The sequence below is a fragment of the Drosophila yakuba genome, chromosome 3R (genome assembly GCF_016746365.2).
Source record: "Drosophila yakuba strain Tai18E2 chromosome 3R, Prin_Dyak_Tai18E2_2.1, whole genome shotgun sequence".
NCBI lineage: Eukaryota > Metazoa > Arthropoda > Insecta > Diptera > Drosophilidae > Drosophila > Drosophila yakuba.
In genome coordinates, this window is record NC_052530.2 from 29,990,986 (window position 1) to 30,130,825 (window position 139,840).

At 46.0% G+C, this 139,840-nt stretch overlaps 10 protein-coding genes across 19 annotated transcripts; 5 read left to right on the forward strand and 5 right to left on the reverse strand.

Moving 5' to 3' along the window:
- Window positions 1-525: 525 nt before the first annotated feature.
- On the forward strand, window positions 526-10,614 carry LOC6539003 (Y+L amino acid transporter 2). 3 transcript variants are annotated; one of them, XM_039376017.2, is made up of 10 exons: window positions 528-1,008; window positions 5,716-6,038; window positions 6,547-6,793; window positions 7,725-7,798; window positions 7,857-8,002; window positions 8,073-8,287; window positions 8,353-8,582; window positions 8,637-8,889; window positions 9,005-9,066; window positions 9,301-10,614. In XM_039376017.2, the coding sequence occupies exons 2-10, from the start codon at window positions 5,751-5,753 to the stop codon at window positions 9,301-9,303; spliced, it is 1,518 nt and encodes a 505-aa protein (XP_039231951.1). In that variant the 5' UTR covers window positions 528-1,008; window positions 5,716-5,750; the 3' UTR covers window positions 9,304-10,614. The 3 variants fall into 3 exon arrangements, with proteins under 3 accessions (XP_015049160.1, XP_039231951.1, XP_015049159.1); XM_015193674.3 differs by lacking the exon at window positions 9,005-9,066 and having other exon boundaries at window positions 526-1,008; XM_015193673.3 differs by lacking the exons at window positions 528-1,008; window positions 9,005-9,066 and adding an exon at window positions 3,061-3,166.
- A 114-nt stretch (window positions 10,615-10,728) lies between these two features.
- On the reverse strand, window positions 10,729-12,398 carry LOC6539004. Its single transcript, XM_002099470.4, has one exon. It carries the CDS (start codon window positions 12,298-12,300, stop codon window positions 10,819-10,821), a length of 1,482 nt encoding a protein of 493 aa, XP_002099506.1. The 5' UTR covers window positions 12,301-12,398; the 3' UTR covers window positions 10,729-10,818.
- Window positions 12,399-12,524: 126 nt separating this feature from the next.
- Window positions 12,525-14,615, reverse strand: LOC6539005 (UDP-glucosyltransferase 2). Its single transcript, XM_002099471.3, has 3 exons — window positions 14,474-14,615; window positions 13,916-14,406; window positions 12,525-13,856 (listed from the first exon to the last, which is right to left on the reverse strand). The coding sequence occupies exons 2-3, from the start codon at window positions 14,145-14,147 to the stop codon at window positions 12,526-12,528; spliced, it is 1,563 nt and encodes a 520-aa protein (XP_002099507.1). The 5' UTR covers window positions 14,148-14,406; window positions 14,474-14,615; the 3' UTR covers window position 12,525.
- On the forward strand, window positions 14,591-20,789 carry LOC6539006 (eIF-2-alpha kinase GCN2). Of its 2 annotated transcripts, XM_002099472.3 has the most exons (10): window positions 14,591-14,972; window positions 15,041-15,210; window positions 15,320-15,825; window positions 15,903-16,530; window positions 16,584-17,156; window positions 17,222-17,398; window positions 17,461-17,959; window positions 18,024-19,076; window positions 19,134-20,107; window positions 20,166-20,789. In XM_002099472.3, the coding sequence occupies exons 1-10, from the start codon at window positions 14,907-14,909 to the stop codon at window positions 20,290-20,292; spliced, it is 4,773 nt and encodes a 1,590-aa protein (XP_002099508.1). In that variant the 5' UTR covers window positions 14,591-14,906; the 3' UTR covers window positions 20,293-20,789. The 2 variants fall into 2 exon arrangements, with proteins under 2 accessions (XP_002099508.1, XP_039231949.1); XM_039376015.1 differs by lacking the exons at window positions 14,591-14,972; window positions 15,041-15,210 and having other exon boundaries at window positions 15,708-15,849.
- Window positions 20,754-23,816, reverse strand: LOC6539007 (polyribonucleotide nucleotidyltransferase 1, mitochondrial). 3 transcript variants are annotated; one of them, XM_039376016.2, is made up of 5 exons: window positions 23,634-23,816; window positions 23,376-23,568; window positions 22,900-23,319; window positions 21,619-22,839; window positions 20,754-21,550 (listed from the first exon to the last, which is right to left on the reverse strand). In XM_039376016.2, the coding sequence occupies exons 2-5, from the start codon at window positions 23,519-23,521 to the stop codon at window positions 21,022-21,024; spliced, it is 2,316 nt and encodes a 771-aa protein (XP_039231950.1). In that variant the 5' UTR covers window positions 23,522-23,568; window positions 23,634-23,816; the 3' UTR covers window positions 20,754-21,021. The 3 variants fall into 3 exon arrangements, with proteins under 3 accessions (XP_039231950.1, XP_002099509.1, XP_015049161.1); XM_002099473.4 differs by having other exon boundaries at window positions 23,376-23,547; window positions 23,618-23,816; XM_015193675.3 differs by having other exon boundaries at window positions 23,618-23,815.
- A 399-nt stretch (window positions 23,817-24,215) lies between these two features.
- LOC6539008 (G protein-coupled receptor kinase 2) lies at window positions 24,216-76,765 on the forward strand. 2 transcript variants are annotated; one of them, XM_015193676.2, is made up of 13 exons: window positions 24,216-24,930; window positions 29,516-29,581; window positions 50,065-50,526; window positions 72,037-72,132; window positions 72,211-72,331; window positions 72,403-73,026; window positions 73,165-73,270; window positions 73,341-73,530; window positions 74,032-74,280; window positions 74,365-74,522; window positions 74,583-74,792; window positions 74,887-75,150; window positions 75,213-76,765. In XM_015193676.2, the coding sequence occupies exons 3-13, from the start codon at window positions 50,475-50,477 to the stop codon at window positions 75,303-75,305; spliced, it is 2,163 nt and encodes a 720-aa protein (XP_015049162.1). In that variant the 5' UTR covers window positions 24,216-24,930; window positions 29,516-29,581; window positions 50,065-50,474; the 3' UTR covers window positions 75,306-76,765. The 2 variants fall into 2 exon arrangements, with proteins under 2 accessions (XP_015049162.1, XP_002099510.1); XM_002099474.3 differs by lacking the exon at window positions 29,516-29,581.
- Window positions 76,766-77,310: 545 nt separating this feature from the next.
- Window positions 77,311-78,596, reverse strand: LOC6539009 (lysyl oxidase homolog 2A). The gene is made up of 2 exons (XM_002099475.4): window positions 77,739-78,596; window positions 77,311-77,683 (listed from the first exon to the last, which is right to left on the reverse strand). The coding sequence occupies exons 1-2, from the start codon at window positions 78,589-78,591 to the stop codon at window positions 77,445-77,447; spliced, it is 1,092 nt and encodes a 363-aa protein (XP_002099511.1). The 5' UTR covers window positions 78,592-78,596; the 3' UTR covers window positions 77,311-77,444.
- Window positions 78,597-78,685: 89 nt separating this feature from the next.
- LOC6539010 (methylthioribose-1-phosphate isomerase) lies at window positions 78,686-82,795 on the reverse strand. 2 transcript variants are annotated; one of them, XM_015193677.3, is made up of 6 exons: window positions 82,600-82,795; window positions 81,590-81,744; window positions 79,774-80,009; window positions 79,485-79,717; window positions 79,263-79,426; window positions 78,686-79,204 (listed from the first exon to the last, which is right to left on the reverse strand). In XM_015193677.3, exons 2-6 carry the CDS (start codon window positions 81,719-81,721, stop codon window positions 78,875-78,877), a joined length of 1,095 nt encoding a protein of 364 aa, XP_015049163.1. In that variant the 5' UTR covers window positions 81,722-81,744; window positions 82,600-82,795; the 3' UTR covers window positions 78,686-78,874. The 2 variants fall into 2 exon arrangements, with proteins under 2 accessions (XP_015049163.1, XP_002099512.1); XM_002099476.4 differs by lacking the exon at window positions 82,600-82,795 and adding an exon at window positions 81,811-81,964.
- A 96-nt stretch (window positions 82,796-82,891) lies between these two features.
- On the forward strand, window positions 82,892-83,780 carry LOC6539011 (isochorismatase domain-containing protein 1). Of its 2 annotated transcripts, none has more exons than XM_015193678.3 (3): window positions 82,892-83,119; window positions 83,171-83,395; window positions 83,458-83,780. In XM_015193678.3, exons 1-3 carry the CDS (start codon window positions 82,985-82,987, stop codon window positions 83,725-83,727), a joined length of 630 nt encoding a protein of 209 aa, XP_015049164.1. In that variant the 5' UTR covers window positions 82,892-82,984; the 3' UTR covers window positions 83,728-83,780. The 2 variants fall into 2 exon arrangements, with proteins under 2 accessions (XP_015049164.1, XP_002099513.1); XM_002099477.4 differs by having other exon boundaries at window positions 82,896-83,119; window positions 83,186-83,395.
- Window positions 83,781-120,077: 36,297 nt separating this feature from the next.
- Window positions 120,078-128,136, forward strand: LOC6539013. 2 transcript variants are annotated; one of them, XM_002099479.3, is made up of 7 exons: window positions 120,079-120,439; window positions 123,149-123,649; window positions 123,926-124,086; window positions 124,449-124,650; window positions 124,971-126,160; window positions 126,869-127,093; window positions 127,349-128,136. In XM_002099479.3, exons 2-7 carry the CDS (start codon window positions 123,171-123,173, stop codon window positions 127,441-127,443), a joined length of 2,352 nt encoding a protein of 783 aa, XP_002099515.1. In that variant the 5' UTR covers window positions 120,079-120,439; window positions 123,149-123,170; the 3' UTR covers window positions 127,444-128,136. The 2 variants fall into 2 exon arrangements, with proteins under 2 accessions (XP_039231888.1, XP_002099515.1); XM_039375954.1 differs by having other exon boundaries at window positions 120,078-120,439; window positions 126,869-127,441.
- The last annotated feature ends 11,704 nt before the right edge of the window (window positions 128,137-139,840 follow it).

Consider the following 139,840-nt stretch of genomic DNA (forward strand, 5'->3'; position numbering starts at 1 on the left):
TTGTCTACAACTTGTGTATGAAAGTATTGGTTGTGGTCTTGGATTACATTTTTTGGAGTCTCTGCTATGTATACCCTTTACTTGTACACTAAAGGGGTATATAGGACCGCTGAGGACTAGTAACACGTAGAACAAAGCATGTGCAACCGTATAAGCTAAATCATTGGCCGTGTATGAAAGTTTAAACCTCGGAGATCAAAAAAGAAAGAGGACTGGACTCTGTCCGTTAACTATTCCAGTATAAAGGAATAGCTTAGGACTAAATAGACTTTCTTGAATTAGTTTTGAAAATCTCACAACCCTCTGGTGTAAGCACTCGAAAGCTCTTTCAGGACATGCGCAGCAGGACCCCGCTGACCTTGAATACAAAGAACGACAATAAAGTGAGGCGAATCACAGAGAGCAGCAAGCCAAAGAACGTTGAGCCAAGCCGAATTGAATTTATGCGCGGGCAACAAAAGGCGTTCGAATCGCCGTGAACGTGAGCAGACATCTCGCAAAAAGCTGAAAAATCCAAGAAGCATGAAGGGCCTGGCATAATTTGAAAGACCAAGCCCCTGACGACCAACCTCTTAGAACTCTCGACGATTGCCGGGGGTTGTGAGTGGCCCACGGCTGCGAAATGTGTAATTTGCAGTTCGCCAAAGGTTCTCAAAAAACGTGGTCCGCCGAGGGCCAAGGCTCCTGCTCTTGAGAACCTCATATCGAAGTGTTTTATCGGAGGGAATGAAATTGTGTACTCTGATTGCGGAGGGCTCTCTCGCTTTCTGGCGATGCTGTAACCACGAACTGCCCGTCAGTAGAACGCGAACTGTGGCCACGGCAGCAAAGCGGCTCTTGTACGCAATTTTGAGATAAAAAACTTATACGTTAAAGTTCTTGAATAAAAGGTGTGCTAAGCAATTCATCTCAGAGTGTACAAAAATGCTTGGAACTTTCTTGATTTAACTCCAGAGCACTTCTAAAGCTTAACCCAAATCTAAGCCGAAAATCAATTAAAATTTGTGTGTAAGTATGCCAGCATCCATGACATTTCGCCTTTCGCTTTGCCCTCTGCGCGCTTTTTTGGGCCAACACGTCACTAATGCCAAAATGCCTGACGTCACAAACTTCCCACGCCAACAGCAAACAGCTTCCCAAAGCTTTGGCAGACACCTTGGCGCCGCTTTGCCATTAACCATTCAATCAGATATTACCATCAGATAGCCAAGATTCTGATGCAATGCCAACCTGGCATTTGGTCAGAATCGTCACAGGCCGTCAGCTTGTACTTGAAATGCCAGCCACGTCGATAAGTACTTGGCTTACAGTCGATCTCCAAATTAATGAGCCTGTCCGGTGGCGCAGGACACATAATACCCACGACCCACCTATTCTGGAAAGGTGTGTTTATTGGCACTGGGCACGCCAGTGTAGTGTAGGTATCAAATGGCCCACACTCTATGCCTTTTTATGCCAGTTCAACGCCTTGAAGATTGGGATAAACCCTTGGCCTTGAGGGGCAGCCTGAAATTTATTGGCATTTGCCAAATGCATCACAAAATTCAACTTAATGAAAGCGCTTAAATTGTTGTCGGAGTCTGAAAACCGCTATTTGTCAGCCGATGTCAGATGCCAGAGATTAAAAATTAAACACACAATTTAGTTAGGCAGAACAAAATATCAATTAATGAGCGAAATACAGAGGATACTCTATAGACTGAAAAGCTTCAATTGAATATTTAAGCAGCCAAGACAATCAGCTGATCGAGCTCAGAATTGAAATTCATTTGTATGCCAAACAAGATCCTAAGACCCAGTAAAGCGGTTGAGTAACGAGTTGAAGAACTCTTAAAGTGCCACAAATGCGGCAGAGAAGTCGGAATTTAATTTAATAAGATTATCGCACTTAGGAATACCTTCTAACCGGCGGCTATGACGTCGCTGGACGCACGGCCAATTGTCGTTAATTCGGGATTATGCACACAAATTGCTAATAAAGCTGAGATTAAGCAACTCGCTGATGGGCACTTGAATATTTCAGTTTGGGAACCAAAAACCGGCCGCGGAACAGATCCAAATAAATATCGACAGTCGGTCGAATCATCAAATCTTCAAAGCCTGGTCCTCAGCCTTTGTTTCGTTGGTCAATAAACTCGAGTGGCCCGGGGCGAAATTTAGGTTGAAGTAACGCTCAAAGGCAGAGCAGAGAGTGTTCGCAGTGATACAAGTTACTTAAATAAATTCTACTGGGAAATTGCAGATGCCTTGCCATTGTGCTTCGCTTTGAATGACTTAATTCAGTCTTGTGTGTGGATGCAGCAAAGCCCGCGGCATCTCGCGGATATATTCAATTATAGATCGGCAAGTGGGCAGGAATAGATTTGAATATGCGCGCGAAAATCAGAGCGTCTTTATATCTATCTAATTTGCATTTACGAGTGACAAAGGCAACCTACGTGTGAACGCAAGAAAAAGATACACGGCAAAAGATACTTTTGTATGGTGCTGTAGTGCTCTTAGTTCCAAGTGCCGCCCGAAGACTGGTTACCACATGGGTAAACAAACAGAAAACCTTCAACCAAATTACTCTTGCTCTTGAGCTTGTCGCTGTGTATCTGTTAGATAAAAAGCAGCATGTAGCTTTTGCCGCCCGCCAAAAACAAGGCAAGCACCAGAAACAGAACCATTTCTCAATCGAAAGACGGCCACGATCACGAGAACAAATGAAAACTCGTTTTTCGGGGCAATTTCAGATTCAAAATTTCAGAGATTGCCGGTTAGAAACAAGCGAGCCTCTCGAGCGAACATCGAACACGTTCGAAGTAGCGCAGAGCCGAGCTTTACGGGTTTTTAGATATAGATTGTATATATATAGTATAAACATACTAGATATAAGTACTATATGCACCATCCCACTATATCGAGTGCACTTTAGGGACGTGGGATGTAGGCTACATTTTCTCTCCGTGCATGTGGTGACGTGTAGGTGAGTCACACAGCCGACCAGCCCCGAACCCGATTAACCTCTGGCTGAGATTTCCGGAGCGAAGATGCCCCGGAGCGCGATGGAATCGCCGGTGGTTGGCAGTCTGCGTTAGCCGCTGTTTGCGTGCGGTTCTGCTTCTCCGGCGGAACTTGTTAGTGAAACCCACTTGGTGCGCGGGAAACGCTCAGTCCTCTTAAGGTAGCAGAGCTAATCGCCTCTTAAGTACTTAGTACTTAGTGCTCGGCGTTGGGCAAACACGAGTATCATGCAATTTGAGCAGATAGAAAATGCTTGCTTTTTGAGTGAGCAGCATGCAACACTTGTGTTTGTGATCAACAAATTCGCCAAAACATACTCTTATTCTCGACAAATTAAAAAGGTGTTAATTCAAAAGAAAAGGCAACGGCGGTGAAACACAAATTCAAATTAAAACGCATGAGGCGATTTCGGCAACTCATAAAAAAGCCATTAAAAACTGCCCACAACAATTTATGTGTGCAGATCTGTGGTATATATATAAATGTTCAATTCCTGTTTAATTCCTGTATTTTTAGAATTTGTTTTTATATGCACTAATCGTGCTATTCAAGCCGGTTTTCACTTGTTTTCTTTTTTAAGTCAAACGAAATTCCTATTAAACTCCTGATAAGAATTAGTTGGTTGAGATGTGATGGTGATAGCATAGCTGAACCCAGAGTCGAGAGCTAAAAACTTAATTAGGAAATCAGACTGGTAGAATCTGGGTTTTATTTCAATAATGTTTTCTGATTAGCTTTCTAAATATATAATTTTGTTCCGCCTGAAAATGATTACTCTCCATATTATTCTCACTAATCAATTGTAATTGGGATGCAGATGGCCCTGCGTACGATATCGCTGTTATTTTGCCAGCAAAGTGTATAATCTTTTTGCCATTAGCTTCAATTAGTTGATAGACCAAGCTAACTATGGCTGTACTAAGCACTGCCTCGAAACTGATACTGTGATTAATACGGACTACACAATGGCCATTTTGTTTACCACACCAAAATTAATGGATTTTGTTAGTTCTTTGCGGCTCTGTGTTTATGTTTAGACTCAGGTGCGCACACGAACACCACACCAATTTCATTTTGGATGAATCAATAGAGTGCTTTGTATCGCGATTCATGCATAAATTGGGCCAAGTAAATGGGTAGCTACGTATAAAAAGAACTATTTGCCTCGAAGTGAACTAATGACACAGCCTTTCACACGAAAAATCAAGCGGGAGACCCCCTGAAGACAGTGACTGAGTCATGATGCAAGCCCAGTTGCATTGTGAATTCCACAGACGTAATTTCGCTTTTTTCCGGATCGTGTTTCAGCTGAATTCCGCACTAAATAGTTGGCATTACAATCCATAATCTATTCGAGCATTGCATCAGGCGAGATCTGGAGTAATTGGAACTTTTGGGCCTTTTTCACCGCGTTCGGCTTGGCTGGCCAACTGTTAAGCCAAGAACATCGGATGGCCAATTAGCAGTCGAGGGTTATACTATACTCGTAGATCGTAGCTATAGATGTGGTGTTCATTAGTTTGTTCACCTGTTTGTTTTGCTTGTGCCATTCTACCAGTTATTCCATAACTGAATCACACATCGCATTGTTTTGTTTGCTTCTCTCGCCTTTTGATGTTATGCTAATTTATGCGGAGCGTGGGTCCAGTACCGGCCTTTGCTTTCGCTTGAGGAAGTCACCTCATCCCCTTCCCCAACTGCCAACTGCCATATGGCATATGGCTAACTTAGGTAAACAATTGGCATGACCCAATCATGTAAGGGGCGTGGCCATCGGGGGATCCACTTCCTCGGCTTTGTGTCGAGTTCATAGGCTCACACGTGCCATCCACTGGGTGGCTATCAATCAATCTTCGGGACCTGTCAAGCTTTTGCAGTGAAAGGAAAGCAATAATATAACATTTTTTGGGTTTAACGAACTGCAGACGAAATACTTTTAAGGCGAAGTCCATTGCTTCCTCGAAATGATAATGAAGAAAATATCTCAGCGTTCATTGCACATTTTGTAGAGATTAAATAATAAACTCGAATCTGGCAGCGTTTTTCTCCGTGCAAATAACACATGTAAAGGCTGTGCCCAAAACACTCGCTCATAAGCCAGGGTAAAAGTAGAGCAAGCTGCCAATGACCTCTAATTACCTTTCACTGAGAAAAAGAAGGAAGGGAATTGCCATTGAAAACAGAGGCATTGCCTTCACTCTAAGCTTTCAAGTCTCATTTGAAATGGCAGACAAACATTTGTGAAACACCAAGTTGAGACATCTGATGAAGGCCAGACAAACCAATTCACTAATTCACATCTTAGCACATAATATAGAATTTAATTTTTAAAATTTCCTCTCAGCTCAATTAGCACGCCATTTCTCAAAGTCAACGCCAGAAGAGCGTTGTGTCCCTCCAGACACAAGTAAATGATTATCACCATAAAAACGCAGGTTCATTAACTAAGAGGTACTTAGATGGCGGAAAATTAATTTCACTAACAGCAGCAACAGTGTGTTTAAATAACGTGCTATGCAAAAACTATTTCTATTTATAGTCTTAAACTGGCTAACACGTTCAATTTATGGATCTATAAACAGTGGTGTAAACAAATCGAAGTAATTAATTCGGAAAAGGCCAAGGCAAAGCATTTTGTGAAAGCTCAAACTAATGGAAAATGTTGCTAGCATATTAGGCTAATAATGTTTTAAACTAATTCCTTTTCAGAATACATTTAAAGAGAAAACACCAGTGCTGACAACATGGAAACGGAGTCTCTGAACCGCAAGAACTCCTCGCGAAAGAGTTCGATCGTCAATGGAAATGGAGATGCAACCGCCAAGTTGACCAATGGAGATGGAGACGGAGGCGGAGAAGGAGAGGGAGAGGTGACCCTGAAGGCCAAGATGAGCCTGCTCAATGGCTGCACCGTCATAGTGGGCTCCATCATCGGCTCGGGCATCTTTGTGTCGCCCACGGGAGTGCTGATGTACACGGGCAGCGTTAACCTGGCCCTCATCGTGTGGGTCATTTCCGGCCTCTTCTCGATGGTGAGTGCGAGCTCGTAAACACAGCTAACCTGATATGCAAATGGGTAAATGGCAGTAGGGCATGCGACCACCCAGACCAGACACCTGTTGCCCGGTTGCCCTTGCTGCAGGTGTAAATGAGCACCTGGTGAATGAGCAGCTGGTGGGGAGTTAGTGGAAAGCACGTGTGGGTGGGACTGGGAAAGGACTTTCTCCATCAATTACGAATGCTGGCAGAGTGCCGCTGCGACGCTTAATGAAATTATTGAAATTCCTGCACCCAATTCAACGCCCACACACACCCACACAGCCAAAGGCACGCACACAAACATGACAAGTCCGTGTCAAACGCACGAAGTGCCAGCTCCTGCTCAATAAAATTACGTATACGCCGCAGTGGCGGTGACAGATGACAACGATTGCGCACTCCTGCGGCACTTTAAGCAGAAAATAAATTCAATTCAATTCTGCCGTTCAATTAAAGTTTAAAGAATTGAACATGGCCTTGAACATTTATCCAATATTTTAGGTGGGTGCCTACTGCTATGCGGAGCTGGGAACGATGATCACCAAGTCGGGCGCTGACTACGCGTACATCATGGAGACCTTCGGACCCTTCATGGCCTTCATCCGACTCTGGATCGAGTGCATGATCGTGCGCCCCTGTTCCCAGGCCATCGTTGCCCTCACGTTCAGCACCTACGTCCTGAAGCCCTTCTTCCCGGAGTGCGCTCCTCCGGATGACTCGGCCCGCCTGCTCGCCGTCTGCTGCATTCGTGAGTTACCATACTTTATTTGTTTAGTTGCTAATTTGTTTATGGGGCGGAAGAACCTCCCATGAACCGCAATCTCTGCCATCGCGTACTTGACCCATAGATTAGAAACAATTTCAATGCACTCCCCGCCGAGTGGTAAGCAAATGAGCTGCATCGCAGCTTATCAGCGAATAGAGTGTTTTGTTTTGATTTAGCTGGGAAACATTTCCCAACTGGAAGTGAGCAGTAAACATGTTTTGTATGAAACACCAATGCTTCATGTTACATTTACGATAAAATTACATTCTATTGGCACTTTGATAATGTTACATATTTCATAAAATTCCGTTCTATTTACATGATGATTAATAATAGTGCGCAAAAATAACAAAATTCCGATTGCACTGAATAAGAATAACTCAATATTTTATCAGCTCTCATTACATATCAAACTAGTTTATAAATAAGAGTAATGCTTATGCTGTGATAAACCTTGATTACTAAGCAATTGCAGGGAGTATTGCCCTTTTAGTTTTCCATGAACCAACTTGCATATTCCATTGCAATTAAAAATCAATCATTTCCGACTAAACTTCATTCCCCAATGCCCCATTGCACTTGTTGATAGTCGGCGCTTCCTCGCATTACTTACTTAATAGTAGCAGTACTGATTTAATTATGCGGAATCAAGTGCGTTTACTCAAGACAATAGAGGGGGCCATAAATAACGAGTTGTCACATTGGCTCATGAAACTCCTCGCTTTATTACATCACCCAATCCCCAATCACCCACATGGGTCGCTCGCATCTTTGGACTGATATCTTCGGCGTGACTCCAAAGTCGTGATGGTGGCTCGAATGTGGGTTAGGCGGCCTTTACACACACAGCAAATACATAATATATTTAAATATATAGTTATTTCACTTCTCATTTTGCTCGCTTGCATTGCAGTGGTGCTAACCCTAATCAACTGCTGGGACGTAAAATGGGCGACTGCTGTGCAGGATATCTTTACGTATGCGAAAGTAAGTCCGCTGGAAGGGATTTCCTTGTATGGCCATGTAACTATTGCTCCCTTCGCAGCTGCTGGCCCTGTTCATCATCATTGCCACTGGCGTCTACCAGCTTTACCTCGGCAACACGCAATACTTTACGTTCGAGAACACGGACGCCAAAGTGACCTCCATCGCGCTGTCCTTCTACTCCGGACTGTTTGCCTACAACGGATGGTAAGAGGATTAGGCACCACATCACAGCGAAGGCAGTTACTAATTGGATTTGTTTCGCTGCCGTTGACAGGAATTACTTAAACTTCATCATTGAGGAGCTGAAGGATCCCGTCAAGAATCTGCCCCGCGCCATCGCCATCAGCTGCACCCTGGTGACCATTGTCTACGTCATGGCGAATGTCTCCTTCTACACCATCCTGTCCCCGGATGAGGTCCTGGGCTCCACGGCCGTGGCGGTGACTTATGCGGAGCGGGCCTTTGGCGTGCTGGCCTGGACCATTCCAGGTGGGCTCCTCTATTAAGGATCTATAATAGGGATACCAACCTATAACCTTCTTACATTCTTCCAGTGTTTGTGGCCATGTCTACGTTCGGAGCTGTGAACGGTATCCTGCTGACCTCCTCCCGACTCTTCTACGCCGGAGCCAACAACGGCCAGATGCCCGAGATCCTCACCATGATCCAGATCCAGAGATTCACTCCCACTCCCGCGGTTCTGGCCATGGCCCTTCTATCGATGTTGTACCTCACGGTTTCGGACATCATTGCTCTGATTAACTACGTGGGCTTTGCCACTTGGGTGAGTTATCTAATGTATATCTCTAGCCTCTTAACCCATGAATCCGTCCTTTAGTTGAGTATCGGTGTGGCTGTGCTGTGCCTGCCCTGGCTGAGATGGGCCCAGCCCAATCTGCCACGTCCCATCCGAGTGCCCATGGTGTTCCCCATTGTCTACCTTATCGCCACCATGTTCGTGACCGTGGTGCCCATGTATGCCAGTCCAGTGGAGACTGGTTACGGCATCCTGATGATCCTGTCCAGCATACCCGTCTACCTGGTGTTCATCGCCTGGAAGAACAAGCCCATTTGGTTCCAGAAGACGATGGGTAAGTTTCTGAGGTTTCGCACTGACTCAGCTGAGATCTGCTTTCTTCCTGTTGATTTTCACTTTCACTTGAAAATTATTCACGCTGTGATCCCCACCCATTTTTGATATTCTAGGCGGACTGACACAAGTTCTACAGAAACTGATGATGGTTGTGCGTCCCAAAGCGGCGTCAAAGGTTTTTAAGTTTGCTATTTATCCTAGTTTTACTTTGGTTCTGCCATTTGACTCACTTGCCTGCCTTTACTTGCGCACTAATCTCTAGAAGATCTACTAACTTTACTAACTCCACTAACGAACCACAAGTTTTGCAACTCCAAACTTACTTTGCACCCCTAACTCTAGCCAACTAATAGATGAACCTGTCTCAAGCCATCCATCTAATCCGACCTATACTTTCTATACCTTCCAGTAAGCCTCACACGATTCCTACAGAAGATGCTCATGGTACTCGGAAAGCAGACGAAACCAGCTCAGGTGTAAAGGTGAAGAACGTTCTTCGGGGAAAAGAGCAGAGATAATATTTCAAGTTAGCCAAGAGCAGAGAAAAGCATTTAAAAGCACCCACTTGATTGCAAGATGCATTATATAGACAACGTAAACGCTTTTGTGTAGCCAACCAATGATATACAACATACGAAAAAACACAACAACTTCTGCCAGCTTCTGGGCGACTATACGATATATACCATATATATATTTTTATATACACACGTAACTCTTAAGTTGAAGCCAGGTCCAGTGCGCAGTAGGATAACGAGGAAGCTCCCAGTAAAGATCAGCTCTGGATTCAAAATTATACGAAAGACTGTGGAAAACTACAAGGAATCAAGGTTTTCAGAGCTGATCGTAAACTGGGTTCGAATTTGGCATTTTTAAACGGAGCTGAACGAGTCTTTAGGATCTTCAAGTATTCCCGGAAAGTGGTTGAGCACACAGCGAAGCCCCGATAAAAGCTATTGTTTATTAGTTACTGCATTTGAAAACCAGTTTTTTGAAACATTTAGAACCACGCTCCAGGCTTAGCTTGAACTAGAACTAGGCATTGAAATAGAAGAACGCTTGAAGATACTCATCAGAATCTACAGGATCTACAGAGCTAGTTTAGCACCTACAAATCATGAACATTTTAGAGCACGATTGATTACCTTATTATTGATTTAAACGAATCTAGCTTAAGTGACGCCGCAATTAAATTCCATTTGTCTAAGTTAAAAAGTACTTTTAGGTTGCTCAGTTTAGGTTTCATCGTGCAGGTGTGCATCGTAGAGGGTCCTACCTGTACAAACCCCAAACCAATATACAAAACCATCGCCCAATGCACATATCCAACAAGAGAAACGATTAAAGTTGTTGAACGAGAACAGGAACATTGCCAACATACATATTAAATATGCTGAGAATAACACTATATGCAAATTGTTGTCTAATTACGAATTGATCTAGCATTGATTTAAACTTTCATTAGTTGTTGTTGCTTTGAGTGTTCGTCACTTAGTGTTATTCATATAAAAAGATTATTGCCTATTTAGCATTCACATATTTACCTATTTAACTGTTACACATAAAATATGGAGCCGCAACTGGGGAATCAGTTTAACTACTATGAAACATATTGTTGACAATAATATTGTATTTATATATAAATGTATATTATATTATACTATATGATGTATACCCTACAACCTCTGTATTTCTGGAAATAAGAACGATAAAGAAAACTAAATGGAAAAGGAGTTTTACTGGGAAAAGGAGTTATACTGGAAATAAGAACGATAACAAAAACTAAATGTGTTATACTTATTTTTTTGTTCCCTTGGGAAAGGAGTTTCACTGGAAATAGAAACGATAACGAATTTATTTATTTGTGCACTTGGGAAAAGGAGTTTCACTAGACATCACAAGTGTGGGATGACATTTAGTTAAACTTCTAGTCCCCCGAAACGCTGGAGTCCGATGCACCGATATACTGGATCAAGCCGAGTCTCAGGTTCTCCACCTCCCTCTGCCTGAGCACCTTTTCCGCCTCCGAGAGCTCGTAGTTCTTGGTGCTGATGTAGACCTTGAGGGTTGGGGCGTAAGTAGTGGCCTCCGCTTCAGTTTCGAGCTTCTGGAAATCCTTCTTCAGCTGGGAGTATACTTTGCTGGAGGTATGAAGATCTCTGGGCGTCCTCTGAGGTCTCACTCCATCGCCACCACTTTCGTCGGTCTCCTCGCTCGGATCCTGATGTATTGATCTTATTTCGCTTCGCAGATCCAAACTCTTCCTCCTGTACAGATCCACAACGTGCTGCTCCATGGCCAGTTTCAGCTCTGCGAACTTGGAGTCTATGCGCCCGTACCAAAGGGCCAGTCCATTGTAGTCCTCATCTGAGAACTTGGCCGTACGACGCCAGTGGGCCAGGGAAATATTCGGCACTGATCTTAGAGAGCTGTGCGCTCCGGATGACTTACTCGTTTTGCTCAGGTTAGTGGAACTTTGAGAGACGGGCTTGCACTTGGACTTGGACATCATTTTGCGAGCTTTCTCGAGACTTTCATAGGCCACATCGGCCACCTTCAAGATCTTGCGCCTGGCGTCCTTCAAGTCAGAAGCTATGGGCAGCTCGAAGAGTACCACTGCAGGAGCAGGGCTCTTGAAGTCAAAGGACTCCTTCAGGCAATCGTTCAGCAGAGTGCTTCCACTTTGCCTGCCTCGTGGCAAACTCGTGAAGAACTCCACCAAATCTGGTCGGTTCTCGCTGCCGAAAATGTGAAACACCGAAAGATGAATCCTGTGCTCCAAGACCAGGCTATCCCGGTACACAAACTCGAAGTGCAAGTAGTCATCCCCAATTGCACGGCTCCTTAACGGGGTGAGATCGTTAGTCAGCCACTGAGACAGCTCCTTGGTGCTGGACACACTCTTTCCGCTCGGTGAAACCCTTCGGCGTTTGGGCACCGCAGTGGGTTGCACCAACATGTTGACCATTTCGAACTTGCGGACATCGAAGTAGTCCACATTTACTGCTTTCAGGCGACAGCGCATTTCGACCATCAGAGAGTCCACTTCAGTGACCAAGAGACGGGTTAAGAGGCTGGGATTGTGGTTCCTTTGGGATGAGATGCGCAGCAGACTTCCATGGCGACGGTGTCGGAACATTTGACCTAGTAAATCGCCCACTTCACTCCTAATATGGCCATCGTATTCGTAGCCAATGCCGTCGAACTCCAAGTGGCGGTAGTAACGAGGAGGTTCCCCCAAGCTGGCGGGCTTAGCTGTGCTCTTCGGCATCCTCAACAGCATGGACTTGCTGTCCAGGAGCCGTATATCGTTCTCCAGACTTTGGTCATCCAAGTAAGCACGTCGCTTGGCATCTGTGAGGGTGACCAACACTACGTGATCCTTTTTGGTTGCCGAAGGTCTGTTCATGGTCAAGAACTTGTTTTCTTTTTTTTTAAATCAAATTTTGTAAACTAGAATTTCGACTGTCTAAAAGTGGAGTTTGATCAGAGACAACTAACTCATTGCATGATTTGAATGTTCATCTTAAATTATAGGGAATGGTGGCATTCTTCCAAATGCATCAGGTAACCATACCAAATTTAAAATATTTATTTAATGGACATTTTTGAAAAATTGCAACCAAAAAGAACTTTACTGCATCTTCTTTATTGCCTCATTTGTATCCTTTTTTTGTAAGATGCATTTCCTTAAAATAACATAGATACAAAAAATAATGACTACTGGCAAACCTAGAGCGCCAATTAAAAAGGTGCCGAATACATCCAGGCTGTGGTACCTTACGAAGTCCAAGTCCTTGCCGGCCACCTGCATGTGAGCAGCTCCCTTGTGCCGCAGGACATACTCGGTCCACCAGATCGCCGTGTCCAGGGGCTTCATAGGTTGATCCCGATGTCTGGCCGCCGTGATCCTCGCCGTCTCCTCGAAAGTCTTATTCGTTAGCAGCCGTCTAATGGTCGAATTGAAATCCTCACTGGTCATTTCCTTTATGTTGAGAACCAAACCAAGACCCATTTGCTGGACATGTGCCATATTTCGGAACTGATCAAAGAGACAGGGCAAACCCAACATGGGCTTTCCGTGATGAATGCTCTCAATGGTGCTCAGTAGGCCACCGTGGGTTATGAAGAGTTTTACATTGCGATGGGCCAGGATGGACTGCTGCGAGAACCATTTGCTTATAAACACATTCGATGGTTTCCCCGGCAGCTGCTCGTCCTCGAATTTCCAAAGAACTCGCTGTGGCAAACTGGCGAATGTCTCGAGCAACACTTTTCGGCGATCCTCGGATAGGGATTTGCTCTTGACATTGGTTCCAAGTGAGAAGTAGATAACGCCCGATTCACCTGCACCCTGGATGAAGTTGTCCAGCTCGGCGGGAAGAGCCTCTGGCTTCGGATTCACATGCAGACCACCCACCTCAATCATATTCGGAACATAAGGACGCGGGGGACCGAGCGTGAAGTGCTGATTGAGGAGGACCAAAGAAAAGTTCCTGGATATCTTCGACAAGGGTTTCCTCTCAGCGATGCTGGGGAAGTATTGCCTATAGAGAGCTTCCTGTTTCCGCACATGTCGCCACTTATAGTTGATATGCATAAGAGTTCGCTCCACAAGGTATGACAACCGCTGTCCATAAGCCTCCAGATCGTAAAATCTTGAGGAGGGAGATTGCAGGTACGACATCGGTGAGATGTTGCCCATCAATTCGTCGATCTTCCAGTCGGTGCCATAGGAACCCAATCCAATGATGGGGGCATCGAAATAGGCAGCCAGGCCAATCAGAACGTCGAATCGCCAAACATCCATTACCACAAGATCGAAGTGAGGCTTCTGTGGGCCCAGGATACTGCGACGCACTCCCTCGTTATTTAGCACTGTCCTTGTAAGATTCAGGACGTATTCGTTAATGAAATCACTACTTCGCCAGGTGCTCCTGGGAGTGGATGCAATCCTGAGGACTTCTGAAAAATATTCTTTAGTATTTCAGCTCAACAAAACATCAATGGTTATCCTAACTCACCATTAAAGTTTTCGAAAACCTCCGGAACTGGAATGTCGTGTATATTCTCAAACGGCTCCTTTTGTGGATACGGACTTACGCTGGTGATTTCATGGCCCAGGGAGGCTAAACTCTTAAGATAGGGTAAGGCGAAGAAGTAATGCGAAGGACTTGGTAAGGGGAACACTGCCAGGATGCGAGCACCTTCCAAATAACCAGGAAGAAGACACAGCAGCAGCAAGATTGGCCACATAATTGCACTTGGCAAGTTCTGCCTTTGAGATGAAATAGAAGACTAACTGCTGCAGATCATCAAATGAAAACTCTATTTCCATTTAAGATAAGGTTAAGCCGCTGCGCTGTGGGTAACAATTGTCAAATTTTCAATTAGATAAGCAAAACCAACAACGAAAGTCAACAGTGAAAAAGTAGATTGAATAGTGCTTATCGCGGAATCCCTTCATGAGGCGTTTCTCTCATTTCAATTGGCAATCTCTCTTTGTGTGTAAGACCTACGATTGAAAATTAACATTTATCTCCATTTTATTTTCAGAATTTATCAGCATATTTAAAACAAACCATTGCGATTCTTAAGTTTAAAAGACAACAAAATCGAACGTTGGCGCCAAAATATCGATACCGCCGATAGTGTCATCGATGGACTTGCAGGCGTGCTATCGACACTCGTGCACCGCTAGCCATCAGTACAAAATACGCAAAAGATTTTCATTTTCCGGAAAAATCACTGGAAAAGCGCAACAGGTTGGTCTCTTTACGCAACAAAAACGCCAGGAGTTCGCGCAGTACTTCATTTCCCATCGAATTCAAGTCGAGTACTGCAGCAAAGTAATGCAGCACGCAGCTGATTTGAAAACAGCTGCCAGCGCAGTATATGAAATTACACACCGGCTGAAATAACCCGGCGAGAAATCCGGAGGAACGACCGCTCCAGTATTCCAAAGCACCCAGATGTAGTCAGGACTTACCCACTAAGCTGAGATTTGATGAAGAAATGGCGGACGAAAAGGCTAAGGAATCCTTCCGCGAGCGGCAAGCGCAGGAGTTGGAGGTTATAAAGGTGAGCGGAGCAGCTGTTTCATCAAACTATATACTATAATACCAAAGTGCTCCCTCTTATTGGAACAGTCCATCTTTGGCGGCGATGTGGAGGACCTGCGACCCCAGGCGAATCCTGCCCTGTGGAAGCCAACGGACATACGGATACAGCTCACCCCACTGAGAGACTCCTCCAATGGACTGGAAACCTACGTCTGCACCAAGCTGCACGTCACCTGTCCTTCGAAGTATCCAAAACTGTAAGAGCCCAGTTCCACGTTTTATTACAAACATGAATTTCGAACTGGAGTACTAATCACTAGAATGTAGCAAGCATTACACAACATAAGTAAACCAAGCTCTTCGCAGGCCCCCTAAGATATGTCTCGAGGAGTCCAAAGGCATGTCGGATCAGGTGCTGGAGGCCCTGCGCAGCCAGCTGCAGGCTCAGTCCCAGGAGCTACGTGGCGAGGTGATGATTTATGAACTGGCCCAGACCGTTCAGGCCTTTCTCCTCGAGCACAACAAGCCGCCAAAGGGCTCTTTCTACGATCAGATGCTGCAGGACAAACAGAAGCGCGACCAGGAGCTACAGGACGAGCAGCGGCAGCGGGAGTCCCTGCAACGCCAGACGCTCATCGACGAGGTGGAGCGGCGCAAGGAGATGTTTAAGACGGAGACTAAAAGGCGCGGCGAACCACGGCGCAGCATGAGCGAGTCTAACCCACGGCATCCCAGCTCGTCGGAGAGCTCCGAGAACTCCTCGCCCTACTATCGTGGTCACATCTACCCCTCCAAATGTCTGGATCACCGCAACACGGAGACGCTCTACTTCCACAAGATGGGCAGGCAAATTCAGCGAGGATGCTGCGTTGGTGAGCGGTCCCTCTTCGTATGAGGTTTTTGTCTTGAATGCGTAGTTACCAAATAATTTGTTGTACGAAATTCCTAGGTCACTCCCAACGAGGATGCATCGCCTACACTGGCATAGACATGCACAGCGGCCAGCTGCTCTATATCACAGAATGGAACATCAAGTACAGCCAGCTGGAGCAGCCGTGCATCGGCGGAGGCAAGTGTCACTGGAGCAGCGAGTCAAAGTGCATGGGCAATCATCGTGTGGACGAAGTGATGGCCTCCATTGAAAAGCAGGTGTCCACGCTGGCCCAACTACAGCATAAAAATCTTGTCTCCTACGAGTGCGTGCTCTGCATCAAGCGGAAGGAAGGCTTGCTTGTATATTTGGTCCAGGACTTCCTGCTCGGCACCAGCGTGTTCAGCATTTCCTCCTCGCTGGGCTGGTGCATGGACGGCGCACGGATGGTTGCGCGCGGCGTGCTGGATGCCCTAATATTCCTACACAACAAGGGTGTATCCCACAGTCACCTGCTCGACAGCACGGTTTTTATGGACAACACCGGCAATGTGCGGGTATCAGACTTTTCGCTCGTTCCCAATCTTCTAGAACTTCTGAGCGGAGCTGGACAAAGCAGCAGTTGCGGAGATTTACCCGCGCTAGGTGCCCTGGTGGAGAGCTTAATGCCCACTAACAGTTATGAGATGCGCGACTTTGTAGACAAGTAATTATCTGATATGAAATCGTAATCCTTATCTAACCCAATATTTTCTTCAGATGCAACTCGGACCGCACGCTTTCCGCATCAGAGTTGTTGGAGCATCCGTTCTTACGCTTCTACGTCGACAATGGCCAGCAGCAAGTGATGCCATTACCACTGCAGCAGCATCCTAGTACCGTCCAGCGCACTGGACCCGCCATGCCCTACCAGATACCGACACTGGCCTTAAGCCAATCCCGCCTGCGAACAGAGTTCGAGGTGCTCATGTACTTGGGAAAGGGTGCCTTTGGCGACGTCCTAAAGGTGCGCAACATTTTAGACAACCGAGAGTACGCCATCAAGCGCATTCCATTGCCCGCGAGGAGTCGCCAGTTGTACAAAAAGATGACGCGCGAGGTGGAGCTACTTTCGCGGCTGAATCATGAGAACGTAGTTCGATACTTTAATAGTTGGATAGAGAGTGTGGATGACGCAGATGCCGCTGAGATGGATAAACTGCTGGGTGGTGAGTGGTCCCAGAGCCAGCAGGACCTCAGCGTGAAGCCTGCCAAGTCACCACAGCTTGGGCCCACCTTGGAGGAGGATGAGGATGAAGAGGACAGCTCATCCAGCATGTGGAACGGTTACATGTAAGAATTAGCTTTAACCCTTGCTCTAAGTTAAACGAATGTAAACACCTGTTTGTATCCATCAGACCCAACATGGAGGACTCCGATTCGGATGGCATTGAATTTGTGGACTCCAACGGCAAGGTGGCCGTCTACGACGACGAAGAGCAAGAGGATTCCACCAGAGGCAAGACCAATTCGCCAAAACCTCTGATGCAGGTCATGTACATTCAGATGGAGTTCTGCGAGAAATGCACACTGCGGTATGTTTCTCGAAAGCTTCACCAATTCCAAACAATTAACAATCTATTCAATTAAATTATAGCACCGCAATCGATGACAATCTTTTCAATGACACGGATCGACTGTGGCGTTTATTTCGGGAGATCGCCGAGGGCCTCGCGCACATTCACCAGCAAGGCATTATTCATCGGGACCTAAAGCCCGTTAACATCTTCTTGGACTCGCACGATCAGATCAAGATCGGTGACTTCGGTCTGGCCACCACCAGTTTTCTGGCCCTGCAGGCCCACGACACAGCACCTGCGCCTGTGCACCAGATAACCAGTGCGGAGGACGGCACTGGCACTGGTAAGGTGGGCACCACTCTCTACGTGGCCCCCGAGTTGACGGGAAATGCTTCCAAGTCTGTGTACAACCAGAAGGTTGATATGTACACCCTGGGAGTCATTCTCTTCGAGATGTGCCAACCACCGTTCGACACAAGCATGGAGCGGGCTCAGACCATTATGGCCCTTCGCAATGTTTCCATCAATATACCGGATGCTATGCTCAAGGATCCCAAGTATGAGAAGACGGTGAAGGTAAACACGTTGCCATCCTGATAAACGCTCAAATTCTCACTGTAACTCTTTATCTATCTTTAAGATGCTTCAGTGGCTTCTTAACCACGATCCCGCCCAGAGACCTACGGCGGAGGAGCTGCTCATCTCAGACCTGGTTCCACCAGCCCAGTTGGAGGCCAATGAGCTGCAGGAAATGCTGCGTCACGCGCTCGCCAATCCGCAGAGCAAGGCCTACAAGAACCTGGTCGCCAGGTGTCTTCAACAGGAGAGCGACGAGGTGCTGGAACACACCTACCACTTGGGTAGCAGCCGAGCTATGAAATCCTGGAACTCGGCCATCATAATCGACGATATAGTGTCCCTGAACCCCGTGATTGAGTTTGTTAAGGCTAAGGTCGTGAATCTGTTCCGCAAACACGGAGCCATAGAGGTGGACTCACCACTCCTGTCCCCACTTTCCGCAAGGAACAGCAGCGCGAATGCGAACGCCAATGCCGTGCACCTGATGACCCACTCGGGATGTGTGGTGGTGCTACCCTGCGACCTGCGGACACAGTTTGCCCGCCACGTGACCATGAACAGCGTGAATCTCATTCGGCGCTATTGCGTGGACCGTGTGTATCGGGAGGAGCGAGTGTTCAATTTCCATCCCAAACAAAGCTACGACTGCTCCTTCGATATAATTGCACCCACAACTGGAAGCCACCTGGTGGATGCGGAGCTGCTATCGTTGGCTTTTGAAATCACCAGTGAACTGCCCCGTTTGCGGGAAAAGAATCTGGCGATCCGCATGAATCACACTAATCTGTTGAGGGCCATCCTCATCTTCTGCAATGTACCAAAGGCTCAGTATGGAGCACTGTTCGAGAACACCATGGACTTCATCGAGTCGCGCATCTCACGCTTCCAATTTCACTCGAGCATAACAGGGATTATGGAAAAGTCGCGAACATCTGCGCAAACTCTGATGGACATGTTGTTAGCCAACTTTCTGCTGACTGGTTCCAGAAGCACGGTCGACGATTCCGCGCTGAAATCTTTGATGCGCGGAAAGGGCGAAGCGGCTTCACTGGCGAGAGGAGCACTACGGGAACTTGAAACCGTGGTGGGACTGGCTTACAGCCTAGGCGTAAAGGCAAGTACTTTACTTTTCAAGGCAATCTGTTTGCTAACCGTTTCCATTCCCTTTCAGTGTCCTATACACATATGGGCTGGCTTGCCCATCAGCTTCGATCGTGCCAGCAACGGTGGAATTGTGTGGCAGATGACCGCTGATCTGAAACCGAATCGCTCTGGTCATCCTTCGGTTCTGGCGATTGGGGAGAGATACGATTCCATGCTGCATGAGTTCCAGAAGCAGGCGCAGAAGTTTAATCCTGCCATGCCGGCACGAGGAGTGCTTAGTGGAGCGGGCTTGACGTTTTCCCTGGACAAACTGGTGGCTGCTGTGGGTGTGGAGTACGCTAAGGACTGTCGGGCGATAGATGTGGGCATTTGCGTGTGTGGAACCCGTCCGCCGCTAAAGGATGTGACCTACATCATGCGTCTGCTGTGGTCGGTTGGCATCCGTTGCGGCATTGTGGAGGCCGCCAGCGAGTTGGGCGATGAAGCGCAGGATCTTGCTCGCCTTGGGGCGTTACATGTCATCCTAGTGGCGGAAAATGGATCCTTGCGAGTGAGATCTTTCGAGCGGGAACGCTTTCAGGAGCGTCACCTGACCAGAACCGAACTGGTGGAGTTCATCCAGAAGATGCTGCGAACTGATGGACTCAATGGAACCACTGTCGACACCTTCAGCCAGTCGTCAACCACGGGTAGTGGCGACAGCAGAAGCAGTGGTGGTGGCAAGGAAAGGGAGCGCGGCGAGAATGGCCTGAGCACCTCCGCATCGAATGCCACCATTAAGAACAGCTACAGCCAGCTGCCGAATCTCCAGGTGACGTTTCTCACCCACGACAAGCCTACGGCGAACTACAAAAGGCGCCTGGAGAACCAGGTGGCCCAGCAGATGAGCTCAACGCTATCCCAGTTCCTCAAGAAAGAGACCTTCGTGGTCCTGGTGGTGGAGTTGCCACCAGCTGTTGTAAATGCCATTGTAGGGGCCATCAATCCTCGCGAGATACGCAAGAGAGAGACTGAACCGGAAATCAACTTTGTGATCGAGCGGTAAGTTGTTCAATCATTTCTATTTGCTCCGTTTTCATCCGGTTTCAACCATTCACAGATTTTCGAAGTACAAGCGCTATATATCCGAGATAAACGAAGAGGTGATGGACTATCTGGGCGATGCCAAGACTCCCATTGTGGCCTTGTACAGCATTTCCGATTCCTACTACCGCGTCATTATCTAGCCAACACCAGAAGCTTCGAATCGGCGCCACTACTTAGTAGAGCAGCCATTAGTATAAGCTGGAAAGTGTCACAAATAGTTTGGCCGAAATTCTACTTAACTGGCTGTCTTCCGTGCCATTTGCATTTTTGGAATCAAAATTATGTTCATAGACTTAGTTTGTGCGAATCAAAATTGATGAGATTGTTTGTTTCTGCATCCATCGCAAATGGTTAAGAACTTATTTCCTTGGATAGGAACACTATTCTGCCAATTTATTGATTGCTTTTTCAATGAAAGCTCTAGTTCATAGGCACTTATTTAATTATTACTTCGTTAAAAGTAAATCCTTGCTAATGTTGTTCGCGCCTAAGTCAAAGGAATAGTTGGAAACTTAAAAAAAATCCTATTTGAATTTGTATAACTATATTTAAACAAGACTTTACGTATCCGAACTGAAAGGAATATTCTTGCACTTCGAAATTAAAGTTAAGTAGAGGCTAATATTTTCAGAGAAAATTCTTCTTAAGTGTTTTACAAATGGCAACTTGGTTTTGTATCCAGCAATAACAATTAATTTATACAGCCGACGACGGACAAAGGTGTGAATCTTCATCCAATATTTTATATACGTACAACTTTTAAGGACAACATTTTTTAGCCTACAATAAAGTTTCAAGTGTTGAAGGCGTCTTTCCGCAGCGGAAACATAAGGAAGGCTATATGTACAAGTTAATTTCCATGTTGGAACTCACGTTCCGCTCTCCCCGGCGGATTTGTTGAGCGAGCGGGGGATTCCCAGAGCGGGTCCCTGAAGAACCTTTCGCGAAAGGCGCATGAAGCCGGAGACGGGATCGCGGCCAAAGTACTTGACCTGGATCTCCTGGCCCACCTCGAGGTTGAGGGCAGAGGGATGGGCTATCTTGCGCTGGTCCAGCTGCGAGTTGTGCAGCAAGGCGGGCGGCATGCTGGGATACAGGATGACCATTACTCCGGTGTCCCGCAGTTCGGTGATTTTGGCTGTGTAGATTCCGCCGAACTCCAGGTCCGGCACTCGCTCCTTCACCATGTAGCCCTCGATCAGCTCCTTGGCCTCATCCATGGCCGCTTGAGAAGGAGCAAACACATTGAAGTGGGTCTCATCGACGGCTGTTAGGGAGGTGCCCGTCTCCAAGTAAATCCGCTTCATGTGAAGGCCGCTGGGACCGATTAGCTGCGCCCGCTGCTGCGGCTCCACGGTCAGGGTTTCACTCACTGGCCAGCTGTCCTTGGGGTATTTGCTAAACGATCGCGGGGGTATTATGAAATTAGCAAATGAAACCATGTAGTTTGGGTGAAGTCCACTCACCGAGGTTCCCTTATGGCCTCGCTCATGATGTCCAGAATCTTGGATTTGGCGTCGGTGGCCTTTTGCAGCGATTCCATCACAACCTTGAGAGGAATGCCCGGTATCTTGAGGTCCGCCTGGATGGCGGTGAAGCCTTTCCTCGTGCCAGCCACCTTCATGTCCATGTCGCCCATGTAGTCTTCGATTCCCAGGATGTCGGTGAGAATGCGGTAGTCCTGCAGGTGCTTCGTGTCGTCGTTCTCGTACTTGGTGACCAGGCCAATGGCCACACCTGCTGCAGGCGCACTCACTGGAACTCCGGCGTCCATGAGCGCCAAGGAGCCACCACAAACGCTGGCCATGCTACTGCTCCCATTGGATTCGAGAACTTCAGAGGTGAGTCTCACCGTAAAGGGGTAATCATTGGGCAGGGTGGGAAGCAGCGATCTCTCCGCCAAGGCTCCATGGCCCAACTCCCGGCGACCCACTGGACCAATACGACCCACTTCACCCGTGGCATACGGCGGGAACTCATAGTGCAGCATAAAGTTCTTGGCCTTCAGGCCGCCGCTTTCCAAGGCGGCCAACGAGTCCAGCTTCATGGCGCTTTCCTGCGAGTCCAAGCTAACCGTGCAGAAGACCTGCGTCTGACCGCGCTGGAATAGAGCGGATCCGTGGAGAGGCTTGTACATGTCCACCTGGCAGGAAATGTTTCTCAACTGGTCGTAGTCCCGTCCATCGCAGCGAAGACCCCGCTCAAAGATCAGCTCGCGGAAGATGGCTCTACTGGTCTGGTTGAACTGCTCGGCGATGAGCGACGGTTCGGTGTCCGGAAACGAACTCCACACCTTGTCGATGACGTTGGAGCGCACCTCGTTCACCGCATTGTCCCGCGAGATCTTGTCATGCGTGGAGTCCTGGAAGATCTCTCTCAGTCGCATCTCGCACATGCTGCGCACAGCTTTCCCCAGTTCGGGATCCACATCGGCAGTCACTTCCACCTCGCGCTTCTGTCGACCGTAGGCCTTCTGCAGTCGCTCGATCTCGTGGATGATGAACTGGGCTTCGCGAGTGCCCTGCTTGATGGCCTTCAGCAGATCCTGCTGAAGAACCACGTTGCCCTTGCCCTCCAACATAACCACGAGGTTTTGCTTGGTGGCGGAGACTACCAAATCCAGCTGCGAACTCTGCAGCTCCCGGCGCGTGGGGTTGATCAGCACCTCGCCGTCGCAGAGGCCAACGCTGTGGAGGATCAGGAGGATTATAAACGGTTACCAGTTCGATTCGCTCGTGACTACTTACCGCACTGCACCAATGGGTCCATTCCAGGGAATATCACTAAGAGAAAGCGCCATGGAAGCGGCATTGATTGCCAGGACATCCGGACTGTGCACCGCATCCATGGCCAACATGTTGCACACCAGCTGCGTCTCCGTGCGATAGTCTTTGTGGAAGAGCGGACGCAGCGAGCGGTCAATGAGGCGGGCGGACAGGATCTCCTTCTCCGAGGGACCCAGTTCCCGGCGCATGAAGTTCATGGGTATCCTGCCGGAGGCGGCGTTTTTCAGTCGGTAGTCAACCACCAGAGGCATGAAACCCTGGCCGGGATTTGGCTTCGTTTTGGCCACCGCGGTGACCATGACGGCGGTGTCGCCCATTTGGCACACAGCTGTTCCATTCGCAAAACGCGCCAAGCGGCCGGAACTGAAGGTCATGTTACGTCTGTGGAGGATTCGGAATTTTACTATGGGAACTGGGAGTGGAGGCCACCGACTCACCCATTGCTGAAGTTGACTTCCACGGAGGGCGCTTCTGCGTTGGAACTGCTCTGGATTCCCCTCCTTCCACTTGGACAGGACAAGCTTAGGCATTTGAGGCGGTAGTTGAGCAGCTTCAGCGATTTCCTTGTGAAAATCATGGCCATTACCTAAAAGTGCCGGCTAATTCCGGCTGTGGCGACAGGTGTGTACCCTGTATTACAATGGTTATATTAGATAATCATTAATGGTCGAAGTCTTACAATTGACGCCTTGTACTTTATTTGAGACTTAGGATCTGGTGCGCTTCAACTATTTATATTGTTTAGTTCAGTTATCTCAGTATTGTGATGCCCATTTAAAAAGAGGTAGAGTGTGCAACATGTGTGCGTTTGGCGTTGCCACCTGGCGAAGAAACTCCAAAAATTTTGAATAAACAACTACGAACTTTATTTAAGATTGCGTCTTAAAAATAATTTAATCCCAATTCAGCGCGAGTAAACAATAAAATTTCGTTTCCAATAAGATATATTATAAAAGGTTTTAGACACTTGGTTCATGTGCTCGCTAATGTCAAATCAGCAGTGCTGCCAACTCCTTTCTCAATAATATACAATGTACATGTCGCATGCAACAAACAGCAATTAAATTCTTTTTGAGCTGTGAATAAAAGTAGACGGTCCGTTTTGGAATAGTTCAAAATAGTCAATATTGCCGCCACCCCCAATTCAACACAATTCTGCCTGATTAGCTGTCGAGAAAGTGCAAACTAGCTATAAACTAGCTGGGCCATTAGCACTGCACAGAACGGCAAAATTAGTGCATCTTGTTACGCGTTTGGAGTTTTTTAGCCGCGAGTCGATGGCATCTTTCACTAACTCAACGACGGTCTTACAAAAGACTCCAATATTTTTCGAGCAGGCAATTCGCGGATCCATCGTTAGTCTTGGGGACTTGCAAAAAGCCCAGTTGCGAACGTCGTCGTGTAGCGTCTTAGAAGAGCCACTCCTCCAATCGGAAACCGCAACAGAGTTGAGCCCTTGTGTTTCGAGCCTTGTCGAGAAAAGCTGGAAATTTCACGCCGTATTTTTCGTATTTTTTCCGTCAACGAAACGCCGCGTGTGTCGTAGTGTGCGTGTGTGTGTTTCTGTGTGCCCGCCCATCTGTGCATGTGTGAGAGCGCAACTGTGTGTGTGAATTTTGGTGAGAGCCGCAACAACAACCGAAAAGAAAACCAAAATCGACAAATGCGGTCAAATTGAAAAGAAAAACAAAAAATCAAAGAGTAATTCTTGCGCAAAGCCAAAAGGCAAATCAAAAAAGAGCGCAAAGCCAAACAAACGCAGATTTTCCAACGAAAAAGCCGGAAAATTGCCCACTAGGCGTGTCGCTGCTTCTTCTTCTTTCAAATTGTTTATGCTGCAATTGCCGTGGTGTGCGAAAGGAGTGGTAGAGAGAGAGAAGGGAAAGCGTCTTATCAACGCCCGCTTTCTTATCAGAACCCGCACAATTGTTGCGAAAATTCCAACCAGCCGAAACGCACAGTGGCGCTTTAAATAGAACATCAAACAAACAGGTAAGCCTCATTAATCAGTTTGAAATCACCTTATTTTCTACTTTCCGCGTTGGCCACAACTCGGTGGCTGTTCCCCTCTTTTGCACTTAAGCACTTAACGGTAACTGTAAATTACACACACGTTGGCCTTGTCTCTCCTGGCGATTAATTGCATTAATGCCGCAGGACTCGCGCCATCCCTTTCGCCCCACGTCAATCGATTAAAAAGTGAAAGCAATCGGGAAACGCTTATCAGTAGGTCCTCCTTCTTTGCCCTTTAAATACATAAATGCCCGTGCACACATGCAAGCAATCAGGCAAACAATGCACAATATGAATATTTATAGCTCATTATTTATTGTCTCGTTGTTCTCGTCCATTATTTGACCCGCTGAAGAGGGCTGATTCGTAAATAAGTGGAAAGTTATCGAGGTAATCGATGAAATTGTTGGATCATTAATAACTTATACTTTATTTACTACTTTTTTTTATTTTTGCTATTAAACTCTGCCAAATTATGAATGGTGAAACGTCAGATCAAAAATCACTGAGTAGTCAGACGTGACTAATTTTCTTATTTTTTATTTACTAGGATATCTTGAAGTAATATCTATTGCTCACACAAAAATATATTTGGCCATGTTGTGACTAATTGTCAAATATCATACCATGATATGAGAAGTAATTCACATTTTTTAATTAATCACATATACGAGTATATGACTTTTAAAAACTTTACGCTTTATGCAAAATGACGCAATTTCATCAGATAAAAGATCTGGGGTGCAGAGGAACTTCCCCTCGATTTATTAAAGCAATTTCCAAAACTAACAGAAAACTATTTGCGGTACTCGAAGTTAAAAATATGTATTTTTATAGCATGAACATCAGAGAAAGAACTCAAACCAATTAGTGAAACCATTTCGAAATCACCATAAATCAGCGTGGTTGTCCGGGTAATAAATTCCCGCTTCCATTTGCAGCTGACAAATGCGTGTCGTTAAAAATAGTTTTTCCCCAAAAGCGTAACTTTCCCCCGCTTTTCAAGGGCGACCCTCGCAATGTTTCGATGTACATTCCTTATCGCCTCTGCATTTCGAGTTGTTTTTTCTGTGGGACGTCATCGGCAGCCGGGTGTCTCTGATTGTTTCAGAATCGCCTCGCCGGCTGCATAATTAAGACGAGCTGGACGTTTAGCTGATAAACGTTTCCGTTTTTCATCGGAGAATGGGAGTCAATGTGCCATTCACAGAAGAACTCCGCTCCATAGATAGACGGTGATGGTTAAAGTCCGAGATCTCTGATGTGTGACCCCATGGGGTGCCCTTTTCAACTGTCAGGTCGCAACTATTGTTTCGATGTTTCGAGTGCTTGCGTCACAGTTTATCGACTCGAGTTCAGAGCTCCGAGTTCCGCGCTCCGAGTTCCACATTCCGAATTCAGAACTTAGAGTCCCGAGAACCCGCAACCCATTCCCACAGGATGACGTAGGCAATTGGCAGAAACATGTGTATCCTGTGTACCCTCGCTATCCTGGGTATCCTGGGTGTCCTGGGCCCCGTGCAGACAACCATAAACCATCAGCAGTTCCAACCCCATGGGCAAATAAAACCCAATCGAATATTATTATCAATGAGGGCAGGACCCGAACAACGAAAGGCAGTTCGAGTGGGGAGGAGGGTTGGCCACATGCTGCTCTTCCCTTGGCAGGATATCATCGCCAGCAGTTGGACCCAGCCCACCAAACTTCCCAATTCCTATTCCAATCCCAATCCCAAACACGCCCACATGCCATCATCATCGCCTTCTGCGCTAATTTGGCGCGACTTTGACACTTGTTAGCCAATATGTTTTTGGCTCGTGTTAATGGCCCAACGGGAATTGATATTAATTGCGCCGCACGCCCCTTATGCCGCCCGAACTGGGCGTGGTCGTCGGTCAATATTGTTGGTCTCTGAAAGAACAAAAAAAAAAACAGGAAAAAACCAAACACAAATGCCCCGAAAATCAGCTTAAATCAATTTTTTGTGGTCGCCGCCTTTTGTTCACTTGCTGGCATTTTGTCGAAAATCGGCTTACCAACTTCGTTGCCTGTTTTGCTTGCGACTTTGGGTTTTACAAAGAGGCTCTGAGGTTCCTCCTTGTTCAATCTAATTAATCCTGCCACCCTTGATTGAGAATATAGGATTTACCTTGCCCTTTAAGAAAACCAGATTTCCCCACCCCTTTTGCAGCCAATGAAAACTGAAAGCGCTGCCGAGGTTTCCATTTTTCCAGGCCCTGTGTTTTCCTTTCATGTGCCCTAATAAAACTAAATTCAATTAGAACTTGCATTTGGAGTTCCTTGTGCGTGTGGGAAAAGTTGGAGTGAAATGTGAGAAAAGTTTTGCGGAATATGTCGGAAAAGTGAAAGAGGAATGGGTGTTGGGATCAGTGTAAATGGCGCAGGGTGGCGGAGCACATACACTCATTAGTTGCCAAAGGAAGTCTCCGAAGGGCATGCAAATTTAATCGAATCACTCCGAGTGAAAAGCCATTTAATGATGGTTCTTTTACTTCCATTTCGAATAGATGAAAAGGATTCTGCCCAATTGAGAAAATGCCTAATGGCTTCTGAAAACAAGCAGCGTGTTAAGCGTGTAGGGTTCCGCCTTGAGCATAGACTTTCCTTATACAATATTCACATACCAAGTTTGGCAATACAGTTCCTCCCTTTCCCAGCGGACTGGAATTGATTCCTAATGGCCTCTCCTCCGTGCTTCTCATCATTCCAAGTGCCTGCCATCCGGACGAACGTCTGACACACCTGCCCAGTTTGCCATCGCTGCCTTTGATAAGAAGGAACAGAAGTGCCTGGTGCTAATCTACAAGACAGAAATGACAGGTGGGCTGATGGCCATGGAGCCATGGAGCAAGGAGAAGCCAACACGGCGTAATGACCTTGATAAACTTTCGTTTCAAAGAGCTTCTGTTCTCGCACAGTTCTTCCCAGGATATTTGACTGGGGGCTATGTTATTTGCTCTTGTCTGCCGAAAAACGTTTTACATTCACCAGCGCCCCCGCAATAACCACTGCCTCCCCCCTCCCCTCTTGGAAAACAACTCGTAAAGTACACATAGACAAAAAAGAAGTTCTCTCTGGACATTTTTTGTGGTCCCCTTCCTGCGCCCAAAATGTTCGGCTTATGCCGCTTCGACGCTTTTGTTGTCTCTTTATTTTCAGTTTTGATTAAAGACAAACCCTTGTCGGCCCCGCCCATCGCCCACCGCTCACCGCCCCTTTTCACGTAGCTTCGACTGAGTATTATTACCACTTTGTCGCATCAACCTTTAAACTTTGCCATTTAATGGGAAGCTGTGCGTTGCCTTTTCGCCTCTATCCGGTTTTGATTGCCGGCTTTTTGAGCGAGGTCCAGAAATTGGATTTTTTCAGGGACTCTGCCTCTGTCAACACACAAATAGGATATCATGATTCATCCACCCAAAGCAAAGAATTCAAAAAAATTATGCAAAGTGTCATTGAAAGAACAAACAGCTGGAATAAAAAGGTAAATCGTTGTCGGCGTCGGCGTCCCAGGCACTTTAAAACCAATCACAAAACCATAACGAAACAGCCAAGTGCTGAGCAATAGTGGCAACGCAACGTGGGCAACACCTTGACTTCGTCTCGGCCAAGTTTTGCGCCTTGGCAACAGCGACTTGGCCAAATGAGACGAAAAGGACGGCAAATGAAATTCGCCAACGGTAGTCGAAGGAAGAAACACCCTTGTCGATCAAATAGTAATTCACGTATTACATTTAAGCGGATTTCAAAGCAATAAAAAATGCTATTGCATTATGGACCATCGAAGTTTATTGACAAATTGTTCGCTTGTCAAGAACACCTTGCCATTGATTGAAAAAACAAACGCACAAAATGTTTCCTCCAAAGTTTATAAAAGAATATTGGTTGCGTTGCTAAATTATTTTATTCATACCATACAAAATTATACAGGATTTTATCCAAATAGGAAGCGGCGTTCAGCGGGTTTTGAACCGGTTGTGGGGCCAAATTAAAATAAGATAATTTATATACAATTAAAGTAACATATGGGTTAAGGCCTTGAACTTAACCAAACCGGTTTTAGGCCATCTTCGTAAATGTTGTGGTTAATTTTAAAATGTGGTATTTAAATATTATGGCAGCGACTTCTCCCACCACAAAATGGCACTGCAACAAATTGATTATGACTAACCAAACCAAAGGGTACGGCCACATTCTTATGCAAAAACTGGACTGCAGAACAGGATTTTTTCGACCAGACTGCAGATGGGATTCGCCAATGGAGCCCAAATTGAGGTCCCGCCATACGTGCAGAATTCATTAACAATAATGCGACGGGGTAAGGGGGAGGAGGTGCAATCAGAGGGCCCCGAAGTTTCCAGGAATTTCTGTTTAAGCCAGATCCTGGGTGGTCTGCCGTTGGCTGTTGGTATGGGAAGGGTCTGAAAGAGTAAAGCGTATAGCTCGGGCATTTAACTTTTGAAAATTCCATTTCAAGTAAACAATAGGAGGCTTTTATTGTTGCAGTTGTTAATTCGTATTTTGCATTATTATCTCTTGCAGTTGCCCAGTCAGCTATCTACTATCAGATATCAGCAAATCGGTCAATTCCATTTTAAGAAGCCAAAGGTGAGTTTGCGATTTCCTAGAGCTCAAAGAATTTTATCTGGCCAATTGATAAGACACACTATTCACGTTTCGCCATAAATTATGTCATAGATAGACCCTATAAAAGCTGCTTACATATATAGAATCATTTGATTGACGAGCACGACGCTCATTCAAATGAATTGGCATTCATTCAGCGACAGTCTGGTTGCAATTTTCCCCAAAGATACTTCTAACTGGCGACGATTCAGCGAACTGCTATCGTTAAGTGTTTCCTGACGTCGGATGAGTTTGTTTTTTCAGTGGCCAATCGCATTTTTTATTCAATTCATCTGCCACGAGAACACAAATCATTTTTCATTCACTTTACAAGACACTCATTGTGCAAAAATGTTTTGGTATTAAAATTGTTTCTTGTGTTAGTCACTCGTTCATTTGAAGTGCTTACTTTTCAGTTTTGCATGTGTTTCTTTGATAAGCATAATTACCTGAGAAATCGAACTACGCAGATATTTTTAATAATAGGTGTGCATAAGTGCTACACTGTTTTTGATAAAGAACTCAGATTACTTTTAATCGGCAGTATTGATAACTCTTCGAATATGGTTTGTATACCACACTTTTAAGTGCATTTGCTAAAAGAAGTTGTTAAGGAATGTTTTTGTGCTTAACACAGCAATCTTAAACAATATATAAATTGAGAGAAGAGCGGTATAAAAACATAAACATGCTTGCAGCTTCAACACTAAATTTAATGGTAATAAAAAATAGATAACCCCATAAAAGTCGTCGTTGTGTCGTCTTCTCTGTACGTGTTTTATGGTAGCGAACGGTTGTTTGGATCCTTTCGAGTGTGCTGCATTTAAACTTGTTATTTATTGTTATAAATTTTTAAACATTTGTCCTCCTTGCTGACACATTTGCCGAGCTGGGTGCCTTTTGTTACTTGTTACGACGTTGACATTTGCTGCAAACACAGGGGCACAACATTTGTTCTGTGCAACGACAAACGACAAACGGCCTTTGTTGATTCTTGGGCTCACAACTTTTGCCTAGGTAATTTGCCAGCGACGCCTACGGAAAGGGGGCGTGGCAGCTGGGAAAGGCGATTAGCAACAAAAAGCAAACTTGTTAGCAACATATTTTTCCCGAGTCGAGGGCGATGGCGATGGCGATGGGAGAGGGCAGAGCAAAAGTTTCTGTTGCACTTCAAATTTAGTTTGTTATTTTTCTGCGCCACCCGTTTCTCTGCGCTTCTGTTATTCTGCTATTTTTCCATTGCACTTGTCAGGAGGCAACTTTGTGGGGCACTCGAAGTGACAAAGAAAGTTTCCTGGCCGAACTCGCAGCTGGCGCTTGCCATTGACCATTTACAATATATATCATACCAATCCCCTATTGGGCCATGTCCTGGCTAAGTCCTGACCAGAAGGAACTGGCGACGTCATGACGAATTTTGCCTGAAATGTTTATGAGCTCATAAATTCCGACACAACACTGTCGGTCGTTAAATCCACCCCCTACATTTTTCTGTGTGGTTACCTGGGAGTTTGATTTTCCCGTCTTCCTTTTGTTTTTTACGCGTCTGACAACTTTTGGCGCATTTGTCGTACATCAAATTAGGAGCAGAATGCCCGACGGCGCGAAATGATTGAGCATTTGCATTAAGCCGAATCAACACACAGGTTCATACGGCCATGCCTCACAATCGTGAATCGTGAACTGTGAAGAATGTGAAGAATGTGGTGGGTCAAGGCTGCCAAAAGCGCCGACGAGCCGCATGCCCTGCAAAAGCTCAAAGAAATGACTGCAATCAATTACTTAAGGGTGTGAGTTGGTTATTGATTTCAAATAAACCAAAGTAAATCCTCCCCGGATGTGTCATATAAATCTCCAGTGACTAGATATACATTGAAAATCTTTCACAATCTGCACCCAGACAATCCACAGATTGTCCCTCGGTTGCGGGAACACGTCATCATTGTCCCTTGGTCAATTTGCAGGTATTTCGGTTAGAATGGAACGCCAAAGAATACAAAGACACGAGGGCAACCAAACTTTGGGAAAATATTGACTCAGTTATACGAGTTCCATTTTTATTCGTCCGCCGACTCGAGTAAATAAAGCATTTTCAAATTTATGCATATGCATGTCAACTCAGCTCAGCTCAGCGCGGCTCAGCTCGACCGAGTGCCTCTGCGTTTCCCGTCATTCGTCATCGTGGCCATCTGCACAAGTGCCAGCCAGCTTGGCTTTATTTTAGCCACTATAGTTGGCCAATCGAGCAGTGAGAGTCAGGGTTAATGCTGCATAAATATCTGGAGTACAGTATCTTTACTGTTTTACTTGGTGGTTGGTAAAACGAACTATTGAAGTTGAAGCTATTGAAGCGTTTCATTCATAGATCCTTAAGGTGGAATGCGTTGACAAGCAGAAGCATATGATCCAACCGAACTCTAGAGAATATTAACTTGGAAAGTTTTGTATGGTTTTCTTCTGGATACCACTGGCTATTTTCAATCCCAACTCGGCACCGCAGTTGGCCAGTCCGTGTCCCTGTGCACTGGCGTCATCTGCCTTGTTGGCTTAGCTGTCGGCCTCGGCTGGGCCATTTTGCTATTTGGCCAGGTCCGGTGACCGGTGACCTGACATTTACTTAACAGCCAAGCCGGCTCAACTCTTCTTTGGATGACTGACGACGGATGGTTGGTCTGCTTGCCAACAGGTCACAATTCGTGGGTCTCTTTGGGGCGAAGTGATGCGGCAAAATGTTTAAATCATAATTAAAAGCATTTATTGGCTTGAGTAACCCTTAATGCGATGGAAAAGAGATCAAAGAGTGGCGCATTATAGAGAGTTACTTTAGCAATTTGGGTTTCAATAACTTGCGAATGCAGAGACAGAGAAGTGTATCGATTTTGCAGTGGAAAACGTCCTCGACGGCGAGGACCTTGTGCCATTGGGGCACATGAAAATTGAAATGGAAATTTCGATCCCGTGCTGATAGAATTCGCTTCAAAACAAATCAGAAAAAAATCAAGTGCTTGTTTGCTCGCTGATTGATAAATTCGTTAGCGCAGGCATGTAAAATTTAGAAAAACAAAAAACAAATGGGAAAGGGGCGATCGATTTCCGAGTTGTTTGGCTTTCGATTAGGAGGCGGAGATGTAGATTTACACAAATCGGACGTGGCTGTTGTATTGTTGTACTGTTGTATTGGCTGTATTGTAGTATTTTTGTATCAGCTGCAATTACGACACGAGCTCTGTTTGCTTATGTACATATTACGCAGCGAAAGAGCCGCAGATCCCAACGACTTGAACGGTGACCGGCGAACGGTCATTCATAAAACCGCAGCAATGGCCAACGACAAGCTTTTTACGCAATCGCCAGCCTTGTGCCAAAAAATAATACTAGTAATAATGCGCAAAAATAATAATAATAAATACATATAAACCAGCGCAGCGGGCGGGAAAAGATACAACGTGCACCCAACGAGTGAATTCAAAATAAAATGCCTCAAGTTTTCATTAAAATCGCATGCACTTTGCGTTGAAAAATCAATTAAAAGCGCCGGCCGTCGCTAGCAATTAATGCAAATGGCCAGAAATAAAACTAAATTAAGAGCTCTGCGAACTCGAATGAAATGTAAACAAGCAGCGGCTTCCAATTCCAAATCCAATACCGATTCTGATTTCGATTCGGAATACAAAACTAAGCCAGTAATAAAATATTATTTAAGAATATATCAAACGTGCGCTCTTGTTATTTACCCATGAAGCGTGTATTTCTGGAAAATGGAACAAATGCACAAGCTATTTGTGCAGCCAGCGAATGCAAATAGTCGGTTGCAGATGAAAATTTCAATCACTTCAGCCAATAAATTAAAATTCGCATTGGAAAAGCAGCCGAATGGTCGAATGTTTGAATGTTCGAATGGTCGGAAAATCGTGAGTTTGAGTATGAGTGATTGGAGCTGTCAGTTGTCTAATTTCAATATACAACGAGTTTCACTGCTGCACGGAAACTAGGCCATAATGTGTGGAAATAAATTGAATCAGCACATATATCATTTGAAAGAATCCAAAGATTTATGTGCAGAATGAAGATATAATTTCAACCAAACTCCCGTTCTATTTTTTTCAAGTGACAGTTGAATATTTTAGGCACAAGTAGCGAAACCAAAAGCCCAATGAAAGTCCAAAGATATTAGAACACTCACGTGGGAGCTGGAAAAAAGAACCTGTTTCTGACAAGGCGGCGCTTGGACTTGCTTAGACACATAGACACTTCGGAATATAATGATTAAATGAATGTTTATGCATCGATGTGAATGCTGTCGGTGCGAAATGACGTCACTGTGACGTCAAGCACAAACCGCTTTTATTTTTATTTATTTTTTTCGCCGTCCCGTTCCTCCTTGAATTAATAGCAGGTGGTGGTGGGAAAGGGGGCAAAACGGGGCCGGCGGCAAATGCCAAATTAAAACATGTACACAATGTCAATAATACATCGTCATAGTATTCAAATGAAGTTTGACAGACACACACAGCAGACTGGCAGAATGGCAGAAAGGCAGAAAGAGTAGACACAGGTGGCCTTATTTTATTCACTCGTATTCAGCCCAGTGGTAAGAGCCGAGTGGCGGACTTGGTCAAAAGCGCGGGCCTTGGCCATTACTGCTACCAATGTGGGTTGGCATTTCAGCCGCCCGCTATCGCCGTATTTATATCCCCTGTCTGTCTGTCTGTCTGTTTGGCCAAAGCAAATAATCAGATAATTTGTCAGGTTCAAGACCAGATGATCAGCTTGATTTGTGAGCTATAAGCTATAAGAAGGAAAGTGGATTGTATTTAAAAAGCAATTTATTCGGATTCTTGTGCTTGCTGCTGGGAATAATAATATGCTCAAAAACCTGGCTTGGGGTGCTAATAAATTATTAATCCTTTTTCACACCCACTTGCGCACTGCTGTTGATTTTATGGGCAGCGACTAAAAATAACATTTGCTTTAAGTCCATTTCCGATAATAGCCTAAAGTCGTAAAAATATTTATTTAAATATCCCATTATTCATAGCAGCGCACCGCGCGTCCAGCAAAAACAACGTTTTCAATTACATTTGCCAATGGTTATAATTAAAACAGCAGCGAATTATTTATTGCGCCCATTATTTTTTGTTTTGCTGCGGTTTACACACGGCCGTGTTTACGTTTTAATGTAATTACGCTCATTATTATGTAATAGAAAACAAGTCCGCTGAGAAAATCACAACGAAAAGGCGATTTCGCAAGCGGACCAGCGCGGTTGGAACGGAGCCCCCATATCATCATCACTATCACCATCATCATCATCATCATCATCATCATCATCATCATCATCATCATCATCATCATCATCATCATCAGGGATTCTGTCGCCGCCGTTGTCGTTTCGTTTTTAGTTGTTTCCCAACTCACCCAAGGTCTCCCTTTAGAATACAGAATACAAAATACAGAATATAGAATCGCTGAGCCTCTGCCTCCGCGATCTGCCGCCCCGCCCCCAATCCGCATGAATGGAAGGCTTGACGCGAAGTCGTCTGGAATGTATGGCAGCTATCACGAATGAATGGAACTGTTCAAAGCGGTAACAATAACAATAAGCATATACAAATTCCAGTGCCATATTGCGGCGATCAAATGGGGCGAGCGCACAGTCCGCGTCATGCGTGTATGGCTGTCAAGACCATAAATATTTACGCAGATCGAGATCAGAAGGGAGATATGGAGCAAGAGCGATTGGTTTGGGTTCGGGTCAGTCTGCAAAACTTCAGACCAAATGACATACAAACTTGTGATTTTTGCTAAGCAGTTTTATGACATCTTTCTGGTTTTAGGTGAAAAGAATGTTCTTAATTCTCAACAGCCGAAGACATTAATAAATCAATTTGTCTGCGATTCGTTATCAGTGGGCTTGCTGGCCTAGTTTTTCGGGTGCTCAGTCCTTGATCCACATAACACCTTCAGATAAATGCGCTTTCGCAAGTGATTCATCAGAAGTCACACCTTCATCCGCCATTCGCCATTCGCCATCCGCCATCAGCAATTCGCGAATAGCTATTTGCACACCCACTCCGTCGGAAATCTGTGTATATCTACATGGATACATGGATATTTGACTTTGACTGCCTATGGCCCAATTGCATGTGTCGTGCTTCGATAATTTTCGCACCATGCAAATTGGGGAGCTAGTTTATTGCGATTTCAGGCGATTGCTTTTGTTTTCCCTCTGCTGCTGCTATTTGTCTTACTTCTCTTTTTTTTGCTGACACTTTGTTGCCGCGCACTTCTAATTGCATTTTCCAATAGGACAAACGCGTATGACTCAACGCCCGGTGCAATCACAAAAGAAATTATCACATGATTATCATATGATGTGGCTATACACGTCTGCGATTTTCCTGGCGGTTATACAAGTCAATCGCCGATTGCTCGCACCTAATGAGCTGCCATCCAGCTTCTTCTGGCTTGCTGCTATGGGTTTTCCATGAAAAGCTGCAAAAGGCCAATGACTTTTCCAGCAAGGCGTCACTGGCATATTTAAGTTGCAACTCCCACCGAAAAAGCGGAAAAAATTCAGCTCAGGAACAGTTTGATGTCCTGTTTCTGGTCTCTGGTTCGGGTTCGGGTCCGGGTCCTTAGTCCTTTCTGGCAACTTATCCTGACTTGTGTTTGCCAGGCTGTCGCTCCCTCGATTCCGTCTGCCTTTGGTTTTCGCTGCTTTTGCTGCTTTCGCTTCTTTTGTGCTGCATACAAAAGATTTTGCTCACCCGTTGTTGTTTCCTTATTTTTATGCACTGGGTATTTGCAGGGTATGTTGCAGCGGGATTTGAACCCAGATGATTTGAAAGATCTTGAGCTCGAAAGGTTCTGCAGAGCACTCAAAATCCACTTGCGGGGCATTCACTATTCGCATACCCAGGCTTTTAATTTATTCGAATTTTTTCCCTCATTTTGTGTTCATTTGCAAGAATTCTCCCTTATTTTCCAGCTAGGGTGCAGACGATATGTATGTGCGAGTATGCATGAGTATGAGTATGAGTATGATTTTGGAAGGGTGTTTACACACTCGCCATTGAAATGCAGCCAAGCATCTCCGGAGCTGCGAAGCTTCCGCTGCATAAATATTACGCTACTCGTGTGCATTCAGCATTCTGTGCAATTTATTTCATTTTACTGCCAACTGCCAGCTCGAAATTCAACTTCAACTTCAGCTGCAGCTTCAACTTTAGCTTCAACTTCAGCTCCACCTTCAACTTCAGCTTCTGCTCAAATTAAATCCTTAGCGAGATTTTTCGAGCAACATTTCATACGTTGCTTTGCTCGGCTCACTTGGTAAGCCGGACATGAAGTGGTCTTCTCTGTTTGCTGATTAGCAAGTGGCAGCCACATAGCCACCATTGCCATTCCTCCGGCCCGAATGCATTTTGACCCTCTTATGCCGTTGGCCAAGTTACAAAGTTGCCCAAGCCTGATTTTGTCGTTGGTCGAAAGTTTGTTACCGAACTTTAATTGCAGCTAATTGTTGTGTTGACAAAACAAGACTTCTAATGAATGAGAGATTCTCAAAAGAAGGAATATTGTAACTGCCTCATAAAGTGAAATCCTTTTAAGAAAGTTTCAACGTTGTTTGTACTCGCTTTATTTGTGTTTACAGATTTCCTTTAATACAAAATAGAAGAGTTTGTCTTAGTTGCTTAACTTATTGCAGAACTCATTTTAATAAAGGGCACAAATGAGTTCTATTGGCTTAAGAAAAATTGTTTCGCCAACTGGGCCATTTTCATTTTATTTAATGGATTCTCTTTATTAATAGCAAAGTGGTTTTACAAAGTTTTCATGTTGTTTGCACACAACACTGCTTTAGTTGCAGTCCAAAGAGCTTTTGCATAAATAATAATAAAATATGGCTGGTGTCGGAAAGCCAGGAGAATAGAAAATCGTTTGAATAAAATATTTAAACAGAAACCATTTTCGTGCTATTGTTTTGCATCAGCAGTGGTTGCCATTGCGGCTGTTAGAACATTCAGTATCATCCTATTTGAGTACAAAAATCGTTCGGAATCATCCTCTCCCTTTCGACGTTCTTAGCCCTAATTGTATGGATTTCGGAGGGGTTTGTGGTCATTCTCGTTAACCAGATTTATGCATTTACGTTAGCCGCGGGCCAATAAAGGCTCCTGCCCTCCGATGACCTCCACTTTTGGGCGTGGCAGTGCCTGGTGCGATGCTAATAATGAGTGCAACAAAGTTGGCCAAAATGGCGTCAATTGGTGCAGGGAACATAACCGTTGGCATGGTCCCAAACCAATTTACCCTGGCCATTAGTTAGTGTTGCAATTTCTGCTTGGAATTTGCTAATGCAAATGCTAATTAGCTTGGTGTCATCGGAAATAATTCATGCGAAAATTCATTATTGAACTAAATAGTTTAGAATTATGTGCACAACAATTTCTGTGGGTTCTTTGAATTTTGAATGAGCTGGCTATTATTATTGTAATTGTTATCTTTTGGTTATTACTCTGTTTCCGCTAAATTCTTCCTATTTAATTTGTGATTTTTTTGTGTTCCACGAAAATAATTCGGTGTACTCAACGGAAATTTAGTTGCTTGACGTATGTTAAGCTTATCTGATTATTATCGTCGCATTTAAAATCCCAAATTCTAAAGAACTAGGTATGTGTATAGCTTATCCTCCGGTAACTTTGTTTTGGTTGAAAATTAAGTTTCCATGTGGCATGTGGCATTTGGCTCGGGGGAACTGAAAAAACTGAAAGCGAAAAGTCATTTAATTGAGTTTGACCAGTTAGCTGCTCGCACTAACTGGGTAAAAAACAAGTAACTATGTGGGAGGAAGAGCCAACGAAGTTACTGTCATTCGAAAATGTCAAATAAGGGGAAATAATATGGCAGAGATAAATGAAAATATATACTGAAGAAAAGAGAGCGGGTCGGGAAAAGTCAAGGCGAGTCGATTTGAGTCAAGTGGTGTGGCCATTTCGGTGGCCGCACAGTTTCGCAGAATTAAATCCAGTTGGCTCGTAAACCTTGAGCGCTGTAACCCAACAAATCCTCACGCTGCTTTGGCTTAAATTGTCTGAGAAAGGGTTTATGGTCATGACATTTTATGAACTCAATGTACATAGGAGCCAACGCAACGCAGAGAAACGAAACCGAAATGAAACGAGCAAACGCAACCTTCTCGGCCGTAATCTACATAATATTGCAAACAAGTATTTGCCCCGTACACATTTGTGCAGGAATTGTTATTGTGATTGTGTTTGCCTGGCCAAAAGCGTTTCGTAATAAGCTATCTGGTATCTGGTATATCTGGACTTTCTCTCCTACTTCTGCTGCTGCTCCTGATTGCTGTTAACATGTCGTAGTTTTCCCAGAAATTTGTTTTCTACTTGGGCCTGCAGGCGAACGAGTGAGCGAGGGTCATGGGATTTGCCCAATCTCCGCTCAGCTTTTGTTCCGTTGATTAGGGCCACGTACATTTCAATTAAAATGTCGCCCCCAGCGCCAGAAATTAGAGAAAATCCAGCTACCAGGAGGCGCAGATTTTCCATTTCCCATTGGCCCAGCTCAGTTATCTTTCGGTGCCTACTTCCTCTACGAATATATACGTATATATACACGGCTTTTGTCCCGCTGTTCGCAACTGAACGCGCAGGAGCCGTTGAAACATGCTTCCGCTTTTCACGGACTGTCTGTCCGTTCCCCCATCTTGGATCCCTCCCCAACCATCTGCATTTGGCATTCGGCATCGGCATCGGCAGCGGAGAACATGTTTTTCCAATTTCGGCTCAGGTCCTGAATGCTCCCAGGTCCTTGACAGTCGGATATTATGGGCGTGTCCGATCAGAGTGCTGAATCACATTTGATGTGGGACCAAAGCGCTACAGGTTTGCGTCCATTAGCTATGATGGCTCCAGTGTAGAATCAGCAATTAGGTATGGGAAATGTAAATGAAATTAATCTAGGGAATACACAACTTATATGTGTATGCCCGATTCGATTTAAATTGAAAGCTGATAATCTAATAAATTCCCTGCCATTTGATCTAGCTTGCCACACTTCTTGAGTACCCGTCTCAACTTTTAGGGTATGCTTTATTATTCCTTTTAGTATCTGTGATATGGCCCCACTCCCGAGTTTCCACTTATTTTTCATGGTGTTTACCCTGATGCCCTCCGCCCATCATTCCCACTTTTCGCTTGTCCCGTTTGTGTGCGCGACTGCGACTTTCACTCATGAATAGTTAAATCCGCCTGCCACCTCGCCCCAAAGCGGGAAACCATTTCCCTGCAGCTTTCCAAGGCGTTCTTGTTCCCGGGGCTGCTTTCCATTTTTGCCATTTTTTATTAATGAAATCTCATGGCTCAATGAAGCGTAAACTCCCCTAAGCCAAGTTCAAGTGTCCTAGAAAGAGGCCAAGAAAGCGGCCAGCTCAAGCGGTAATGGCCAGCTCAAGAGCCGGCCAAACGTGTTTCCTTCTCGGCCATCAGCTTCAGCTTCAGCTGAATTCAGTTCGGTTTTATTGATGTGATGTGGGCTGGTCTAGTTCGTGTTTTGCTGTTTTGTTGTTTGTTCTTGACTTGACCAGGATCTGTCAGCCGCTTGATTGCCTCTCGCAATTCGCTCGCATTCATAATCCCCGCCCATTAATAAGTCCCGCAAAGTGGCCCTGTTAGCAATCAGTGAGCGCCAAAAGCAATTTATCTAAGAGCTAATCAAAGCCGCTCGCTCCGTCTGCCAATCCTTTCGACCGCCAATTAAAGCGAGCGGGGTGCAAATTAACTAGGACCAAAGCCGGCCTGCCCGGCATCAAATAGATTGAATAACCCTAACCCTGTGTCCATCGCAGCCCGAGGGTTGCTGCCTGCTCCTGTTCGACTGTCTGTCTGTCTGTCTGTCTGTCCGTTTGTATTGCCCATTTATTTGATGCAAACAGCCACGGACTGATGGTCGCTGGTGTTGGCCGCAGACGCATTTTTCCCACTTCCATCGAAAATACATCGAAAATGAAAATCCTGCTCCTGCGCAGGCTTTTGCCCGTGCTCCGCTGCTCCTTCTCCTGCTCCTGGTTTTCCTCATCTGCCTGTCCGCCAGGCAAATGCTTCCGATGCTTGCTGGCTTTGCGGTCCCATCGAGATTCAGCTGCTCCGACAGCCAGTCGACTTCATTATGGGAGTGCTCTATTCAATTACGTAGGTGAGCGAACCGAAATGCGGCAGGATCTGGATGTGGATGTGGATGTCTGGTAGCTGGAACTGTATACTGGAAACTGGATACTGGATATCGGCGCCCATCATATTTTATGGGCGCCATAAAGCGGCTGCCCCACCAAAAGGTGGGGCTTGGGACTTGGGGCTGCTTAAAGCCCAATTTATAACTTGGCCGATAACAAAGTCGCACGCACATGGCATTTACTCTACTCTCGTGGCATCTCCGCCAGCGGTGGCTGGCTTGTAAATATTTAACTTGCAATTGCTGGAGCTCATATATCTTGGCAGGCTGTGAATCATTTACTCCGCGCTCGCTTTGAATATTTAAGCCCGTCTCTCACTGCCACTCTGCCACTTTGCGTACCTTCGCATTTTATCTATGACATTATTTATGCCTCGCATTTGGAGGCGCTTTAGGTGACAGGGCACAGCGGCATTTTAGAATAAGTCCCAGAAGCCAGAACCCAGAAGCATTCATTAACCTAGAAAATCTATGTGGTAGCAAGAAGTCGTTTCGATTCTGAGGTATTAGCATTTAATAAATAATAAATATGAATTCAAAAGGTAAACTTTATTGTGGAGAATATCCTATTTAGAGCAACTTTTTTTGGTAACACAATGCACCATTTGCAAGGTATCTAGATGTCTATCCCTTTGGAATACACAACTTAATGTTTACCATTACTTTTATAGTCCTTTTAATTTTTCCCCCTTTTTCGGGATGCAATAAATTTCACGATGCTATTGCTTCACTGCTCCACACAGCCCCGCAGCATTGGCATTGATATTGGAGGCACAGCAGTAATTTAATGGACTTTTAATCTATTTCTTTACTGCCACTGATCAAAGGACGAGCGCAGAGCGGAGAGCAAGAGCCAAAAAAATTAAAACTCTGGAATAAAAGGAAGAAAAATGTTGATGATGCGTGCTATGTGCTTTGTGCTTTGTGCTTTCACACAGTGATGGGTTTCTTCAGGACGAAGCATTTCATTAGCTTTCTTTCGGAGACTTTAATTGCCTGTCAATGCTTTTTTGTGGCAGCGCATAAATCGATTTTTAAGTAGCTAAGAAAAAAATATGCTAATCGAGCTCAGGGCAACAGCTAAAACCGTGGCGGAAAAGTCCTTCGAAAAAGTCTATCAAAATGTTGTGGATGTGAAGAGGGAAAATGATGAGTTTCGCCAGCTTTGATGTTTCAAAAAAGAATTGAGAAGGGGTAAAACCTTTCTTATTGGAGTAAATTGTAGCAAGCAAGAAGTTTAAAATGAAGGCCTAAGACATACTGAATATATGCTCCATCCCAAACTCTAAACTCAATTCTATAACAGAAATTACTGAATATATATAGTTTTGTTTGTTTTCATTTTAATTGTTCTTTGCGACTATAAATTTCAGTATTTTCATCACAGCATTCGAAATATTGGTCCGAATATGAATTGTCATACCTCGTTGAGTTCGTAATAAAATTTCCTATCAAACTGTGTTTTCAAAAAAAAATTATATTTTTTTCACATTTTTTTCAATTTTTGATGATGTTACCCCTTACCAAAAATGCGAAAATTTGGCCAAAAATTATTTTAACACAGTAGGACCAAAAAGGATTAGGTTGGTTAGTATTGGTAATTAGGAGTACAAAAGTGTAATTCTTTTAACTTTCTGACCATTTTTAGCCAAGTTATAACAGCTTTAAAGACCCAATCGATGTTTGAGATGTTGTTGTTAGTCCTCTCGCGATAAGTGAGAGGTTTGGTTATATTATTTATATGTTTAATTATGGTACTAGTACTGCATGTACGGATTCCTCGCTTTAATAAACTTAAAAAAAAAAAAAAAACTGAACAAATTGCTCGCACTTCCAGCTCACTTAGCACACACAAGAATTCAACATGAAATAATAGGAGGATAGGATGCCATAGACAAAATAAATGGATGTCAACGTCTGAAAGCAAATAAACCACTGATAAACCATTGATTTGTTTCTGCCTTTATGGCCGTTGACAGCTGACGAAACGCTCAAAAGTATGCTTTGGTATTGCGTCTATGGAAATTGCGTATACGCCCGTTGGCATTTAAAGCATTTTGATGATTCGTTCGAATTGAAAGGCAGCTAAAGTTGGCAGAGCATATTTTTCCATCACTTTCAATTAATATTTAGAACTATAGAAGGAGGAGAGGAGGGCAACCGCATTTCCTAGGTTGCCAGGTCTTATGTTATATTCATAAATCATTCTTACATAAATATTCGATGGGCCTTCTTTGAAATGTTGCATAAGTTTAAATACTTTTCGGCTTGGGCGGAGGCCTTCTCGCACAAGTGCACATGTTTGTGTTTGTATTTTGGGGCCTATTGAGGCATAAAATCCGAAGGTTCTCCTCCTCCTCCTCCTCCTCCTGCTCTTCCTGCCCAGCATCCGGTCTCTTTGTGCCTTGTTATTGTTCCAGGGCGGTGGCAATATGTTTGCCTTATTTCACTTTGTGTTGACAGCAATGACCCACATGCATAAATCATAACTTGTGCGCTTCCACACACTCGCAAACCCTTCAGAAAATGAATGAAGAACGTTTTCAAACAAACTTTAGCGATCTGCAATGGAAATACATTGTTTCTGGTAAAAACCACTTTACGCAAAGGCTTTTTTGTGGCAAATATTTAAAAAGTCAACTAAAACATTTGTCCTAAATCAAAAAATGAGATTGGAAAAAAATGTATCAAATGGAATGCGTTAAGGGAATACTTTTTTACAAAGGCTTACTATTAAAAATGTTGTTCGTGGGTGGAAAAATTGCTACCTTTTTTCTAAAAGCAATATATGTATAAATACGATATATTTGTTAAAAGTGTAAATGCAAAAACAACGAAATCAACTAAAGCATTTGCTAGCAAAATTGAACGATTTTATTAGAAGTTACCGCAGAAATAAAATGCAAAGACTTGACAAACAAATAAAATACAATGAAAGCCGATGTGGAAAAATGTTTGTTTTGGGAAACGTTTTCGTTCCGTATATATTCTATTAAAATGCTTTTGATGGCGCCCTTTGCCACGCCCAAAAATGGTGGAGAACGAGAGCTCATTGTGCACAGAATTCAGATGAAATTTATTAAAGCGCAAATTAGCAAAGAGAGAGTCCTGGGAGTCATGCGGTGACAGCGTTTGGGGAAATCAAAAAAAGGAAACATGAATAAAGGACGAAAAAGCATTCCTCTCCTCACATTCGCACACAAACACACTCACACACACATGGAATATGCACCATATGTGCGGGGAGTCCTCTTTGCATATGCATATCTGAGTGAAGGGGCAAATTATGCATGCAAACAGGTCGAAGCAGTCGGGGCACAGGACATTCAGACATCCAGACAAGCAGACATCCGTGATCTGAGCCAGGACCTCTGGCAATCCAACGCTTCAGTGCGCCTCAAAGTATGCTGCAGTTTTTAAGTGTATCTCGCTTTCAGCAGCAACTCGAAGCGTTTCCAATGGCAGCAGAATCTCCCGAGAGGTCGGACCTGCAGACACGTGTTTTGCGACTAGAACTCAATCGTTCGCAATGCGGGTCGAATCATAATTTCCTACTGTTGCCTCTCTAACTCAACCCTTTTCAAACGAAGAAAAATGAGCAGTGGCGATAAGGTGGAAACGGGGAAACAGCAACAGCAGAGGGAACCAATCAAGAGCAATCTCGACCAGTCTCACTTGTTTTCCAACCCACACCGCATTGCTGTCATGCCAGGAAAATTTAAAACGGGAGAACGACGGCCGAGGGAAAAATGGTTGGTTGCTTTCGCTTGGCAGCTGCATTGATGTCCTTGCCGAGGGTCTGTGGCTCCGCACTCTACCAAACTGGGTCATTTTTGGCATAGTTGTTGGCGCGCTGCCTTATTGATTGCCAGCAGGACAAATGACACCAGTCCGGCATACTGGACAGGGATTACTTGCTCCAGATTCGTGCTACAATCTGGTTCTACACATATATTTCATAGCATAAAGGCTGGCTTAACGTCCAAAGGGAGGCATCTTTAAGAGTTAACCAATTCCAAATTCCTCTTATTCATAGAAATTCGTTTTGCGGTTTAAACTAGATTCTTTGTAGCTGCTTCAGAAGTGTCGCTGTCTCGGTTTCCGATGTCAACCGACCTGAAAGTGTAGTTCCGATGCTGTGGCGCTGATTCTCGTCCATTTTCCATTATCCATTATCATAAGTCAATCGAGTATTGGCCCGACTAACCAACCACATACTTGTGGCCGTCTTTACTGGCGACCCTCAGCCGTCAGCTCCCCTCGATGTGTTAATGCGACTGCAATGTTATACAACACCTACTGACACGTCTTTGCGGTCGACTGGGCAGTTAAGTATACTTATACAGTACACAAATACGAATTGTGTTTGCTTGTCAAGCGGTGGGAATTTTATTTCCAAGGGGGGAGAATGGAAACTGCGAAAATTATCACTGTGCTAACTTTAAGCTATTGTAACTAGATGATTCTACTTGCTCTTGCTTGGGAAAGTATTTTGAAACTCGAAATTATTACTCCTTTGATGGGATGTTATTATACCCGTTACTCGTAGAGTAAAAGGGTATACTAGATTCGTTGAAAAGTATGTAACAGGCAGAAGGAAGCGTTTCCGACCATATAAAGTATATATATTCTTGATCAGGATCAATAGCCGAGTCGATTTGGCCATGTCCGTCTGTCCGTCCGTCTGTCCGTCTGTCCGTATGAACGTCGAGATCTCAGGAACTACAAAAGCTAGAAAGTTGAGACTAAGCACACAGACTCCAGAGACATAGACGCAGCGCAAGTTTGTCGATTCATGTTGCCACGCCCACTCTAACGCCCACAAACCGCCCAAAACTGCGACGCCCACACTTTTGAAAAATGTTTTAATATTTTTTCATTTTTGTATTGGTATGGTAAATTTCTATCGATTTGCAAAAAAACTTTTTGCCACGCCCACTCTAACGCCCACAAACCGCCCAAAACTGCCACGCCCACACTTTTGAAAAATGTTTAAATATTTTTTTATTTTTGTATTGGTCTTGAAAATTTCTATCGACTTGCAAAAAATCTTTTTGCCACGCCCACTCTTACGCCCACAAACCGCCCAAAGCTGCCACGCCCACACTTTTGAAAAATGTTTTGATATTTTTTCATTTTTGTATTAGTCTTGTAAATTTCTATCTATTCGCCAAAAAACTTTTTGCCACGCCCACTCTAACGCCCACAAACCGCCAAAAACTGTCCTTCGCACTTACACTAGCTGAGTAACGGGTATCAGATAGTCGGGGAACTCGACTATAGCGTTCTCTCTTGTTGTGTTTAGATTTGTAGTAGGCTTCTGGTACCTTTAGTTCGGTTTAAATGGAGTTTAAATAGCTTCCAGAATGTTCAAAGCGAAACGCTTTTTGTTCCACTTTCCTTTCAAGCATTGTCCACGCCAAATAGCAAACTTTTTGTGCCGCTCACCAAATCGCCGCGCATTTCTAATTACGAACTCATAATGCTAAGAAAAGCGGAAAATGGGAAATGGGAAAACAGAGAGGCGCGCGCTCAAAGCATAGAGTCAGCGAGGGGGAGAGCTGATTAAAATTTTGCAGCGACTGCAAATTAAAGTGAAAACATTTCGAGGGAGTTCTCTGCTGCACGTGTGTGCAAAGGACATGCCATTCCGCAGGCGCCTGGCGAAAAGTTGATCCTTTACCCGGCCACCCGGCCATCCAGCCAGTGGAGGAAGCCGCACCCAGTCGTAGCCAAAGTCAAAATCCGGGGAGTGGGATGTACGTAGTAGAGGCAACCACATATTGGATAGACCGACCGCCCACATGCACGTCCAAGTTTAACGCAAATAAATTGCGCATTCAGAGCGAAATTAACACGGCTTAAAGGGGAAAAGCGGAAAAGTGGAAAAGCAGGAAAGTGGGAAAGCCAGCCAGAAAGAAGCGCCGAGCTGGGTGGAGCAACCATAACGAAGCTTAAGCGCAAAAATATGTGGGGACCCGAAAAATAGATGGAAAAAGTATACGGAAGGCAGCAAATAAAAACGAAAGCCAAGTGGGCAATATGACTCGCTTTTGCCCGGCGAGTCTCTTCCTTATTTGCTCCGCTTTTTGCTTTTCTGCTGGCATCAGCAGCAAAATGCAGACAGAAACAGGATGCAGGCGACTCCATAACTCACGGAGTCGGGCAAAACGCGCTGAGGATATCCGTTTTGGGCATTCCCATGATTGAGGTTGTCCTCCGTCAGCTGCTCCGAGCTGCAAACTGCTCCTTCGTGTCGCTATTTCTGCCCTGCCTACTTGACTATGCATGGGCCGTGGTGGATTGCGAGTGGAGCTCCTGCACTGCGAGAAAATCGCGTTGTCATGCTGCCTTTATCAGAATTGCCCATTCAAACAGGGCCTTGAATACTTCTCTCAGTGTAAGGCGTAAGACGAGGAACCTTGCGTTTGGCATTTAAATTGACGTATTCCAAAGCTCTGGTTATGTCCATGACTGTCATAAATGTGATAAGGGATGATATGCCCCATCTCAGCTCCCCCCTCCCTTCTGTGGACTGACATTTGGGGCTGGCTGCTTTGTCTTAATTAATAAGTCAATAGCTTGAGAGCTTGAGGCTGGCTGCTTACACCGCCACAACGACGGCATCTGCTCCTCTCCATAATTTAGTTAATGCGCTGCTGAACTGAGGCCGCTGTCAGTAGGTCGTCGATACTCCCCCTGCTTCTTGGACCAGCATTGAGTCACTCCTTTGGCCCGAATCCCAGATACTGAGCTGCTTGGATGCCCAACAAAGTGGGACAGATAGGAGCAATTTGCCTGCGACGAGGTGACAAAGGTGCGCGGTTTCAGGACAAGTGAATGGTAATGGTAGCCATAATAAAGGCAGCTCCTTGTGGCAACATGGATAGGATACCCTGAGGAAACCCTAATTGGATGTGCGCGGAAGGGGTTATTTGGGAGAGCAATCTTCACTTTGTGGATAACTAGATTTACGGGTGTGGAGCACATGACTGGTAGTTTGCCTAGAATGATCCATATTTAAGTCTTATGTGACGCATCAATTGCTTTACAATGTGATGTGATTACCCAACTATCTTAGAAATGATTTATAAGTGATAGCTCAACTATTTTAGAAATGAATCTTTACCTATACAGAATGTAAACTTTGCAGCATATTTCAGTGACAGAAAGATTGATTCGTCTTTCATATATTTTTTATCAGAGAAAACGACATTAGCTAGCTTGGTTGCCTCTTTTGCAGGAAGTGTTGAAAAAGTGGCTGTAATGCTGCCGCTTAATTTCGTTATGAGCCCATGCACATTTGCGCCATTTCGCAACATTTTCATAATGGCGTCGCTTGCTGCAGGCACACACGTGGCCTTTTACTGTGTAAAAGTTGATGTGAATGTGGATGGTGATGAGAATGGGGGGGTGAGAGTGTATGGCTGGATGACTGACAACATCGTTTGGCGGTTGAGTTTTTTATGCCAACGTCGTCGTCGTCGTGACAGCAGCATCACCATCACTAGGAGCAGGAGCAGCAGCATTGGCAAACGGGCCTAATGGCGCAAATGTTCAATAAAGAGGCTTTTAACGTGCGCAGCCCGGCTTCCTCCTCCGATTCTCGCCATCCCGAACTAGACAGGATACGTCGTCGATGCTCTGCAATCTGAGGCCACTCCTCTGGGCCATTTTAGATGCTGCTAGAACGCACTTTATGCCGCCGCACCTCCGCGGAGTGTGAATGAAATGTGAAATGACCCTAGCCACGCTGAATAATACATGGCGTACGTAAAAGCCCGTAAAGTTTATTAGAGAGGGCTCGAAATATTTTTAGCTTGATTGGAACATGCCAGATACAATTAATTTGGACGCGGGCTGCAAAAAAAGGGGCCGCTGTTTTCGCCTGAAATTTGTTTGGAAAATAAACACTCGCATGGCCACACTTTCCCGCCTTGATGGATGTGCCTCCAGTCTCCAGCCTCCAGCACATGGTGCTTTTTGGCTGGCTGTTCCGTAACAAATAGATCTACATATATCTAGCTTCATGAGTTCATTTTTAATTAAAAGCCGCCTATGCGAGGATCGAATAAATGGAATTCGCACGAAAGAGCTGGCACATTTGTGACGCACACAGCAGTTGATAAGTGCCATAAAAACTGAATTTCCAATAAAGAAATTTCAAAATCACACTGCGTACAGCCGAGGGACCCTTCAAACATGCAAATGCCCTGCGCAGCCGAAGAAAGCTTGTGTCATTCAATTATTTCGCTATTAGTTGGTCTTTGTGAGTTCGCCCAGCATTCCCACACGTAGCTGTAGCAGTGGAAATGCTCCCACTCCAGAAACGGGGTCTCAGCATCGGCTATCCACCTTGTGCCTTGTGTATCCGTACTGTGGAGCTGCCCCGTCGGTGGGTCCATGATTAATAAATGCGACACACTGACGACCACAACATTACTGACACCTCCAGAAGGCCAACAGCCGTCAAGGTGGGCTAAGTATGCTGTGGCTTTCCAGCTCGACTCCCCTCTGTTTTTGCTTTGCCCCAAACCACCAGCACACACACACACGCCTAGAAATACACGGACAAAAAAATATATACCCTAATCCACTGAAAAATATATTGCTTGGTGTGTTTGGGATGCAAAATGTGTTGAATAAGACTGTTACTTAAAATATTTTCAGGTATTTTAAGATCTCTTTCGGCAGTTTTTCATAGCAGGAATTTATATTTTGGTGGTTATACTTTGCCGTGTACATAAATATGCAAACTTTATCATGGCACGCAGCTCTTTTGTCACAAACAGGTAGAACAACAAGTACACGTACACATAATGTGCACCAACTGCTCTCAAAAGGCGAACTTGAGTCACAAAGCTGAGGCTAAAATGATATATATGCACACGTGAATACTTCATATTTACGATCAGCCAAAAGGGTATTGTGGTTTTCGCTCATCATTTCGGAAAATTTAATTAATTATATAAAGCTTAAAGTGAGATGAGATTTTTTAAAGAGTTATTAGGCAACTAACTGTTAGGCAATTGCAAACTCAGTCAAAGACTTTTCGCCAACTCATAGTAGGAACTTTTAGAGCTCACTAATAGTTGTGCCAACTTATAAGGCCCATTGAAACCGCACCTAAATCGAAAGGACCTCCTTTATCCCCTGTCAAATCAAATGAAGTAAGATATTTATACGCCTTTATCGCTTACATTCCCTTGCAGATTACAGCATTCAATCAAGCGCAAATTGGCTCAACTAGCAAAAAGGGCACATTTTCGGCCTTGCAAATTCCAATCTTGAAACTAAATGACGCCTGTGTCTGAAACCGAAACCGAGACCCTGCTGCCAAATACCGCAACGCTGGACGCCAGACGACGGCCACAAATTAGCCAGCCAGCCGTAGATTTGCAAGTCTAAGGAGTCGCCCAGTCCACCAGAAAGCAGAACGCAGAAAGCTGAAAGGATCCCTGTTCAAAGGAGTCCTGTTCAAACGAAGGCCGGCCAACACACAGGAGAAACATCAAAAGGAGGAAAGGGAGCACCAGCCAGTTTGACTGCGACTGTGACTGCGACTACGACTATTTTTCGGGAGCGCCAAAGGATTCATTAAAAAACCGCCAACCTGGAACTAATGGAATTAGAGAATATTGTGGCCAATACGGTCTACTTGAAAGCGAGAGAAGGTGAGTGGCTGGCAAGTGCCTTTATTTTCTGGGGAAGTGAATATTTAAACACTTGAGTGCCGACTTTCTTTGCATATATTGCCAATTACTGTCGGTAGACTTCAAGGCAAGCATATACACTATGGCGGTATTTTAGCTTTAAGTTTAGTTCAGGATATTTCAATTTGCCAGTTGAAGAAGCTTAGAAAAGTGGCTTTAATTCAATTCGGGGATATTCCTTCAACTGCTACAGTAGAGCATCTTTGCCTTCGCCAAATTGTGCCTCTTCTTTGAAGAGGGCCGTAACTCAAGTGCTGGAGTGGCCACTGTTGTCACCTGCCATCGATTTTGGCTGCCCCATCCAACGTACTGAGGGGTGGTCTGTTTAATTGGAGGCGCTGAAGTTGGGCTGGAATTTTCGCATCGACAAGGGAGGAAGTGGGGCTGTCTCTGTCCTCGATTGCTGCTCGGGCTGCTCCTGGGTTTTATCTAAAGTTAATGAAGCGTTAAATGTTTGCGCTCCAGCAACTTATTCATTTTCATGCTCCATGGTGCCGGGCTTTAAGTGCTCTATTGGATGGACGCTCCCGCAGATACACTTCACTTCGTTATCGAGGTCACACTTCAATTGCAGGGCCCACGCCTCCGCCTCCGCCTCCGCCTCTTGCTCCTCCTCCTCCTCCGCCAAGTTCAGTGTCATCCCGAGAAACTCCGCCCACATTCCGCGCGCTTTCCTTGTTGCTTGGCGCCATTGTTCTGTTTATTTACAGCAGAGTCAACTTTGGCGATTAGGTTGTGGGAAATTTATGCAAAGTTATGCATTAGACGGAGAAAGAAGTTGGTGCAAGCGCCGCCAGCAAAGGTCACCTTCACTGGGTATTGGTATCTTTGGTATCGTTGGTATCTTGCACATCCCAACATGTTGCATGCCCCAACTGAGTGTATCGTATCCTTTTGCATGTGCCCAATCAAATATTTCATTTTAAATGTTATTTATTTTACTGCCGCCTGGCAGATAGTAAAAGCAGTCCCCCATCTGCCAGATACTTTGGTTCGTTTGGTTCGTTTTCGGGCCGCCTCAACAGATTTAAATGACAGAAACGTGCGCAAAATTTCAATTTGTAGTAATGTAATATTTTAGAGCAGAGCGCCGGAATGGCAATGGGCTATAGAAGCTGCTAGGCAAATGTCTCCGCAGCGGGATGAGCATACACATTTGCAATACATTTTACGAGTCAGAAAGTGAATTTGTCTTCGGGCAGCAGGAAGAGATGAGGAGATGGCCTGAAATGAAGTCGCGCCGCCAACTGCCGGCGGCGGCAACGAGAGGAAAATCCATTGCCATAAAGTTTTTCAGTCCCATTCTGCTATTCTGCAAGTCTGTTTTATTCTGCTTGATTCCTGGTCCGGAAAAGTTCTGGCCCTGCCCGTCATATTTTCCGGCTAGCAAAGTTATTGCTGAATGTTATACTTCAGCTAAAGTATGCGAAAGCAAATGCAAATGTAAGAAGCGGGCTGATTGTTCGTTTCTTAGTCACTCACTTACAAGGACTTATTGCTGTCGGATTGCTGGTATGAAAACTCTGGCATCTCCACGAGATTGCAGGACTTTCGGCGCACTTTGCCAGTCTAGGAAGTACAGCTTCCAATAAGCGCAACTTGACTCATGTGACTTGAGTCTTCCTTAGAAAAAGGGGTAGCTGATCCTTAAACTCATGAATTAAGGGGCGGTGCCAAAATGATTGCTGCCTATCACGGGGCTATTTTTGTTCCATCGAATTGCCCCGTTTAATTTGATACTCAAATGGCATTTCAGCTTGCAAGTCAAGTAGAAGTCATTGCCTGTCACAGAAGGTCTGCAAGCCAATTGTGCCGTATCAGTTTTCAGATTGCCGCTCGTCGCCGGCCTGCGTTGCCGATGCTATCTGCAGTACTTTACTTACATGTGTGGGACCGAATCGGATCGGATCGGAATCGGCATGGGGATTGGGATTGGGATCGGGATCAGGGGTCGGATGTCTGGAGCGACCTACGTCACTCCGCGGAAGCAGTGCGTCACAGAGGCGGCTTATCAGGGCCTCTGGTGGTTCGCTGGTGGTGCAAGTGGTACGATTGTGGTGTGGCAATCCGTGATTGCTGGAAGCCATCCAATGGCTGGAAGGCCACGCCCCTCGGACGACGAACCAGCAGCTGCTGCTGAACAACGTTGTTTTGGCTAATTGAATGCATTCCTTAATGACTGCAAATGCCAAACTGCTTTCCTTTTGTGCGCTGGCATTAGGGAAAATTATGTTTGAATTCTGAGCTGGTCTGTTATTGCTCTGCTCCTCTCTTCCACTAGTTTTCCTTTCTCCTTCGCCAGTCAAGGCTTCTGCGTGGCATTAAAATGACGTCGCATTAAAATGGTTTGTGGTCGACGGAGAGTTGAGGGGAAATTGAGGGGGAAAAACGTCGCCATGGCCGCATAAATTTCACCCTAATACCCGGCCATAATGCTGATTATACCAAGAGGCAGACAGAGCAGAGAGTTGAAATTCAGAAGACTCCACTTCTGAACTCAAGTCGGAATGAAGTGAGATATTTAATTTGGTCCCAGCTCAAAAGTTTGCCGCTGCACTTCAGTTATCAGCCGGACCAAGTGGACCGAGTGCCATAAAGAGTGGAATTTATAGTGCGATAGCGAATTAGAATCCCCTCCAACTAAAAGTGAACAATTAAAGCAGAGTCGCAGAGTCAGAAGCTTATCGCCGAACTGCGAAACAGCAGCCGCAACTTGTTTGGCGGTTTCTTTAGATCTCTGTAGATGTTTTCAGATGTCTTTAGATGTCTCGCGTCCATTTGTGGCTCTAGTTTAGTGGCGGGTAAATCGGCAACCAACGTCAAATATCAAGTACACAGTTTTTGAACTATTGTTTTTCTGTTTTCTTGAAACTCCTTCTACCTGCAGTTGCATTTTCATTATCCGCTTGCACTTTGATCCTATTCCGTGTTCATATTGGAGCGTGTTTGTTTTTGGGAGCGACTGGTGCATTGGCCAACTGGCCATTTGGAAAAGCGGTTCATTGACCGCTGACCAAGTAAACAAGTGAGTGGCCGCCGGCCCCAGCGGAGAAGCACGCGAATTCGTTTCAATTTCAAGTGGTCCCCAGCGGCTGTTCTCTTTATCGGGTGGGTCTAACAAGCCCCAGTTATGTTGTATGTATGTTGAGCAGTTTCGAAATCTAGATGTTAATTATCACACGCAAACCTGGCGAACCAAAGTGGCAGGCAGCTCGCCAGTTCGCCAACTCGCCAGTTGGCCAGTTGGACAGCTCATCAAACCCACAATCTCTGGCAGGATGTGCGCCATGTCCTGGTGGCAAAGGGGGAGCCACTGCGGTCTGCGGTGCCTGTCTTTGCTGCTCTGTGCCCTTTGGCCTTTGGCCTCTGCTTTCTCCATCTGCAGTTGCAGCACGTATCACCCACATCCCCGGGTATCCAGCAACTAATCACGACCAAACTGCGTCTGTGCCCTCGCTCCTCGCCCCTCGCCCTCCGAGGGTAATTGCAATCAAAACGATTGTTGTTTGGCAAATTGAAGACACATTGATTGTTGCCACGCACCACATTCGCCCTAATTGTGTATGCAAAGTGCCACCAATAAAGAGCAGCTGCAAAGAACATGGGGCGTTTAGCTCCCTGAAACTAATTCCTGATATCCGAACAGTTAACATTTCCGCTGACGGGCATAAACAATATTCATTAGCACTTTGACGCGTATAAGTAATGTGCGACTGTCGAGCAGTTGGGGGGTATTTTGTGATCGACAAGGAGGTACCTTACAATTGTGCAATTACAATTACCATCTAAAGAAGTTAATGAGCTAAGTCTTGTTGATATATTGATTCTGTTATCAGTATAATATTTAAATGATGGGCTATTTAAAACAGTTAAGTGCGTTCGGATAGCAGTTATGCCGAAAATTATAGTCAGTTATCACAGCAATGAGTTGAAATGTGCAGCTGTCCTTCGATATGTGTTGATTTGACTCCTTTACAAATGTGTTATATGTGTTGATTTGACTCCTTTACAAATGATACTGTTAAGCTTTGTTGATATACGTATAAGTTTCAATTATCAGGGATTATAAAGCGAGTTTTGCTGTCTCCGTCATGGGAAAATGAATATACCCGTCTGTGGGCGAATGTGGCACTCATATGATGCAAACACATCTAGCCCAGAGAATACCATGTCTGTTTCAGCGTCGGTTTTTATTTGTTGCGCTGCCGCTGTGGGAATCCAAGAGATTGCTTTTGCAAAACCGGTAGCTGCTGCCGGGGGAGTTTCAAGCACAGATACTCAGATAGTCGGACACAGATACTCGGATACAGATACTCGGATACAGATACAGATACAGATACAAACTGTTTTTGACGTAGGCAAACGGCAATAATCAGAACGGCAAAGCAACAATAAGAAATAACATCGAAACGTCGACCCCCGAGGTTCGAGAATCGAATCGCTGTATTAAGTGACGCGCTGCTTCGTCAGCAAATGAATATTTAATCGGAATATTTAATCGTTTTGTCGATGGAGCGCACACGTAGTAAGCGAAATATGAGTATTCAAATCATTTTATTTTCTTTTTTTTTCTTTTTTGGCATAGAGGTGGTCCATTTGTCTTCGTCTCGCCCAAATGTTTGAGCTCCCTCCTAATTGATTGAAATGGATATTTATGATTGCATATTGTCATCAAATTGATGGCGTTTCATGCTCCGCTTTTGCTCATCTGATTAAATCTAGTTTTGAACTCAGGAATCCCATTATGGAAAATCACCGCTGGGAATCCCCGACCTCATCAGGCTCGCTTGGCAGACCCGTTGTGAAAGCTCCCTGATTTCGATTAGAACTTGCCCCTTTCACTGCCATCTTACCACATGAAATATCGCTATCGCGTAAGGTAATACGTTCATACATGTACATACATGCGGGGAACCGCAGAGGAAACTGCGCCAGGTGGCAGGTGGCAGGTGGCACGTGGTGACCCAGTAGCAGGAGCAGCTGTGACCCCAACATGCTTAAAAATGCATGCACTAATGACCGCAGAGACGACCGGTTCATGTACACACAATTCCGATCCTGCGACAGTGTTTGTTCCATGCTGGCCATTGGCCACCGGAGCGTATGATTAATGTTTTAAAATTTCATGCGAGAATAACCGGAATTGGAAATAATTGAATCACTATGCGGGGACCAGAAATCGAACCTAATGAAGTAAACAATACTTTTTTGACGGGTTACCTTTGCTTCGCATTTCCAACATTTGGTAATAATTCTCTTTCTTTTATGAATGCTATCTGTATAAACACTGGGCTTCCTGATTGCTGGCCAATAACAATTTCCTACGCACTTCATTACTTTTCAAAGGCATACATCATGTCGAACCCAAAATGCTTGCAAGCTATCACATTTTAAATATAATTTATTATGCTGGTCTACTATAAAAGTACATACTATATGGATGGATACCAGCATGTGCACACCGTTTTACCTGTATCTTTTGAGCTTGACACACGCTACCTGTTCTGTAGAGGGGGAGGGGGGAGGGGGAAGGGGGAGGCGTGCGGATTATATACAAAATAAATTGGAATCTATTCACTTTGGCTGTCGGCTATGCCCAAAATAAAATGAAAAGCAAAGACGCCGCCGGCGGCAGCTGTTGCTGCCCACTGACGGGCGACACAGATCGGCAAACAGTCGGATTTATACATTATATAGACGAATATAGTCGGGGAGACTCGGACGGACGGACAGATGGACGGACAGACGGATGGATGGACCGATAAGCAAGGCGACTTAAGCGCCATTAGCCTGCCACGAGCCCACGTCCACATCCACATCCACGTCTACGGACACTGGAGTCGGTGGGGAGCATAAAGCAAATTTATTGATTGTTTTGACAATTAATTTTTTATACTGGGCATTATTTATATGGGGTCGTGAAGGGAGGGAGGCACAAAGGCAAAGCCCGGCGAAATTCCATGCAAAATGCTTTTTATACTTATACTTCTGATATTTGTTTACGCTCCCCTCCACTCCTCTCCTCTCCTCTGCTGCCAGCTCTAATTTATTTTTATTATGTTGGATTCTTGTTTTAATTTGCCAGCGGGAGTGCGAGGGAAGTGCGAGGGGGGTGATGCTGCAACAAGCGTGCCAGACTCATAAATTAAAAGCATCAAAAGTCGAAAAGTGACGGCAGTTGCGAGGGATTTTCATGTAGCACTGTGGCGCTGGGCGGAGTAGCTATCCAGATTGTGATTAATTTGTCGGCAAGGCAACGCGACGTATGCGCAATGCACGCAAATGCCAGCCGACAGACAGAAAGTCTGGGATTGGAATAGGGATTGGGATTGGGATTGGGATTGGGATTGGGATTGGGATTGCTGCTCTTCTGGTCAAAACAAGCAGATCCCGAGGATAAATCGCCTATTTGTCTTTGTTAGGCAGAGGGGCCCAGTCCTTCCCAGGACCTTCCTTATGATTGATGTCCTTCGGGCGCAGTGCGTGTTGCCTGCTTTTGGGCGCTGTCGCCTGTCATTTTACGAGCACAGGAACAATGCCAGAAGTGAGCCACTGAGCTTGGACTGCGTTAAATAAAAATAAACGCCCATAGTTTGCAGAAGGGAGAGCCTGCGTCCCGCCTCGAAAAGCGGGGTTTTATGTCCCGGCATAAAAAGAGGCAAAGAGGCGCCTGAGGAGCCTGAGGAGCAACGGATCTTGGCATATTTTATGCTTTTATGCTGTCGTCTGTCATGAAAACGTAAGTGTCGCACTGAAAATTTTTGCTGATGAAAGCCAAGTGAGTTATATGGCACACTGGGCTGCTGGGCTGCTGAGCTGCTGAGCGGCGGAAAATCGATAAATATTTATTTGGCTTACTTTACGATTATGCCCGTAGGCTCACCTTTGCGTAAAGGTGTGTCATTCAAGGAGCTTTGCAGGGATTCGTCCTTGATCATTTGCTGATTTAACGAAAGTGGCTTTATACACTGGGGATTCAGTGCGCCAGTTGCCGACCACTGTGCCAATAGGGTACTGAACAAATTTCTCTACTGAAATGAAATGAATCTCGTGTTGCTGTTGCTATTGCTGTTGCCTCGGCTGACAACGTGTCGTATGCGCAATTTTGCCATATAAATGACAGCATTTCAGGTTTATGGCAGTTTGCGATTCTCACGCGCGCTTCGCATATCAATTTCAATTCAATTTTTGACAGCATACAACGCATCCATTATCCATTGAGCTGCAGAGTGCCGAGTGCCTTGTGCCGAGTTGCAGTAGTGGCAACTTTAATTTCTAAAATGCAGCCAGTCTGGGTCTTTACACTTCATTGGTTGCCAAATGTGCCGGCAACTTGAAATGTTGTCAGCGGCAGCAGCAACAATTCCCCAAAGCAAATAAATAAATGTCAACGGCAAATGGGGAAACCAAACCAAAGGTAAGCCGCTCGCTTTTTGCTGCTGAGGCTTAAAAGCAATTATAAAATGCAGCGACAGCTAAATAATACCAAAGTAATGAGTGTGTGTCTGTGTGGGGGCCAGCCAGAGATTTTCAATTCAATTTCCATTTAGCATTTAACATTTAAATCGCAGCATAAACACAATGCACAATACGAGTAATGCACTGCGCCGAGTGCTGATTCTCTTTGCTGTTTGCTGCCCACATCCCATATCTCACATAAAATGTTGTTCGAATTGATTTTATTTATTGACGGGCGACGCGAGAATTGCAAATGCAATTTCAATTAAACCGTTGATGCCACAAAAGCTGACGAGTTTGCAGTGCCAATTGAAATCGGACACAGCACAGCACAGCGCAGCTTATTGTTTATTTGGTGCCTGGGTGGCCGATTGTTTGACTTGGCTTCACAAGCACTTGGTCCCCAGTGACATGCAGCCGCCATAAAAATGGCCAGCTGACATCAGATCATCAGCCGAGGAGTCTCTACAAAAGGATTTCGCATCCTAAACACGAAGTCCGAAGGCTAGTAAAGTTAATTAATGCCCAATCAATCTGTTTCTCCCTGTGCACTGCACTGCAGCACAATCTCAAGACATAAATAACTTTAATAACCACAAGCATCGAGCTAATCGCCACTCGCATGGCTTATGTGTATTTGGTATTTGCTGGTCCTTTGTTTATCTATGCATTACACATGAGTGATACACAGCATTACATAACACATTACAGCCAACAGCAGTAAAGATTCCGGCTTTTATTGCGTTATTAATTCCCAGAGATGACGCGCAAGAAGGACACTTAAGCCAATGTGCAATGTGAAGCCAAGTCGATTGCTGATAGATTGGGATTTACTTCAAACACCATTATTTGCCCTGCAGCTTAGCTTTTTACTTCTGCCCATATGCCAAATATGGCTGGTAATGTGGCCATAATTTCCTGGAGTGTAATTATTTCCGCCTTGCGGCACTGGAAGGCATCTAATTACATTTCCAGGATCTTGGATGTGCTAATGGTGATTGCACTCTCTGCACTTTCTGCTGGCATAGTATTGCGCATTTTGTGGTGTCGCTGTTCCCCCAACCAACGCTGCGTATGAGCAATGCCTGAGTGCCAGGCATTTGGTATGCGCATTTAATTATAATTACTACTTACAAGCTGCCTAATGCGCTCAACGCGATTGGCGTGTGTACGGATGGGATGGAATGGAAAGAGATGGGATGGTATCCGGATCGGGATGGGCACCCTTATATCATATTATAACGAAGAGCATAAGCCGCTTGAGTTGCATTAGAATGGCAGTACGGCAGAATGCCGCCTTCGACGACTGTCAACTGGCTTTTGTTGCTGTCACTGCATTCTGGCATTCTGGCATTGCACATTCGCCATTGTTACTCGACAGCCACCGCCTGCTGATTGTTTGACTGAGTGGTTGAGTGGTTGGGTGGTTGGGTGGGTGGCTTTGCGACTTGGGCGCTGGGCTTGTCAACTAAAAATAACACACCCACATGAGCGAAAACCGCCGAGTGCTTGGCGATAAACAATGACATTCGCTCAGCTTGATAAGTCGCATTTTTTGCCTTTTCAAAACGTTTAACGTTTCTGCCAAGACATTTATTTTCGTGCGCTTGCTTCTATTTATACTGCTCTATGCTGGCAATTTTCATTAATCGCCATTTTCAGAAATCTAAATACAGGCTACTGCAACTCCTGCTCATCCGCGAACTGCCGAGAAGTCAGACATGCAAATTGTCAGCCGGTGAAAGTGAGAGAAAGAGAGAAATGGCAGCTTTGGCAGGTTTTATTGGCCAACCCGTTAGATGACGACCAGCCGGCAATTCGACCATCCATCAAAGAAACGGCAGCAAATCGCTGGTTTATGATAACTAAATGCAAATGGAAATCAGCAGGCTGCAGTCGAATGGGAAAACGAGCCCGAGCCAAAGTAAATAACAAGCATCGATCATGTTGTTCGCCTGTCAAATGAGCTGCCAAACAAGGCCGCTTAATGTGGGAATGCGGCATGTGTGTTTGTTTTTAGCTGTTAAGCTACAACAGCCCGGCCAGAGCAAACATTTATCTATCTATCTATCTATCGAGGCCCAAACGAACTCAACCTGGCTGCAATGGAATCAGATGTTTGGCAAAATGTAGAGCGTTTAATTGACTGTTTGCTCGGCTGTAAATTGCAAGTCGCAAGTCGCAAGTCGCAAGTCGCTGCGAATCGACTTCAGTCCACTCGACTGCAATTAATGTCAAGTCAGCGGACACTGATGAGCCGCCAATGAGGGCAACTAATAAAATTCATTCATAAATAATTCAATGGAACACACAGAGGAGCTCAAATTCGCCGTGTCAATTTATAACAATTTCGCAGGCGTTGCTCGCTGCTCGCTGGTCGCCTTAATTGATTTGTTTTGCACCCAATAGCGAGGCATTCGTTTGTTTGGCATTTGAATGTTTGAGCGACGAGCCTTGCCAAATTGCCATAGATTGAGAATAATTGTATGTCGTCGTCCGTCTGTCCGTCCGTCCACCAAAATCCCGACCCGACCCCGTTCACCCGTGTTATCAGTAGGCGGAATCCACGTCTGCTCCGCAAGTCCATCCATCACGCAATCTTCTATCTCGGCCATGTGCCCGGCTAATGAGCAGCCCGAAATAGAAAAATACTCGAAAATTGTACATGCAAATCCAGACTGATAAAATGGCCCAGATAATTGCGATTAATCTGCCCGCTCCGCAATAAGCCCATTATGCCACAAAAAGAAAGCACATGATCCGCCGCCGGACGGCATTGCCCTTAAAGTCGTTTCTAAAGAGCTTCCATGGCAACAGCTGCACACTTGTTCGATGGTACATTACTCGAATGTTGTACAACTGCAAATGCAACCATATGTGCAACAAACAGCGGCACCAACCCTATTATTTTCAAAGAAAGTGTTCCTTTTTTTTAATCAGAAACACTTCTTAGAAAAGTGGGTATAATGTTTGAGTTGTCAAGTAAACTTGTGGGAAATATTTACTCTTATGCAAAGTATGTGCGTGAAAACAATACTTAAGTACAATAATACTTGCTACAAAATAGACTATCATTTTTAATGGGTATTTTTGAGTCTGAAGCCTGTCTTCCATGTTCAAGAGTGTTGGGTACACCACACATAGCGTTGTTGAACATTTTTCTATGCAACCTAATACTTTTCCAGCAGTTGCACACACACGCGGAATTATAAAACAAAAAGCAATATAAAGGAAGACCGAAATAAAAGCCAATGGCAATTAGACGGCAAACAAGTTTGCAGGCCAAGAGCCAGTCTATATGTACTGTGTGATGGCCTGAAGTAACGAGTTGGCTGAAAGCGAGTGGGAATTGAAAAGGGTCGACGCCTTTATAGCCAAATGATACTTGGATTGCAGTTGATTAAGAGCAGTTGTAGTTCTCACATTTTAAAATTCATTTAGAATGTCTAGTTTTCATTTGAAAACAGCCATGTATACCTTGTTTATATAGTGCATGGGAATTCTGTGCAGAACGTCACTCAAACATAGCATCTGATTTGATCTTGATGCTTTTCACTCACATTTCCGGCGATGCACAAACTGATTGCTGCCCTGTTGCCAGTTGCAGTTGCCTGTTGCCAGTTGCCAGTTGTCCAGAGCAGAAGGCGAAAACATTTCGAAAATTCATTGCCGGCGCTGGAATATGCAACATTTTGACAAATACTTTGACAGCTGAAATGCAAACGCCGGCTGGCTGGCAGCAGCAGTTGCTTTTGTTTGCCACACAACCAGGCTAAAACCCGATGCTCCGGGTGCGTTGGCCAAATCGCATTTCAAGTTCGAGTATGGATATGAGTATGGGTATGGGTATTATGGGTATGGGTGTCTGGGCATTTCAGCATTTCGGTGTTTTAGTATCAAATCACGACACGAACAGCACGTACTGTGTTCGTACTGTCAGCGCTGGGCAGAATTATTTAAATTATGTACAAACTACACTTTGGCAAAAGTTGTAATGCGAGACACGCGCCATGTGTCGCTATTGTTTTTGCTGCTTTTGCTTTTTGCCAGGCCGTGCAATTTGCTATTGTGTGAAAAGTTTTTGGCCAAGAACTTTTTCGGCATTCTTGGCCTGCCTGCCTGCCTGCCTGATTATCTGTATTTTTGTATTTCTGTATTTTTGTATTTTTGTGCGCCTGGTGAATGGCAAGGAAATTGCACTTTAATGCCTAGAGAATGGCGAGAGGAACGTGCAATGTCTTTGATCCAATTTGCAATTCCAAGTGCCGACCTCTTCTGCGGCGTTCCGTAAATGTTTTTGGAGAAAGGCCTCAGAGACTTCTTGGGTGTGATGGGTGGACGGCGAGCATTTGCATTACAAATTCCTTTTAAGCAGGCTTTTACTCTGCCTGGTTTTATTTCATTTAATTATCAAGAAGACGAGCAACTCAAATTTCAGAAGGGAATCCAGGAAGGAGGCGAGCAACGGATGAAGGTCCTTCCAATAGGCGGCAACAGCAGCCTTTGATGTGTTGCTCGTCCTTGACGTAGCCACGTGGAGCTACGTGGAGCCGTGTCCTCCGCCCTGCGACGCCCATCGAAAGGTCAAAGTCCTTGGCAACACTTGTCGGAGTTTAAGGCCAAAAGGCAGGCAGTCCGCCATTTGCACCAAATTGTCAACCATCGAAACGTCGCAATGGTAATGAGTTCAACCGCGGCACACGCGGCGTATGATTAATCAAATGGGAGGTGGGCAAGAGTCGCAGCGAAACTGAATACGTTTTATTGATTTTCATTGTTTTTTGCATTTTTCCATTTTTCACTTTCGCGGTTTTTTACAGAAATTTAATAATAACAAGGCGGATTTTGGCATTTGTTTGCCTTTGTGTTTATTGTTTATTACAACATCGCAAAGCGAATTTATCTATGGGAGGGATTTGCTCGGCTGCTCAACTAATTTCGCGTCGCTTGTACTCGCTTAATTATGGCCAACGAGCAGATGCCAAACATTGTCACATGGCCACCATGATGCATGCTTTTATTATTATTATCATTACTATGACCGCTGTATATTCGCATGGCACATTCTTTTTGTGTGCGTGCCCGACAAGGTTAATACAATTTGCTGGCCAATTGCCCTTGGCCAACGGGGAGCATAAAGGTCGGCTTGAAGTAATTACGAGTGATGGCAGAGGGCCAATTTTCCTAGATAAACTAATTTAACCGAAAATCAATATTAGCCCGGGCAAAATCAACAAGCCCAGTGAGAGTCGAAACTGCATTCTTCATCTGATTGCCGACGCAAAAAGTGTTTGGAAAACATTTAGCAACGCAAAAGCGAAAGTGCCGAAACCGAACGACGGGGCGACGGCAGTGTTGGCCATAATTTCCGTTTCCGCAATCAAAAAGGATACTAAGGACATTTCCATGGCAGAGAAAAAGGAGCGGAAAGGAAGCGTCGCTAGACACACAAAGTCAGAGCAAAGTGTTGAAGGGCCAAAGGAGAGCTGTTGCTGTTTATGATTAAAGCCGGAAGTTGGAAGTCGCACTTGGCTGAACTATTTATAAATACGGTTTATGGAAATGCACGGATTTTAAATTTCTATTCAAGACTGTTAGTTAAGCAAGCATTTTAGTTGCTATTCCCTCTCTCTTGCATTTAGTTGCCGAGTTTCGAGAGTTTTGCTTCAAGGATTAGTTTTTTACGTTTTCTATCCAATTAAAGTCAGCTGACATTTCCCCAAAGTTTTCCTAAACCAATTACATCTGAAAGTTGCTGCTAAAGTTTTCATTTTATTAAATAGTTCGTCTTGTAAATTTCAATGCAGAGTAAAGTTCTGTCTGTTTCCATGCTCTTTGCACTGCGCTGCAAAAATATTTACCAATATTCTTTTTACAACTGAAAATGTCGTTAACTTTGCACACAATCTGTAGAGAGAAAAACGCACACCTGAGTGGCCGAAATCAGTTTAGGTAGAAACTAGATACCAGATACTCAGATAGATAGTCAGAAGTCAGAGGGAAATTGAAACGGCTGTTGGGCAATCAACTCTTGAGCTTAATTGGCAACTTCTGCTAGCCACAAACGCAGCCAGCTAAACAATTGTGTTATTCTGAAAACAACAATTATAATTGCCGGGCAATTTACGCAAGAAATGAGAATTCAGCCAGACCCTTTGCAAATGGAAATTTGCTGGGAAACTTAAACTTCCCAAGCTTGGAAACTGGCTGCGAAGTGGGGAGAGGCGGAAAGAGAGCATGAAATATATTTTCAAATACAATGTCACAGGAGTCTAAAAGCAACCACAGCCAGCAGGTTCAGCCTTCAGCCCTTGAGTTTGCTGCTCGACTGATGCTGCTGTATGTACAAGTATATGTATGTATATATAGGGAATGTGTAGTGTAGCCACCCAACCACCTAACCAACCACCCACCAGGGGCACACACTCGTACACGAGAGGCTAAACTTATGTGCGGGTATATATAAATTCGAGGAGGCAAACCCACCGACCCACCAACCCACCAACCCACTCAAACATGCAGCGACAATTTCCTTGAGTAGGATGCGAGTTTTCCTTTTTTAGTTTTTACTTTCCTCTCTGCTCGTGCAGTTTTTATGGCAGCAAAAGCAATGGCAACAGCAACAGCGTCAACGACAGCGAATTATTATAACGAGAAATGCACTTGAACGTTGCAGCCAGGATATATTATGTATTATGTGCCATGTATTGTGTGTATTCTGGAAACTATGGCACTCGGGGGGCTAAGTGAAAAGCAGGGGGAATGCAGAGTGCGGGATTCAAAGGGTTTGGCGTGAAATGAACCACGCTCGTAATACTAATTTAATAAATTAAAAAACTTTCAAGTAGTTGTACAAGTTTTTCCCACTTTTCTGCTGGCCGCGACTGGAAAACTATAATGAGTGGCATAAATGTCGCCATAGAATTCATTTCACAACTAATAAGTCTAGTATGAAATGGAAATGGAAAAAAGGGGTTCTTATTTAATCAACTAAATGTTTTTCACTCGCGTTCGCTAAAGGCCACTATACGTACTATACCCTCTATTCCAAATCCGCATTGTTTCCTCTGCAATATTAATGCCGGAATTCAAAAACATTTCAATTTCATTTGATTTTCAAATCCCACCCACATCCGCCGCCATAAAAGCGACCACATCATTTATTTACAGCCGACGTCACGTAGTTGCCTCTCTATTTGCAAAAATCCATTTCGCAAGTTCAATCCAGAAGCAAAAGGAAAAATATATCAATTTCGATGTAAAGTCTGGCGCAGTGCGCCTCACTGCCAGCAGTGCGGATGATGTTTTCCTCCAACAGCTCGAACAACAAAGCCAAACCGCACTGTTTTCCACCGTTTTCTTTTTTTTTTGTTTCAGGTAGTGAAGGTAGCGAGGGCGTGGTCACTCCCCCCTGTTCATGTTTGCACAATGCTTTCGGGCCTTTGAGTCCCGCGGCGGTTGCACAAACTATTTACCAGCCCAGCCGGCCATGTCAAGTCGGTTGTTGGTTGTTGGTTGTTGGTTGTCGGTTGTCGGTTGTGTCAATGTTTGCAGTTCTGCACTCACCGTTCGGACTTTAATTAAAAGCAGAATCGCAGAAGATGTGCCCGGCCTTATCAGTTCTTATATTGCCCATTAGGACAGCAGCCAGACTTAACCGACTGTGACCGAACCAGACTTATCCTGGCAGATCCAGGAGGGCCATTGTCTCTGGACATTCGCAGGTAGCTAGCAACTCACTCGGGTGCCATTACGCATACGCAGTGTGGTGCTTGAGCACGCTTCCTCGGCCATGTTTACGTTTCGTTTATTGTGCGTTTTACGACATCATGTGCGCCATATAAACGGAATGGTAGAGAACGCAACGGTGTGAGCCAGTTTATGCCCATTTATTGGCCAAGAAGCGCGACTAAGACGCAATCAAAAGCGGAACTCAAACTCAAAGGTGGGACAACGCTGCTCGGCCACTTTGTTTTTGAATGAATAAATTAGGGCTCGTATGTGCATCTTAACTTGATACGTTTGCTTATGGCGGGCAGGACGTGCAGAGGACATCAAAGGACACGCTCACATGGAATGCGATGTTGGGGCTCTCACCCAAACTTTTCCCCTTTCACCCTTTCTCCCCTGAAATACCAAATCAGTAGCCGGGCTTAGGCCATTTCTCGGGCCATTTGATGTGGGGTCCTGGCGGATTTAAGAAGGTCTAATGACGGCGCCAATGAATCAACTTTCCGTAATAGTTTGCCCTGCCAGTTAACTGTTTTCTGCACTCCGACGAAGCCATTAAAAAACGCCCACAAACGGCGCCATTTCTGTGTCTTTCGAGGGCAAATGAAGCAAATGAAGGCTGAAAGACAAACGAGGCGGCAAATTGTGTGTCCCAGGTTTCCAGTTGCAGGCGAAGTGGCAGCGAAATAAAACAAATTAATATTGCTAGGCAATAAAATATTTTACAACGCTTCCCGTTGCTTTATGACCCGTCCAGACTAGTTTAACTATTGCCTTGCCCAGCTGATGTCCAACCAAAAAAAAAAGCGGCACAAATAAAGTGTAATTCTTTTCGTTTTGGTTTTTATCTCCAGGCGCGGATGTGTGTTGGCCACTCGAGAAAGAATTCCGACGCTTTCGATGATGCCATTTGTGTAGCCACACTTTTCGCTTTTATGCGTGTGTGCTTGGAATTTTAATGAAAGTATTTCAGTTTCTCGAGCGGAATTTTCATTTTGTAGCTACACACAAAACAATTGCTGTGCAGTGAATGTTTGCTTAAAACAATCCAGTTGCAGGTAAATAAATATATTTCGTGTGTTTCGCTCATTCTGGTGCTGTATTGTACCAAGAGGATCCGCTTCTAATATTGGATTGAAGTTAATTAATTGGGCCTGCTCTCTTTCCTTCGGCGAGCATTTCTGGTTTCAGGCTCCTACATTGCACTATGGGGAATTCGACCTGTTTTTTTGGCATAAATTAATATCTCGTAAAATATTTAAGATACGATGATAATTTTTTTGTCTATTCTTATACACACCTTTACAATCAATTTGGCAAAGTGGGCGTATCGCCGCCTTCGAACAACCGCCCACATCAGCCCCCCGCCCCCCTATCCTTACGATTTTTTTTTTTCTACCCAATATATTCTTCAGCATCTATTTTAACGTTGAAAAATAAGAAAATTTTATTTTTTATTTTTGTTCGTCATAAGGCCAGAGCCGTTTCAGTAGTAGTTTTCATATGATGTTCAACGGTCCTTGCCTTCCGTCCAGGCCGGGTATTATAAATCTTTTTATTTCATTTATTTTTATTTTTCATTTATGCAAAAATGTTTTATGAAACATGCCATAAGTTACCTTGATTAATTTCAAGAAGACTGTCGTCGATATGCCCAACAATGCGTGCGCCACGCTACTAGGAGGGCCGCATTGAAAATTGAGAGGTTGCTACCTAATAATTTAATTTTCGCGAAAAGTCGCAAAAATTCGCAAATGAAACCTATGTGTTCTAAATAGGGAATTAATCACTCTACAGCATGGACTAACACACTTACTAAACAAATTTGAACAATTTTTTAAAACCCTACTCAAAGTTGAAATTTTATTTTGAAAGTTGGACGAGAACATCACTTGATAAATATACAAATTGTTAAGTTTACGCGCACGAACTAAGCAACATATTAGTAGAAACACATAGTACACACCTCAAGAATGAGTATACATTTCAAATTTGACGGGTTTAGGCCTTGTGGTTTAAGAAATATTAATTTTAGTAAGCACTAAAAAAAGAAGCTCTCCGATGGCATGTGCTTTGTGTTTGCAACAGCTGACTTTATAGCTGTTAATTTTAACAGTGGACTGTTAATTTAACATTTGCGTTACAGATTATAAATCTTTGATCAATTCTTAATATGTTAAAAAAAAAAATTTCAAAATTTGAAACACTTTAAAAAATACATTTATGCCAAAAAAACAGGTCAAATTCCCCATAGTGCATTGCCGTAATAAAATGCCGTTAATAGCCGTGGCCCTCCATTAATTGCTCCTGAATTTGGGTGGATTTTTGCCCTAGATCGATTTATATATATATATATATATACATATATATGTGTATGTGTACCTGATGTAATTATTTTATCACGCATTTAATTAGTTGGACAGTCGCGCGCCACAAGGTTGAATGTTCAAAGTGCCATTATGTGCATTCCGTGCGTCGCTCCTCCCCCCGCCCCGCCCTTCGCGACCTTGAGGGGGCGGGGCATTCTATGGTGGGACTGGAACACAGACTGCAGCCCGCAATTAAGTGCCTTTGGCAATCAAAGGCCCATTTACATGCATTTCATGTGGCAGCGTCTGCTTTTATTTCCCTCCCTCCTGCGGATCCGCCTCCTCAATCGACCACCCAGTGAACCACTGCCACTCCTGCACCACCTTCCACCTACCAAACACCACCCAACCACCGGTGGGGCAGAGGCGTCAGGCGACTGCCAATCAACTTTTCGATTGCCGGCGGCGCAACTTTTACGGCTTTTTATTGTTATTTTGAATTTTTATGGGTTTTTAACAGTAATAATTAATTTAATGCGCGCTTCGCTGTAGGTAAATCGGCTCCCCGATTCGCTTTACATTATTATTTCCATTGCCTCAGTCTCAGTTTCAGTCTCAGTGTTTGTTTTGCATTAGCGAATGTGTAAAAACGGCTGTCGAACATTTTGCTGGCTGTTTTCGTTTTCGTGCATGTTTTGCCTGCGAGGATGTCACTGTTTTTCCATTCGCGGTGACGCTGAACTTTTAACAACCAAAACCCAGACGGGCAGCAGCCAGCAGGCAGCCAGATACAAATGAGAGGTTAAGTGGGGGAACAGCAGGATTATCCACTCATCTGCCGTATGAGCAACAGCTAGACTTTCAAATTACTTTTAAATGTATTAAAGAGGAGTACTCACTCACTAAAGAGGCTTTATTCACTTTGAGCATGCACATTTCCATTGTCGATTCCCTTGGCCATATCTCAGGTTACTCCTTCACTTACTGGACTTCGCCGCCCCATTAGAGATTTCCCCAGTCAATCGACAGCCTTCTGCGATGGCTCCCCAAGGACTTTGGCCGTGAGCTTATTAGCACGCACTTAACCTTGGCCAAAATGGAGGGCTGGCCATAAATAATTGCAACTAACAGTTGGTGGCCGCCTCTCGGTTTTCGCCAGTGCTCGCCAGTGAAAAATGACATCGAATTACGCTGAGACGAGAGATGGAGACAACTTGGCACTTATAAATTGTGTCACATACTTCTTGGCGTCCAGCGGGAAAATTGATCATAACAATGGCGAATGGAGCGTCTTCGTTTTCGTTTTCGAGCTCCATAAAACCAAAAACTTGGACCAAAAACTTCTAATGCGAATCCATAAATCAGCGAGTGTTTAATGTAAACAGCAATTTCTTTCATTTCGACGGTCCAGTGTCAACTTGTTGAGTCGTAAATAAAGGGATGGCGACCACGTCCTCGTGATGAGTACTTATCCCTATGCTCATCCTGCCGCATCCTGGCGCTGGGTTTTGCGTCCGAGGCACTCAATTAGATGGCATCCAGGCGGCCATTGCAGTTGGCAGTCGCCTCTGCTCGCTCCTCCGGCTGACAAATTGCATTTGTAACCGCTTGACTTGGTTGGTTGGTTGGTTGGTTGGTTGGTTGGTTGGTTGCTGGTGCTGCAAGGGTGCAAGGGTGCAAAGCGAAGCCCAAGATGGGGACGCTATTTTTCTTATTGATTGGTTTTAATTAGGAAAGCCATCAACCGCAAATTAGCCTTGCGATGGCTTCATTAATAAGTTTTTATAGCACTTTCCACTCTCCATCCCACTCACCGCCCATTACTTTTGTTTTGTTTTTCTTTTCTTTTCTCTTTTCCTTTCTATTACACATCCACATGAAGCTGAAAGCCAAGCGCTCACTTAATGCGATTTATTTGTTTTGAAAATGTTTCCTTGACTTTCGCCCGTCCTCCTGCAAGTTTCGCAATTTCGTAGTTCATTGAGATGCGGCGTTGTTTCTGTTTTTACGCCTCGCCAAATAAATGCCGAGAACTTAACAAACTTCTTTGACGTCGGTGGTCAGAAGCAGGCAGTCCAAGAAAGTTCCACTTTAAAGAGCACTAACGACTGCGATGGCATTTGAGAATTCCGTTTGATATACTGCCAATCGAGATCCTTGAATTTAATAAACTGAATATATATGCTAGGCTTGGCATTATAATCCCATAATCCCACACATTTCATATTTGCTCATTGCCCGGGTCGCTTCTGTTGGCTAATTGTTACTTGGCCAAACTTCGGTGAGCCCCTCGAACGCTCTTCGCTTCACTTCGCTTTGCTTCAGCACTTGGAACTCGGCGCTCAGTGGCGCCGGCTTAGGGTTAACTTTTCCCTCTTCCGAAACTTCAGCGGGTAATTTCATTTAGCTAAGCGCGCAGAGCAACCTCATCCTCCAGGTGCTGGTGGTGGAGGTGGTGGTCCTTCATGGAAATTACGACTGCTGCCGCTGCTGCTGCTGCCCTTCAAAGTTTGCGAGTTTATTTTTGCATAATTGCACTGAGACTAAATTAAATGCTCACGCACTGGGGGATCCTTCGTCAGGGAAACTTTAAGCCTGGCCAAAACTTTTGCCACCAGACTGTTGCCAGCATAAATAAGTGGCTAATGCTCTGTGGCCAGACAAGTCTGTGTATGCATTCGGCGTTCACAGTCCCAAAGAACGAATGTGTTTGCAGCAGTCCAAGTCCACCCACCCAGGCAGTCCAAGTAACGCCAAAAACACTCCTACTTTGTTGTAAATGGCCGTGTGCTCCTTTGATCAATGTGTAGCATACTTTTCAGAGCACAGAAGAGGATGGTCAAGCTGTTCGGCTCATATGACGAATGTTATGAATATAGTGCATACAAATTAAACTAATTTCTAAGTGCAATTAACTGGAGTATTATTGGAACACATTTGCTGAACCATTACCGGATGTTGCTATTAGTACGACCACGACTGTGACTATGCGTTGGGCATATTAACCCAGTTTCCTTGACTGGCTGTGTTGCTGTTTCACCCGCTCCATCCGCTTCCGGGCGCACATTGTTGCGAACTCGCTTACGTTTTGCACTTGATTTTGACTGCTTCTGACATTTATGCCCTCTCACTGGACTCCACTCGATTCCACTCCTTGCCAGACGCCTGGCCATCCACTTAATTTTCTTGCTGGATTTTATGGCTCCACTATTATCGACTGGCCTGGCACTGAGAGAAAGGAATAGGAATCGTTGATAAAGTGATTTATTCAGGGTAATGAGCCCTTTTGTGTACCCACTTGTGCACAACAAATGAAGGGTCAATAGCGAGGGAACGACTTGAATTTGGCGACGGAACTGAACTCTCTGTCTGAGTTGAGTGTAAGCCCCCGAGATTGTGTAAAGCTCTGGCCAAGCGATCTGTCACCTCCGAGTGGCCACGTAAACCGATTCATTTCGCAGCTACAGCCGATCCAAGTGTCACGAGTCACGAATCAGCAGACGGGACTCAGTGCAGTTTGTTTGTCTTGTTTATGTGAATGCATTTTATGCATTTCGCATTGGAAATATTGTTTTTATGGCTCGTTGCTAGTGCAAATAAAACGGAATTGCCAGCATGACGTTAAACCAGACGAAAGAAGAAGGACAGCTTGTCGATGAGATGCGGATGCGGATGCGGCTGTGGAAGCGGAGTAGCAATCAATGCAATCACGTCCACAACCCCTGGTTTAGTGGAAGCAAACGTTCACTTTACCTTTGCACTCGAGTGCCGAGGAAATCAGAAATCAAAGTTTGTTTGCTCCGGAGATGGGAATTAGGAATTCCATGCCATTCAAATGGTTATTCATAAAATGCCAATTGAGTGCTGTGGCTTTCGATGCCGAACTGCTGAATCCCCAGACCTTGTTTGCCCATAATAAATGTTTGCCAACTCTCGTCTTAACTGAATTGGAATTGTGTTCTTTGCATTGCAGGTGGTTCCGACAGCAACAAGGGAAAGAGCAAAAAATGGCGCAAAATATTGCAATTCCCACACATATCGCAATGCATCAACCTGAAAGACAAATTAGGTGAGCTTTTCTTCTGGCAGTGCCAAATGTATAGTTTGTATAGCTTGTACTCACAATCTCAACCCTAATATTCCACAGACATAAGCTATGGCTACGTGATAGATCAGCAACCCATTGGTCGTGAGCTCTTCCGTCTGTTTTGCGAGAACAAACGGCCCGTCTACTTTCGCTACATCACCTTCCTGGATGAGGTGGTCAAGTACGTTGAGTATGCTACCACTAAAGACTCTAAGGTCACACAGGCTAACCTTTTCGCTATCCGCCTTTCAGATACGAGATCGAGTACATCTCGAACCGCATATTCATTGGCCATGACATCGGCCGTCGCTTCTTGGATGTCGAGGCACAGCTGGAGCTGCGCAACGGCAGCGGGGGCGACGCCTTGAATGCCGAGGCGCAGGAGGAGCTGCTGCTCAACAGCAGCAATGCCAATCCAACTGAAACAGCTGAGACTGAACACTGCAACAATACCACCGCCAACAACTGCAACAACATCAACAACAGCAACAACAGCAACAACTCGCAGCACAGCAGCGACATCAATCACAAGAAGCTGAACACGCGCAATCACAACGGCGACGACGCCACTGGGAACGGGAGCAGCCACCAGGACGACGGGGACGAGGGCGTCAAGTGCCAGGACAGCCATGATGATGCGGAAAAGGGCGGTGGCGGAGAGGGAGGCGGCGGCGGTGGCGGCGGAAAGAGTGTCCATGTGGGCGGGTATCCCGACGAACTCGTGTTGGACGTGCTCAACGATGATCTCATTGCGCAAGTGCGTAACAAACTCAACAGCGGCGGCAAGGACATCTTTGCCCAGTGTGTGAACGCGGTTAAGGCGTTCCTGGCCGGCGAGCCGTTCCGGGAGTTTGAGAGCTCTATGTATTTTCACCGGTACGTCTTCTAATTTAAATATAACATAAATATGGAGATGAGTCTGAAAGCAACTCATATCCACTCTTTATCTTAACAAGGAGGAAAATTGCGTGAATAGCTGTTAATAATTGTCCGTATTTCTCTTCGCCCAACCAGATACTTGCAGTGGAAGTGGCTTGAGGCGCAGCCAATCACCTATAAAACGTTTCGCATGTACCGGGTGCTCGGAAAGGGCGGCTTCGGCGAGGTGTGCGCCTGTCAGGTAAGCCAGGAAAATAGCCACCTGTGGCCACCTGACCTCGTTTTCACACACCTCCTCTTTCTGCGCACAGGTGCGGGCCACTGGGAAAATGTACGCGTGCAAAAAGCTGGAGAAAAAGCGCATCAAGAAGCGCAAGGGCGAGTCGATGGTGTTAATTGAGAAGCAGATACTGCAGAAAATCAACTCGCCGTTCGTTGTCAATCTGGCTTACGCGTACGAGACAAAGGATGCCCTCTGCCTGGTGCTGACCATAATGAATGGTGGGTGTTATCGTGTTACCCTGTTACTCCGTTGCTCAATTCTCAGTGCTGAATGCTCAATGCTCAATGCTCCAGAGGGACCAATACAGCTGTCCATTGGCAGCCAGTTAGGGTTAATTAAGTGCTGGGACTCTTTATCGGTTAATCCTGTTAGTTGCCCATTCCCATTCCCAGTCGATGGCATTCATGTATCCATGCATCCAGTGTCCTTCACTGCCAATTATCCGACAGTCCGGCATTTGCATGCATTCATTAAAACGATAACAAATGCATGTGTAATCCCTGCGATGATTGAGTTTGCAATTTTAATTAAATTCCTGGCATTCAAGCGGCTGGCACAATGCCGAAGTCATCCGTTGCCAGTTGTGTCCGTCCGTCCGTCCGTCAATCCACGACCTAATTGAATTTGTACACAAAAGCCAAAGCAAGTCAGTCAACCAATAAGGCTCCCAGGACACGTCATTGTTTGAGGAAGACAATCAACGTCCTCTCCTTTTGCAGGCGGCGATTTGAAATTCCACATTTACAACATGGGCGGCGACCCCGGCTTCGAACTGGAACGTGCCCGCTTCTATGCCGCCGAGGTGGCCTGTGGGCTGCAGCACCTGCACAAGCAGGGCATCGTCTACCGGGACTGCAAGCCGGAGAACATCCTCCTTGACGATCACGGCCATGTGCGCATTTCCGACCTGGGACTGGCCGTCGAGATACCGGAGGGCGAGATGGTGCGCGGCCGGGTGGGCACAGTGGGTGAGTATCCGCTAAGCTGATTGAAATTAATGCGCCCAGCTAAGCTACTTTCTTTCTTTCCCCCATTCCCTTTCAATCAAATAGGATACATGGCCCCCGAGGTCATCGACAACGAGAAGTACGCCTTCTCCCCGGACTGGTTCAGTTTCGGCTGCCTGCTGTACGAGATGATCGAGGGCCAGGCGCCGTTCCGGATGCGCAAGGAGAAGGTCAAGCGCGAGGAGGTGGACAGGCGCGTTAAGGTTGGTCATAGTCATCGGTATTACATGGATTTGGGCTAAACCCTTTTTTCCCACCCACAGGAGGACCCCGAAAAGTATTCAAGCAAGTTTAATGATGAAGCCAAATCAATGTGCCAACAGCTGTTAGCTAAATCGATAAAGCAGCGCCTCGGCTGCCGCAACGGACGCATGGGCGGGCAGGATGTGATGGCCCACCCGTTTTTCCACTCCACCCAGCTCAATTGGCGTCGCCTGGAGGCTGGCATGCTGGATCCACCCTTTGTGCCAGACGTGAGTTGACTCGACCCATTTGCATACACGCCGTCGTGATATTGCAAATAAGCGTTTGAAACAACGAACCTAATAGTTTCACCATCATCCGCAGCCGCACGCCGTTTACGCCAAAGATGTGCTCGATATTGAACAGTTCTCCACGGTGAAGGGCGTCAATATCGACGAATCCGACACAAATTTCTATACGAAATTCAACACAGGCTCCGTGTCCATTTCCTGGCAGAACGAGATGATGGAGACCGAGTGCTTTCGGGAACTGAATGTCTTTGGTCCCGAGGAGTGTCCCACGCCAGACTTGCAGATCAATGCAGCACCCGAGCCAGACAAGGCGGGATGTTTCCCCTTTCGCCGGAAGGTTTGTTCGACTCAGCTTGCTCCTGAAAATAAGTGGCACTAAAAACTGAATTTCTTTTGCAGAAGAAGCAGCCGGCCCGCACACAGCCCATACCCATTCCGGAGCATCTGTTAACCACTAGTCACAGCGTGTCCTCCACGACGGTCGAAAGCTGATAGCAGAGATCTGTCGAGGATGCCTTTAAGCGGACGCCTGACGTAGACGTCGACACATAGCACAAATTGCGCACAGATACCCCGGATCGGAAGAGTTCAGCAGGAGCATAATAACTTTAAAGCACAACCTAATTATAAAACCGAAACCTACATCGGTTTCTCCTTCAGTTGACGCGCAAGAAGCATTTTTGAAATTGTACTTTTACATCAAATTTTCTAAGGAAAGTTCAAGCTGATTTCGACACACAATATATATATTTATAAATGTTTCAAAAAGACTCCTTACCGAAACAAAACACACACACACATTGAGCACACATTAGAGAGTTAATTAATTGTAATAGTGGTAACATGAATACCACTTACTATACCACTTTGAGAGCTAAAGCCGTCAGTTTGTCACAGCACCCAAAAATAATGTTACTTAAATACGAGCGCTATTCAATATGTAAGTGATCATCTAAAACACGCATCATCCATCCGCATCAACAGAAACCGGGACAACAGCGAATGGGCAGGAACAGCACTATGTAGACGGCTGAGTAATATGTAATTTTTGTATAGTAGTTTGTGATCGACGGGACAGCGTTGGACGATAGATGTTCTAGTTAGCATTTGTAAGTTAAGAAAATGACATGAATACTCGAACACTTGAATGCATTTTTAACAAATACTTAACATATGCTACTACGTTGTACATGCATAGATACGATACAAGCGTGCAACCTAATCAGATTGTAAATGTAAAATCTTTAATTATTTATACGACTTCTAAGTTTTATTGCCGCACTCTTTTGCTAAGCTTTTCATATCGTTCTTTTACTTTTTCTGTTGCCTAAGTTTAAGTTTGCCGAAGGTTCCCATGGAAGAACGTTATAACTGATATTTGTTTCGTTTTGCAATTGAATGAACAGCAAGTTATGCTAACTAATGCTAATTCATTGAGATCGATGTCAGCTAGCGTCTAAGTTTTGTGTAATAGTAGCGTAGGCATTTTGTAATTAGCAATTAGCAACAAAGAAAGAAACAAAAACAAAAGTAAACCAATTGGAGAATTTATTATGTTAGTATGAAAAATTAATTATGATTATTGAACCGGTTGGCAGCAAGAAACGTGCCAGCGGAAAGTCTTAGTTTCAATTCACTTGATTTAGGCACAACTAGTAAATTGTAAGGCATATAATAAACAACTACTACCAGCACAACCAACCAGCATACAAAACAGCAAACGCCATCAGCATCAGCCCCAAATTCAATTTAGCACTACAACTACATAAAGTAAACCAAACTGAGCAAGCGCCGAAATATTTATCTTTAGCAATTAAAGGCATATTTATAGAGCATCGTAAATACCAGATATACATACATAAATAAATCTATTCTGTAAGCGAAATAATACAAAATACAACCGAAAAGTCAAGAGATTGACATTCAAAAACAATAAACGTATTAAACTATCACGTTGTGCGTCGTTTCATTCTATTGCAACCAAGATTGCAAAGTAAAATACGAATTGGTAGATTGCACCCTTTGGGCACCTTCAGTAAGCATTTTAAATTTGGCGCCAAAGAAGTAAATTCAGTTCTTAAAGCATACTTTTGGGATGGTTGCAATAATTGCATACTTTTGGGAGTGCGCTTCACCAAGCTGTCTTTCTTCAAAGAATTCTTCCAGCTGGTAGACTAGCAACTTGCTGCAAATTATGTTCGCCTGGTATTAAAAGTCAAAAAACTTGCTCCGTAGCTCAGATCTGAAGTTAATTTGTCAAAAATATCGACCGAAATGAAGGTTTCTCAGATTTGAAATACCAGGCGAACAGAAATGTCAGCAGGTGGATAATCAAATTTCAGCAGCGCCTGCTGGTATGCAATGGTTTTTTCACCGAAGTTTGACTGTCCCGCTGAAAAGTATGCTACATAAAATAATTGCGCGACTGTCATTGCGACGCCCAAAAGTATACCACGGATTATTATTTGACAGTGAAAAAACGGCCAATCCCCAAAAGTAAACTTGTTTTATTTTTTTATTTATTTAAAATGAGCCAGCCAGCTGGCATTGGCAGATGTAGAAGTCCTAGTATCTAACAGGTCACCAGACATGACCGCAACAGCTATCTTACTTTCTAAAGAATTCATAAAATCATATCTTAAACCAAAGGGGCTTGCGCCGACAGTTAAAAATCCTTGTGGTCTGCTGTATGCCAGTGTAATCAAGGAGGCACTCGGCTCCATTGTTTTCGAAGGATATCTCGCCCAGCTTGTACTCGGGATTGAGAGCCACCCGCAGGATGTAGCGTCGGTTGACGGGCACTCGGGTGACATCCACCCACTGGCAGTCCAGCACATCGGTGTAGGTGTCTGCGCAGCCCACAGAAATGCCTGCAAGGAGATAGGTTAGAAGGAATCACGTGGCAGCTGCCTCAAGCACACATACCTTGGGTGGTGTTGCCACAGGTGTACTTCTGCCGTACTCCTGGTCGGCATTCAGAGTCCATAAGGCAAAAGGAGGCCTTGTGTCCCTGGGCCACCTTTCGGTATTTGAGGTCGTAAACATCAAAGGTGGCAAAAACATTCATGCTGTGGTAGTGTCTGTGGCACTGGTGCCACACCCAGTCCTTGTAGTTGGCGTAAGGGCTCACATCGGCTGTGCCCACATTAGAAGCCTTAACGGAAAAGCGGAGCAGTATTCTGGCGGCATGCGGATTCGTTCTTCGGATCTCATAGGCGTCGGCGGATACACAGTGCTCTTCCATGGCGCAGGTGAGCCTCGACATGGGCACAGCCTCCAGGCGGGCGGATCTCTCTATGTCCGCCAGTCCAATCTCCAGGTCAGCCGAGTGGCTGACACAGGCCACCGTGCTGACATTGTGGTTTCTGGCATTGCAGAGGTTCGGGTAGTGGGACTCCCGGATGCAGTCGGCTAGGCGCTGCTCGGTTCCCCTGCACAGAGTGCCCACCATGCCCCACGCATGCTGGCGGCTGTCCCCGTGCTCCGTACCCTGGCTTGCCTTGGAAGCGTAGCCCAGTCCCAGCTGTCGGCACACCACGTTTGCCTCCCGCATGCTCCACGAAGTGCTGCAAATTGTTCCCCATGAGGCGCCAAAGTCAAAGCTCACCTCCACGCGTCCCTCGCGGAGGACTTGAATGTCGGCGAGCGCTGCCTTATTGGTGGCCAGTCGGACCTTCATGTTTCTGTAATTGTTCTGCACGTTTAGGCCACTGTTGTTGGCCCAACTTTGGCTGAGCACCAGTAGGAGCTGCAGCAGTTGAAACCGGAACGAAGCCATCGCCCATTCAGCGCCTTCTGGTGGAGTACACCCAACTAGCAACCAGTTTTAAAGTCAGCGGGAACAATGCGCCAGTAGGGTAACAACTGGCGAATGGGGCTACATGTGTAGGAGGTATATTGTGCGTTGTGCTTCCCAGCGGATCGACCCACATCTGCTTGGCAGGCGGGAAAACGTTTGTATACAAAACTCAGCTGGCAAAATGCCTATACCGAGCGCGCGTGCTCTGGTTTCTGTTTTTTTGGGATATGGAGTGCATGCGTAAACAACTTCTGTGCGCCGGTTAGGACTCAAGCAGCTTGGTGATAGCCTCTTTCAGTTCTGCCGGCTTGAAGACACCGCGTTCCGTGATGATGCCGGTGATGAGGGAGGCAGGGGTCACATCGAAGGCGGGATTCCAGCAGTTAATGCCCGGGGCAGCGATACGGTGCTCTCCCACGTGCGTCATTTCCCGGTCGGGCCGCTCCTCAATGATGATGTGATCGCCTCCGGGAATCGCCAGATCGATGGAGGTCAGAGGGGCAGCCACGTAGAAGGGCACATCGTGGTGCTTGGCCACCACGGCAATCTGGTAGGTACCAATCTTGTTGGCCGTGTCGCCATTCGAAGCCACCTTAAGCAAGTAACAAACAATTAATCAAGAATATTTAAACATTAAAGGGCTTACTCACCCGATCTGCTCCCACGACTACAGCAGCCACATTTTTGGCGCGCAGCAGAGCAGCCACCATGCTATCCAGAACCAGGGTGGCGGGGAATTTCTCGTGGACCAGTTCGTAGGCTGTGAGGCGGGCTCCCTGATTGTAAGGACGGGTCTCTGTGCAGTAGACGTGCTCTAAATCGGAAAGGTAGTTAGTAATCAACTCATGTACTAGACTCTGTTAGGTACTCACCCAGTTTTCCCAGCTCGGCCAGTTGGCGGACCACTCCCAGCGCTGTTCCGTACCCGGCGGTGGCCAGCGAACCCGTGTTGCAGTGCGTAAGCACTCGGACGGAACCCGTGGATCCAGCGGGAGCAGCACCTGTCTCTGCCACGCGCTGCAGGATCGCCTTGGCTCCATTCGCTCCAATGGCTCGATTATCGGCAATGTCTTTCTTTAGCATTGCTTCGGTGGCGTCCAGAAATCTGTAACAGAACTGGGTTAACTTTGTGTGCTCGTCTGGGGGCCAGTGAGGATGTACCTTTGCTTCATCTCGGTCACGTTGATTGCCTCATCCTTGTAAAGGTCGTTGGCCAGGGTGATGAGCTCGTCGGCTGCGATCTTCATGTTGACCGCCGTGGGCCTGGCTGAAACCAGATAGTTCAACTTGCCCTCGATCTCCTGTCGCAGTGATTTCTTGGTCTCAAAGTCCTCTGGGTTGATTTCAACGGCGAGGGAGAGGCAGCCAACGATGGCGATGGCGGGCGCACCACGAACCTTCAAAGAATCAATTATATTTTGTTTGTTTTCATTTTAATTGTTCTTTGCGACTATAAATATCAGTATTTTCATCACAGCATTCGAAATATTGGTCCGAATATGGAATGTCACACCTCGTTGAGTTCGTAATAAAATTTCCTATCAAACTGTGCTTTCAAAAAATAATTCTATTTTTTTCAAATTTTTTTCAATTTTTGATGATGTTACCCCTTACCAAAAATGCGAAAATTTGGCCAAAAATTATTTTAACAGAGTCGTTCAAAAAGTGATTTGGTTGGTTAGGATTGGTATTTAGAAGTACAAAAATGTAATTATTTTAAGTTTCTGACCATTTTTAGCAAAGTTATACCGAAAATACCAACATAAATATTGATTTTTTTCTGAAAATCATTTTTCTGATTTTTTGCGTAAATAATTATGAGTATTTTAATCACAGCATTCGAAATATTGGTCCGAATATGGAATGTCATACCTCGTTGAGTTCGTAATTAAATTTCCTATCAAACTGCGTTTTCAAAAAAAATTCTATTTTTTTCACATTTTTTTCAATTTTTGATGATGTTACCCCTTACCAAAAATGCGAAAATTTGGCCAAAAATTATTTTAACAGAGTAGGACCAAAAGTGATTTGGTTGGTTAGTATTGGTAATTAGGAGTACAAAAGTGTAATTCTTTTAACTTTCTGACCATTTTTAGCCAAGTTATAACGAAAATATCAATCGTAAATATTGCATTTTTGCTAAAAATCGTTTTCCCTTTTTGAATCTGCATACAGTGGAAGACCATGTCAAAACAATTGGACAGCTTTAAAGACCCAATCGATGTTTGAGATTTTCTTGTTAGTCCTCCCGCGATAAGTGAGAGGTTTGGTTATATTATTTATATGTTTAATTGCAATGTTATAGTACTAGTACTGCATGTACTGCATGTACGGATTCGTCGCTTCAATAAAACTAAAAAAATTGTTCTTTAAAAGCACCCAATGTTTACAAGTACCCTTAAATGTTCTTGATATACTCGTATATTTCAAAATATCTCGCTGTCATGCTGTTGTCATGTACCAAATGAGACCACCGTTAACGCAATAATTTGGGTGCTATTATTGTCGTAATTAATGAACGAGAGCGGAGAGCAGCCAGATTAGGTGGGTCAGCCTATCTTGGCTTATCAGGTGACGATGCAAAAAGCGGGGTAAATAGCTTACATGGAACAACGGCGAGGGCTCCACGTGACAAGGCGCGTGCTCCCAGATAAATGATTGACCAACAAGCTACCAAGCCACCAATGGGCCATCATCTTCTTCTGGGGGCATTAGCCCAGTGGGAACCGATCGCCGAGTGACGTGCGCGGAGTAGTTTTATTTTTGGCAAGCGTTTTTAAATTTTTAATTTCAATTACGTTATTTATAGCCGGGCAAGGGACATACGACAAGCGACATCGGACAAGCGAGCGAGCGTTGCGCAGATTAGGAAATGTACCAACAGGCATTTGAATGGCAATTTGCCGTGGGACGTGAGCTATTAAGGGTGGCAGGGAAAGGCGCTGGCCCAGGGCCACCTCACTAAAGGCATCCTCACCTGCATCTTGTTGATGACCTTCCAGCCATCCTCCACGCCTCGCACCACCAGGTACTTGGACTGGCCGGGCAGGAGCAGCTGGTCGAGGATCTCCAGGCTGCCCCGCGAGTACTTGATCGACTGCAGGCTCATCTCTCCAGGGGATTGTTCTGTAACTGAAAGAGGTTACCGATTAGTATGTAAAAAGTGTAGGGTCAGAAGCAGGGAGACGGGCAACCAACTTGGACCACCAAGGGGTGAATCGCTGGCCACTAATCAGTTATTAATGGAAGGCAATCAGTTTGTGTTTCAGTTTTGATTCAACAGCTTTCAACGCTCTCCAACGACGACTGGCAGGCCAACGGATCAGTGAGCAACTGAACGAGCCTCGCGGTTTGGGGCGTCGAAAGAGTTTGCTTCGCAGCCGAGCGAAAGTGCCGAGATCGGCGCCGGAAGAGCGGGCGGTACACGGTAAGAATTCTGTGCGACTTCCTCAGATGTTACCCTTCAGCGAGGGCTTAAGTGGGATTCGATTGATCCTGACAAATACCAATTGCAAGCGGATCGAATTGATTTATATGCTGTTGATCAGCGTGCCTTCTTTTCGTGCAGTGTACGTTGCCAGGGGGGCGTGGCAGGTGGAGGGGCCTCGGCCGCGAGATCGTCGATTAATTCATGTCGACAGCATCGCTGGCCGCTGCCGCCCTCCGCCGCCGCCTTGCCCAATTGATAAACGCATGGGCGCTTGGGCGCTGGCGTTGGATTCCCTGCTGACCAGTGTAGCCCGGCCAGAAATTAATCGCGCTGCTTATCTGTCGGCGGTTATTGGGCAATTTTGAGTGTGCCTCAATTAATGCGAGTGCAATTAGTTGGGCCGCACCGTGACAGCGACTTGTCCGCTGGTCCTGTGCCAACAAACCGCCAGATGGAATGCGTCGGGAGGGAGGGATTGGGCACTGGGCATGGGGATCACCACTTTGGGGGAACTTAAGGGCAACTGGTGGTTGCCATTGCCGTTGCCGCAAGCTAACCTCTCGCAGCTGAGTAGCAGCTGTATAGCACCCAACACCAGGTGGGAAGCGGCACTGGGAGGTGCCGGGGAGCGAAGTCGAAGATCAGAACAGATCAGGTCGCGGTTATCGCATCGGCTACGCGCACGTTTTGTTACTTGATTTATTTTTAATTTTTGATTTACGAATGCAAGTGCGGGCAGTGTGGCCTCCTCTCTTTCCGCACAGAATACCAAGCCTGATTTGTTCAAGTCAAAACTCACCATTCCGTTACTGTGGTGAACTGTAAAGTTCGTGAGCTAGTCGCAAGGTGGCGCTAGCTAGGCGCCAAATTCAAACAGAGCAACCGTTTGCCTTAGTATTTAAAATAGTTCATTTACACATTATTACACACCCGGAATCAATCATGAGTAAAGTCAGAGGACCAGCTCTGTACCGCCTGGTGCCCTCGAAAACGCTCTTCATGCTGTGCGACGTGCAGGAGAAGTTCAAGCCGGCCATTCCGCTGCTGAGTTCGCTCATCGAAAACACAACTAAACTGGTGAGACAGCGAGAAGTGACAGGATAATAGTCGGGTTCTAATGGATTCCAGCACATTCCATTCCAGCTGGCAGCCGGCAAGATCCTCCAGGTGCCACTGCTGGTCACCGAGCAGTATCCCGAGCGGCTGGGCAAGACCGTCTGTGAGTTGGACATCGGGCATGCCTGTGCCAAAGTTTCCAAGACCAGGTTTTCCATGCTGGTGGAGCCCGTACGTAAGAGTATGACTGATATCTTTGGTGGCAAGCCCAAGACGGCGGTGCTTTTCGGCCTGGAGGTGGGTTATGGTTTGAGTTAGGGATTGGTTTAGCAAAACGCGCCCGCTTCTACTTTATTTAGACACACGTCTGTGTGGAGCAAACGGCCTTCGACCTGGTAAATGATGGAATCGATGTCTGGCTGGTGGCCGACTGCTGTGCGTCGCGTCTTAATCAGGATCGGGATTTGGCCTTGGAGCGCCTGCGTCACATTGGCTGCAACATAGCCACCTCCGAGAGTGTGATATTTAATCTGCTGGGGGATAAGAACAACAAGTCCTTCAAGGAGATTGCTTCTCTGGTTAAGAAGATCTCCGCAGACATGCAGCTCGCACGCGCCTCAAAAAATTAAGCCTGGCGGCACTTTTCATGTCTTTCGGTCCAGTAAACCATCCTTCCAGCATATGCAGAGTGTGTTCAGTTTAGAAATTATGAGAATTATGAGAGAAGGACCCACCGGTAGGGCGGCCTCCCTGTCCTCGTCAACTCATAAACATCTCGGCCAAGTGGACAGCTGAATGGAGCAGCATATGGGTCTACCCCTTTTCGCCCAGGCGGCGCCTTATAAGAACCATCAAGGCACACATATCCCCACATCCCATGCCATCCCATCCCATCCCATCCCATGCCATCCCATCGATAGAAACAGCAGCTTCTGCACGGCATTGCTGCCAATTTATGCAATGACTTTGACTCGGCTCTTTGGACCTGGAATTGGCTGGCTGTGCAGTTAAATTTTATGATGCAATCGCAACAATCTCCAGCGCCCATCTAGCCATCTTCAATCGGCGCTGCAGGCATCCCAGCCAGCGCTGCAGCCATCCACCAGCGGTAAAGCGATCGTATCCGAGCCAAGTGATGGTGACAATGTAGGCAGGCGTCTGATTGACTCATAACAGGCCACGCAAACATCGCGATCTTGATCGCCATTTGCATGCCAAGCAGAGGAGGATCTCCGCCGCCTCCGGCAGCTGGCAATTTATTTGCCCAGTCCTGGTCGGGTGAGAGAGATGGGGTCGTCTCTCTAAGCCCCTAAAACCACTGCAAAGCGCAACTTATGGCGATGGCATCTCGGCACGCGATAAGTCAACAACTTATCCGAGTTCCTCGCCAGAGAAATGAGATCTGATCTATCCAATTAGGTATGCCCCTCAGCTGTGGCTTTAATTCCGCCCATGCCCATGCCATGCCATGCCATGGCGGGAAAAGTGAATTGGGCTAACGGCAGTGTGCGTAAGCCTTTGCCGCCCAGGGAATCCATAAATTTCTGGCCTTGTAACTGGTTTTCATATTACCGGTGCCAAGCTCACACCTCACATTTGCTATATTCATAAATTTAGTTTTCGTTTTTCTGCCGCACGATGCTGGCCAAGAAAAAAAGATGATAAATCTGTGAAATTGCCTGCGCGGTGTGCAAATGAATACGGCTCCATTTCCACTACTTCCACTTGCATCTCCCAAGTCCGATTCGCGATCTGTGATCCTCGGCAGCCGTAGATGTTGCTGCCGTGGAAAATCGATGAAAGATTGGGAATTTATGTGCTGGCACGCCGGCAAGTGGCAACCGTGGACACGCTCATAGATCAAATCAACCGGGGAGCAGCCTAGGCACCGCCTAAATGGCAGCTTCCTTGGGCAACTATAAACAAACAGGAATTAGGCGAAAACCCAAAACCCAAAACCCAGTCCCTCAAATTAAGAAATTTATCAAGCCACTGCCGGGTCAGCAACCAAAGTCGACTGGGTCCACCACCTCCTCCATCACAAGTTAATCCCCACCGAGCCATTTATCCCATTTGAATGGAGCATTGAATGGAGCCTGTCCACTCCGCTGGCTGGCTAAGCTGCCTGGAAATTCCTAAAACTCGGTTGACAAATGTGAGAATCCCTGGCGGCGCCTTCAAAGAGCCTAGAGTGCAGCTTGGCTTACTGGTTGCAGCCTGTGTTCGCTCAGATTGCATAATTTATGGAGCCGCCTGCCCAAATTAGCCAAAATCGAGATGCTCCTCCATTAATGAGACATCTAATGAAAGATCGCTTGCATTTCCCACACTTTGGGCCGTGCTTGGCGTTTCTCATGCCACAATTAGTGCAATCATTTCTTTATGCTAATTATTCGTTCGTTTGTTCTTTACAATACCGCTCTTTCCAAAAGGGGCGCGGCCCCCGGAGGTCATAGGGAAAATTCTGCTTCGGTTGCCGCCTCCGAGTTCGGTTTTCAGTTTGCGTTTGTGGCCCCACGTCACCTGTTAACCCACAAAATGCATGTGGCCAGTGACCAGCAATTAGCCGAGTGAGATATGTATCTCCAGCCACTAAGTGGCTGCGAGTACGTCTAATTAGCATATGGCCCACAATGTATACATCTGCATCTGTTTTCCGCTTCTGGGGGCGTATCTCTGGGTGTGAGATGCCCAGAGCACACGTATTAATTAGACCTGGTTATGATTGCCGGTCTCGGCGCAGCAGCGATAATCGACCGCTAACAAGAAACGGACTATCTGAAGTCGGGATTTGGGAATTGGGAACTGGGAATTGTACATCGGATATGGGAAATGCGTGCACGGGAGCGTCGATGCCCCAATCAAAGAAGCGGATGGGTACTCCACTCCCCAGTATTCGTGGTTATTCACTTAGCTCGTCTGATTGTAATTTGGGGCTCTTTTTACCGAATTCTTACAGGTTTGCCTCAGAAGAGCTCCTCAGAATGAAATTATCTTTTTGTTAAAAAAGAATTTTCAGATTGCGCGGTACTATAGTGCAACGGAGGGTGAGCAACGCGATTGATATTCATCAAGAGAAACGGGCCAATCAGTTGAGCACATTTCCATAGACTTGTATCAGATTTCGACCTCGAAAAAGTAAGGAATGCAGTACGTTGTATTCCGAATATGTAGGTTTCCTTCCAGTGGCTCCACCTGCTCCGTAAATTGAATGGTCAGGATGGGACAATGGGTCAGCTTGGAGGACATGGCGGCTCTGGCTCTCCTGTCATCGATTAAGATCGCCGCTGTTTATTTGCCGCTTGTCCGAGCGCTCAAACTAGATCAGGCGGAGATATGAATGCTGTTTACACCATGTCTCCGAATGTTTTCTCTCAATCCCAGTGCTATCTTCACTTTTATCAAACAATGCCGCACGGGCAACAATGGCGCGACATTTGAAAAGCAGTGAAAGGTGGCCAGTGGCCAATGGCCAATGCCACTGCCAGTGGTTGTGCTCCACTTGGCCGTCGGCTTGGCCTGGAAGAACCGTCGCAGTCATATATGTAACTAATTTGCTTAATAGTGGGCACAATTGGTGGCCAATTCGGCCTCGGTCTTGGCCGGCTGAGCGCTTGGATGGCCGACAAAAGTCGCCGAAAAAGATTTACACAAATTTATGCTAGAAAATCGGATTGCAGACCGCGTGCTTTTATATGGGCAATTGGCCAACAAAGGCGGCCAAGTCCAACACATTTGCGTGCTTTATGGTCGAAGCCATAAACCCTCTCTCCATCGCCGCATCAAAGTGACTTGGCTTGCATTTGACTTGCAGTTTGTGCAGTTGCAGTTGCCATATTTGGGCAGTTTCACTTGTTCGGGAATCTTCTTCTTTGAACTGAGGTGGGGGCAATTAGATATGCGCCTTGTGCACTTACTTTCTAACCAAATTAGCATACGCTGCTGGCTGGCTTCTCAATGCATTCCGCTTGGAAATTCCATCCTGCGACTGCAAAAGAAAGTGACAAGAGGATGGATTAGGATCCGCAACTCATAAGGAGCTGAGCTGAGCTGTGCTTTTCATTAGCCAAGTATCGATTGATTGCCTCAATCGACCAGCTTTCGCCAGCTCTCCGACCCAGCCCCAAAAAAAGAGCCTGCTCCTTGGGAAATGCACTTGACTTAAATGTCAAAGGCTGCGCCCGTGGTTCACTTCCCTGTGCGCCTAGGTCAAGCCATTGTGTCACGACTCTCCAAAAACACCTAGTCAAAATTGAAATGGTCGGCCGACGATGGTTGTTATTAAATCATGGTAATTTGTGCAGTGCCTACAAAGATGCCGCCAAAACTCTGCGATTGGCAGCCGCGGAAAGTGAAGTTTTGGGCTGGCAGATTCACTTTCTGGCCGGGAATAACAAAGGGCCCAAGCAGCCAGCCAGCCGAGAAATGGGCTAACGATAATGGCAAAAGAGGCCCGACCTCGCAGCCTCTAAATGGGCTTATTAGAGGCGTCGCTGCTCCAGTTCATTGCCCGACCCGAGCCGAGACTCCCACCAAAGAATACTCTGTCAAATGCATTCAATTAAGGTTAATTTATAGCCACTTCCCATCCGTAATTACCAAACGAAAATGTGTCAGTACGTTGGCAAAACTCTGCGGTTATGATTTGTGAAGATCTCCACTAGCAGCCATTGTCCATCCAATTCGGCTGGCCGTGATTAATGGAGTGTGTGGCCGGCCACTGGCCGTTGGAAATTGGCACAGTCTGCGGATTGGTGGTCAGTGGCGGTGGTCAGTGAGCGACGTAGGTGATGTTCCCGAGATCATTTGATGTCCAGTTAGCCGGTTTTCTTTGGCTTTGGCTTTGGCTCTGGCTCTGGCTCAGCTTGTCGGCCTGTCAGGCGGCAGCGCAAAACTGACAGCCAACATTGACATCCAACGACGACAACGGAATGGGTAAGTAACAAGGGGCTACAGGCCGGGATTCCGATCCTGAGTCTCAGCTCCAAGTCCACGTCCACGTCCGCGTCCACGTCCGGGCAACGGTAGCCCATGTCGGACATTCAAATAATGGAATGATGTTGTACCTGTGCCTGACCCATATCAGTTTTCTGTGTGCCGTGTGCCTGAGGGGTTTTTCTGCTTCGGGAAAAGTTCAGCAGGTCGCGGACGGAGGTTTTTGGCATATGAAAAGTGAAAATCCCATTTGAATAGGAACTGGGAATTTGAGAAACAGTTGAGCAACTGCGCAACTGAGCGATTGAACAAATGAACGATCTGCCCCTCGGTCGCCGCTGGCAACAAAATCGTGTTGACAGTGAAGTGAAATGTAGGAGGTTTTATGCTGATTTTCACAAAGTGCAACAGCTGCTTGCAGCCCGCAATTTGCCAGGAAAATCAAAAGTGAAGGCGTTGCGGGAGATCTTCTTCTTCGGCCAAGGCTTTCATTAAATTTCCAAGCGAATTGCCAGCGATCTGCCGCAGAACCCGAACCGAATAACGATTTAGCTTTTAGCTTTTGGAGCAAACACAAAGCACTCGAACGCTTTTCACTCGAGCCGCATTTCCTTTTGTCTTTGCGATCGAACAAACGGGTTTTCCCATTGGACTCAAAGTGGGCTTTTTGACTCAAACGTGGGTACCCGGGTATTGCTCTTAATTTTAATTTGCCGGGCGCAAAAATATCTGGGCAAAGTGCTAATGAGACATAATGACATAACAGCCGCCAAGGCCAGGACTAATTTATTATTTCTCCTCCGCACCCGAGCCGAGATCCCTTTGGGCCCATCCCCATATCCGTGCGATGCCACTGCACTTGGCCGGGCCAATATTTCCTAATATTCGCAATCATTTAACTTAATGTGCGAACATTAATTTTCCTAGCCGAGGATGAGGATGCGAATGCGACTACGAGTGGAATGGAAGGCGATCCTGCTGCCGGCTGTGGCGAGGGCAATCTGCAATCTCCGCCTGGATCTTACCGCATTCATCGCTGGGCAAATAACCGAACACGATATTCGCTAATGAGACTGGCAAACGCAATGTGGGCGTGTCGCCGTCGGCCTTCGTGAGCCAGCAACAACAAACAATTCAATTTTCAATGCCCGCGGCCGCCCAAAAACAAAGTATAAAAGCTAAAGGGGCAGGGGCGGCGGAATAAAACATTTGCAATTTATAGCTTAATGCATGCAACGTGCGTCAGATTGCACCGCCAGATTGCCAACTGCAAAGGAGGAGGAGGAGCGAGAAGGTGGTGCCTGATGGTGGGAGTCGGACGCGGAGTGGGAATGGGAGTGGTAGTGCCATCTTTGACTTGGACACTCGGGACTTAGAGCCCTGATCTGCCGTATTAAGTTTCACTCCGCGGTAGCAATTTGTCACTCACAAATAAAGCATTCCCCGAACCCAATTTCCATTCCATTCCATTGCCGCGTAGATTCTCCGGGGACTGTGAGAACTCCAGGCGAAGAGGCATCATTAAGTGCGCCGGCCCAGACACTTTTCAATGCCACTTGTGTTGACTTTTCAACCCAAAAGCGAAACCAAAACGAAACCAACTAGCTGCCCCGTGAAAATGAAAACGATTCCAGCAAAAGAGAAAATGCGGCAAGTGTGTGGGCCACTCGGTATCCCCGTATTCGAGTGTTTCAGTGTGATGGCTGTCACTCACTCGACCGACGGACCAGCGGAACCACCGTTGGCGCAAGGGCACCACAATGGTGGTGCTGCAGTTGGCGCTCAGGGCTGCCCGAGTCACTGGGTCAACTGGGTGAAGGCAATGCAGAAGAGGGAGACAGCCAAATCGGATTCAAAAAGTTCAAACAAAAAAAGCTAAAGCTTTAAGAATGAAATGTACGATAATATTAATTGTTGGCGATTTTGAAACGAATTCAATCCATTCAGAACTAGATTTTTTGGTCTGCTCATAATTTGTTTGTTTTGTGAGCAAGCATTAAGCTTTAAGCATGCCTTGACTAAAGCGCGCTGCCGAAACAAAAGACTGAGGGCACAAACTTGGCCGGAACGCACTTGCTGCGTTTTGCGAGTTATTGTTGGCTCTCGCTTTTCGTTCATTTCTTTTGGCCACTTCAAAGCTGCCGCTGAGCAGCCTAGCAGCCTGGCAGCCCGGCACAATGCGTCTTAGCCCACTTTGAGCAGCGAAAAATCAACATCGAATTATGGCAACAACAAAATCGCAGTTTGCCCGTGCAGACTGACGAGTGGTACAAGTACATCGTACATCCAAGCAGCCAAACAGCCACCCATCCATCGCACCTGCCCCCTGACTTCTACTGCCACAACTACAACTACTTCGCCAATGGAGAGAATTCTGGGCTGTCGAACATTCTAAGCGCACGCGGTGAAAGTCTAGAAACGCTCGTCGGAGCTCAATGACAAGAAATTCTGGTCTTCATAATGAGGCTTATAAATGCTTTTATGGTGGCAGCTGAGGAGCCCCGTCACAACTAACTACAATTTGGCATGTGCACCATTTATTAAAGTCATGCGAAGTCTCATGCACTTGTGGCAAATTGGATTTTTAATTGCTCTGTTTGAAATTTAATATTTCATCTGCAATCGACCCGCCGATCTCCTCGGTTATTATGCAGGTGTATTTCGATTTGGTTCTTTGGTTGTTGTTTAATTCGCTCTGATCGCACGAAAATAATGTGAAACCGATCGAGCGCTGATGAGCGGAAAATGCGCCGATCATTAATCTGTCAAATTGAAAACAGCAAAACGCTTCCTCGGAGTAATAGAGTGAGTGATCTCCTGGCAGTCCACCAATCGTGACCACCATTTGTGTCAACTCCATTGGAGATTGCTCAGATACCTCTTCGAGATCTGTTTTCAGTGAGTGATCTGCAGATGACAAGTTCCCAGGAGTACTGTTAAGGGGCAGAATGCAACCGCCTCTTCCGTCTAATCAAGCTGATTGCCTCCAGATGCCAAGCAAATATAGCCATACAGCCAAGCCATATGCATATATGCATTATCCAACCGATTGCCGATTGCTTCCTGGGTTATGACTTCTGTGGCTAATGCCAAGAATTAGTTGTGGAAAAATTAACACCACCCGGGAACGGCATTGACCACAAGGCTGATTGTTCTCCGTTCCCTGTGTGTTGTAAACTGAAAACAATTTACGGGAACCAGCCTTCTGCATTCTGCATTCTGGATTCTAGATTCTTCAGCTGTTTGGCCAAGTGCATTGACCGCCTGCAAATTGCACGCTGCAGCCAGTTCGCTGCACAAATTGATTTGAATGAAAGCGGAGGGAATGCTGATTGTGCTGGCAAGTGGCAAGATGCCATTTTCCATTTACTGTTAGCTCATCTCTGATTGATTTCTGCTGCCGCCGCTTCTTCTGTCACCTTTGACACATTTGCCAACGGGTTGGGCCGGATTGGTCGGAACTCATCATTCGGTTGCAAGGAAATTGAGCACGGCCAGGTCAACTCGAGTGCAGAATGGGGGGGGATTCCTTGGATCAATTTGTAGCTGCAAGCTTTGAAATATTGCCTCAAATCGCGATACGTCAAATAAGATGAAAAACTAATTTTCCAGCGGCTTGATAAAGAAGAGGTCATTGAATTTCCGCTTAAATGTTGTTTGAAAAGTTCTCTGGCCGAGAAGTTTATGCATACTTCCAACGAATGCATTTTTCTATTTTAATAAGCAGTCATTAGTTAACCATATACTTTTTATTTGTATAAAATGGTTCATGGTTGCCCTTGCCAGTTTAAGCTTAGTTACAAACTAATTGAAGCAATAAAACATCTTGCAATCTTTTTTAAGAGCTACCTTGATTATGCAAATGCCACGAACAAACTGTGCATTAAAGGTTGTTGAATGCTGATTATGGGAAATCCGCTGCTGAGTTCTGGAGGAGAATGCAGAGGAGAATGGAATTGAGATTTGCTGCTGGAGCTAATCTGACACTCTGTCCTTCTAACCAAGTCCAAGTCAGTCGCAGACTTTCCAGCTGCCTTTGCCCGTTGCCCATTTCCTATTTTCCATTCGCCTCGCCCCAACAGCAAACATCCACTAATCTCGACAATCGTCCGAAATCGACATGTAAGGCCCTTAAAATTCATGTATTCCTCACCGGGTGGGACTGCACTGAAAACTAAAACGGTGGGCGTGGCTGAGCTGGCAGCCTGTTAACCAGACCACCAAAAGGTAGAGCCTCTCCGGCCAGGACAGAACCGCACTTCAGTTCAGTTCAGTTCAGTGAACAGGGGTTTCGTTTTCGGCAATTATCAAGATGATGTTTGCCAGTTGTTGTCTGCGACATTCGTTAGATGCTCAGCTCAGTTGCAGCCGAAAAGTCGTAGGATCCGTTGCGGAATCGGTGGGCTTGGCTTCGCCTGATCTGGTCTGGTCTGATGTGTTCCTTGGTTCTTTGGTTCCATGGTTCCTTGTGACCGAAAGTGGAACTTGGGCGTGGGCGTGGGTGTGCAGTCCCTATTCCTAGCCCAATCCCTATTACAATCCCTGGCCCTATATCGACTGGTCATTAGTGCGCAATCGTTAGACTTTTAAATGCCCACCACGTTCTGCCAGTTCTGTGCTCTGTTTTGCTACGAATATCGTTCCAATTAAGTGGGGGAAAACACACGCCGAAAGGTAGCCGAAGCATGGTGTCGAGCATCTGTACACAGCTTTAATCACGTTTCAAACGATAATACTGTTCGAGTGCAGGGTATAGTGGTAAAGTGCTTACTTTGTAACCCAATCATTGAAAAGCCATGCTTTAAAAATACCACCCGAAATGGGAATTCATTAATTCCCAGGTGCAAAATGATACAAATTCAAATCGTTGAATATATACGACTACATAAAGGTATAGATCTAAACGCTAGGGTATCACACAGTCGAGTGTGCTATACTCCCATTCATTTACTCGGCCAGATATATCACTTCAGCAGCTGCATTATACGAGTATGCGAGTGCAGTGCAGTGCTCTCTCGCATGTACAACCAATTAGTCGATTGGCGCAGAGAAAGATTGAGGTCCGTGCAAAGAAAACAGCAGCCGGCTGAAGATTCATAAATCAATAGAATATTATAAAACAATCGGAATGCCAGTGCCAATAATCGTTAATTGCAGCTACAGGACAATGTGATGTGATGGCCATGACCGTGGACATCGATATGGATATTGGATATTGGATGTTGGATATGCGACACCGACACCGGATTGAATGTGGATGTGGAGGCAAACAGAAGCTGCAGCCAAATCAGCAGATGCAAATGCAAATTGCCGAGAAGCGTTGAGCGTGTTGCGCCAATTTGCTTGGCCTGCCAACGTCTGTCAACGTCGAGAGGAGCCCTTCTTGGCCAGATTGGCTCAGTAGCTGGATTCTCAGTTACTTGGTTTCTTGGTTTGTTGGCTTCTTGGCCTGTTGGCTCCTCGTGGTCCTTGTCGGCCATTGGCAATTACATGCAGCTCACGTCCTGTCAGAGTTGAAAGATGACAAATCAACTTGACAGCCGCGCCAATTTGCATGGCCACATGGCCAGCGAGTAAGATGATGCTGATGATGACTGCACAGAAAGAAATATTATCGTCAACTTGATTAATAATTCAAATTTAATTGTTCGAACCAAACCCTGAACTTTCGGTTTTAAGGGCTAACTTCTTTCTTTAAAAGGTTCCCAAAAATTGTACATGCTAACCACATGTTTCTTTTGATGACCAATAGTAATGAGATATATATAACATCTGCCAGAATTAGGTCGATATAGATATGTAGTATTTCGTCGAGTGTGGAAAGACTGTGTGGGGTGCAGAGGATCGGGAGTACAGAGATCAGGAGATCTAGCTTTCGCCACCAGCCTTGACGCCCGGCATTGTGTAATAATTGGCAGTTCGTGGAAAGCTTGATTTTGAAGCCGATTAATTGGATTGCTTCTTGAAGTTGCAGTTGCACTTGAAGTTTTCCAAATGCCATGCTAACCAGGAGCGGGGCCAATGACATGACCAGAACACAGAACCCGGAACCCAGAACTCAGAACCCACGTTCCGGACCTCAGAACACGTAACCATTGGCAGCTGGAATTAGCATATTAATTTACGGCAGCGGCAATTGCACCCATTTTCATAGCCAATTCTTTCTCTGCGGTAATTGCGATTGGGGAACGTCCATTAAGTAGAATTTTATTGGCCATCGCATAAAAGCGAATTGAAATAGCTTGCGAATACCAAGAGAGAGCACCAAAGGAGCGTATGTATTCCCGGCGACAGCTTCCGTCAATTTAATGGCTCCTTGCAGGCGGTGGCTGTCCAACCCAGCAGGTGGTTTACCTCCTCCTGCGCCTGCTATTCCGCATCCAGATCAGTTTTCGCGGCTACAAGCCGGTAATAAAGACAACTGAAATCCAATCTACGCCAATATTTCAATGGGCCCAGGACGCAGGATGCCCCTCCACGCAAATTAGTTACTCATCAGTGTGGTGGTGGATGACCGCCACCGACGGCGGGGAATTCAAGGCGCACTTGTTTTCTTTGCCATAACATAGAACCTTTTACCACTGATCTTCTCTCCACCGACCACCGACCACCAACCACCGACCATCGCCGACTGTCGTGTGGGCCTTTTTTGCTGGCCTGTTTGTTCACACGACTTTCATGTTAGCAAGTCGTTCGCTAACAGTAAAAATCAATAAGTACCAGGCGGCTTATTATGAGCCTTGCTAACTGCTAACAGTGAGCTAAATAACTTGGCTCACAGAACATGCGCCAATCATCGTCGCTCGCCTTCTGTTCCCCCCACTGAACAGTCCAATAGGCATTAATTTTAGCCATATGCACTAGACTATTCCATACACCATACACCATACAACATATAGCATACACCAGGGACCGACCACTGGATATGTCGCACTACAACCGCAAGAGCACGACAATGGGCAAAAAATAAATTAATGACATAACTTGGACGTAACACACGACTCCACTTGGGATGGGAATCAAGTTTATGAGTGGCCATGATGGGGGAGTACCAGGTACCCAGGTACCCAGGTACCAGTACTAAATAATGGGGATTAACTGCACTAATTTCGCGGTGTATAATAGGAATAACATGCTCGTGCCCGCTCATATTTGCCCGACCTTTGGCCCCCCACCTTTCCTATCGGGAGCCGCCATCGGGAAGATTGGACATAGCCTTAGACAGCCAGATCGGCTTATGTAAGCAACCTTTTCGGGGTTAAATGCGCATTACAAACAATTTTGTAATGCCCAGTTAGGCAACAGAACTGAAATTTGTTTTCAAATTATTTAAGTCGAGCATGGATGAGCGGATGCTGGACGAACTGGACTGCAATTGCAATTTACGTAAATTAAAGCAACATAATGCAAGACGTGTGGGTCACCGAGTGGCCTGAACTGATTCCGAATTTGGCTCAGGCTGAGAGAAGAAGCTGCCTAACGAACTGGAGATGGCATGGGAATCATACTCTGCGTGGGTGGGCCCTTGATTAGTTAGATGCAGCAAAACAGATATCTCCTAATGGTGCATAACTATAGGAAGTTGTTGACAACCTGTTGCGTTCGACTGACACACGGAGAAACGCACTTCTGCATCCCGGGGGTCAAGATGGAAAAGTGTGAGGAACTGCTGATGCTAAGCCCTGTACACAAAGAAACAAGAAAGTCAAAGAAGCCCAAAGAAAGCCGCCGGATCTCCCTTCGAAGCTCGGAGATATCCGATCCCCGATCTCCGATCTTGCGGGTGATGCATATTCAATCGACCCTGGTTTTCTGTTTAACCCTCACGTGTCGGGTACTTGTCTTTGGTAACTGAAAACATGACACATGAATATACAAATGGACGTTCACTTCTGGCCCGCAAAATGAGCTCTTAATTAAGCATCCGTGTCAGTTGTTTCTGCGCGCTATTTTCGAGGCAGCGGGAGCCTGGCATCCTTGAGCTGGTTAAACAAAAAAGGAAAAAAAGCGCAAAAAATCAAAAAAATACCAAAGCGACATGCAAGTTTGTGGCCAAAGTCTTTCGTTTTCGGCCAAGACTTTGGCTTGCCCAAGTGCAAGTGGGTCACACAGCTCCAAAGCTCCGGAGCTATATGGCTGTTCGATTTTCTTGTAAAACTGGCGCCTGACATCGTCGGTAGTGGCCGTGCATAAATAAATATCATACGTGCATCGGTCGAACGGCTGGCATATGCACATCTGGTTATGAGGGAAGAAAACGCAAATAGAAATAGAAATAAATAAAATAGATTTTGCCTGCAGCTTGTTTGTTTGCGGGTTTGTTTGCCTTGCTCTGCCAGTCGAGCAATTTACGATTCGCACACATGCTGTGCTTGTTGCTGCCGCAATTGCTGTTGCTTTGCTGTTTCTGTTGCTTAGCTGTTTATGTTGCTTTTGCTGTTGCTGTTGCAGTTGTTTGGCAACGAAACCGAAAATAAATGCACGTTAAGAGGAGAAGTCCTGTCATCGGTCAACTGGCCGCAGTTGTTTGATATGCCAGCCAGCTAAGGCTAAGGCAATCGGAAAGCAACAGTTGCCCCTCGAACTCGAATTTGAATTGGTATACTCTTTCCCAAATGGTCGATAGAAAATTAGATCCTAAAATGTTTAAGATAATCCAAAATCACCTGACACTTTTTTATAGTTTTTTTATGTAAATGCAAACGACTTTTCATTTGGGAAAAGCAATAACCCAATTAAGATATCTCAAAACACTTCTAAATTTAATTAAAAAAGAGTTATCTAGGAGTGTCACATAAAAAATGAAGTAAATTCCATCAAATTATTCCATTGTTCATTTGGTCATATATTTTAGCCGAATATGGGAAATTTGTACCCCTTTGTGAATTGTGATATGAAGAGTATTATCGATGGCATTGTGAAATTTTAACTGCGATCTCTAGCAGTTTCCCACCCCGTTTTTACTTTCAAAACGCTTTGCGAGCCGAGGAGTCAAGCTCTACCCGTTTTATAGCTGCTATTTCACGGGTATGCCGAAAATCAGCAGCCATCATTAAGGTCAGTTCGTGGTTGAGATTTGCGTAAGTTCGGCCAGTGTAATGATGCGATGAGATACGATGAGGAACTCTGTACTTTGTGTCCGATGTGTGACAATTTCTGCCAGTGATCGCTGACCCCGCAGATTTCGCTAATTTGAAAACGAAAGCCGGCGAAAGGGGGAGCTGAATAACATATTTTGTCGGAATCGGAAGCCCTTTCAGTTGTGTTTCTTCTCGGCTGGGACCTTTTACTTTTCAGTTACTTATGCAAATTGCCTAGGGTTGAACATACAACCTTCTGACACATTCCAGTGGATTTCTCTTTTGCTTCTACGACGTTCTAAATGTCTCCTCAAGAATATTTCGTTTAATGAGCGCGTAAAACAGCGTGGGTATAGTGTAAGTAGTAAAGGCCCAAAAGCTGGAAGACAACAACCACTTTCAAGGTTGTTTGGGCGTCACGTTGGTGTGACACTTTCCATTTTATGAACGTTTACAGCCGACAACAGCGAAAGCTGTTATCACTCCATTCCCAAATATCGTGTTCTTTGTTTTGGGACACCCACCTGCTACTGGATGATCCTTTCACTTTTTCACGCCTAACTCTTAAAGATCGAATCGAACACATAAACATCAATCAAGCAGCAGTAAAACAAAGGCGTCTCAGTCGTTTGTGCCAGCGTCTGATTTCCTTTATCATGTTAATTCTAGTCCCAAAGAAGAGTCTGTCTTATCCAGCACTTTATCGGGAGACAGCTACCTGAATGAAATCACGGACCGCCACAAAGTAAAGTAGAATGGAGGCGGGCCCAGTGGGCGTTGATTCCAGCTCTCAACGTCGTACAAATTAATCAACACGTAAACGAGACGCTTTGGGGCCAGATCAAAGAGGAGACCTTTTGTCCCAGTTCCGGGCGCACGCCCGCTCACATATGGGGATGGAGATTCAGATGGGACTGGGATGGGAGGATGGAAGGATGGCCTCCTAATGGGCTTTTTATTGGGTCACCAGGCGACGCAATTCACACAAGGCAACGGCCAGCCTCGGCTCAGACACCTGCCAAAGACCCACATTTCATTAATTGCCTTTTAGACCGAATCGTGAGTGAGCCAAAATGGATGTTGAATGTTGGATGTTGGTGGGGCATTCTGGCCGAGAGGGAAAGTTGAAAGTGCATGCGAGTCAAGGAGCCAGGCCAAATTGGATATCCCGTTCACGAACTTTTAATGTAGTATAAAATTGGTGGAACCGTCTTTAAGAAAAATATTACCCCATCGGCTTATAGATTATGTGGGCTAGCGGAATTCTTTAAAAAGCAGAAGCCGCATTTCTTGTCTCGAGAATCCAGCGCCAGATTCTGGGGCAGAATGTTGACGGTTCTCAGAACTGTCAGCATTGCTGATGTCTCCTTTTATAGATCAATAACACGGCTAACATGGTCTAATGAGTAAATTAATTGCTGTCGGCTATGATCTTGTCCAGGCTTTATTTGATCAACACTAATTCGCAATAAAGACTCAATTAATCAGCCAGGGAAAATGCCGCCAACTTGACCCCACATCAACAATCGGGGATTAATTAGTAACTATCTGGCAAGGGATCCATTTGGACAGCGATGAGAGATGCAATGAAAGTGCAGCGATTTTACCTCACTTTTCACTTTCATTGCAAGAGTGTTAACAATTTGAGCATGGCCCTAATGATGGCTCATGCAGGTTACCGATCGATTAAAGTCATTCACTCGAAAACAAACAAACCAACAAGCACAAGCAAATGGGAAAACATCGACATAGATGAGCCATGTGAGATTAGATGAACTGGTTGATGCTGGTGGCACCTTGAGCACTCAGCTCTCACTTTTCCTAATTAACAAGAGTCCACTTGAATACCCTCTAAACACGGGGTATCAGGGTTTCTATACTAAAAAAGTGGCCAGCATGAACTTTTCCTAAATTAAGACATTGACGACCTGGTCAGATGCGAATCAATGATGAAATGGCCATGCAAAATTCTAGACACAAGCGCTTAAGAGCCGCCACAGGGAACACCGCAACGGTAAATGGGTCTTCAGAGGAGACTTTAGACTTCATGACTGCAGATACCCGACTTGAGATTAGAATGAATCATTTCCAGGCATCCTAATTGAGTTGTGGCCACGCTGGCAGGCCGAAATATTAGCAGACGCCTTGTCGATGTCCAAGTTCTAGTCTGAAAGTCTTAGTGTTGGTCTGGGCTTAAGTCTGTAAGTCTGGCTTTTGGGCTTGAGGTGTGAGACTACTTAGCCAGGCCAACTAAGCGGGGCCAAACGGCAACGATTAGTCGCCGGCTTTTTTTTTTAGGAGGAAGTGGACGAAGTCTGCACTAAGGGCCATTTATCAAGAGCTGCTCGTGTCTCGTCTCTTTGGGCAAATTAACAGTTCCCAACTGACTAACTGACTGACTGACTTACAGACTTACAGAGTTGCTAACGGGTACTGGGACTCCCACTTTAATTGCTCCATCGATCCATTCTCACACCGAAAGTGTTATTAAAAGACGGAGTCCGCAGTCTGAAATTTTGAATGTAGTTCTCTGGGTCAATGCGAGCACCTGAACTAATGTAAGCCAGATCGAGCGAAGCACGCGCCCAGTCAATGAGCTTTCACAAACAATTCACCAATGCTGCACGCACTTGGAATGTGGCACCAAGATATTGACAAAATTGTGTGAGTTGAGTGAGCTGAGCCAAATGAATTCGATTGGGGATTGGGGTGTGACAAGAACCGAGGTGATCTCCAACCTGCACCTTAAGGGTGGACATGCATCTGTGAGAACTCTTACTCGAGCTGAACCTCACGTTCCACTGCAAAGGGTTCCAGGTTCCAGTTCCATAAAACACAATGGAGCATCGCCGTTTCAGTGCTATTGTTCTATCGATGGCCAGAGCTTGCAAATTTTCGGCAGCTTTAATGTTTATTCATGAATTCCAACATGAAACGGCAATGCAACGAGGAAGAGACAAGTTCTCCGGCTAGCACAAACATAAATCAAATTGGCCAAGTCAAGTCCTCTGGTTTAAGCCAAGAAATGGAAACTTAAAAGGCCAAGAGCCCAGAGCAACTGCAGCACGCAGTCACCTGGGCAACTGATTGAGCTGTCGCGTATTTGGGTGAGGTGAGATCGCCCAGTGTCCAAATGGCCATATAATTCAATTTTGGGGATGGGGTGCACCATTTTTGGCTGCGAACTTCGTGTCTTGGCTTCTTAGGGAAATCTGCCGCGAAGAAACGAAAATCTCCATATTTCCTGTGCACTTATATGGCTTCAGACATTTCACGGTCAATGATAGGCGAAATATCTGAAAAGACTAAAATGCCTCAGGCCCGCCCACAGTTAACACAGATCCATGCTGAGAAGCCAGCTCAAGTGGGTCAACTGCAGCCAGCTAACGGAAGTCGATTATCAGTTTTATTCTAACTCATATAAATGGACACAGGTGCGTACTCTGATACCGTAGATTGTTGGGGGATTACGGGGAATAATGCTCGAATTTCCCAAAGCAAAAACTCGATTTAATCCGCTGCACCAGCGAATGATCTTCATTTTGGCTTGGCGCTCCAGATTTTAAGATTAGGGAGGGGTTTTTCTGCGCCATCGGCGATATCGAAAACGATTTCCATGTAGAGAAGGCGGGGAATAAGGCAAGGAATTGTATTCCGGACTGTGGACATCGGGATGAAATAGCAAAAGAAATAGCTCTTGGATGGCGAGTGCGGTGCACTTATTCTATTACGAATTTTATTACACTTAAGTGCGGGGAGGGCGAAATGTGTGCCATGGATGTGGTTCCATGGCGGACTTGTTGAGCCATGTCCAATGCGCTGGCGGCCGCGCTCTTTGAAGATCTTTGAGGCTCCCCAAATTGCGCCCACTGATGTAATGTTTGCTCGATCTGGTCACGTTGCACGTAACCGCAGCGCGGCTTTTATTTAACGTGCGGTAATTGCATTAATAAAGAGAGCCCAAATCCCAAATTATATTGTACAAATTGAGCTGCGTACAATGAAAGCGAAATTGTTTGATTTTCAGCCGATTGATATCGCCATGCCTCCAAATCAATCCGGCGCAAACGAAAGACTTCAGACACGAACTTGTCAAAGGCGTGTCCAGGAAATGCAGAAGGATCTGGATGGTTGGGGTTAAGATTAGATGGGAAATGGTAACAGTAACTGCAAAAGCATGGAGATATAAACCGAATCATCTCCAACTGTAATGAAGTCTTATGTCTTCTCTGGTGTTTCTATTATTGGTTTATAACCTAACCGTTTTTCGAAATAACTACTTGATGATCAACATTTAACACTTCCATTTCCTTACAGCCGCTGCCGAATGCATTCTCATTCTGTATCTCCGGCTGACATGATTTACGACTTGGCCACAATAAAGCCAGCTAAAAACCCTCCCACAGATTAATTTCGAATCCATAACCATCTGGCCAGATGAGAGCAAGCCATTCGGTTCTTGGTTCTCGGTTCTCAGTTCTGGATCCCAACTGGTTGCACCTGTTCCACTTGGCCGCAGGTCGTGTGGTCTCAGAACATTTTCATGTTCAGCAGAGCATTTTGTTTTTACGACAACATTGGAGGAAACGTAGTCGTATCCAACGTCGTCGTCGTCGTCTTGGTCGTCAGAATGGAACAGGATGCGGCTCTGCAGGCTTCCATGGCAACTTCGGCCTGGACTCGGACCTCTGGACTCCTGTCATGTGGAACTGGCATAATAAAATGCTACTAGCGCTTTTCGGTGGCTGTGGCGGCGGCACTGGCCCCGTTGTGCTCTTAATGCTGGCATTTATATGCCATAGAGTTCTTAATGCGATTAGTGCAATTAATTGCCCGTCGCCGGAGCGTTCAACTTGCAGATTTTTTGTTCTGTTGGCGGAAGTGGCCATGGCGTGCAAACGGCCATTCAGGCCTTGCCTATCGATTGCCTCTGCCCATTAATAATCCCAGTCGAGATGTCGAAAGGAATGCTGCGGGTTCGAACGGAACCAAGTACAACCAACCCGACCTGAAAGTGAGAGTTGCCCCGGGGCAGCTGAATCGATTTGAATCCGTGCGTGGATGCAAACAAACAAATCGGTGATTTATGCTCGTCGAGAGCAGCATGTGAAAAGTGCCGAACCTGGTGCACAGCTCCTCCCACTTCACTTTCGTGTGGGAAAGTGCCCGAAACACGGGGCGGCAGTCCAGCCCTGTTGATGATGGATTCGAGACCCCAGTGCAATTACCGCCGCTTAGCATAAATCGCGCGACCCAACCGCGCTGACCCACATTAATCCGCCGTAGAACGCTGTGCCCAGAGCCAGAGCGGAAATTAACTAAGCTGCAATCTCCGTCGATTGCACTCAGCGAAATGTCGAATAAAAAGGGCGAAAGCCATCACGCAATACTGCTCTTGTACAAAGCATATCCACAAAAAAAATCGTGTTCTTTTCACATTACATTTCAATGCTTTTGCTAAGGAATTTCTTTCGGTGTGCAAAGTAGAAGCCGCTGCGCACGCGCCACTAGTTCGCTCCATAAGTCACCGCTGCAGTGCCGGTCTCGGCTTTGTTACATATTATTTATTGTGTCGGTGGAGCACCGAGGAACCAAGGCACCGCGCCTAGCTTCTGCTGTGCTCCTCCATCTCCATCTCCATTCTCCATCCGACAGAAACGAATCCCGTGGGCGTTTAACGGCATCTAGTAAGTTGCATATTTGCCGGCAAGTCAAAAATTCGTGTGCACAGTACCGAGTATCGCTTAATGGGTGTGGGTGTCTGAATCGCAGCTCCTTGGTTGCGGGTTTACCTCCGATATGGTAAACCATATCGGTGGCAATAAAATTATGTAAAGAGCGTTTTTTTTTTTCGGCGGCAACAAGTGTTGATGCGAGGGTGTGGGCGCTTATAGGAGGGCAACAAGTAAATGCAATTTGTGGCTCCATTTATGCGAAGCTGGTCTCGAGGCGTTAATTTGTATAAGTCACAAGGGAAAAGATGCAAAATGTTGCAGTTCAAGGCAAGTTCTGGTATCTAAATGATCATTTAAGAAGGTTTAAATGTTAAATGTTAAATTATACAACAAATCAATGAGCTTATGCCGACTCAATCTGGTAAACGGAGCCCATTAAAACGAGACTTTCGTCTCACTTTCATTAGCTCGGGTGTGACAAGTTCTCATGCGAGCGACCTAAGCCCTAGGAAATCGGCTTATGGGCCACTTAATACGGGAACGAGTCCGCGAACGAGAACGAGTATGAGTATGAGTAGTGAAGGTCACAAACGACAGTCGTAACAACATATTGTCACCAAGAACAAGTGGGCTCAGAACAGAACGCGACTGAGGTTGGGGGCTTTTACAGTTGCTGAAAAACTGAAAGTAGTAATTGAAAGTTCAGAAAGAAAGTTAATGGCTTGGGACCTCCGAGAAGGGGCATTCGAATTAGAAAAGCGTGTTTGATCAACACAGCACAACACACAAATCTCTGGGGACGGGCCCAATGAAAGAAAGAACCCAGTCGGTCACACAGTAGCACACTTTGCATACCCATGCCCCGAAGAGATATCTTCGTCGATAGCTCCTCTAAAAGGTTTGTTTTGTCCATTTAACCTAACGGTTGTGAGCATGAATGGTCTGCGTGTTAAATTTATTCATGCGGCTTCGCTTTTCCGCTTATAAATGGTAATACTAACCGGGTTTTCGAAAATTTCTGAACTGATTAGACAAATTATCAAATTACCTGCTCAGTTTTACGCAGTCTGTTGGTTTTTGGCATTGCTTTAATTGAGCAGCTTAATTATGGTGCCTGGGCCTCATTAGTTGAATGAAATGCCAACTATTAAAATAAATTTAAGCATATGTATACTCGGAATAGATGAAATCCCCGGCACTTGAAATGATCAGGCAGCCGTTGACCTGCGCCAATTGAAATACGATTAGGTGGCTTAAAAATGTCTCAAGCATGTGCTAAATGTCTTATAATTGGGGCGATCTCAAGATTGCATTTTCCCACCCTCTCGAAAGAAAAGCCAGACCGCTTTCTCTTTGACTTTTCATCCTGTCTGAAATTTAATCCTGTCAATATCATTTGCGCCAAGCGTATAAGCATAAGCGAGCCCGCTCCAATGAATCTTTCGCAGATGTTCATGAGTTGTTGAACTCGCGATTCAAGATGAATAACGATAGATTAAATGGCAAATTGTTTTCTGATGAGTGCGAATGCGGAATGGCGAAGTTCACACACCGATTTGTGGCGAAAAGCGTGGAGGATTCCCTTAATAAGATTAGAATGGCCTTTGTTTTCGGAAAACTATTAGAGAACGCTGATTTGTCACACCCATAAATAAGCTCCTCGAGCGGACTTTCTTTGAATGGTAGTAGCTGGAATTAAAGCGACCTTTTGTTATCAAGGTAATTACAAAATGGTTTCGGACTATTCACAATGCAAATTGTCTGGCCTGACCCACTTACGCAGAAACAGGGGGCTTTCTGCCATCCATTACCCGAAATGGAATGGAGTAGAGTTCAATTTAATCATACGAGTGGCTCCTTGGGCGAAAGAAGCCAACTTAGTTAACAAACTGGCACAGCACAGGAGCCAAACAGGCAGACAAACGAACCGAACCGAACCAGCCATCTTATGTAGGTAAACAAGCCAGAGCCATTTGCTCAATAACTCATTTAATAGCGACGTGGACTGCGGACCCAATAATGAACAAATAAAAACCGAATCTGCCGTTCGCATGGAGCCCATCGAACAATGCCCAGGAACTAGCGGAATCGATAGATTCCACACACATGGTTCCACCATTGCTGTGGCCCGACTCTTTCAGAAGAAAGACCCAGGCCAAACCGAAACCAAGAGCCTGAGTTTGAGCCTGACCAATTGACCGCAAAAGCGGCCCACTAAGAAGAGGCCACAACAAACAATGCAGGCAAAAGCGAAAAGGATGCCAGTCATAAGCAGAGATACACTGCCTCCTGTAGCCTAGTGCCCATCTCCAAGCTCCTTGGGTAGTGGAGTAGTGGGAGTTGGGTAATGGTTAATGTGATATGGCCAAGATACTGCACCGTGGCATAAATCACTGTGCAGGTTGGTCCGACCATCCAAACTTTATGATCGCCGCAAACCAAGCCATTTCCCAGGAATATCGACAGAAGTAATTGATTATGTCGATTTACATACGAGTATTCGAGCCGATTGAGTTATGAATCTACGACTTGTGCGCTTGTGGGACACATTTGAGCAGCTGTCCCACTTGCCCTTAACCCAGAAAGCCCCGAAATGGGTTACAGAATCGCATTTATTACAAGCCCCCTGGATTTCGTGTCTGGCGACCACAAATAAGTCAGGCTTTTTGGCCAGCTCGTGCTGTAAATGATGTTGTTCCCTTTCCGGGCAGCCGCAAACAAAAAAAATCCCTACCGTTGTGGGTTCTCGTTTCTCAATAGTGATTGCGACTTGCATAAATTTCGACCGAAATTTTATCGAAAGTGTGCATCTTACGCCCGCTGCAAATGGTTAGGAGGAGGCTTCCACTGGATTCCTCGTCGCATGGCTTTGCATGTCTATTTAAATCTTAACATGCCGCTGACAAAATGCTCAGCAATGAAGACAACAGCAGCAGCAGGAGAAGGCAGCAGAATTAAAAACAGCAATAAAAAGCAACGGAAAGACGTCTGGCCTGGAAATTGTGCCAGTAGTGTAGACATAGCCACATTTAACAGGAGCAGCAGGATCAAGACTTGTTCCAAGTCCCTCTGCCATCTGAAGCCCCCATTCCCCCATTCCCCCATTCCCTATCGCCAAACCCACCAGTTGGTTGCCCGACTGTTTAGACGATGTCAGTGCTGATAGAAGACGCTGTCTGGGATCGGGTCATGCCTCATGCCTCAGATGGTGATGCTGATGGACCAGGAGAGGCTCCCCCGTTGCTCAAAGTTCATGACACTGTCCTTCTTTGTCTCCATTCGGAACGTTGTTAATTCTGCTTGTATGATGCGATGTTCCCGTGGGGGAGATGCAAGATTAACAAATTTGTATTCCCAGATTGTGCCAATTCCTCATCATCACATCTTGCCCCGTCTATTAACCTTCTACAGACCTTTCGTTTACTTAATTATGGAGAGGTGTTTTTAATGCCGTTCCAATGGCCAGATTGGGCGGGCCTTGATATCATTCCCTTCGATTCCAATTGACCAGTTATCATAAATCATCTCCAGTCTGCGCTAATTGATTTGCAAAGTTAATTATTCCCTCTCGATACGACTGTGGGTCAAAGCAATTCCCCATGTTGTCAATTCTTGTGTCAACACAAATTTATGGCTGTTTGCATAAATCTCGACTCGAAAGAATGTCATCCATGTGCGTAAGATGAAATCAAGTTAAAGTGGAAACCTGTCCAAAGCCGCGGGTTGAAAGTTGGAGGATAACATATGAAAATGCTGGGGGTTAATGATGTCTGGTGTTGACTGTGCGCCACTCGGTTATCTATTATGCTGTGGAATCTATTTCTCCGAATGCGAGCTATTATTGGCTATTAGAGGTTTCACTTTTAACAGGTCTGGGGCATTTTACAAACACTATTTAGTGAACTTTCATTTGCGGTCCATACATTTGCAATTCGCTGGCCAGTTTAGCGTTCTGCATTATGCATCCGTATGGGAATACGAAATGGAGTGTCCCCGCAATCATCCGACTTCGAAATCCAATTCCTATGCCAGTGATGCATGGCCATCGCTTATCTGGCTGACTTTCTGCTTTTGTCTCTGGTCAGAATCGTGACGCGAATGCCGAGAGCAGGAATATCGAAGGATGTCTATGGAGCAGAGACCTTGATGAGGATGGAACCACTGCCAGATGTGTGTCGATCGCGGGATTTGATTTAGTTGGAAGCCCCGTCCGTTTGACACTCGACATGAGTGAAATGTGGAGATTCTACATTCTCCTTTTCGCCAGACATTATTTCATTAAATCCGTACCCGTTTGATTAGAATCACTTTCGAGTTCGCTGGGAAGTGAAACTCCACGACGCACTTTCGATGGCACGTGAGACAATCGGACTGCATTGGGAACTGACCATGAGAGACTGCCAACAATTGAATGATATGGGAAAGCTCTCTGGAGAGACCTCATCTCCGCCAGAGGGTCAGCCCATGAAGTACCTTGTATCCAGAAGTGAAATGAAAATTGCAACGGGCTAGGTTTCACTCTTGTGCGCAGAAGAACGGCATCTAATCACAAGGGTAGCCCGTTCAACTCCCATCCAAAGTGGCAATGCAATGGAAACTGCAAATGCAACTGGATGCTGAAATGCAACGAGGGTCACATGCAACATGCAACGTGAGGACAGAAGAAAGAGAAACGATGGTGGAAACCAAAGCAGAAACAGAAGTCTCAGGAGAAGAGCCAGTCAAAGTGGCAACGGCCTGGGAATTGGGCTAATTGATGTTTAGCTGCACTTTTACCCGAATGAGGAGGCTAAGTCGATGCACATCCGACGACAAACCAGGCTAAAATGCATATTACATGACTTCGAACCCACAACCAGGAGCGATCCGATCCCAATGGTTGTCTACTGATCCAACTGCATCTTAATTAATCTGAGTATCGGCTGACTTTGGGAAGGATGGTGCTCAGTGGACGTGCTTTAATTGAATACAATTAATTATTGACACATTTCGCGAGTTTTGGGCCCCAGATAAGCGGAGTCGTGAGCTGACTTCTGAGCAGAGCGAATGAGGATATGGAAATGCACTTTCTACGGGCTTTTATCCAAGGAGCTGATGCTAAACGGAGCTCGTTTTATGCAAACTGCAGGTTTAACCCAATTTGTAGGTGGAGTCATTGGAGAATTTTCCGGCCCAAAGAGTTAATTGCTGCGGGAGATTCTCCCACTGGAATGCTATTCCCCTCTTCGCTGGAATAGCGGCAAAGCACGACATTTTCCACCGCTGACAGGTGTTTCAGGCATTTTTCAAGACATTCAATTGGAGAAGACATGGAGACCAGGAGACCAAACAGAAGGCGGCGAAGACTTGGAATCTTTGACAGAGTCGCGCAAACAATTCAAACATCTGCTGCCTGTTTGCGTTGAATAGAGGAGATCACAGAGAGTGGGGGATTCGAGGAGAAGGACTGTCCAACGGCTTATTCTTCTCACTCTGCAAGACGACCGCAAGTTTCCGCGGAGGAACATGGCCAAAAATCGATTGGAATGCCAGTTGCGGGTGTTGCTGCCCGGGACTCTCCTGCTCTCCTAGTATGATGGTGACAAAGCCGAAAGCCCAAAGCCCAAGATCCAAGACCCAGTGCAGTGCAGTGCAGGAACCCAGCTGAACCCGTTCCTGACGCCCCCAACGGTGCCATTTGAATATCAACATTTGTCATCGTGTGTCGTGCCGCATTCCTCACTCTTACTGCCTCTGTTTCTCATTCTCTTCCCGGTTGAAAATGTGCCCAAAAGTAAACAGAATCCAATTAAAGTCAAGTGGAACATGGCCAGGGATCAGGAACACCATTGCTTGTCTTCGGCCTTTTAATTGAACAGCTCTCATGTAGCAATGCAAATGTGGGCCAGCCACAGGCTTTTCAGAGGATGCACAATATAGCTACTTAAAAGGATCTACGGATTGGCAATGCCAGAGCAATTACTTTGCTGATCAGTTTCAACACTTTCCCTGAGGGAGAGATCTGGAGCCCCGAGATCGCAACAAAGGAAACGCATTCCTTTCTATCTCCTCGATAACAGAGCAGAGCAATGAAATGTGGAGCGCTTTCGTTGCGAATTGTAATTGAAACGCATTACCGCCAAATGGTAGTCACAGAGTTCAGACTGTGTTTCTGAGTTTCTGGCTCTAATGGGCGTTGGCTACAGATCTTCGGCAGCTCCGCCAGTTTGTATCACACAACAAGAAACCCACAAACAACGTAGGCGATGACAGCATCGCGAAATGGAGACCCAAACTGAGAACTACGCACAGGAGCGGGATTGAGGGGTAGGAACTGGATACATGGTAGCCGAAAGTAGGTGAAGCAGCCGCTAACGAAGACCAACTGAAGGCTGGGAAGGGGACACCAAGCCAGTATCAATGGGCGGCTATCGGACATGGTGACGCATTGGCAGCCAACACAGAAAACAAGAAACTCACAAAGTCCCAAGTAGGAGGTACTCGACTCACGCACTGCGTTGGAGGAACTTGGCGGGATTCCCAGGAGGAAGGGAAGCTGGTCTTTTAGGGACAACAATGCGCATTTCGATTTGTTTGCGATTTGGTTAAAGCATATTTACGGAAGCCGAGGAATGTCTTTTGTCTATAGATCCAGTTTTCTTCTGGGTGGTCGACACGCAGAAACTAAGTGGAATAGGTGCCTTTACTCAGAGTAACCACCGATGACGCCCAAGAAGAGGGACTTGCTATTAAGTGGAAGTAATAACGCTTAGAGCTTCGCCCATGTCTTTCCTCTGTTGGAGGCCCATTTTTCATTTGCAACGCACATCCTTCATAACGGTTTCATTTTGGCCAAGTCACATACTTATGCAACATGGGAATTCTTGTCATTAGCGGATCGCCCCAACCACACCCGTTCATATTCATAAGCATGGTCACGTGCAAGAAAAATAAACGCTGTGACCTAACCAGGAGACAAAAACGTGGACTCATCAAAAATCGATGATCAGCGATTCAGTTGGACCCGCGGGACATGAAGAAGATCCCTGCTGGGGACGTGATATTAGCAGGTTGCTATGCTCGATAAGAGATCGAGCAATTAGTTGAAAAGGATTGCATGGCACTGCCAAGAGGTCGAGAACGAGGAAGAGGCAGTGCGTCTTCGCGATCCGATGATGGTGACATGACTGAAATCTTGGAGGTGACTGTGATGGGCACGATGACTCCATATTGGTCACCCCAAAAGAGGTTGAGGATCGTGATGACGGGCACGTTCATCACAAGATCGCCAGTTCAGATCATTTCGGATTTACTCTGTTCAGGAGCAACTCTGTTTACCTTCCTTATTATGAACGCTGTGTTTTAAATGCCGGAGAAATAAAATGTCTTCATGGTCATTTCTAAGAAACTGCATCTACTCTTACACATCTCTCCTTGAAAAACTCATTAGCGATTACTGTAAGAGATGACCCAAATTGTAAATAATTGTTTCACTCCAGTTTGGTTTCTAAATCTTTTAGCCGCACATCTTCTTTCTGTGTATCTCCTTTCTGTGGCTCCCAAGCATACTGCACTAAGCACCTCAGACTCGCCCCAAAAACGAGAAAGTTCATTATGTCCGGCGATCATTTTCATTTCCATTTGCGTGGCGTCGGCGGCGTCGGTCTGCAAATTATCCTGACACCCGGCTCCATCCAACATCTAACGCCAATTCAGCATTGCTCTTTGTCCAGTTTGGAATTGTTTTGGATACGGTTTGGCCTCGGTTTGGATGCAGTACGAGAGCCTCTTGATCATCATCCAGGCCGACAGTTGCGTGTTTTCCAGATTTCGGTCTCGTGTTGAAGTAAATGGAAAGTGGAGTGTAAGATGAAAGAGGGTGGATCGAGGCGTTATTTTGATTTTAATACGATAACCGCAATTAGTCGACATGGTTTCAAGTGCTATCTCCAGCATCTGAGCCTTCAAGAGACTGCACCACTCGGACCACCTTCTTCCCTGGATTCCAGTGAGAGTTCATCTGGATTCCATTTCCCTGAGATTCTCCATCGTCTGGAGCGGCTAGTCTCAAGTGGCGTATGATTGGGAACGACAAGCACAAGACAGCAGGCAAAACTTCCTCCCTGGGAATGCCTACCATATCCATCCATTTGCAAATGGAGTGCACATTGGAGATCTGAGATTGAGATCGAATGCACTTTGAGCGCGAGTATTAAACTTTCGATTGCTCACAGACGAGGTTGAGTGTCAAGAGCACAACCATGAAACGGGAATATGACCGCAGGATGCCGTTGAACCCTAGGCCAGCAGTTTGCAGATCTCTTAATCGATGGGAACTGGCTAAAAATAAGTCGGAATCGGACCCAGCCATAACAATTTCCTGTCAATCAGAGCAACGGGTGCGACGAGATCTCCGCCCCTTCTCTGCTACCGTGGAGCAGCACCCAGCACTCAATTAATTAGTACCTCCGTCCAACAGGGGAAAGGGGCTCGGATAGTGGACAGGTCCAAGATGAATCCACTGGAGCGAGGAGATATACAAAGAACTACCCGCAAACTGACCAGCGGAGCTCATCAAGCCACCTACGCTTACGGTACTCGGCCAACTGCAAATTAATCTCCCTCCTCCTCTTTCGCTGCCCGACATTCCCCCAGTTTCTCTGAAGATCTGGGAATAGGAATAGAAATAGGAAGCCCCGGGGCCTGCCACACTTCTGAAGTCATTTTCCAAATGCTTGACAATTTATCATTCCGCTTTATTTGGGCAATTTTTCCGTTCGTCAAGTGCTCGTGGCCAAGGGGAACAGAAAACTGGGCAAAAAGGTAGCACAATGGCAGAAGTCAATGGCTTGACCCAAAACTGGGTCAGTCTGATTGAGAAGCCGGCGGCCGGTGGCCGTCGACTGCCAAAAATGTTAATTAATTCGAATTAAAATGTTGCGAATGTGGTCGCTGACAGAATCCGACTCCGGCGAAGGAAATGGAGTTGGTCTCCGAATGTACAGATGGCATAGGAGTTCCCAAACGGAGTGGAGTCGAGATATGCCACAGAAGGCGGTGGCGTTGGCAGTTTTCCGTTGGGCAGACTCACCTGAACCGCTGATAACTCAGGCCGCCAATTCCGTTTCCATTTCTATTCTATTTGGTTTGGGGTTTGGAGTTCGAGTTTCGGTTTTGGTGGTTCTGCGGTTTCTGCAACGGACCAAAGGCCAGGCCAGAATTTTGATATTGAAATTGCTACCTTGGCAAACCGAGCAGTCGAACACAGAGGAAATTCTGCCGGAGGCCATGGTTTGATAACATCAGTCTAAGAGGGAGGAAAATACTGGGAGGCTCCCACTATAGGACTGTGAACTGTAAGAAAACAAAAGACAACAATTCCATTTGGTAAACGCTCGCCCTGGGAGGAAAGCGGCAAATGCAACGCCATGGAGAAAAGAAGAATGAAAAATAATCTAAAGTTTGGACGTGGAGTTGCAGCTCAGTTTGGTTTCGGTTTGCGTTTGCTTTGGCCAAATGTAACTACAATTTAAATGCTAATCTGGCATCTGTTGGCGGTCGGAGGTTCGCGGATTTCGGATTTCGGATGGCGGGCAATGGCACGGCAGAACGCAGCAGCATGGGCAAACAGCCCGCCCACAATCCGCCCACTGATTGGTGGGTGCGCAGGAGGAGGAGGAGGAGGTGGAATCGGGGGAGTATAGTCACACTTAGCGGTTGGAGCCGAGATTTGCATTTGCTCATTAGCCACCAAAACAAACCCACAAATAAAGGAGGAGAACATTCAGAGGCCCATGCCCTCGAAGGTGCTTATTATTGTACAATCTGACTCCTGACTGACTCCGCTGTATAATTAGTTTTCACGCCTATAAACTGCCGACTTTATTTGCGGCGGATGCCTGCTCTGGATTCCCAGCGAGATTGGCCACAAGAATGTCGGATCTCGGATCTCTGGCCGAAGTTCAACGGAACAGAGTTCCCCCCGAACGCTTTCTTGAAAACCGCGACACTCGGAGGGAACAGCAAATACAATTAGAATCAGAAATAAGCCAAAACTAGCAGCACTATCAACAGCGAAAGAACATTTGTAAACTGCCAATTATTATGAAAAGAGAAGACAGCCACAACGGCCTCATAAGCTGGGGAGATGGGAATTCGGGGAGCGGAGACCACAGCGACATCCAAAGAACTAGATTCTGCTTAGTTAGTTCTTAGTTCTTCATCAGTTGGAAAGGGGCTTCCCCTCCGGAGAGCAGAAGGCGCGTCACGCCGAAATTCGCTCGTTACCATTCCGAGGGTTTGGGATTGGGATTCGGTTTGGGTTTGGGTTTGGGTTCGGATTGGGACTTCAGCTTGGGTTCAGCAGAGCGCCGGCTGTCGGTAGAACAGACCCCTCATCCAGCCCTTGAGTCCCAATCTAGACCACTCCAGTGGACGTCTTCTTCCTCCTCTGATCACCCGTTTCCAGGTTTTTTTTTTGGCTCGCGTGCTGCCAAACCGCCAATTACCGAACATCAAAAAGCAGTTTCCCCTTTCTCTCCCTTCGTCTACACTGCTTTGTCCAAGTCTCAGACCAGGTCTGCCCAATAATTTGCTCCCTGGTTTGTGTGTGGATTTGTTTATAGTTTGTAATGCTCTGACCCTTTACATTTCCACCCATTCCCCGTGTGGACACCCAAAAATGGCGCTCTAAATGCCAAGAATCCGTTGCCGAATCACGCATTGAAATATAGGAGAAGGAATTACCCAACAAATGGAAATGCAAATGGGAAGTGCTCTGGAAGATCTCGTGGCTCACGATGCGATAATTGCGGGCCAGAGCCACGCCCACAGGCTCCACGCCCTCCTGGCCAAGTTTCGTTCTTAGCAGAAATTAATTTAATCATATCGGGCATAATAAATAAAGTGAGTTATCCAACACGGTCTGCCCTGCGGCGCAATTTGACATTTTAATCACGTCAGTCGAGCAGTCACTGGCCCACTTAAAAGGCGTCGGACCCGAGGTGGGAGTAGTGTTTCGGTGTTCCATCTGAATCGTGACCATGGAGATGTGGAGATCGAAAAGAAGAGCAGGAAGCTGGAAGAGCTTTTCTTGTAAATGGGTTCGGGGAAATGGTCAACTCCCGACAAATCGCACAGGAGAGAAGCATCCCACTATGCATGCTAATCACTATCATTGGATGCCATAAAATTAGCACACTTGGCAGAAACAACCATCAGCATAGACATGAACAACGGCGATAATCCTAGCTGAAGCGATTGATATCCCTCTGGTCCATAAAATATCAATGGCTTCGTCTATTTCATCCAGCTAAATGGAGATCTCTATCAAAGCCATTTTTATTTGCATTTCGCAATCTGGATTCTGACTCTACCCAGGGTTTATCCTTTAATGTTCGCCTCTGTTTGATCAGTCCGCTCGCTGGCTTGTGCGTAGGCCTCCATCTCTAGAGTTCCTGGTCCAGCCTGGGTTATAATGACAATCACGTTTCTGCAGCCGAATCACCGCTCATCTCGGCAATCATCTGCCGCTAAGATCTTCATGAACCAGGGATCTGAGAAGAGCTCTGTTTGCTAATGTGCGAGAAGTCAGGGATCGCGTGGGTCGAACGTTCCAAGAGGAAACGTAATAAAGGTAGAAGTTGGCAACAAAGTTGCAACATCAAGTTGCCAATTATCAAAGCTTTGTTGATTAGAGGAACATCCAAAATTAAAGTTACTGATGAACGAATTCTAAGCTGCTTCGCTACTCTGCTATTCCAATTCTTAAGGATGACGGAGCCGAATTTAGAAAGGCCGCGGAAAAACTCATTGATTGAGACTGATAAAACAGATTTTCTATTGCAAATTATTGCTAGATGCTGGGTGCCAATAAAAAATTTAAGACATCCGGTTTTTATCAAAGATCGTACAAAACGGGGATGCTCGGGAACCCGAGGAGATCCGTATATTGCCGCCTTGATTTATGCAACATTTTCCGCAATAAAACTGCCAACGACTCAAAGAATTATTACATCATCACGTAATAGGCCTCCACACTCAACTGTAGTTCAGGTAGGCAGCAGCCTCCTTTGGGGCGCCACGCCCGCCTCAAATTACCCTGCGATTGGAGATCCCCCGCCAACCAAAGACTCATCCCAGGCCCATAAGACCTATCCAGTCCACTCTTTCGCGCTGTCATAAATCAGTCGCCTGCCTCGCTTCTCTTTCCGCTCCTCCTCTTAAACACTCGTCCTCTCCTCCTAAATTGCTGACCGTACAGCAACCTGGCCACAATGCCGCTGTTAAGTGTCGTGTCATCCCAGAAGATCCATCATAATAGTCAGGGCCTCGACTGCAAAGAAGAATTTGCCTGGCACGTGTCCATCATGGCAAGTGGCAACAAATTCCAGCGAGGGAGTAACTTCGCCAGACACAAGAAGAAGGGAGGGAATAGGTGTTAGATTGTGAGGAGAATATTCCCAGATGCTGTAATAGCACCGCCAAATTGGGGCTCCTCACGGGAGGGAAGCATGGGGGGCATGGCTGTCCAGCCACTTGTTCTCTGCGTCCCTTATCTGGCCCAGCTGGTCCCCCTTGATGTGACTCGGAATGGCCCATTGTGCAGAGACACCAAACACGGAAGTCGCGGCGTGCGGACTCCCCAAATGCCCATTTAATATAATTTCTATTATTTCTGCCAACTCCAGCCACTGGAAACTGCCGCCAGGTGACAGTTACAATGCAGAAACAATATACATCCCACTCCTTTAATTCTGACTGGAGACTTGGCCAGAATATCCCATCCCAACTCCAACTGCAATCCCAATCCCACCAACCTGTCCTTGCCTACTCGATGGTTCAGTCCAGCAATCGTCGCAATGATCATCATAATCGTGATCGTTTTGGGATCGGGTTTGTGTTCGGTTTCGGACCCGGTTTTGTCGTCCAATTCCCTGGTTGTCTTGTGCTCGGGGATCCATTTTTGGCATGCGTTCGGCAGCGAACACTTCCTGTGCCTGTGGGAAACACTCGGGAACTTGTTTTATTCCATGCGACATGCTTGCCTCGAATTCTCTTCTGGATTTTCTCAGTTTCTGTTCTGTAAACCCACCCACTTGCACAGTAATATTCCAACAAAGTGCATCTTAGTTCGTGTTTGTATTGGAAATATTTTGGCAACCCGCTCTCATAAATCAATTAGTCAAGTGTAACAGTTTTGGGTCGGGATGCCAGTTCTGGTGGGTAAGATGGGTGGTTGGTGTTCCATTCCACTGTGTGCTGCACGGTGCATGCAACAGGCAACAGGCAAGTGGTCATAAATTTCCTAGGCGATGCCCCTTTTGTGTAGCTGAAAATGGCAGCCGAACTCCGGGGTCCACTCCTCTGCCTTGGCATGTGAAAATTGGTGCAAATTGATGAGAATATAAATGGAAAATATTGGGAGCGGAGTGGGGCGTGCCTGTCGGAGGACCTAGGATCAGTTTCAGATCCCAATGGAAGGAGATACCCACAATCTGTTTACTTTGTCAAGTGCCGCGCGTTGGAAATTGATGGAAATAGCTCCAATTTACTGGTTTGCACACCCACAAGAAGCCAATCACGCCGGGCGGGTTATCAACTCATCTGCTGTTCCAGCAGTAGCTCCCTCCGACTCAAGGTCGCTGCAAGTTGTAGTAGAGACTTACTCTGAGCAGGAACGCATCTTCTTTAAAGACAACTGAATTTTTAGCCAACCTAACAGAGGAAGCCACGAGTTGGCGAGTTTGTGCGTAAACGCCCCAAAGCTAATATTGGGGCTATGGCTATCACTCTACCATCCCATCCCCTTCCGCGTCCCATTTCTCCATCTCGATCTCTATAATTTGCTGCAATGTCGTTGTAAACCGCAGCCTCTGGGATTGTAAATTAAAAGTGGAAGCTTTGATGGCAGGGAGATTGCATCACCCCTGCTCACCTTTCAATGTGTTCGGATTCATCAGCACATGAATGATGGGAATATAAAACCACCAATTTGCTTAGCTCCATATCGAAGTAAATTTCTCCCTCCCAAGAAAAGCCAAAGAAGGGAAAATCCTTTCCAATCCTTCTCCATATGGACGCAACAACCGAATTGCGAAGCCACCTCTCCGTGGCCATAATTCACTGGTAACCCTCCCCTTAACAGTGTCATCAGAGTCCAACTCCAACTCTGGCTAGCAGAAGCAAAAAGTGCGGCAATTAGAAGCAGAAGCTGCCGATGGCAGTTGAATGTTGGTCGGTGATTGAGTTGCAGCTCAGGTGGACACCACCTGCCCCCTGGATCCTGGAGTCTCCATTCGCGGCTGTAATTGATGACGGTTATGGATAGGGTTAGGTGGAGGGGCAGGGTAGTGGGAGGCAACGACCAACGGGAACGGCGGCAAACAGGAAAATTCGCATTACTGCATCGCTTAAGTGTCATTATTGGGACCAGAATTTCAACAAGCCGCTGCCGTTGTCGTGTCTTGTGATGCAAAAAAGAAGGGGCGATGGAGATGGCAACTTTCACCGCGCTCAGAATTCCTTTGAGCAGTGAGTTTCAGATAGATGCAGAGGAACCAGAACCACAGCCAGACATCGGTCAATCTCGAATCTTCCGAGCCACTTCTCCCACTCCCGCTGGTTGCACCAATATCCGCTGGCCACAATCAGCACCTCCGCACCGCCCCACGCCTCTTTTTAGTGGAGTAGAGCCATCACTCAACTTTAACTTCAGTCAGTCTGTGGCTTCGCTTATCTTTTGCCATTCCCAACCTCTCCACTCCCACCCCTCTTGCTCTTCCTTCCAAAGTCGCCTAGTGTTGATTTTACACCTTGACCGTTTTTGTGGCCATGGCCTCGTGTCGAACGGATCCCAACTTGGCAGCGGAGAGCTGCAGTGGCAGTCCAAGTTGAAGACAAAGTTGTCTTCGGTTAAGGGCGTTAACTGGGTTAAACGCTCGTTGACAGTTTTATGCCGCCGACCAAGCCAAGACCACATCAAACCAAGAATTCGAAACTAAGACCAAGACGAGGGCGCTGACTGTCAGTCAGTGGCACAGGCCAAACGAGACACTTGCTAAGAGTGAAAATTCTGATAGAATGGTTTTTCTTTCCTTCTGCATAGAAAGCTGCAATTAGAAAGAACCGGAGGGAAGTATTAAAAAGTGAAACACAACAAATCAGATGGCGGTGCAATAAGAAGAACATTGTTGCACTCTCGTCAAGTTCGTCGCCAGAGTCTTTCGTTTTTTAGCTTTCGATTCCAATTAGGGTCAACAGATGGCGCTTTTGAAGGGCAGACTCCATGCGTGCGATTTTTATCGTCAATTAGGATTTCATTCGCTCCACCTTACTTTCTGATCTTAACTCCTTCGGACATCTTCTACTCAGAATATTGATGACTCACATCTGAATCTTTGCGAGCCATCTCAATCCTTTCCCTTTTGCCAAAAATTCTCTCTGTGCCAAGTGAAAGTAATCCACTCCCATGCATTAACTGCATTTAAGAGTGTGAGACTCGCTCCAATTCTAATGAGCTCGAAATGCACTTCCAAGTAAAAAACGAATCTGAGGTGGAGACCAATCAATTGGCAAACAAACGAGACATGAGACGAATAAACGATCTGCATAGCGAATTTCTTGGACTGATTGCCGGAAACATAAACTGCTTCTCCTGATCCGCCTCGACTTTCTGGGGAAATGGGAGGTGGGACAGCCCACGCGGCAATCAGAGAATGTGCGAAAAATCGAAAGGAAATTTGCATGTCACTCGATTGAGGTCTCTACTCTGTTTGCACTGCAAACGAACCTCGAAACTCTGGACAAGATCAGAGCAACACCCCGAGGTTGTTCCGTCACTTTCAGCCCAGCACTTTTTCTTGGCACAGTTTCTGGGCCGTAGAATGCAAACAAATATTTGAATACCAAGTGACACAGAAAACAAAAATGACATAGAACACAGCAAAAATCAGTATATGGCCCATATAAATTGACTTCCTCCTAACGGTCGAGTATTGATGTATCTGCGGGCCATCCGCATTTAATCCGGCCTTGATAAGAGGGAGCAACAAACTCTCCTCTCGAGTTGGGAACGTTATAGGGTAGCCCGACAATAAGAAGAATGGCTTGCCAAGAATCGCACACTTAGAAATTTTGGCAACGATCGCGGCATGCGATAGCAATTAGAGCAAAACTCTGCCAGTTCCAATTACTCAATCAGAAGCTTGGGGGAATCATTTTTGGTCCAATCAATGTCTGATGATATCAAAAGAACTTCACACGCCAATTTCCACTCCAAAGTCAAGGCCCGAGTCCGGATGTCAGTTGGCAATTGTGGATTGCAGACTTCCATTTTCTATTCTAACTCCTAACGCTTTTCCGAAACAGCAAGACAAAAAGTCACAATTTATATAATTTCTTTATCAGATCTGCTGGATGTGGTTCATTGTTGGAAAAATTGTGTAATTCCCTCAAATCGGATGCAGTCCATCATCATGTGAGAAAAAGTGCGACGAGTGCAGTTCGCTGTGCTTTCGATGATTGCGCGTCAATATTTAATTGCATTATGTGACGGACAAATTCGAGTCAGCCTCCGCTTTCTTTGTGGCGCAACTACTTGCATTACTGACTGCTGGTGGTGTTACTAGTTATGTGTTACTAGTGGTGCGGTTGCATAAACGCTGTATCAAACACGGTTGCCTTGACTAAGCTGCCCCCACAATCAGTGACCTCATTCCGCACTCCCCGTTTTTCAACTCTTCTTTAACTCTGCCTTCGATTGTTATCGCGCGCTTAATTAGGCGTGCGTTGTTGTTCTCCTGGTTCTTACAACTTTGGTCATTAGAAAGCTTCGCTGCAAGGTTCTTGGGGGGATCTCCCCCCAGGAAAATCACGGAGCAGCTCTCTGGGACCCTTCTCAGAATGATCCATGCACCTGCTGCTCTTTTATGGCCTGTTGTGGCACTTCAATTTGGCATTATTCAGTGCAATTCAATGCCGTTGCTGCGTGTCAGGTAATCGCATTAGAAAATCATTTGCCTCGACTGTTATAATTGCATTTTATTACTTCCGACAAGAACGAGAAACCCAAGAGCAGCGGACCCTTGGCGAGAAAAGCTGCAGCTGTGGCTGTAGCTTGAAAGAAAGTTGCCAGTAAAGAGCGCTCTGCGCAGAAGAGAGCTGGCGAAGAGCGGCTGGCTGGCCATTAGCTTTCCGTCTTCTACCGGTTTTTCTTTTGGCCACAAGAGAGTTAGTCGCCGCTGCCTCTGCCGACGTCGTTGGGGCCTTCGACGGTTGGCTTCCCAGCTTGAAAACGTTTTCCGCGGCCTTCGCAGTGAGCATTCAGTGTCAAGGTGCTCGAACTGGCGGTCGCTAGCGCTCCAGTGATAGAAGCTAACAAACTCGATACGATTCGATCTTGCCCAGCATCTGAGATCTGGAATTCACCGAAGAGTTTCGCATAAGAACGTTTAGCCAAATCACACAACAGGCAGTTGGGCGCTCCACTTTCGACAGTGAAGACGTCGCTCGAGCGGTTCGCGTTTTTTCGGATCATCAAAAATAAAAAGACATAAATCAAACAGCATTTGTTTCTGAGAAACAAATCGATCGTGTGTTTTGTGCGCGTCCTGCCATCTGAAGTGAAGTTCCGAAAGGGTCATAATACCTTACCAAGTACTCCAGTGATAAAGGTAAAATTGAAAACGCGTTGAAATCAATTGACATTTAATGTCTGACAAGGTGTCAATTGTCGGGCGAACAGGATGTCCACATGTCCATCAATTAAACGAAAATGGTCAATGGATCATTAGAGAAAGCTTGGGGCAATGTCAACACAGAATGCATCGAGGAGATGTCACATTAGTTTCCAAGTTGCCAAGTTGCCCAGTTTCCAGCTTCAAGATAAGTCCTAGGAGCTGGGACTGGCATTTTTGCCATGCCGGAAACGCGGCGTACAGTACCCGTCAACTCCCAAATGTGCAGAATTCTGCAGGCAATTAACTTTCGGCCTGGTCAAGACATCTTGCTCCTTTGTCGATCCACCATCCACTATCCACTGGGAATCCTGCTGGTGGTGTGCAGTGATTTGGGTCAGCCAACGGTTCGTTGTGACCATTTAATGGCAATTAGCTGGGGCTCAGACGAGTAAAGACGTGCATTTCAAAAGAGCGTAAGACTTTCGCTGCCTCTGATAGAATCCAAGAATCAAAATGACAAATCTCTGCACAACGTGCTCCACAATTCACTGCCCCATTAGAAAATGACCCTGGCTAAACGGTGACCCAACTCATTAATATTCCGAACAAGTATTGGATTCCCCACGATCAGAAATGCGTTCAACAGTTTGAGCTGTTTGAGCGACTGTTTCGTGAGTTCGGAGATCATGTTTATGGATTCGGGTGCATAGATTAGGGTTTCCAATGGCTTTCGAATTGGTGCGGTTGATTTGCCGTTATGTTCGGGCCATGAAATGAAAAGTTTTGTATAGTTTTTCCAATGCTTTTTGCCTTTTTGATAGACCGCAGCCAAGGGAAACTTGTTTTGTGACTTTTTTGATAGTTGAGAAATTTCACTAGCCATTAATTGAAGATTTGTCGCTAACTTTGAGAAATTTCTGCTAGCCACAAAAAAGAATTTCTATATAAATAACTCGGGGTGACCCACATCCACATCCACATCCAAGCGATCCAAGCGGTGCCAACTCCTTCTGCCGATGGCCAGCGGGTGCAGTTTTCAAATTGCCAGCCATGAAATGAAGATAGCAGCCAGCAGCTAGCAGCCGAGTCAAGAAGTAGTTGCCAAGTGGCTTTCCTGACCAACTTGCTTGGCTCCATCCAGCTCCATCTGCGGCGACCTGCGCACATTGCTTACAGTTACACTGAGCAGCGCTTCAATTGAGATAAGCTCGAATGGCAGTTATGTCATTCCCTGGCACACTTTTCCGACCAATCACTCGCCATTCTAATTAAGTGGCAACTAGTTTTTGGCGTATTGGTGTCATAAAGGTGCTTTATCGGCACCTTGACAGCAGGAAAGCAGCGGGATTAGCCCGAATTTCGAACCAGATCCAAACAGCAGAGGTCTCACTCAGAAGCGCTCTACAACACAACACTTCATAAAACGTGGCCAAAACAAACTGTCAAATTTGGATGTAAATATGTGTGCCAAACGAAAAACTAGTTGCTAAGCTGGCTGATAAATGGTCGGACATCCCGATGCGAGCATGCATACATATAAATCTCCATTCGATCGATCCGCAGCAGGAGCAACTCGACTGCCAAATGGATATTTATTTCCATGTCCGTGAGTTTGCAACTGTGGATCCGAGGATCTGTGCATCTGTGGATCTGTGCATCTGTGGATCTGTGGATCTGCGCATCTGTGGATCAGCGTATTAGTTTATTGGCCCACTAAGGCAGCTGACCCACAGCATTAAATTGTGATTTGAGTGGGCCAGTAGCTAAGCAGTTGACTAGCTGGCAGTGGTTTTCTCCAGCTGGGAAACCCAATCGGGTAATTAGAATGTTTTCCCCTCTTATTTATTTTTTTCTTTTTTGTATGGAATTCCGAATCCCTGCGAGGGGCACGCGACTCGCTCTGCTGAGCAATCCGTGTCATTGACCAGCAGCCATGGAAATTGATTTGCAGCCAGACAATTGCATAATCGTTGATTATGAGGCACTCACGAAGCCGGGACTGCAGTCGAATTCGATTAGTGCGGAAATCAAGTCAAGAGCATGTGGATAGATAGAAAGCCCGGCTGTGGCTCTCTGTGATTTAACGCATATTACACGTAATGCATTTTCCATGCAGCTGGGGCTGGAAAAGAACCGCAAAAGCCACTAACGATCCAACATAAAGCATTCAACAGTTGTGTTCTCCTCCATATCGATCGCATTGTGATCGGAGGGGCCAAGGCCCAATCAGAATTCCAGCTGACCATTTCAGTTAACAGCTAGTGCTTCTTGGCCCAAGGTCCAGGTGCTTCTGTTGGACTTCTTGGCATTTTTGGTTTTTGTTACTTTGTTACTTTGCCTGGCTTCCTGTGCGTGCGCCTGGCTAAGTGGCATTATTTTAATTCCTCTAACCGTGCGTGTGAGTTAGCGTTTAGATCAGAAGTGCTGCCGTTTCTGGGGGTCGGGGGGAGCATCAGCCAAATTGATTTTGCATCTATCCAGAGGCAATTAATCAGTGCCTTCGTGTCGGTGGGCGTTGCCACTGCAATTGCACTGCTGGATAGTCCGTATTAAACCCATTATTAATGCTTAACTGTAACTGCAGGCGCAATTAATCACGAGATAAGCATGGGAGTGGGAAGACTGACTGAAATGCTAATTAAAAACCAAGCTACCAAAACGTTCATTCTCTCCTCTTTGCCATTTTTCCCCTCCACAATACAGAATACAGAATACATAGTCTGAAATGCATCTGCGGTCAATGACAAAGAACCGAGGAGTCAGCATGATGGCACTGCTGGGCTTAATGCTGCTTTTGGTGGACACCTCGGTGGTGGCACGCAAGTTGCCCAAGCGGCCGGCGGTGAAACCGTTGAAGACATTTCCGCGCAACAATGCCACACCGATTCCGGCAACGGGAGCGGGAGCGGGATCGGGAATTGCGGCGCCGAACGGAAGCGAGCTACCAAAACCGTTGAGCGTTGAGCCAGCGGAAGCGATTGCCGCATTGCCACCTGGTTCTTCAGGTGATTCCTCTGGTGCTTCTGCCGCCGCCCCGGTGCCACCTGCTTTATCACCTGCTGCTGCTGATTCTGCTGCTGCTGCTGCTGCTGCGGAGACCAAGGCCGATGATCTGGACCCCACTCCCATGGCAACACCTTCGGGGAGCTCTTCGGTGGACGAGGACTGCGAGCCGGATATGATTGGCTTTGAGCTCATAACAGGGTAAGTGTCACCGCCGAGGAGCATAAATCTTAAATGCGGGCAATTAGTTTTCTATGGCCCATGGAGCAGAAACAGAGACAGTCATACATACACAATAAACGACTGCTCTTGCAGCGGGGAGCATAAATTATACCCACGACTGCCTGTTAACACGTCGTAAAGGTGGTTTCCCCCATTTATAATGCCGCTAAACCACCCACTTGGGCTGGCCCCCGAAAACCCAGAGATCCCAGAATTTATGTGCGTTACTCTCTGCTTCCTAATCCACCATCGCAGGTACGTGCTATCGGCGCCATCGAAGCAATTGGAAACACTGCCCGGCACCCTCATGCTGACCGACTGCCTGGAGGCCTGCCAGGCCAATGAATCTTGCAGCGCGGTTAATTACGAGACGGGCCTGTGTGTCATGTTCCGCAGCACCGCCGATCAGTTGCCAGGTGAGTGTGCGCCGGGAAAAAGGAAGACTAAGAATCTAAGCTAGCAGCATAAAAATAAATATCTTAAATACCTTGTGCCATTCAGTGAGAGAATCTAATTGACATTGCATTTGATGCAATGCCAGCTTTCTGCCAGCCTTGTTTGTTAATCTAAGAAATTTTGAGCATTATTTGCGTAGGATATTTCGCAGTTTTAGTTAGTTTTTTCATGTGTAGCTGCTGGTTAAAGAGCACCGAGCTCAGCACTCGATCGCCCAATCACGATCTTTGGCCCGCAGCTTGTATGTTAAATGTTTCCCGCTAATCACAATGAATGCCGCCCCCATCTGGCCATTCTTCCCTGGTTCTACCCATTCTTTCAGGTTCACTTTCCCGCTCCCAGTATCCCGTCTTCACCGTTTACGCGCAGAAATCCTGCTTCGGAGTGCGTCCCTGCTCGAAGGCCTGGTGCATCGATCGCGTCCAGGGCTACCGACTCCCTGAGCGGGCCAAGGCCAGCCAGAGTGTGGCCACGCGGCGCGACTGCATCGAGCTCTGTCTGGGCGAAACGGAGTTCACCTGCCGGTAAGTGCTGCTATACCGTTACAACAGAGCCACCCTCTTGAACTGAAACACCCAGCCCGCCTCCTTTGGGTGCACACCTCTTCATTCCTCTCCAATGCACTCCACACTCTACACTCCACACTGAGCAGTAAACACTAAACACTAAGCACTAAACACTTCACAAAATGTTATATCTTTTGGTCGTTGGCAAAAGCGAAATGGAAATAATATTTTCCAATAACAGCCTCATCCACCATGCAAAACGTCAAAGCTTAAGATTTTAATTTCTTTTCAATGCCTTTTCTCCCCCTTTTTTTTCCGTGCACCCGATCCACCTGAAGATCGGCCAACTACTATGCGCACTCTGGCCTGTGCGAGCTCTCGGACATGGATCGCATTACGCTGTCGGACGAGGCGAACATCGCGGCCTACGATGGCGCCGACTATCTGGAGAACAACTGCGCCGAGGAGCCCAGCAAGCTGTGCGAGTTCAAGCGCGTAGCGGGTCGCATTCTGAAGACGGTGGACTCGGTGCACCAGAATGTTCAGACGCTGGACGAGTGCCGCGACCTCTGCCTGACTGCCCCGTTCCGGTGTCATTCGTACGACTACAACGAGACCGGGGAGCTGGTGTGCCGCCTGTCTCACCACAGCCGGGCCACGCTGACGGATCTCTCGGAGCCGTACCTGTCCATCGAGGAGGCAGCCACGTACGAGCAGTCCGCCTGCTACAATGTCTCCATCGACTGCCGCTCCGGGGAGATGGTAACCAAGATCAGGACGTCCAAGCTGTTCGATGGCAAGGTGTACGCCAAGGGAGCACCCAAATCTTGTGCTGTGAATGTAAACAACTCACTGGAGTTCGACCTCAAGATGCGGTACAACGACCTGGAATGCAATGTGCGTCAGAGCGCGTATGGCAGGTATATGAACGACATTGTGATCCAGCACCACGATATGATTGTCACCTCCTCCGATCTTGGCCTGGCCGTATCCTGCCAGTATGATTTGACCAACAAGACGGTGGTTAACAATGTGGATCTTGGTGTGACTGGAGAGATTGAGTCTACGCTTAGTGAGGAAATCATCGTCGATTCGCCGAACGTCATCATGAAGATCACCGCACGTGATGGCAGCGACATGAAGAGGATCGCCGAGGTTGGGGATCCGCTGGCTCTGCGATTCGAGATCGTCGACGCCAACAGCCCGTACGAGATCTTTGTGAGGGAACTGGTGGCCATGGACGGGACGGACAGCGCCGAAATCACACTGATCGACGCCAACGGCTGTCCCACGGACCAGTACATAATGAGTGCCATGCAAAAGCTAGCCAACAATCGCAAGGTGCTGCTCTCACAGTTCGACGCCTTCAAGTTCCCCTCCTCGGAGCTGGTGCAGTTCCGCGCCCTGGTCACGCCCTGCATACCGCGCTGTGAACCGGTTATCTGCGACAACGATGAGAACGGCGAGCTCAAGTCGCTGCTGTCCTACGGTCGTCGCAAGCGATCGGTGCTCAACGGCACTGATGGCGGTAAGTAAACGGTTCTTCTTGGCCAGCTTTATAACCAGGGATGGCCAACCCAGCCAACCCAGCCACCAAGTGACCCATGTTACCCATGTTTAGGGGGCGAGATGGTGGAGCGTCACAAATACAACACACCATGTGACAGATACCATTAACTGCGAGTGACGGGGAAATCTTTAGAGTTCTTTGAGGAGCTTGCATAATTGTTCAAAAGGAGATGTGATATTCAGGTTTTTGTTTTTAATATTTCTTTCCTTTTTGCCAAAAGAAAAATGATGCGAAGTAATTATTACCTCATTTAACGTACTTCAAAAGTAGTAAAGCGGTAAAGTAGTTTTGTGGTAAATTTTAGATCATAACTGTTCATACTCATAAAAAACCGTTTATGTGCTACGAAAGGATTTTGAACGCAGAAAAGTGTGATCATAAAAAATATATTAAACCATAGCGCGAATAACACCAATATCCCACCACCGTCACTCGGCCAGTACAATTTGAATGTCATTTTGCATAGACTCCCGCGGGAATGCATGCACCTTCCTCAGTGTGGCACCGCGGCACACCATCCCTGGTTAGATGGCCCAACACAAGAGCTCCCAGAAAACATATTTCATTTCTTGTTTGCGTCTTTTTCTCCGCTTCTCTTTGCTCGCCTGCAATTTTTTGTGTTTCTGTGATTTTCTGCTCGATGGATGCGCTGCTACCTTTTCACAGTTGAGCTGGCCATTAAGTCGGAACGCCAAAAACGTGATGTGAGTCATCAGGCGGCCGGCGATGAGAACATTCTGCTGGTGCAATCGATACAAATCACCGATAAGTTCGCCTTCAATGGCGCCGATGCTCCGGGAGGCAGCGGATCGGAGGCCGGTGGTCTGGATGGCCTGGCCAAATTGCAACTGGACCTGGGCACCAAATCGGACACTTGCATAAACGGCTATGGTGAGTTGGGATCACTGGGGTCCAGTCCAGTCCGATGTGTAGCACGGTGGCAAGTCGCTCCAAGTCGGCGGCATCTATTTGCTATCGCTGAGCGTGGCGAATTGATTTGCGCTAATCGCGTGCCGTCGCGCCATCTAGCCGCTAGGAAAAGAAAAAGAGCTGCCTACTTGGCGATTTGCCGACTTGCCGACTGAGTGCCCAGCTAATTAAATAAGCTCGTAAATTTTCTTCAACTCTTTTTACAACTCTATCCAGGCTTCATAATTGCCGGGGCCCTGTTCCTGCTCCTCCAGCTGACGGTCATTGCTGTCTGGGACAATATGCAGAAGCGAGCGTTACACAAGCGGTAAGAACGTCAACGCCAGTGAATGGCCTTTTAACAAGCCAGTTGGAGCTGGAGTTGAAAATGGAGTTGGTGTTGGATATGCAGATGGAGATGGAGCTCCAAATGCAGACGGACGATGGAAGTGCAGACGGAGACAGAGAGCTGCAGGTGGAGAGGCAGAAACTAGCATGAAATTCTACTTAGCTCAAAACTTAGCACCGCTCATAATCTAGTTAGTAGATGTACGATCAAGACATGGAGAATGGACGCCCTTTCCCGGACTTTCCGCCATAGAGCTGGACTCCTCTGTGAAGGGATCCCCTTAGTAACGAAACGTAGCTTAATATTTATACCTATACCTAACTATATTACCTTTGTAAGTGTGCGCACTTAGGCGCCCCCTCTATAAGACTTAACAACTAAGACTACTCTGGACACGTCGACATACTATCAGCTTAAGACTCGGAACTCGGAAAGTAAAGCTCCTTAGTTGTAGTGCGAACCATTCAAACCTCTCAAGCGAGCTTCGAACTGACAACCATTGCTCGTTTAAGAGGTTTGACTGTCTAATAATACCTAAACACTTAACTTAACTTAACTTAACTTAATGCTTATTATATGCTAGGCCCAATCGATCACAGACACAGATACACAAAAAATGTAACAAGAGACAAAACTTCAGATGCTATAAAAGGTAAATAAACGTATTAGAAAGATACTCGTTTGCGTTTGCGTTTGCATTACTCTTATTTTCCTTCTATCGAGCTTTGTTTGGTCTGCGTTAGCGGAAAACAAAATTTGCCCGTCACTGTCAACGTCAATCGATCTACAATCGACTGCAGTCTGCAGTCTGCAGCTCTAACAAGGCCAAAACCTCAAGCCCCGGCCATGATTGTTGGTTTTAGCCTAATAAACGTTGATACAAATCAATCAAGAGCAGCGTTTAGGCCGCCTCCTCCCGCAGTCCACCCAAATCGCTTTGGTGCCACACTCACCAGGTGGAAAATTGGCCCGAGTAAAACTGAGCCTTGTCTTAATGGCGCTGAACCCGGCTGTAAACAGTTCAAAGTCGAGTTGCCCGCAGTAAAAGTGACAAACTAATTGGGCGAGGAAACGAGGGCTATGAATTGCAGGTAAACAACTTCATTAACATGATTTCACCCACACTCGCATTGCCGGCAGGGAAATGAGCCTCATACCGAGTGGGTGGTGCAAATGGGGCTTTTACTTTAGGAATGTTTGACGGGACTTGAGCACCCCAAACTAGGTTACTTTATAGGAGTAGTAAACATGGAAGGTAGGAGGAGAAGGTGGAGCACTAAAATTGTATTGAGGAGAGACCCCATAAAGAAAAAATAAAAACACTTTTTTCGCTTAATTTTCCCAATTAAGATACTCAAATTAAGTGAGATTTCTTTTGGTAAGCTTTGGAGCCGAAGCTTTCTCAGAGAAAGACGCGGTTTTTTTTATAAAATTCAATAAGAATATCCATTTACCGATCACCTGGCCGTTTCTTTGTTTGGTAACCACCAAGCTAAATACCAAGCTCCGGAGACTTTCTTTAAGCCATTCTTCATAGGCGACTAAATGAAAAGTCACCATAATTTTTAGTCATAATTATTACTGATTTTCTATCAACCCATCCCAAGATGGCAGTTGCCGAGAAGAACAGAAAAAAAACCACAGAAGGCAGGCGGTAGCAGCGGGCAAAAAACAATTTGAAAGGAAATGTTTAACATTATCTCGAATCTGATGCTTTGAACTCGGCGCAAGTTGGCGAACATGAACATGAAAAGTTGCCAAGTCAAATGCTGTCACTGACATGGCCATCCAAATTTAGACAAAGCCTCCAGAGGAGGCGACTCCTCGCCACTCCTCGCGACTCCACGCGACTCCTCGCAACTCCTTTTTTAATGTATTTTTGTCCAGCCTCCCGATTCGTTTCTAATGTCCCCGAGACTTCTGTGCTCCCAGCTTCCAGCTTCCAGCTCCCAGCTGCCAACTCCATGCTCCCTGCTCGCCGGCTCAGCGAAAGTCTTTGAACACTTTCCGTGAATGCACAGCATCCGTTTGGCGCTGCGCTGGCTGGCGTCTTTCTTTTCTATATTTTTGTCACCGCGGGACTCGCCAGTTGCGAATCGCCAGTTGCGAGCCGCGCAGGCACGCATAACATAAATTCTGCAATGCGTATTTCAAAAATTGCAGCCTTCGATGTGTCGTTGGCTCTTTATAAGGAGCCGAACAGAGGCCTTGGCCATTCAGTTGTCCGCTGGGCAAATGTTTATGTCAAACGAGCAGCAAATAAAGTGCTCGCCTTGACAATGTCCGCGGCAATGTCAACAGATGGCCATGGCCATGGCCCTTGGGGACCAACAATCTGGGTGGGTAGCCAGTTTTTTTTCTTTCTTTTTTTGGTGGATGCTGCCTCATAACCTTTATGAATTGCTGACGAGACAATGGCCTGACGGAAACGCAACTGCCAGGCATTTGCAACTCATTTTCTAGCTAAGCCAGTAGAACCAGTAATACGAATTTTAATTCTGAAATCACGCACGCAAAGGCAACGCCCGAAACGCTCCAGATTGGTCCGCAATCGATTCAGAAGCATCAAGTGGCCATCACTTGGATATCGTTAATGGCGTTGGCATTGCGGTTCTTTTATATATTTTCCACTACAACAACGGCAGCATCGAAAATGCATTACGCGTAATGCGCGTTCAGCCACGAAGTTCAGCATACAGCTTGGATATGTGCGGAGACTTCCACGAACTGCGATTGATTTCCACACTAATCAAATTCGAATTCAGCATTCACATGAAGCTAGCAGAGAATGCAATTGTGCACAGCGAAAAATGATGTGAATTTTTATGAATTTATATATGATTATGATATGATTTTATGAATGAAGATAGGTTCAGAATTTATATTTAGTAATTTTGAAACATATATATTGTATATAATACTTCAAAAGCCAGTCATGATGCGCACTCCAGTTTTACAATCTACCTAGTTTGCCGCGCCTGAAACTGTTTACATACTTAGTCTGCATATATCGAAACTACTTCGCCCTTTTCGTAGTGTACTCATCTAATTAACGATTATGCAACCGTCCGCCTGCAAATCGATTTGCAAGTCCGCCAAGTCCATGGCCATTCTGGTGTTGGCCAGACTGGTCAATGACATGTCCGCGGAGTCATTAGCGAAACGTTGAGAATGAGTCGCGTGCCGAAGGCAGTACCGTTCTCCTCGCAAGAAAAGAGTTACACAAAAGCGGGCCACAACACCGGGGCGTGAAGAGTCACATATGGGAATTCTAATTACTCGATTTCTTGTTGACTCCTCTGACTTACATGAGCATGTACAAGGCGAGTCGCAGAGCCGAGAGGCTGGCGAAATTTGCAGTAAAAATGTTCGTTTGCCCCACTCAAATTACAATTTAATGTTGTGGGTCAGACGGCTTAGTGGGGCAATAAACAAAGTTTTGGTCGAAGTCCAAGTCCAAGTCTAAATCCGAATCCAAGTCGCTTAGTCGCGGATTCCGTGCATCGGCCAACATAAATTGACTGTGCGCACAGCACAGCACACAAATGTTCCGAGTGTTTCTTTGTGCCGCAGGGAGTGGGGCGGATTTTCGCCATATATTTTCCTTTTTTCCAGCTTATCCAGCATTTACAATTGCTGATGCGCGCGCGGTTTGCTTTTTGACTGCGCATTCAAGCTCGAATTCAAATTCAGATTCCTACTCGAATTCAGGTTCGACGACGATTTATTTAGCCAAATAAACAAATGGCATGTGCAGAGTGTTAATTTATCAAGTTGCCGGCGCGCGGAATTGAAAATAAGTGCGAGAAAATCACTTTGCAGCGAAATTCCCCGCGCTCGGCGACTCATATCCCCAGATGGAAGTCGCAAGATGCCCAATGCTCAGATGCTGTCGGTGGGCATATTTATGGCCCGGCTGCTCATTTTGTCAGCCCAAAGTGCCTGCCATATATCAGGGGAGCATATCTCATTACTTTGTGATATTGCCAATGCATTTTGTCTGACCCAATAGACACCTACAAATAATGAAAAGGACGCAGATACCATACTCCATACCATACTTGCGCCGGCGTGGGGAAAGATTTGGCAACACCAACTGGATTTCTCCCGAACACAGAAACACAAAAACAACCGAGAACAACAAGATATATGTGCAAGAAGTCGAAAGACTCAAGCGACAAACTTGCTGGCCGTAAGAACAGCTCGCAAGCAAATAACAGTTTTTCAAATTGATTTTATTGGATATAAATCCGTCGTCTTATTGTGTTGTTTCATACACAGCAACATAGTCTAATCAAAAGCAAGACTTCAGCATTTTCAACAAGCCAAATCCAATTTGTATATCAAACATGGTATAACAAATCAACCAAATGTAAACCATTAAAAAATCGTATACATTGTAATAGGGAGCAATAAATTCATCATTGTGAGTGTTTGGGAGGTCGGTTTCGAACGTTAATGCAAGCCACATCGCATTAAACGAATCTCCCAGTAATTTATTGTTGATCTTTAGGCCTCATTAAAATGCTGCTCCAGTCGCTCAACTCAGTTTGTGCTCAGCCGGGCTGTAAATGAATCGGCCACATAGATCATTCATAAGCAAAAGATCTCGTGGCGCTGGCCAGCATATTGATTAGATTCTTTCAGGGGCAAAACTCCGCTGCTGATGCTGTAATAGTGGCCGACGGCGAAGAAAAGAGGTTCAGAAAACCCTTTCGACGGTCTATGCACGTAGCCGAGAAATTTGTCAGCCGAAGAAAGGAAAGTGAAAAATCTATAAACGATGCAAATAGCTTCGTTTGTTTAAATGCCAAGCGAAAAAAAAACACTGAAAGATTGTCAGGGGGTCTTTTGTTGGGGATTGGCTTGATTTCGTTTGGAAATGTCAATGGCAGCCGCAGGGCGGGAAAATATAAACAAATGGCCCTTGGTTGCCAAGGTGAATGCCACACAGTGAGTCGCTAACCAGGCGAAAATCAATTGTTCGAATTTTATTGGCCGTTTTTTTTAATTCAAAGGCAGTTTTATGACCCGACAATCCAAGCATCCAAGCGAAAGTTTTTCCTGTCTTTCCGTGGCTCTTTGGCTGGGTGGCATAAATTACAAAATCAGTTAGACAAATTGTTGGAAAAACGGCCGGGAGACGATGACAAAGTCATCAGCGACTCTCGTTGATAATCTGCACAAAACTGGCCCCAGTTTACCCCGGCTGCTGGCTAATTGTCTGCAATTGTTTCATAACCGTTGCCTGACCCAAGCCAAGTGACCCAAATCCGCTGACCATCCAGCCGCATCCAGAGGAGATTTGCGTCTGAGTCTCAGGAATGAGAATTGAGTTTTCTTTTTTCTCTCGACGTTTTTCGTTTTTTCATTCTGCGTGTGCGGCCGAAATGAAAACCCAACCGAGGCATCAGCATAATTGTGTAAGAATTTTCTGCGCATTTAGGAAATGTGTCTGCCAAATGATGAAAAACAGAAAACAAACCAAACAAAACCTCCAGCTCGCAGAAAAAACCTTTTCCGGCAGTGAGAATTTTCAGAGTTTTGTCGCACGAAATGCCAACGGTTCAAATCCGTTGTCGAACTGGAAGATGACACTGCGCATTGTCTGTCCACTCGCGGATACATTCACCTGTACCAATACCCATCCCATCCCACAACCCAGGCCATTCAATTTCAACGCAATCGCATCCCAGCTCCAGCTCCAGTCCCATCTCATCTCATCCCATCACATCACATACCCATCACATCGCTCAGTCTAGTTCGGCTTGCTCAGCTGGAGCATCTGAGACGCATTCATCCTCGCGGAGATCCTCTTCATCTGCAAGTTGGGGCACGTACGCCGCATGTCAGTCTAATTTGCTGACATGATTATGATTTTGCTGGCCAACCAATAGGGGCAAAGACTGCACGACAAAAAACTGTTCTATATAATCTGCTTAGACCAATTTAAGCGAAATATACATATGTGATTAAGATATGACAAAACCATCATGGCTAAACACATAGTTCAAGGGAAATCAAATTGACAAATCTATCCAACATTTTGAGCCACAATGTTATCCGTGTTAATAATGCTTCTCTTGTTGGGTTATAAAATTAACAGCACAAAGAATCGCCAGTGGCAGGATGTGTAAATTTGAAACGTTAGAAGAAGAGGACTAGAAATTACTTTCAAGATATTTCGCGCTGTGTAATGATTAGTCTGCGGAGGATGAGACTAATGTCGGCAAGTGAATGCCTCATAAGCGGACGAGATGGGCTCTACCAATTTGGCTTACTAACCAGTCCGGCGACTTCCCTGGAATCGAAACCCTCCTGGAGCCAGATCTGAACCGATCTGCTCCGCTTTAGAGCACTCTGATTTGAAAGCCTCCTGCTGCTTGGTTTGTTTGATTCCGCGCGGAGTGATGTCAGCCCATGTCGACCAAGTCGGCTGCTGGCTAAAAAACATTTGAGTCATTTTTGGGCGGAAGTCGCTGCTGCCGACTTGGGCGTGACATAGTTGCATTTATTAATGCAAATATTCCGTTTAGCCGCGCATTCCACGGATATGAAAATGAATAACCGTTCTTCGAGCGGTATTGAACATATCTTTAGCAAAGAATCTGCTCTATTCTTGGCCAAAGAGAACGAAAGAGTCAGGGGAAAAGCAGGCAGCGCAGTCGACGCAGAAAGATTGCAAGACCCTCTCTTACATTCTACTCTTACGTGTCACTCTTTGGTTCTCCTGAAGAACTTTTCCCAAAAGAAGCTTTTCCGACACCTGAAGCTTCCCATTCTCAATACTCGTTCTCGTCGGAAGCAATAAAGTGCAATTATAACCGTCGGCCGAATGATTTCTCCGCTGCCAGAACGTCTTGCACGCAGCTTCGGCATTGAATTGCACTGAATAGCGCCAAATTAAAATCCCACAGCGTGCTATAACTGAGCCCAGGGCATCAGCAAAAGACAGGTGCACGGATCACTCAGGAGAGGAGCTCTTCAGCTGTTCAGCTGTTCAGCTGCTGAACTGCTGAGCTGTGAGAATCGGGAAGAGGGGCGCAGCAAGCTCCCAAGCACCTTGCAGCTCAGCTTTCTAATGACCAAAGTTGTAAGTACCAGGAGAACTACACGACCATTACCTCAACGCACGCCTAATTAAGTGCGCGATAACAATCGAAGGCAGAGTTAAAGAAGAGTTGAAAAACGGGGAGTGCGGAATGAGGTCACTGATTGTGGGGGCAGCTTAGTCAAGGCAACCATGTTTGATACAGCGTTTATGCAACCGCACCACTAGTAACACATAACTAGTAACACCACCAGCAGTCAGTAATGCAAGTAGTTGCGCCACAAAGAAAGCGGAGGCTGTCTCGAATTTGTCCGTCACATAATGCAATTAAATATTGACGCGCAATCATCGAAAGCAAAACGAACTGCACTCGTCGCACTTTTCCCCGATATCATCCATTCCTCCCAGATGCGCTGCATCCGATTTGATTGTCCGGCGATTGTCGCTTTGTGGCCGTAATTGAGGCCTCCGAGAGTTGGGTTAACGCCTCTGAGGGAATTATACAATTTTTTCAACAATGAACGACATCCAGCAGATCTGATAAAGAAATTATATAAATTTTTTCTTTCTGTCTTGCTGTTTCAAAAAAGCCTTGGGAATAGGAAGTCTGCAATCCCCATTCCACAACCGTCAACAGACATCCGGATTCGGGCTTTGACTTTGGAGTGGAAATTGGCGTGTGAAGTTCTTCTGATATCATCAGACATTGATTGGACCAGAAATTATTGAGTAATTGGAACTGGCAGAGCTTTGCTCTAATTGCTATCGCATATCGCAATCGTTGCCAAAATTTTCAGGTGTACGATTCTCAAGAAACCCTTCTACTAATTATTCGGCTTATCTAAACCGTTTACATTCCCACTTTCAGAGGAGAGTTTGTTGCTCCCTCTTATCAAGGCCGGATTAAATGCGGATGGCCCGCAGATACATCAATACTCGACCGTTAGGAGGAAGTCGATTTATATGGGCCATATACTGATTTTTGCTGTGTTCTATGTCATTTTTGTTTTCTGTGTCACTTGGTATTCAAATATTTGTTTGCATTCTACGGCCCAGAAACTGTGCCAAGAAAAAGTGCTGGGCTGAAAGTGACGAAACAACCTCGGGGTGTTGCTCTGATCTTGTCCAGAGTTTCGAGGTTCGTTTGCAGTGCAAACAGAGTAGAGACCTCAATCGAGTGACATGCAAATTTCCTTTCGATTTTTCGCACATTCTCTGATTGCCGCGTGGGCTGTCCCACCTCCCATTTCCCCAGAAAGTCGAGGCGGATCAGGAGAAGCAGTTTATGTTTCCGGCAATCAGTCCAAGAAATTCGCTATGCAGATCGTTTATTCGTCTCATGTCTCGTTTGTTTGCCAATTGATTGGTCTCCACCTCAGATTCGTTTTTTACTTGGAAATGCAATTCGAGCTCATTAGAATTGGAGCGAGTCTCACACTCTTAAATGCAGTTAATGCATGGGAGTGGATTACTTTCACTTGGCACAGAGAGAATTTTTGGCAAAAGGGAAAGGATTGAGATGGCTCGCAAAGATTCAGATGTGAGTCATCAATATTCTGAGTAGAAGATGTCCGAAGGAGTTAAGATCAGAAAGTAAGGTGGAGCGAATGAAATCCTAATTGACGATAAAAATCGCACGCATGGAGTCTGCCCTTCAAAAGCGCCATCTGTTGACCCTAATTTGAATCGAAAGCTAAAAAACGAAAGACTCTGGCGACGAACTTGACGAGAGTGCAACAATGTTCTCCTTATTGCACCGCCATCTGATTTGTTTTGTTTCACTTTTTAATATTTCCCTCCGGTTCTTTCTAATTGCAGCTTTCTATGCAGAAGGAAAGAAAAACCATTCTATCAGAATTTTCACTCTTAGCAAGTGTCTCGTTTGGCCTGTGCCACTGACTGACAGTCAGCGCCCTCGTCTTGGTCTTAGTTTCGAATTCTTGGTTTGATGTGGTCTTGGCTTGGCGGCGGCATAAAACTGTCAACGAGCGTTTAACCCAGTTAACGCCCTTAACCGAAGACAACTTTGTCTTAAACTTGGACTGCCACTGCAGCTCTCCGCTGCCAAGTTGGGATCCGTTCGACACGAGGCCATGGCCACAAAAACGGTCAAGGTGTAAAATCAACACTAGGCGACTTTGGAAGGAAGAGCAAGAGAGGTGGGAGTGAAGTGGATGGGAATGGCAAAAGATAAGCGAAGCCACAGACTGACTGAAGTTAAAGTTGAGTGATGGCTCTACTCCACTAAAAAGAGGCGTGGGGCGGTGCGGAGGTACTGATTGTGGCCAGCGGATATTGGTGCAACCAGCGGGAGTAGGAAAAGGGGCTCGGGAGATTCGAGATTGACCGATGTCTGGCTGTGGTTCTGGTTCCTCTGCATCTATATGAAACTCACTGCTCAAAGGAATTCCGAGCGCGGAGAAAGTTCCAAGCTCCATCGCTCCATCTCCCCAAAATCCCCTTCGCCTTCCATTTTTATATCGCAAGACACGACAACGGCAGCGGCTTGTTGAAATTCTGGTCCCAATAATGACACTTAAGCGCTGCAGTTTTTTCGTAATATGAATTTTCCTGTTTGCCGCCATTGCCGTTGGTCGTTGCCTCCCACTACCCTGCCCGTCAACCTCCTCCTATCCATGACCATCATCAATTACAGCCGCGAATGGAGACTCCAAGATTCGGGGGCAGGTGGTGTCCACCTGAGCTGCAACTCAATCACCGACCAACATTCAACTGCCATCGGCAGCATCTGCTTCTAATTGCAGCACTTTTTGCTCCTGCTTAGCCTGGCCAGAAGTGTACACTGATGACACTGCTCGGGTTAAGGGGAAGGTTCTCAGTGAGTTATGGGCACGGAGAGGTGGCTCGCAGTTCGGTTGTTGCGTGCATATGGAGAGGGATTTGAAAGCATTTCTCCTTCTTTGGCACGTCTTGGTCGAGAGTGATTTGCTTCGATATGGAACTCAGCAAATTGACGGTTGCGCCATCTTTCGCATCATTCATTTCTGCGCTAATGAATCCGGACACATTGAGAGGTGAGTATTGGTGATGTAATCTCCCTGCCACCATAGCTTCCACTTTTAATTTACAATCCCGGAGCCTACGATTAGCAACGACATTGCAGCAAGTTATCGATGCGGAGAAATGGGACGCGGAAGGGGATGGGATGGGTAGTGGTAGCTATTCCCCCAATATTTGCTCTGGGCGTTGGCACACCAACTCGCCAAGTCGACAACTCGTGGCTTCCTCTGCCAGGTTGGGCTGAAATGCAGTTGTCTTTGGAATAGATGGGTTCCTGCTCAGACTTAGTCTCTGCAAATGAAGGGGTGTGCCTGGCATGGCAAAGATGTGGAATAAGATGAGGAAGTGGAGGAGCAGCACCTGGTTTCGCAAGAGGCAGCACAAGGCGTGCGACATGCAACACAAGCCAATCAAGGTAACTGTCAATGGAGGCAACACCTGTTTCTGCTTCTTACGATCACCGGCTGCACTTCTACAACTTCCAGCGACCTTGAGTCGGAGGGAGCTACTGCTGGAACAGCAGATGAGTTGATAACGCGACCGGCGTGATTGGCTTATTGTGGGTGTGCAAACCAGTAAATTGGAGCTATTTCCATCAATTTCCAACGCGCGGCACTTGACAAAGTAAACAGATTGTGGGTCTCTCCGTCCACTGGGATCTGAAACTGATCCTAGGTCCTCCGACAGGCACGCCCCACTCCGCTCCCAATATTTTCCATTTATATTCTCATCAATTTGCACCAATTTTCACATGCCAAGGCAGAGGAGTGGACCCCGGAGTTCGGCTGCCATTTTCAGCTACACAAAAGGGGCATCGCCTAGGAAATTTATGACCACTTGCCTGTTGCCTGTTGCATGCACCGTGCAGCACCCAGTGGAATGGAACACCAACCACCCATCTTACCCACCAGAACTGGCATCCCGACCCAAAACTGTTACACTTGACTAATTGATTTATGAGAGCGGGTTGCCAAAATATTTCCAATACAAACACGAACTAAGATGCACTTTGTTGGAATATTACTGTGCATGTGGGTGGGTTTACAGAACAGAAACTGAGAAAATCCAGAAGAGAATTCGAGGCAAGCATGTCGCATGGAATAAAACAAGTTCCCGAGTGTTTCCCACAGGCACAGGAAGTGTTCGCTGCCGAACGCATGCCAAAAATGGATCCCCGAGGACAAGACAACCAGTGACTTGGACGACAAAAGCGGGTCTGAAACCGAACCCGATCCCAAAACGATCACGATTATGATGATCATTGCGACGATTGCTGGACTGAACCATCGAGTAGGCAAGGACAGGTTGGTGGGATTGGGATTGCAGTTGGAGTTGGGATGGGATATTCTGGCCAAGTCTCCGGCAGAGTTAAAGGAGTGGGATGTATATTGTTTCTGCATTGTAACTGTCACCTGGCGGCAGTTTCCAGTGGCTGGAGTTGGCAGAAATAATAGAAATTATATTAAATGGGCATTTGGGGAGTCCGCACGCCGCGACTTCCGTGTTTGGTGTCTCTGCACAATGGGCCATTCCCAGTCACATCGAGGGGTACAGCTGGGCCAGATAAGGGACGCAGAGAACAAGTGGCTGGACAGCCATGCCCCCCATGCTTTCCTCCCGTGAGGAGCCCCAATTTGGCGGTGCTATTACAGCATCTGGGAATATTCTCCTCACAATCTAACACCTATTCCCTCCCTTCTTGTTATGTCTGGCGAAGTAACTCCCTCGCTGGAATTTGTTGCCACTTGCCATGATGGACACGTGCCAGGCAAATTCTTCTTTGCAGTCGAGGCCCTGACTATTATGATGGATCTTCTGGGATGACACGACACTTAACAGCGGCATTGTGGCCAGGTTGCTGTACGGTCAGCAATTTAGGAGGAGAGGACGAGTGTTTAAGAGGAGGAGCGGCAAGAGAAGCGGCTGAGAAGCGAGGCAGGCGACTGATTTATGACAGCGCGAAAGAGTGGACTGGATAGGTCTTATGGGCCTGGGATGAGTCTTTGGTTGGCGGGGGGATCTCCAATCGGAGGGTAATTTGAGGCGGGCGTGGCGCCCCAAAGGAGGCTGCTGCCTACCGAGGTCTATTACGTGATGATGTAATAATTCTTTGAGTCGTTGGCAGTTTTATTGCGGGAAATGTTGCATAAATCAAGGCGGGAATATACGGATCTCCTCGGGTTCCGGAGCATTCCCGTTCGAATGCTGATGAAAACAGGATGTCTTAAATGTTTTATTGGAAATCCAGCATCCAGCAATAATTTGCAATAGAAAATTGGCGGTGGCTTAGTCAGTCTCACTCAATGCA

Excerpts from the sequence above, each read along its gene's own strand:
- LOC6539004 (XM_002099470.4), bottom strand. The coding sequence starts at position 12,300 with ATGAACAGACCTTCGGCAACCAAAAAGGATCACGTAGTGTTGGTCACC.
- LOC6539008 (XM_015193676.2), top strand. The coding sequence starts at position 50,475 with ATGGAATTAGAGAATATTGTGGCCAATACGGTCTACTTGAAAGCGAGA. Across the intron at positions 73,531-74,031 it reads GGTGCTGACCATAATGAATG|GCGGCGATTTGAAATTCCAC; the intron begins GTGGGTGTTATC and ends CTCCTTTTGCAG. Across the intron at positions 74,523-74,582 it reads AGGTGGACAGGCGCGTTAAG|GAGGACCCCGAAAAGTATTC; the intron begins GTTGGTCATAGT and ends TCCCACCCACAG.
- LOC6539009 (XM_002099475.4), bottom strand. The coding sequence starts at position 78,591 with ATGGCTTCGTTCCGGTTTCAACTGCTGCAGCTCCTACTGGTGCTCAGC. Across the intron at positions 77,684-77,738 it reads CTGTGGCAACACCACCCAAG|GCATTTCTGTGGGCTGCGCA; the intron begins GTATGTGTGCTT and ends ATCTCCTTGCAG.
- LOC6539005 (XM_002099471.3), bottom strand. The coding sequence starts at position 14,147 with ATGTGGCCAATCTTGCTGCTGCTGTGTCTTCTTCCTGGTTATTTGGAA. Across the intron at positions 13,857-13,915 it reads GGTTTTCGAAAACTTTAATG|AAGTCCTCAGGATTGCATCC; the intron begins GTGAGTTAGGAT and ends AATATTTTTCAG.
- LOC6539007 (XM_039376016.2), bottom strand. The coding sequence starts at position 23,521 with ATGGCCATGATTTTCACAAGGAAATCGCTGAAGCTGCTCAACTACCGC. Across the intron at positions 22,840-22,899 it reads GGACCCATTGGTGCAGTGCG|CGTTGGCCTCTGCGACGGCG; the intron begins GTAAGTAGTCAC and ends GATCCTCCACAG. Across the intron at positions 21,551-21,618 it reads GAGGCCATAAGGGAACCTCG|CAAATACCCCAAGGACAGCT; the intron begins GTGAGTGGACTT and ends GCGATCGTTTAG.
- LOC6539006 (XM_002099472.3), top strand. The coding sequence starts at position 14,907 with ATGGCGGACGAAAAGGCTAAGGAATCCTTCCGCGAGCGGCAAGCGCAG. Across the intron at positions 14,973-15,040 it reads AGGAGTTGGAGGTTATAAAG|TCCATCTTTGGCGGCGATGT; the intron begins GTGAGCGGAGCA and ends TTATTGGAACAG. Across the intron at positions 15,211-15,319 it reads CCTTCGAAGTATCCAAAACT|GCCCCCTAAGATATGTCTCG; the intron begins GTAAGAGCCCAG and ends AGCTCTTCGCAG.
- LOC6539011 (XM_015193678.3), top strand. The coding sequence starts at position 82,985 with ATGAGTAAAGTCAGAGGACCAGCTCTGTACCGCCTGGTGCCCTCGAAA. Across the intron at positions 83,120-83,170 it reads TCGAAAACACAACTAAACTG|CACATTCCATTCCAGCTGGC; the intron begins GTGAGACAGCGA and ends AATGGATTCCAG. Across the intron at positions 83,396-83,457 it reads CGGTGCTTTTCGGCCTGGAG|ACACACGTCTGTGTGGAGCA; the intron begins GTGGGTTATGGT and ends TACTTTATTTAG.
- LOC6539003 (XM_015193674.3), top strand. The coding sequence starts at position 5,751 with ATGGAAACGGAGTCTCTGAACCGCAAGAACTCCTCGCGAAAGAGTTCG. Across the intron at positions 6,794-7,724 it reads GCTCGCCGTCTGCTGCATTC|TGGTGCTAACCCTAATCAAC; the intron begins GTGAGTTACCAT and ends CTTGCATTGCAG. Across the intron at positions 7,799-7,856 it reads ATATCTTTACGTATGCGAAA|CTGCTGGCCCTGTTCATCAT; the intron begins GTAAGTCCGCTG and ends CTCCCTTCGCAG.
- LOC6539010 (XM_015193677.3), bottom strand. The coding sequence starts at position 81,721 with ATGAGCCTGCAGTCGATCAAGTACTCGCGGGGCAGCCTGGAGATCCTC. Across the intron at positions 79,427-79,484 it reads GGCCGAGCTGGGAAAACTGG|AGCACGTCTACTGCACAGAG; the intron begins GTGAGTACCTAA and ends TTTCCGATTTAG. Across the intron at positions 79,205-79,262 it reads TAGTCGTGGGAGCAGATCGG|GTGGCTTCGAATGGCGACAC; the intron begins GTGAGTAAGCCC and ends TACTTGCTTAAG.
- LOC6539013 (XM_039375954.1), top strand. The coding sequence starts at position 123,171 with ATGCATCTGCGGTCAATGACAAAGAACCGAGGAGTCAGCATGATGGCA. Across the intron at positions 123,650-123,925 it reads GGCTTTGAGCTCATAACAGG|GTACGTGCTATCGGCGCCAT; the intron begins GTAAGTGTCACC and ends CCACCATCGCAG. Across the intron at positions 124,651-124,970 it reads GAAACGGAGTTCACCTGCCG|ATCGGCCAACTACTATGCGC; the intron begins GTAAGTGCTGCT and ends ATCCACCTGAAG.